Source organism: Acipenser ruthenus, chromosome 12 (assembly GCF_902713425.1).
Source record: "Acipenser ruthenus chromosome 12, fAciRut3.2 maternal haplotype, whole genome shotgun sequence".
NCBI lineage: Eukaryota > Metazoa > Chordata > Actinopteri > Acipenseriformes > Acipenseridae > Acipenser > Acipenser ruthenus.
This window is the reverse complement of record NC_081200.1, coordinates 12,805,321-12,949,499: the sequence shown is the minus strand read 5'-3', so window position 1 is coordinate 12,949,499 and position 144,179 is coordinate 12,805,321. Positions and strand designations below refer to the sequence as shown.

The 144,179-nt window shown below is 37.6% G+C and overlaps 4 protein-coding genes and 2 long non-coding RNA genes across 12 annotated transcripts; 3 read left to right on the top strand and 3 right to left on the bottom strand.

Moving 5' to 3' along the window:
* Nucleotides 1-14,970: 14,970 nt before the first annotated feature.
* On the top strand, nucleotides 14,971-16,954 carry LOC131739979 (uncharacterized). The gene is made up of 2 exons (XR_009330611.1): nucleotides 14,971-15,149; nucleotides 16,648-16,954. It is a non-coding gene; the product is annotated as an uncharacterized LOC131739979 (long non-coding RNA).
* Nucleotides 16,955-54,395: 37,441 nt separating this feature from the next.
* Nucleotides 54,396-90,601, top strand: LOC117416708 (probable cationic amino acid transporter). Its single transcript, XM_034028072.3, has 8 exons — nucleotides 54,396-54,520; nucleotides 66,320-66,809; nucleotides 70,922-71,158; nucleotides 78,249-78,466; nucleotides 79,423-79,569; nucleotides 83,459-83,667; nucleotides 84,107-84,984; nucleotides 87,040-90,601. The coding sequence occupies exons 2-8, from the start codon at nucleotides 66,506-66,508 to the stop codon at nucleotides 87,378-87,380; spliced, it is 2,334 nt and encodes a 777-aa protein (XP_033883963.3). The 5' UTR covers nucleotides 54,396-54,520; nucleotides 66,320-66,505; the 3' UTR covers nucleotides 87,381-90,601.
* Nucleotides 90,602-97,903: 7,302 nt separating this feature from the next.
* Nucleotides 97,904-101,515, bottom strand: LOC117417335 (claudin-11-like). Its single transcript, XM_034029408.3, has 3 exons — nucleotides 100,978-101,515; nucleotides 100,266-100,430; nucleotides 97,904-99,560 (listed from the first exon to the last, which is right to left on the bottom strand). Exons 1-3 carry the CDS (start codon nucleotides 101,201-101,203, stop codon nucleotides 99,316-99,318), a joined length of 636 nt encoding a protein of 211 aa, XP_033885299.2. The 5' UTR covers nucleotides 101,204-101,515; the 3' UTR covers nucleotides 97,904-99,315.
* Nucleotides 101,516-101,668: 153 nt separating this feature from the next.
* Nucleotides 101,669-104,733, bottom strand: LOC117417336 (claudin-11-like). Its single transcript, XM_059034577.1, has 2 exons — nucleotides 104,264-104,733; nucleotides 101,669-103,563 (listed from the first exon to the last, which is right to left on the bottom strand). Exons 1-2 carry the CDS (start codon nucleotides 104,481-104,483, stop codon nucleotides 103,325-103,327), a joined length of 459 nt encoding a protein of 152 aa, XP_058890560.1. The 5' UTR covers nucleotides 104,484-104,733; the 3' UTR covers nucleotides 101,669-103,324.
* A 3,089-nt stretch (nucleotides 104,734-107,822) lies between these two features.
* phc3 (polyhomeotic homolog 3 (Drosophila)) lies at nucleotides 107,823-137,651 on the bottom strand. Of its 7 annotated transcripts, XM_059034571.1 has the most exons (17): nucleotides 137,542-137,641; nucleotides 133,094-133,211; nucleotides 132,893-132,953; nucleotides 129,355-129,528; nucleotides 128,612-128,758; nucleotides 127,636-127,713; nucleotides 124,039-124,209; nucleotides 122,380-122,472; nucleotides 121,582-121,831; nucleotides 119,448-120,304; nucleotides 118,716-118,875; nucleotides 117,385-117,686; nucleotides 115,120-115,264; nucleotides 114,388-114,502; nucleotides 112,637-112,775; nucleotides 111,992-112,229; nucleotides 107,823-109,645 (listed from the first exon to the last, which is right to left on the bottom strand). In XM_059034571.1, the coding sequence occupies exons 4-17, from the start codon at nucleotides 129,472-129,474 to the stop codon at nucleotides 109,491-109,493; spliced, it is 2,970 nt and encodes a 989-aa protein (XP_058890554.1). In that variant the 5' UTR covers nucleotides 129,475-129,528; nucleotides 132,893-132,953; nucleotides 133,094-133,211; nucleotides 137,542-137,641; the 3' UTR covers nucleotides 107,823-109,490. The 7 variants fall into 7 exon arrangements, with proteins under 7 accessions (XP_058890554.1, XP_033884855.3, XP_058890555.1 ...); XM_034028964.3 differs by lacking the exon at nucleotides 133,094-133,211 and having other exon boundaries at nucleotides 132,893-132,951; nucleotides 137,542-137,651; XM_059034572.1 differs by lacking the exon at nucleotides 133,094-133,211 and having other exon boundaries at nucleotides 118,716-118,872; nucleotides 132,893-132,951; nucleotides 137,542-137,651.
* A 1,513-nt stretch (nucleotides 137,652-139,164) lies between these two features.
* Nucleotides 139,165-143,740, top strand: LOC117416593 (uncharacterized). The gene is made up of 3 exons (XR_004546626.3): nucleotides 139,165-139,634; nucleotides 140,775-140,863; nucleotides 142,419-143,740. It is a non-coding gene; the product is annotated as an uncharacterized LOC117416593 (long non-coding RNA).
* The last annotated feature ends 439 nt before the right edge of the window (nucleotides 143,741-144,179 follow it).

Here is a 144,179-nt window from a genome sequence, read left to right as displayed (position 1 = left end):
ATAATTGCAAAGCATACGACATGGTTTATTTAGATTTCCAGAAAGCTTTTGACAAAGTAAAAAATTAATTCTCAAACTGAACGCAGTAGCGATTTAAGGAAATGCATGCACATGGATTAGGGAGTGGTTAACAGGTAGAAAACAGAAAGTACTGCTTAGAGGAGAAACCTCAAAATGGAGCGAGGTAACCAGTGGTGTACCACAGGGATCAGTATTAGGTCCTCTGCTATTCCTCATCTACATTAATGATTTAGATTCTGGTATAGTAAGCAAACTTGTTAAATTGGCAGACGACACAAAAATAGGAGTAGTGGCAAACACTGTTGCAGCAGCAAAGGTCATTCAAAATGAGCTAGACAGCATTCAGAACTGGGCAGACACATGACAAATGACATTTAATAGAGAAAAGTATAAGGTACTGCACACAGGCAATAAAAATGTGCATAATAAATATCATATGGGAGATATTGAAATTGAAGTAGGAATCTATGAAAAAGACCTAGGAGTTTATGTTGACTCAGAAATGTCTTCATCTAGACAATGTGGGGAAGCTATAAACAAGATGCTCGGATATATTGTGAAAAGTGTTGAATTTAAATCAAGGGAAGTAATGTTAAAACTTTACAATGCATTAGTAAGACCTCATCTAGAATATTGTGTTCAGTTCTGGTCACTTTGTTACAAAAAGGATATTGCTGCTCTAGAAAGAGTGCAAAGAAGAGCGACCAGAATTATCCCCCGTTTAAAAGGCATGTCGTATGCAGACAGGCTAAAAGAATTGAATCTATTCAGTCTTGAACAAAGAAGACTACGTGGTGAGCTGATTCAAGCATTCAGAATTCTAAAAGGTATTGACAATGTCGACCCAGGGGACTTTTTCGACCTGAAAAAAGAAACAAGGACCAGGGGTCACAAATGGAGATTAGATAAAGGGACATTCAGAACAGAAAATATGCACTTTTTTACACAGAGAATTGTGAGGGTCTGGAACCAACTCCCAGTAATGTTGTTGAAGCTGACACCCTGGGATCCTTCAAGAAGCTGCTTGATGAGATTCTGGGATCAATAAGCTACTAACAACCAAACGAGCAAGATGGGCCGAATGGCCTCCTCTCGTTTGTAAACTTTCTTATGTTCTTATGTTCTTATGTTCTTATGTTCTAGATAAGGGAACACAATACAGTGTAAATAACCATAATAATGATATTGGATAATTATATAGCAAATCTCCAAACAATATATAGATCCAAAGGGAGAGAGACAGAGAGCAAGAAAGCAAATGTGATGCACTGTATCGACTGAGAAAAGAGCAAACGGAGAGTCAAGGGAGGGATCAGAATTGGAACAGATTTGTATATTAAAAACACACATTGTCCAGATAACCACTTTAATTTGAATGTTTGTTTTGGGAAGTGGACAAATACCAAAACAGCAATAAACTAAAACCATCAATGCAAAACAGAACAGATTAAAATACTCCATTATGTATTATGCTGGCACAAGCTTGCGGTGGTAGTGGCTATTCCATGTTGCGGGCAGTGTTGGTTGTGAATGGCGGGGAGACGGTTCCGATATGAGTAAAGAATGCACCATGGGCAGGGCTGCTCACTCCTCCACCCAGGGAGTAATATGTTTTAGCGCAGAGACAGTGCTGTCGAAGACTGCCCGCTTAACACATGTGCGTTATATATAATGAGAATTACGGTAAAGTGCATCATTCTCTGAACTATATTTACACAAGGTATATGGTACAATATTGTTATAAAAGCCAATTTCTTAATTACACTATTATCAGAAGCACACAGACTTCATCATCTTTTATCATGCTGTTAAACTAAAGAGGACAGTGCAAAAAAGAAAAGTTGTAATAAAACAAAGTGAGTTGTATGAGTAATAGCTAAAATACTGCCTTTGGATTGTGGATTTTATAACCCTTGGGCAATAATTCAAATATATTAGAAAAACAAAGTTATATTTATATAGAGTAGCTCTCAAAAGCAGACACCGTTTGTATAATATAGTTTCTAAAAAGAGGCCATTTTAATAACATCCAGATGGTAAAACCACTGAGATTTAACTGCCTTCTAATATAAAATGGGGGTGCCAGTGTTCTCTGAATAATTAGTTTGTGTTGTTGGTGCGGGGCTGATGCGGAAGCAATAGATCACATTTATATATGAATTTACCGACTGTGAGATTGTATGGTTTCCATCTGCTGGGGCTAGTAAGTTAGATATATTGTTCAGGGGAAACCTCTGGCAGCAATTGAGCTGAGGAAAAATAGAACTTGTTGGACGGGCGCACATTTTTAATGGAAAGATTTACAGGATACTGTTTTAAAAGTGCTTTGGCGTTCAGTCTATTTTTCCAGGTTATATTTATTGCCATAGAAGGCGGGGCTCCTTTTTGTTAAAAATGTAATGTATACTGTATTAGACTGGCTAAGAGAAAATGTCCTTGATAAGAGTACTGGCCTTCAACATTTATAGTCATAGGAAAGAGAAAATGTGGACTGTTTGTTTGTTTGGAAATGGCAAAAATGTATGGTATAAAAAAGGATTCAGTATTTTTCATATAAATATAATCACATGCCTGGAACGCTTAAGAAATATATAGGGTGTTGGACAAATGGTACGAACACATTTAATAATGGATAAATACAGATACAGAAGTTACATATACTGTTAAAACTTGTTCACCTGTCCAGTGGCCACACATGAAGTGATTAGATCCAGCACCAGCTTTCAATCTACAGTGAGAGTTGTAGCGTATGAATGAATAACATTCTTAATAACTGTTACAGAGTGTTTACTGGATCTCATTTTGGAATGTACCAGGCATTCAATCAAATCCATCCACAGAATGACTGGCTGAACAGAGTTTCACTCATGAGGATGGCCCAGACAAAGTACTATTTGCCCATCCCTGTGTGGTAACTACAGTTTTCCATGATCATTCATGAAGTATGATCTATTTTTATGCTGATTCTACAATTGCTCACTGCAGTTATTGATCTGCTTTAGGTATTGCTGAGACCAGATATAAGGAGCTTTTAAAAAAGTTTAAAAAATAACATTTAAGGGAACCAAGTATTTGTTAGAAATGTAAAAAGCTTAATCAGACTGTTTTGTGGGAGGCATTGCAACTTTAAACCAGACTTCTGGCTAATAGGGATAGAAATAAAGATATAATACAGGAAACCTATTATAGAAAATAGAAGCCCCCCACACCCCCACACCCTCACTTAGAGCTTGTATGCAGCTATGATCAGTACGAATCTGCAGCTGCTTGTATTTTATATTGGCCTCCTTCCATGTTTTTTTATTTTTGCACTGAGTTGGCGCCTCTTGTTAAGTTTCTAAGTTCCTTTCCAGACAGCAACTGTCCTTGGCTCTGTGTGAAATCAAAGCAGCACTCCTTTCAACTATGGAGGAATGTTCTAACCAGCAATTTTATTTATGCTGTAGAAGTGATAACTATTTTTTTTTTTTTTTTTTTATAAAATTGAACATGATTGTGGGACACTGCTAGTACAAAACTATTAAATCATTTGAAACTTATATGGACAGCTGTTGGCTTTATCATGACTGAGTCTACAAAAGTTTTGATAAATATCAAACTTTATTTAGCTCATCAAAACTTTCCTTCAATAACTCAGTAGCTTAAGAAGTCCTTCCACAAATCTTACCTGTCGTGTGCTAACACTAGATATAGAAACACATTTTCATCTGGCTTTATAATTAGGGTTTCGCTTCTCAAAGTGTCTTTTGGGTCAAGGGTTCGGCATAGATTTTGATGAGATGTATGAAATTATACTGTTAGCTTCCACTGGAAAGGGTGTTTCCCAGCTAAATGGCACTATTTAAGGCATGCACTAGCACTGTATAATCATGCACATAAGCACATGGTTGCTCGCTGTTTTTGAAATAATATGCACTTGTATGTGAGTGCAAGTGCCAGAACAGCTGAATCTGCATTACTACATTAAAACCTTGTAATTCCAAAATAATCTGGCATGTTAGCATGTCCACTAGTTTATAAACATACTCCCATTAAAAAAAGCATCCATTTGCATGATTAAACGGTCTTGGGTCCACAGTGAAGCTTGGAGATGGTTTCGTTTCTTCGCACTGTTGCAAGTTTTCACAGATTTCCATATTTTGCAAGCTCTGTGGTCGAGTTGGAATGTGAGGTCATGGCCATTTGGCACAGAGAAACTGCAGTTATGTATTCCACACATAATTAATCAGCTGCTAAATTTAGCTTGAACAACACTCCCCTCTCATTACAACATCTGTGGGAGCTGTATAAAGAGTTCTAATGGATGTTAATTTAATAGGATTTCATGTTAGAGGAATACAGTGCATAGTTACAGTGAAGGTTTGAGATAAGAGCAACAATTAATTTGTCTACTTCATTTGGTGGAGTATAGCACTGACCTACCATTGAAGACGCTAGCTTCATTGTTGTTCTTGTTTTCTTTTCGTTTTGTTGAGATTCTTCATGTTGCTGATAAAGGAGTCCATTAAAAGGTGAAAGCACTTGTGTGAATGAAATGTTCAACACCTTGCATGCTGGCAAAGTTGAAAGTTTATAGGTTTTGTGTTTCAGCCAGAATATTGCTTAAGATCTTGAATTTATGAGGAATGTTTTTGGCAAAATAATCTAAAAAAGTTATTTAACAATTTGTGTTTTGGATAGAGAATACCAATCTTATGTCTTCTGGTCAAGCTACTGCATAAGGGTGGGGGGGGGTGGGGGTGAATCATAACTGAAGGGGATATTTGCACTCCTATTATAGGTACTTCAACAATGGTCTATCTGATTGGGATATCTGATTTAATTAGTTCCACAGGGGAATTAGATACATCAGAGAGATCATATTTGATTATTAACAAAAGTATAGTGCTGCATAAATACTGAACAAAGAAAATCTGTGAACAAAAGTGTAAGAAAGAAAATAAGGCGGTATGAAAAATAAAGTATGATTTTAACATTGGCAATATACAAAATGTACTTCACCTGCCAAATTATCATTTGATTGACAGGAAAGTTCCTGCACCCATGACCAAAAGTCAAGCAGACAATTAATTAAGCATGTAACTCCCACATTCATGTCAGCATCCATTCAGTGGCATTTACAAATAGAATTCAAGCCTTTGCATTCCATGCTTCGTTTTGGCTGTCCAACTGTACAATATATTTTCAAAAGATGTACAACGCACACACAGAAATACAATTAGCAGTGCTATGAAAAATTATTTACTTTATATTTTTTATTGTTCGTACAGGATTGGTTGGCATGGTTTATGTCGTTATTTTTACAATTTTTATTTTTTTAAAAAAGGTCTTTTTGACTTTGGGGTTGATTTGATCAACCAATACCCTGTCAGAGCATTTTACAGCACCAGGGAATCCACCTGAGAATGACTGCTGGCCTTGATTTTATAACACTTAAGGGGCCCAAAGATGATTGGAATTTGAATAATTTATTTTCCAAGTTGAATTTTCACTTGATATGTGTTTTGAGTGATATTGCTGCAAAATTAAAAAATGACACATTTAAAAAACTGAAGAAAGTCACATGCCACTCCCCTATGGGTTGTGTGAGGCATGCTGTGTGATATTAGACTTTATCAGATACACACATTTATACACAGGCTGAAAAGTTTAGGGATGAAGACTTTCTTTGTTTGCCAAAAAGTACAAGGGAACTGGCACTTAAACAGTAAGTACACTGTTGAAATGAGCACTGTAAACAACAGAGAGGCGCACCGAGGAGCTGTACAGTGTTGTGTAGGTTTCAGGTGGAGCAGATATTCTCTATGTTGTTACTCAGGTTCCAGGCTCACGTGCCAACTCGAAATACCAGCCATGGCAGGAAGAACAAAGGCATGTTCAGCAGCTCTCTCTCACAAAATGGGGAGGCAAGACAGGCAAACAAACATTTCAGCTGGTGCCTTCATCTGTTTAATGATGAAGTCAACAAACATGTTGGCTAGTGCCTCCCTTGGTATAAAGCCACTAATGAAGGCACTCTCTGAAACATTTTTCTTGGTTTTAGACTTATTTGAACAACTTTGTCTAGTGTACAGAATATTATTCATGTTTATTTTAGTATGCCAAATACTAAGCCATGCTGTTTACAAATATGAATTTCTATATATTACTGAATATTCAGTTACCGTGGACACATGTGACTGTCCAATCATTACAATAGAGTAATGTAGAATAAAAATATATTTAAAATGTATTTTATTTATTTAGTGAGTAATTGTACATGGTTGGAATGTTATAGAAACAGCCTGGAACACAAACTCCAATTCCATGCATGAATATAAACAGTTCTACAGTACATTTCTGAAATTGTTAATAATGAAGAGAGGATTTCCATCAAAGCTTGAACTTATGAGTTATTTGAAGAATGTTTTTTAAAGTTTTAATGTTGTTTTTTTATATATATATATATATATAGATTATTAAAGAAGCCAACAAGTAATTTCTAAAAACACCAGTTTTGAGAATAGTTTGTTACATGTATTTTGCACTATTTTATGTTTGTGCTCTTTTATCTTTGTTTTTATGCCAACAATCTAATGACAATTTGGATATGAACAATCTGTCCAATCTTTTAACTATATAAAGTTTAGTTAAAAGAAAAGGAAGAATCCTAAAGTGTACGGATACAACCCAAGTTCCTTAACCACTTGACAAATGATTTGTATCAATTCAACCCATGCCTTGAAGTGTGTTATTGCTCTTACAAAATGGCTTAAAATTAATGTTTTTCAAAAAAAAATATAAAAAACAAGAGATTTTGAACTTTAAATTATGTTTTATTAAACGTATCCTTCCACCAATGAAAAATACTCCCAATACACTGTAGAGGGATACTATTTGGCTAGATAAAATTATTACTGAATTCATTGTTTTTCTTCTGAAAAGGAAAACTACAAAAATCTAAAACTGCCTACTTGTATGCTTTATACATATTGTTATGTAAATGCTATATTTGAAATGACTGTTCTACAATGATCAACCTCTGCACAATTATATTTTAAATGTCAAGCCTTTGTTTATTCTCATCAGCAGTCCTCCAGATTCAGGCCCAGCGCATCAGTTGAACTCAAAGTGGCAGGCAGGCTGGGTTGTGTGCTTGCTGGGGGCCACTCATAGTAAACACAAACAAAACGCCTTACTGCATTTTAATACACACTGATGTGTAAAATTACTGAATGCTTATTGAATGGACAAATCTGAACATCATTTTTTTTTGGCCATGGAAGATGAGCCTGAAGTGTCAGTTATGCTCTTCAAACCATCCACTTGCCAAGGGTATACCAGGAGAACATCCCCCACTCCACAGCCATGCCAAATTCAATTGGGTCGATAGCTCCTAATAGGCATTGTGTATTCAGAAGGCTGGTGCTGTTGTAATCTACACTGGACATATTAGCTATTCATTTTTTTTTTTCCTGAGAATTATTTATTTTATTTTTCAATTTTCCACTAGAGCTCAGAGTTGACAGTCATGATCTACTGCTGCTGCAAGTAACACAGTAATTAGCATGACCATTGCCTGTTGAGTTCAAAAGAGAAGCAGGGCGGAAAGAAGGCTTCTAGCAGCTACAGTTGACATTACCTTTTGGAAATGTAAACAAACGACCAGCAAAATCTTGTTTTTTGGTTTGTCTGAAAATCAACTGGAATAGGAACATCTGCTTCAATCTGTATTTGTGAGAAGATTAACTGCAACATACCAGTAAAATAACAGCACAATTACATGTATTTTCCCATATAGTTGCTCTGGGGAAGGTCGTGTACGTGTATTAATATTACAAAACTAGAAAGGAACACATGGTTTTCACTTTTGATCCTGTGAATAAATTGTGTTTTCTTTTCTTTTTTTTTGGGGGGGGGGGGGGGGGGTTCTCATTGAGCAACAGGTGTTTTGTTTTTTTTAAATAACAAACATTACAAATGGTAAGAACCAGGCCCTCTCGATGCTGTGTTCCTGGTGGGCTCTCTCTGCTGTTTAATAAAGAACATTTCCAGAGTGGAATTTTCTTGTTTTTGAGGTGGAGTCTCCAGTTGGTGGGGAAATATAGTAATAGGAAACAGGTGCTAGTAGGCGATGGTCGTTCTGTATTGCACTGCACAGAAATAGCAACACAATGAGCTCAGCTGTGATTACCTATCTGTCTGTTTTTTAAATACCAAACTGTTCTGTATTAGACACCAACAAAACACTGATGTACCTACAGTGGAAAAGTTACCATTTTATTTAGTTGTGTTTCTGTTTTAAATGTCTTGATAGCCATTGAGGGGTGTCCTGGAAACATTTGATTTTCTTTAGATAACCTAGGCTTGTGTCAAACCAAATCTACTTTTCAGAAAATTGAAATGTTCGATTTTCACGTTTTTCTATCACATCTTTTATAAAATCCAGAAAATAGTTTTTGTCTGTAATTCTAAGCAAAATTAGTCTGAATGGTGGGATCAAGTTTTTCCAAGACACTCCTCAATTACACTGTGGTATTATACAGTGGTTTCCTCTAATTTCCTCTATTCATTTCAATTTCATTCTACTGTGTAGTGTGTAATAAATGTTGATTTGGATTCAATGCTTTCACACTGAGGTGGAACATTAAGGTTATTGATCTTATCAACAGATTTGCTTTAAATTGCTATATGCTTCAAATTGCCTTCTTTTCACTGCTCGCTTCAACTCACTCCAGCTGTGCATGATTTGGATTGAGAATGCCTTCGCTTAATATTTAACATTGTGTGTATTTAATATAGACATCAACATGATCAATAATATTTCCAAAGCAAAAAAATATTTTATGCAAAAAAGAATGCCAACTGCCGTGCTCAATTAAGTAAAAAAAAATAAACTTAAAAAAATCATGAATGTACACAAACAAAAGAATAAATAAAATATATTCAGAACTTTTCAGATTTTATATGATGTCATGGGTGTCACCTTTGTTCAAGTCTTGAGCAATAAATAATACTGCAGTGCCCATTTCAAGATGACATCTGTACAAACATTCCTTCTGTTCCACTGGACAAAACCAAATGCATACTGTTTATACAAAAACAGAAATTACATCGAGTGTCAGCTGCCAAGCAGGACAATAAAATCACTGAAAATCAATGGCTTATTATTCAAAAGAAACTCCATGGCTTGTATACGATGTGTAATTGAGTGATCATTTGTTTTTAAGTGCTGTACGTGGCGATGAACATCCTGATCTCTGAAATCAAGCATTCTTGCTTTACAGGCTATTTTCATTTTGACTTGGGAAACATCAGTTTTTAAAGATTTCATCTGTTATACATAGATTTACAGCCATAGTACCATACTAGTAGGGGAGCAGGAGAGTCGTGGGTTCAATCCCAGGTGGGGGACACTGCTGCTGTACCCTTGAGCAAGGTACTTTACCTAGATTGCTCCAGTAAAAACCCAACTGTATAAATGGGTAATTGCATGTAAAAAAATAGTGTAAAAAATAATGTAATTGAATGTAAAAAAAAAAGGAAAAAAGTGATATCTTGTAACAATTGTAAGTCGCCTTGGATAAGGGCGTCTGCTAAAAAATAAATAATAATAATATCAGATAAATGCTAGATCTGATCTGCTCTATCTGCAATATCTAGAACGCTGAACTTTGTCGACCAGACATACCATTATATTGAAGAGATCAGTCTTTTTTCCTGCTATTGGACTAATGTCCTGGAAATAATAGACTGAATAGTTCCATTTGTCACATTGTAAGTGCTGTGGGGTGGAAGAAATCACAGCAACAAACGTCGATAATAACCATGGAGGTATATTAAAAATAACACATCCCTAACATTTAAACCTATCGGGATTAGTTAGGATACGTAAAATAGTTGAACTGATGGAGTTAATAATTGAGAGCTGGTGTGCCTTTCAAAGACATTTTAAATTAAAAGGACAGGAAAGAGTGGTTTGCTTATTCAACAATATAGTAGAAAATAGCAAAGTAGGCTGTACGAAATTTGAGAAAACAAAAATGTGAATACATTACATTTCACTTTAGGATGGCTCTGTGTTAGTTTGCACAACTTTATGTCAACAAAAATAAAAGTCAGTTTGTGCCAAGGCCTAATATCACAGAGGTTACATACATTAAAACAATGGCCCAGAACTAGCAGGTTTCCTGCTGAAGCCCTGTCAGAACCCTCTACCGTTTCCAAAGAAAACAGGGCTGCCCCCTCACACAATTAGAGATCAGCAGGGCTGCCAGTTCCAGAGCCAACAAAGTTACCTTAGACTTTAAGAGGGCCTATGTACAAACTGTCTCTTTCCCAGAACCCACTGTAGAAAGCAATACATTACTGTCTCACATTTCTTTCAGCAGACACCTCTGCCCATGTCACCCAGTAACAGGAGTGCCAGAGTTTTTTGCATGTCAGGTTTCAGTGGTGATGATTGCTGTTCATGGCACCAGTTTTGGCAGTGAGCTGGTGTTTGTGTTTGTTGCTAATTACAATACAGATAATTAGCTTCTTAGCTAATAAGGCTTGTTTTGAAATGGCTTTGTATTATAATTTCATATAATCTACGGGCATATAACATGTATTTAAGCACCAGAGCAGGCCATCTTTCCATTGCTGTATAATACAGAAACGGCTGCACAATAATAATCTTTCGCTAAAAAACAGATCAGTTTGTGGCCACATTTGTTTTAACCTTCTGCCATAGTTCAAAAAACATTATCGACACGTGCTTCATTAAATAATTATTCCACTTTATTGTACTACTCATCTATTTATGTTCACAAACCACTTGGTCATTAACACCATTCCTGTTGTTCTTTGCCCCCCAGGCATGCTTTTGTTTGTTCAATAAAACACACTCATGTTTAGATTTGTCTAAAATGGAAATAAAGCAAACTCCGACTTCAGGCTTTAAGCCCAGTGTACAGCCAATGTGTCTGGAAAAAAAAAGGATGCCTTTGTAATTCTGGCATTGTTCTGAGTAGTTGCCAGCAATCCAAAGAAACCAGCACAACAGCACAATATAATGTTACTATGTCTCAGTCAAAATACTACAAGATACCATAGTATGATGTTCTGTTATTTTAATATGACTTTAATCCAATCACAAATATTATCTGCAGTAACCTTAGCTTTTGTTTTTGGGCGTCAAACATATTCTTATCTGATTTGAATATAACAGTTGACTGATGCAAGTCTGTGCACTATGTGTTAAGATGTTGTCATGGTTGCCGTGGCAATGTACAAAAAAAGAACAACCATGCACTCCATTAAACCTACCAACAGGTGGCTGACATTTGTATTAAAAACAGGTAAATGGTGAAAGTAAAATCCATATAGAGCTCTTTGTTTTTTGTGCTCAAAATGCTGCGATATTTTAAGTAGACTGAGAAGGACCTACCAACAAAGCTACTGCAACAGCTATACAGTATAATGCCTACATCTGATTTATCTGAATTGCAATTTCGATTGCCTGTGGTGACGTGAGTTTAATAGTTTAGTTGCTAAATTAGCTTTTTTATAGATGTCTGTTATTTATGGAGAAATTATGATGGTGCTTCTTTGCCAGCAGTTGAGGTAAACAACCGATGGAAAGCTGACTGCTGTGGAGAATAATTACTGTCTTCAGGCACCTGTACTAATAAATACAATGTGAAAAGCTGCACAAGGGCCCGTGCTGCTGCTGCATGAAGACTACATCTTTACTGGCTGTGCTGCCAAGTGCGTCTTTTAACAAGGAACGGTGTCCTTATGTGGAAAAGGTCTCTTAAAACCTTTAGTCACGCTCCATGTTTTATGTTTTTTATCTAATACCCTGATGTATAAACAGAGAAAGTAGTACATAATTAAATCTTATGATACTATCATTTAAAGTCTTTAATACGACTTTTTGATTTAATTCCAGACAGTTTGCTGTTAGATCATTTCTCACCCCTGTTCATATTCGGAAGATCTTGGTCACAGAGCTTTAATGTGTTCATTGCCAACAGGAGGACTGAGAGAAGTAAGATACCTTATCCAAATTACTTTCTCCTGTGAATAATTTTATTTAGAGCTGCGTTTAACAGAACTGACTGCCAACTGACTTTAAACTACGGCTTATTTTTAGTGCTGTAGATCACATGGTCTGATTTACAGTTGGAACATTTGAGTAAATCTGACCTACAACACAGGAAGTGAATAGGTACCAGAGACTAACAGCAGCTATGTTGTTCCATTTATAAGATCTGCATATCCACAGTAAAGTAAAAGAAACAACACTTGAACAGGGAGACCAGTGATAATGTTCATTGCACAAATAGGAATAGATTTAAAAACGTGTGGGTAATTTGAGTAGGCAGGTTATTTCAGTACTTGCGCACCTCTGTTCTGTAAATATGTACCAAATAGCCATTCCTTTATTGCAAAGTTATTTATACTATGCTTTGACGTCCTTCGATTCCTCAATTAGTCTCAGGAATCCTAGAATACTTCCTAAACCTTATGAGCTAACAATAGTTCTACCGTTTGTAATTGCCTTTGATTCCACTTTCTGCATATTCAGATTGCAAAGTGTCTCAGAACTGTAATGGCTTTCTGTGTTTGCTCAAACTCATTAGTATTGATTTGAAGGAACATGTTGCTTCTTTGATATGATTTTCTTGTTAAAAGTCTGCATGCAGACATGATGGGATACCGAGGGACACAATTGATAATCCTGGGATCAGAGATCATAACTTTAGTCAAGTATAGTGACATATACATAAGTGTGTGTCAGCACAACAGTAAAAAAAAACTGTAGCCAAGATTTAATATCTCTCCTTATTTATAAATATAGAAATACAGACTGTGGCAGTGCATTCATTGAAAGATGTGTATCTATTTTAATTACATTTTCAGGATCATTAAAAAAGCATTTGGGAATGGTAAACCAGATGGGAACAGGCAACATGATCATCTGTCAAATAAATGTTCTTGGCTTTAAAAATTGGTGCTGCATTGAATCCGATCAGAATTAATCTTAAAGGGCAATACAGGGATGGAAATAAGATGCCCATTTCATAGCAGTTTGATCCATTTCTGATTTTACTATGAGTTTAGTTAGACACACCTGAGCTTGTTTCCTACACATTGTCGCTAATCCAGTTTGTAGTAAAATGTGGAATGGGTGAATGCAATAGGAGTCATATTACCATTCCTGTAATACCAGCACATTAAACACTTGATTATAGATGTTCATTATCTCTAGAATTAGTTTTCTTCTATTTCATTTGATTGTTGCGATCAGGAATTGTCAAAGTTCTGATTAAATAATGAAATATGGTTTCATTTTCAGCAGAAAGAAGCTATAACTATACAATTACAATACCGCATTTGTTGTATTTTATGAATAGAGCTTTGATCTTTCCTTGTTTTAAAGTCTTCCTTTTGATGAAAAAAAAACCAATAAATTGGTTAAGTGCCACTTCATACAAATCAGTAATTCTGCTTGGTGACAGGCTCCTGTTGCTATGCTGTCAAAGAACTCTTTCTGACATTTGTTTATCCAAACTGTCATATTGTGTTATAACAGGGCTTGGAATCCCAATGAAAGTGAATGGCTGTGTGTGGAAGGGTAGCCGGTCGGTCAGGGCTAGCTGCAGGAACAGCAAACACAGGAGACGAGAGATTGCAGTTTAAAGTGCTGCTCATTATTTAACAAAAGGTTTAAAGAAACCAAATAAACTTAATACCCAATAAATAAACACTGAAGCAGAGGGCACAACCCTCTGTACTGCTCTCATCCCTTTTGTCTAAACTAACTAGGGAGCTTTTTCCCAAACTTGTATTCAAAATAAACAGAACCTTATTGCTAACCCTATATATATAAATGTGTGTGTGTGTGAGAGAGATTCGGCTTGTCATATAGGCCTAATACAGCACAGTGTCACATTAGTACACCACGTCGTTTTTCCGTAATTCCTTGATGTCACCACTGAATCCAGGTCGCACCCCTAAAAGTTGCATTCAACTCTTAATCAAAAAAAACTAAAATATTACTCCCAACAACCTTTTTTATGATTGCTGGGAGGGGGCAGGTATTTCAGTACACGAATCACGGTTCACAAATCCCTGGAAAGCTGCTAGTCAGACTATATTAACGTTATTTTGCACATTTTAAAATCTATTTTCATGCACAGTATTTCAAGTCAGTGGGTACGGAGAGAAAACTTTGAATAATTTTAGAACAAAGCCATTACAGTTCATACAGCATATGCTTTTAAAAGGCTGTGGAACTCTGTGCTTTTTTAAAACCATCTCGACAGTTATTGATTTAGTCACTCAAATATGTGACATAACCTGAGAATATGTAAAACATGTGTTTACATTCTTTTACAGTAGGGCCTATAGAGGAGCGGCTGGTATCAAATATCACAGTTTCTTAACCATGTATTTGTCTTCTTGTTTGGATTCTCTTTTTATATCGTTTTCTGTTTCATTTATTACGTCCTGGTGACTATTGATTATTATTTTCTTACATCTACCATTGGCAGAGTATTGCAGGGGGACAGGTTATAATTGATCTTGCTGGACATGACGAGACAGAGAGCTGTATTGAAGCAACAGGGTTGCTTTAAACTTCTTATATGTGTCGATTGAAGCAGTAAATGTTATACAAATTGAATACATAAGTGAACTTTGATATTCCATACCCGTAGCAAGTCTGTATTTTAAAGATATGCTCACTGCTCCACTGAACCGTACGCTTTCCCGATACAACAGTTTTTGATGATTTTCCATGTGTGAAGCAGCAGCCCTGTTCTGTGTAGTGAACACATTAACTAATCTTCCTCATGGAAGTCAGTTTCAAAAGCAGAATGGATCGCTTGTTATCTTCCCCCAGACGCTCTGTGTGCTCTATCAGCACTCCGTGTTATTGTCTACACAGCTCAGGGCAGGGTTGTTTAGATTTATGAACAGTAATCTACCAGTAAACCTAAAGTATAACTACCGTAAAATCTGAATAGCTGGTTAACACGAGTTTAACTAAACATGTTTTTGATCTGCATTCAGCTCGGGATTAACTGATGGAGTTTATTCACGATTAACCTCTCATCTAGAAATTAATGTTACGTGTACCCTGCACTTCTGAAATACAGGTGATTCTTTATATTGTTCTGTATAATCATTTTTCTTTAAGTGCTAAAATATAACTTTTGGGGAACTTGCAACACACAGTGGTGTTCTAAAACCTAGCAACCACTTGTTTTATCTGTGTTGACCGGTGACGTCATGTTTATGAATGAATTTTAGTATTATAAAAAAAAAAAAAACATGTTCATGATCGATGTTAATTGAGTGTATTGAATGTACAATGCTAAAAATGATTTTATTACACAAACTTATATTTTCTTAAAATGTAAAATGTAAGTGTTTGGTGCCTACTTCTAATTAAGTTGAGAGTGTATATATAATAAACAGACTAAAAGTTGACATTAATTTATTTAATCTGTTTATATAGAACCTGTTTGGGTTTAAACATTTAGAATGCTTTGTCATTGACATTCAGAGTGCGATATCTACACAGCGAAATTATAAGTGTAGTTACTGCTAATAGGTTTCAATAGGGATATGACATATAATACATTTCACATGGTTAAAACTAAAGACAGTTGAATTAAGACCTTTGTCAGTGTATTTTTGTGTTAAGATTTAGTAAACAGAATTTCATAATTACTGGAACCAAGAATAGGATTTTAATGCAGCCCCATCAAATAAATAACTAAAAATCTAGCTGCACAACACTGTAACATTTCTGTGGGAGTCTTTCTATAAACTATTTCAAAACCAATAATCTCAAAACCATAATCTCCCTAGATGATGTGGGTTTTTATATAAAACACAGCTGTTACTGACCACCACAAGAGAACAGGGATGGGTGGGTGTTTATTGCTAACAGCTAGGACATCTAGTACTTTTAATCTACATTTTACATTTTAAAGTAACACACACACGCACACGTGTGTGTGTGTGTGTATATATATATATATATATATATATATATATATATATATATATATATATATATATATATATATATATAATCTACAGCTATTGCCAAATGTTTTGCATCACTTAGAATTAAAATAATAAAAGAATACATTAACACAATTAGCAAGGTGTGTCATTGACTTTTATTTAACATCATGTAATCAAAGAACACAAAATTATATTGCAGAAGTCCACTGGAAGAGATAATAGTAGTACAGTATTTCATGTCGCATTTTGCCAGTTTTTTGTTAAGCATATGGAAAACTACAAAGCAGTATGTAAATTCAATATTCAGCAGATTTCATTCGACTTTATGAAACAAAATGTGTTAATTCTATAGGCTACACAGCTGTGTGTATAACAGAGGGGCAGCGTGGCCCTGGGACTGGATTTCTGTTACTAGTTGCAATTGTTTTTTTTGTTGTTTTTTTTTTTTGTGCACTGCTCTGTGTTATACTTGATTTGTATAAATGTATTACTTTGTTGATCATCTTGTGTTTACTGGGGCTAGGCTCAGGTCAACCATTTCACTTGAGATAGATTCTGATACAGTGCCAAACTATAACAAGAGTTTTGTTTTCTTTCATCTTTCAACCCCATACACAGAGATTCTTCTTCGAGACCAAGACAATGCTGCCATTTTGAAGCAGCACTGCCAGCAAAACAGACTTGATTTGGAGGAAACATCAAGGACATAGATGTTTTCATATTTTTTTTTTCTTTTCCCTTATAATTCTTACCAAGCTTACTAGTGTGCCAATTTTTGTTCTTCCTTCAGTAATTCTGTAATTTTCCAAGGACCTTCCCATAATCTTTGCATTCTGTTGACAAAGAAGGCCTTTGTGTATTATTCCGGTAACTGTGTTTTGCCATATCTAACAAATAAAACAAGAAGGCGTTTTATTATTCCCGGCTTGAACCGCCTGCTGGTGTAAATATGTGTATTATCCCATGACACAATGGAGAATGTTTCGATAGAGGGCAGCTGGCCGCACCTGTCCAATGGGGTTGACAGCATGTTATTTTATTTATTTGTAGTCACTGATGATGGATTTTGTATGTATATTTTAAATCTTTACGCACAAAAAAAATATGAGCATCATTTTTTTTTAAACATAACCCTCCTTTTTCATTTTAGACAAAACCTGTGCAACCCACCTAATTAAATGCATGTGGGCTTAACCAACATGTGTTTTTATTTTTTTTTACTTTCTGCACTGTTTATTATCAAGGCAGTCATCCAAAAGACTACATATAGATACTGTAACTCATTATGCAATGATACTAACTCCAGTCAAGATCAAAGCAAACTCAAAGCTAGGTAGGCTTAGAGAAAGATAATAGTAACTCAACATGGAAGGGACAGAACCCACTCAAAGGGATTGAAAATACATTAAATTAGTAAAAGAAAATTTAACAAAGCAATTAGAATGCCACTGGAAGCTAACATTGCATTCCCTTAAGAGTGTAATGCCTGGGAGTAACAGATGCTTAAATACAACATTAAAACAAGAAATATGCAAATGAGGAAAGGCTAGAGACATACACTTGCCATTCATTTTTAATCAAATCACTGGCATATTTTTACTTCAAATGAAGATCTCACAGAGACAGAAGTAGAGTGACTGGAGGTGGCTTTCCCAATAATCTACATGTGTGGTCCCTTTAAAAACAGAATTCACTTCTCCTTAATTGCTGTGAAATTCCAAGGCTCCTCTATAAATGAATTGGAAAATGTTAAACGATTGAAACAGCAAACACTGTCGTAATATAATTAGACGTGAATTCCTGCCCCAAACACAGCTGGTCTGCAGAAGATGATGCCACAGGTTAATAAAGATCGAATTCCTGACAGCAACTGGTATTATAATGGAGATTAGATAAAGGGGCATTCAGAACAGAAAATAGGAGGCACTTTTTTACACAGAGAATTGTGGGGGTATGGAACCAACTCCCCAGTAATGTTGTTGAAGCTGACAACCTGGGATCCTTCAGGAAGCTGCTTGATAAGATTCTGGGATCAATAAGCTACTAACAACCAAATGAGCAAGATGGGCTGAATGGCCTCCTCTCATTTGTAAACTTTCTTATGTTCTTATGTTCTTAAAGGATAAACCTGTTATATATTCTCATCCTTAGTCTCACACTTGTCATCCACATTACTGGTACTATACTACAGTAAATGAAAATCTGTAGTAGGCTAAAACTATGGGAAAATAAAGTTAACATACCAATTAATAAGAACTTTAAAAGAAAAGAAGCTTGATGCTTGAAGAGTTTTTTTTTTTTTTTTTAGCATTTAAACAGCTCAGCTTAAAATACGGGTGTTAACTAACCATTCTGCTGTAGTGGTATTCATATACGCTGCCAACATATTCATGCCAGTACAATTACAAATGCATCATGTTTTTTCAACAAGTGGCTGCACAGAGTCTTTGGTTAACTAAAGTTGAACCCAAACCCACATTATTTGGTTTTGGTTTTTTGGTATTTGGTTTCATAACAAATGTATTGCCTTGTCCTTAAATAAACCCAAATAGCATCACTTTGGCACACCTTTACCTGGGAGGTACAAGCTACCTTACACAAGAATTTCAGGATAAAAAAAACAAGAATACATCTGATAGATCTTTCGCATCAAATAGTGAACAGATGAACATGTGGGGTTGGGACATTACCATTTAATGATATGTAAATTGTAACGGCAGACATTCCTTCCATATATAAACAAAATCATATTGTTAAAACATAAATAAAAAATTTCTGTGGATAAGACATTGTTAACCGAGATAATGAGATTTCAAATGATTATTATGCCTGGCAAGCTATAGAACGTGGGATGTACAGTATTGTGTATTCTGCCCTAAGAGAATAAAAGCATAATGGAAATGATAGGGATGGTGGAAGAGCAATAAGACATGTTTGATTTGTAGGTGGTAAATTTAACAATTGAAGAATTGATGTGAAATGTACTGCTGTACTGCATACTTACCAGTATCACCAGTAACACCATCACTCGTTACAAAAATCATACAGTAAATAGCAGAATAAAAATGATATAGAATAAAAGATCAAAATCTCCAATATACAATATTACACATTGCAGGAACATGCCCTTTTCAATAAATCCCATAATGTTGTTTTGCAAGAGTATGCTGGCCTCATAGTTTTAATTCTTGTTAGTTTTATATGATCTTACTTTAAAATCAGTAGTTGCTACTATAACATAATTGGTATACTTGCAAGGACTGATACCAGTGTAACATATGTCTTCCATTCAATCACAACCAACACAACTGTTCCTGCCTCGCCCCTGTGACGAGTCCTCAATGGACACTGCAGTACATATCTACAGGAAAGAGGACAGCCATCAAATAGAAAAGATGCTTGGGAGGCCCTGAGTAGTTTCCCAGTCAGCAAGGTGTGTCATTGACTGGGACTATTGTATTGATATAGGGTTATAAAGCCATGAGTTGCTGGAATTGTGGAAACTGTGTAAACTTAAGAGCAATGCAAATTACTCAACACGCACAAATAATGAGCCGCAATCATGATAATGAGGGTCGCAATGAGTGCCACCTGTGCATCAAGCTATTTAGCGGTCGCACTTACAGTCCAGTGGTGAGGTGAGTTAGGAGTACAGAGAGCAGTAGGCACTGTATGAGATTTGTGGAGCATATGTCAGAGGAAGGGCAGAAAAGTCCTCTTGGTGCATGGAGAACAAAAGAGAAGTTTTCTGAGGAGGAGCTGAGAGTCCTTACGGCTGAGGTCACTCGTCATGAAAATGAGTTATTTGGAAAAGCCTCAGCCAACATCAGTTATACTACCAAAGAGACTATATAGTCCTCTATAGTGTAGGAAGTCGATGATATCAGGAAGACAGGTGATGAAAAGGTGGCAGGACTTGCGGCGGCGAGCAAAAGCAAAACCCGCAAAGCAGCACAGGCATGCAAGGAACAGGAGGAGGGCCGCCATCCACATCACAGCTGACACCCCTGGAGAGACAAACGGAGAGGACAACCCATCCCAAACAAAGTGACCCTGGGTTTGAATATGCGGGGTCTTCTCCGTCTTGCCCTTCTCCTCCGAAGGTTTTCCTGCCTATCCTCAATAAGAGCCAAACGCGGCCGCATCAGGAAGTGTAACACAGCAGCCATCCTGAGCCCAATGACAGGTCTCTGAAGGTGTGTAGTTTTGTACTCTCTTTTACAATGGTTTGCACCTTGTCAGAGGAGGTGTAAAGTTTTTGGAAGGTCAGCAATTGCCCAAGTGAAAGGCAAAATCCTTCTCATTATAATGTTTTGCGCTTGCTTAGTATTCCAGATCTCCACTCAATTCTGTGCTCTTTTCTTCATTTGAATACATTATAATTTAAATGGATTAATGATGGCAAAGTGCTAATTTGATAGCAGGTGCAGAACAGCAGGTGAAAAACATTCTTTACATACACCGTATTTTTAGTGACCGCTAAAGTCCCACTTTACGCCAGCTAACACAGTTTTTGGCAGCAATATGGGTGTTTTGCAGCCGCAAATCACTTTGCACATATCCTTACATCGGTCCCTAAATGTATTGAGATCTCCCCACATTGACAGGTAGATACACTGTAATAAGGCTGCAGAAAGCTCAGTCAAGGCAGTAGGTTATATCATATTGTGTGCAGTAAGCTGTTTCAGCACTGACATACAGTAAGTACTACAAGACATGCTGATAAAAAGTGCTGTGTGTTAATTCTGTGTCTGTAAACAATAAAAGTGCACCAAAGCTTAATTATCTTGTTCTGTTTACAGTGGTATACTAATTGAGATGTCTGTTTTCTGGTACTGTAAATGTGGAATGAAACTGTATAAAGGAGCATAGTACAGACATGCCAGCCTTGGCTCAGTTCAGTAACTCAAATCCTAATTTTGAGAAACACGGAGGAGTTGCAGTGCATTAATTTGCTGCTGTAACTGCAGCTGTGACATTCTATTCAATGAATAGATCAAGCTAATGACTGGTAATTGTGTCCGTTCTTCCCTAAGTTTGAAAGGAGCATTGATCAAAGTGGTGGATTGTGGGTAGGTGGTGGCATTTTATAAATTGTGCTGCTCTGTGTTTCTCGAGATGAACTACCCATTATTGCAGGTCTGGTATTTATCCGTACTAATCATTCAATCTTGTTGATAAGACTAGTATGTGGGATGGCATTTTTATTTTGCAAATGACTGTGAACAGTGATCAACTGCTGACCCACTTCATTCAAGTTTACAAGAATTTTAAGACCTGATTTTGTTGGGATAAAACATTCAAAAACTCCTAACACAACACACACTGTTTTAAATACGACTGTAAAGAGGAAAATATCTCAGTATCTAGGTTTTTGGGCAGCAACAGTCTGTAACAGATTTTCAAATTGGACTTATAAACAAAAAAAAATATTTATATATATATATATATATATATATATATATATATATATATATATATATATATATATATATATATATATGCTTCCCTTATTAAAATTGCACACCAAATTACATGTACATCATAAACATTATTAAGGCACTGTTACACCAATAGTTCCCACTACTGCTAAAAAAAAAAATACATAATACATTTCCAACACATTTGGAAATAATTTCTACTGATTTAACCTTAACTTTGCATATTCCTGCAAAGAATTCAAGCTGTGCTCCATCTGCATTAGGTTCTTCATAAACACAGTCAATGAGGCGAAACTTAGAAAGGATGCAATATGAAGACTACTAACCTCCCGGGGTTCAGACGATAGTACAAGGGGCAAAGGCGGAAAACATCACAAAATATTTAAACGTTGCCTTCTCATTCGCGCATGTTTGGATCTGTTGATAGTAAATCACACAACAGGGGACATTTTCTGGCCTGACTAGAAAGGCTTTCATTTTGATCCCCCGGTCAAGCTGGGAAGAAAACTGAACTGCCACATTTAGATTTAATTTGGCCTCTATATTGGTACTTACAGAAAGGGCATTTATGTCATACATTTGCAAGCTGTTCTTCATGCTTATATTGTTAAGCCATCAGTCAAGTAGGGTTTCCCTATTGTGTTAAAACTGCCTAGGGAACTGCTTTAGTACAAGTTATTTAGTATATCATAATCTGGGGCTATATGGAGGCTGTCTGGGTGTCTGTCACACTTATATTTTTACATACTGTATATCTTCACTTGATACCAACACCAATTGTGATGGAACTTGCTAAGAGCCTTCATTACTTCAAGATATTCAAGAGTCTTGTAATCTGAGTGCATATGGAGCATGTATTTCTGTCTGTCTGACTGCCTGTCTGTATGTCAAACCTTTATATGATTTTAAGAATAAACATTTTAAAGTAAAAATAGAACAGTAGCATTAATTATGTGGTTCTATATGTTTGCATTAGGGTTATTATTATTATTATTGCCTGTCCTGAGGCAGCAGATCATTTATTTGATGGGCTGGAATGAATAATGGAAATGCATTGAGTCTGAATAGAATTGGTTAATTGAAATCCTGGCCCCTTTACGAAATATATTTAAAAAATGCATTTTGAATGCTCTGCATTATTTAGAAACCACTCAGGAATACACAGGCCCTGTTTAAAGAATTGATCTGCTTATTTATTCAGATAACAACAGGTCTCAAAATTAAAAATAGGGGTAATAAATGTTCTGTATGGTTTTCTGTGACACAGGGAGGGTGAGGCTGTAAGCTATCAAACTAAAATTGAGAGTGGTTAACATATTGCCTATGAAGTGTGTTCATGTAGAGATTGTGCCAGTTTCAAATGCCCTGCAGCAGCTCCAGTTATGAATGACCTGACAGGTTTGTATTAAAGTGTCATTTAACCATGAACTACCGCTGATGTTAAATACCCAGGCTGAGGGAGAAATAACACCTTGCTGCACTGGTGGGAGGGCTGAGATGTTTAATAGACAGGGGTGTATGGTTAGAATTACAAACAGTTGGAGTGCAACAAATATCAGACCACTCAGCCTGTATCTAGCTACTGCAGTACTACCACTTAGCACCGGTACTGCGTTTCATTGCTCAGTATAAAGCTTTCACAGTAACATATATTACAAGGCTTCTTTGTTTTCAATACCATGATGATTTACTCATTTTTAGAGAAACCTTTTAATTGTGCAGCAGGTGTTGACACTTAATGCAATAATGGGTAGAGATATCCCTGTAAACAATAGGAAAGTGCATGAGCTGGATGGAAAATATCCTTTCAGTTTAAGCCTCACCTATTCTTTCTGTGTAATTATTTAATTAATATTCATTTTTCAGTGGCCGGATCAATAACCTCCATAATATCAGTATGGGTGTTTCTGGTGACTGATATCCTTTCGTTTGCTTACCTTCCTGCTATAGCCACACTCAAAGTGTATAAAAAAATTAAAGAACAGTAGTACAGCCTCTGAAGCATGTTGCACAATTTACATGTTTAAATGATGTTTCAGCAAAGGACTGAGTCAGCTCAGAATAAATGTTGCTGTAAAAGGAGAGTGATGTATTACATTATTTTGTGCACTATTCAAAAATAAACACAAAGACCCTTAAAATATATAGTTTTCAATGTACAGTGTCTGGAATCTAGCAAAGGTCATGAAGTATCTTCAATGAATCATAACACATCATAAGTTTACTGGTAGTATCATTGTAACAAAAATACTCGCCTTTAGAATACTGTTTTTTGTATCCTCATTACACAAACGATGTGCATTCGTGGGAAGAATTCCTCATTAATCTTTTACATTTATTTGAAGATTGGATGATTTATCTACTCAGTCCTCAAAAGGGCTTTATGGGGAACAACTGACAATAAATGTTGTTCCCAGGATCTTATGGTGCCATATGAAATATTGATGAATAACCTTTATCTTCATTCTGCATACAACCTGCGCAAACTGGGGGGATGTTCTGAAACAAAACAGACAACAAAAATAGCTAAATAATGTACACAGCACTCCTGCGACTACATTTTTATTATTTTTATTTTTCAATGCAGTTATGATTTATACAGTCAGCACTCGGATATCCGGTACCCAGTTTTCTGATCTCTTCATTGTTACAATGTACTTGTTTAACCATCACAGTCTGCATTTTTTTTTCTCATATGTCAAATCAGTCTATCTTTATTGTGGAGTTACACGGCGCTTCCTCAAATTTCACATGAAGAAAATGCAGCAAAAACAAAGTGAACAAGACAAGCTATGGTAATGTAAAAGTTCATCATTAAACAGTTTGAGATACTGTTATGCATTTTTTTTTAAAATCTGTGATCTTTATTTGCTTTTGTGCATTTTCATTTGCAAGTGAACTGTAACATTAGGGCCTTATCGAGCACTATATTCTACAATTTGAATACTGACTTTGGATACTGTTTTAATTCTGGAAACTGCTGTTGTGTTTTTTTTAATCTTTTGCTAAATTGCATTGCCTTTTACGTTTTACGCAGTTCTGTGCATATAACATTTTGATTTAATTTTGCTGTTGGGTCGTTAATGGGGAACTGTACATAGTGCTACAATATGTACCAGATTTAAAATGATGTACAGAATTAGAGTCCACAGTCATCTCTTTTGGCAAGTAATATTTTCAGAATCATATCGTTCTGAATTAAAATACTTATTCTGTTAAAAGTATAGTGCTGTACCAACAAAACCAACTATAGTACATCTAAATAGAAGCCTACTTATTTTAAAACACAGTCCTTTCAGTTATGTATTTTGACAGTATATTTTTTGTGTTCCCTGAAGAAACGGATAAGGGTTGGAAAGGGCCAAAATAACTTGTTTAACCATCAATGAAGTCAAAATGTCAGATATGTGATTATGGATTCAATATATGGATTCAATACCATAGTGAATTGTGTGTGTGACAGTTTCCAACATCTTTTACATCTCCTTTGCAATGAATGCAGTAACAGTGCCCAATGGTCACTTCGATTTGTTATACACTGACTGGCCAAATAATTACAGAATGGCCTTAACGGGGGGAGTCTCATTGGGGCTCTTTAGGATAAAAATGTACAACATATCCAGTTGCATACTTGCCTTTACTTGTTACAGCTTTCCGCATGTTCTGCTTGTTTCATCTAATAAAGTTCTCATCTCACGAATCCAGCATGTGTTGAGCCCCAAATGTTTTGATGCAATGTGATGTGGCGACCCAATGCTTTTCAATGGGCCATTATACACTATGCAAAAAGCCACTTTTTCAGATCTCACAACTACAATTGGAGGTGAAGCTATATTGTTTCATCTGGCTTAAAATCCTTCTCTCCATAACAGTACGTCCGGCTGTCATTTTGGTTTTGTGGTACAGATTGTATATATTTAGAGGTGAACTCTTGACCACTCTGCGACATAATTTTCCAGTAAGAATTCTGATAAGGAGACGCACAGTGATCTTCCACATGGAAGTGATCATTAGGGGCTGTACATACTTTACACACTGAAACACACTGAAAGCGGTGAGGCCTATTGGGTTATTTGCCCAAGTGTTTGATTTCTGATAAAATCAAGTCATTTATTGACTGGTGGTTTTTTAATGAAGCACTGTTGATATTTGAAGCACATGCCTGTCTGCCTGCATCATGTTCTGGTGCAGTATATTTCTCTACTAATAAATGCTTTACAAAATAATTAAAAAGAAGGAGAATTGTATTGACACATATTGATTTCTCTCAAATATTGTTGCTTAAGCAACTTGATTGTCTTCCTCTTTGAAATGTCCCCCTGCTTGCCTATCAGTGATCCTCGAGTTACACAGGAGCCTCGCTGTGGCATGGTTCCATTGTGCTCCTGAGACAGCTGTCTCCAATACCTGTTGAAACAAGGGGTGTCAGTATGTAACATACATCTCCCTCGACAAGGATATACTGTAAATAGCACATTATAGAATGTACAGGTGTCAGTATTATTAGAAACTAATACACTGTGACCTACATATACAATATTATCAATGGTATCCATCAAGCTGCAACATCCCACTGAAAAAAAATATTTTGGCAGCACAATTCAACAGTGGTTTTTGGTTATTTTTGTGTGTGTGTTATAAATTATATATGAGAGTGGTCAAAGTGGACACCTAAAGGACTTGCCCTCGTCAGCAGCCAAACATCTGTTGTAAAGAAGGGATTGGCTTGGTCATGGGATTCCCACTGACCTTCAGTTCTCCTGAGCTGGTGTGGGGATAAGACATTCTCCTCCTGAAACTAAGTTTCAACACTTCATATTATATACAGATGTCTTGTATCACTGTATGTATGTGTTCAGTTCCTATAGAGATATGAGAAGCCCTACATCTGTTTTTAACTCTCTTACCTTTTGGTGACCTTTGTAATACTTGGGTTTTCAATTTAACTGCTTGTTTTCTCTGGATTCACTTCACTTGAAGCACCTGCTGTCCTTTTAACATAAAAGCCGGTTTGCTTTGCTTGAATAGTTTTATCTCACAGTGGCTGTCATGAGGCATGATGTTTGTGATTTAATTTCCTGTGTATACAGAGAGAGGACTAATTTCCTGTCAGTGTGCTGTAATACAATAAACAGTGTTGCTCATAACCTGAATACAGAAGAATAGGAGACTTTAGCTGTCCTGTTTGCTATGGATACCGACGACAGTTAATTTCATAGTTCATAGCGCAAGGTATTGGTTCTTCCAGAAACTGTACATCTATTCTTAGCTAAATAAATCATATGCTGGTTGTTTTTATCATTTAGTATTGGCAGCATGAAAGAAAAAAAACAAAACAGTACACCTTTAAATAACAGTTTCTAAATACATTGGTAACATTTTAAAATAATGGCCACAAATTCCTAATGAATTCCAAATTATATTGATCACATGTATAAGGCATGCATTCATGCATGAACAGGGGTTGTGAGAGGTGTTAATTCATGCATGAATGCATGCCTTATACATGTGATTAACATCATTTCTTAAAAAGAAACATGGAATGAATACAGGTAATTCAATTCACATGAATTAACAGGACTGAATTCAAAATGAATGACTTCAGAACTCAGAAGTGCATAAGATATTCAGGTGTTATTCCTGTGGTATTCAGCTGTTATTTTTAAGTGTTACCAATACATTGGCCATAAATGTTGTGTTCAGTTTAATTTGCATTAAAAGAAAATATATCACAAATTCTGATCGTCTGAAAAAGTTTATTTGTGCAAAAAGGGTATTTATTTGTGTAATCTGTCTTATATGGGTAAACTGTGTGTCATTAACACTTATCGATTTACCGCTTTCCTTTGATGAACTAATAGTACCTGGCAATCAGCATGGATTCAGGATTATACTGAAGCTGTTGAGGAGATCTCAGCAAGTCACCAGTTAAAGGGTGTCCCCCCTTGTGAATTTTCTTTCAATTTCTAGATTAGGGTATTTCATTTCTTTTTGCTCCTTTTGGAAATCATACCCTTAGTTCCCAAATGAATAATCACACATTTGGTAAGTAATTGGATTAAAGTGCATTTTAGCACCCTGTTATCTGTACCCATTGTACAGTACATGCATGATGTTTGGTTAATGGACATTTTCAAAAAAAAAAAAAAAACTTGTTCAGAAAGACAAGCCTTTTTTGTACAGAAACTGACACGAAGCTTGAACAAATGAGAACATGTCCATTCACTAGATAAAAATAATCTAACTGTCATTATATTCCTATTCCTCTGGTAGTAATTAAATGGGACTGAGAGCTTTCCACCAAAGAGCAGCACTATAAAGATGTTCAGTATGTGTTAATGTTAACAAATCTTAAGAGGAACTCTAAGCCTCCTTATCTCTTCCACCGCCATTGAAAAAAAAATGCTTGAAAGAGTCCTGTTAAGTCAAACACTGTCTGAGGTAACCAGTTATTGCTCAGCCTTTTATCCCTTATAATTCCACTAAGCAGGCTTCATCCAGATAGGATGTTTGTACTCCGTGCCAGTGCCAGCTTGCGCCTTGGTTAAAAGCAGAAGTTCAGTGATTCAGTGTGAAATTGAATAGCTCTATGTACACTTGATTCTGTGGCAGGCATTACAGTAAAGAATGATTCATCACTGTCTGCTAAGTTTCACTCAACTACCCTTAATAAATGATTTTCAATGGCAGTACAGTGGCAATGACAATGGTTTTGTACAAAGAGCCAATGGCAGGTGCATATTAATTGGAAGAATATCAATGGTACAAATGGCATAAACCATTTCCTGCATTAGCATTTTGGTGCCAAGCACATGAGAAATAGAGAAATTAGATTGAATGAATGTTGTGCATAGCTTGCACATTCGACTTGCTCCCAGTCCTGGGTTTTATAACTGCCCTCAGTATTGTTTGAACAATCAGGAGTTTGGTGTTAAATAAATTGATCCACCCTTGCAGCTGCATGAACTCCTATCAGTAAGGAGCTTATTCATGCTCTGATAACTGCAGTCAGTTCAAGGCAGATTTACAAAGGGCCTGGTTGTTCAAACTCCTAGTCATTCGAAAATATAGCTAAGGGAAGTTTTGAGACCCAGGACTGGGTAAGGGCTAGAGCGACTTACAAGCCCAGGTTCAGTGAATGCATATACAATATCATCAGAATCATCTTTCTGAATTGAAATACTACAGTATCACCAGAATTACTGAATTGAAATGCTAATATAATATATTTTGGTACTGGTTTTACAAAATAGATGCATCTTGCAAAATAAAAATGGAAACAAAATAATAATCTAGAGAGCTGCTTGTTCAATTGTAACGATACTTGCCAAGGACCTTCTTAAGTACATATTAAAATATTAAAATATTAAGTACATATTAAAATATTAAGTGCGTCATAATGGAGGGGTATATGGTGACTGTCAACTGTATATAAGTCACGCTTACATTTTTAAATATACCTAGAGAACGGTTTATCAAATTATTATGAGGCTTGAAAAGTGTATCAATTTCTAGGGGTATATGGAGGCAACCTGTTTACTTACTTTTTGTTACATAAACACATAGTGGATATAATGTAGATCATCCTTTTCATGTTACTACCAATGTGTCTAATTCAGAATTTACAGCCGTGGTAGGGGAATGAGTGTCAAGAACATGGTTTTAGATCTGGTTTCAGGTTTTTCTTTAAAAAGAAAAATTTTAAAAAAAGATTTTTTTTTTCTATTCTAATCCTACAATAAAACCAGACACAGCTCTTATTCCTCAGACCTTGTTGGTTTTTTCTTTGTTGAAGTGCAGGAGATCAAACTGCTTAGCACTGCTAAAAATAGCTTTGGAGGAAAATCCCATGGATGTTTTGTCCGCCTACAGTCTAACCTTCGTCTTCGCTTCTAATTATCAAAATCTCGTAGAATGCTTAATTGCTGGTATTAGTCATGCTGAGCAACAGATAACATTAGATATTGCACTTATTCATGTGGATAGTGTTGTTAAAGAATCTGAATTTCTTTTTTATGTTTTTTTTTTCCTACCACGTGTTAAAGACTGTGAGAATTACTTATAATACTATTGTTCTATTATTATTTCACCACATTACCGAATCCAGTTACCCCGTCCTCTCATCCACACTCTCACATCACTAAATCACTTCCATCTTTTCTAAAATGGAAAAAAATACCTTTCACAGATTTTACCATTAACCACTACCAGCAAGGGGCCAAAATATTATTTATATCACAAATTAAATACAGGTGTACTGCACTTAAGATATTCTTTATAAGACTATTCTGTTCATAAAGAAAAATATTTAAAACAACATCAAACTTTGTCTCTGAGGTGAAATGGCTTTCAATTGGAAATTACAGCATGTGTTGACATTTTAGCAGTGTCTGATTGAGTCTAGCGTGAATCTCGTTAATGTCCAGAATGGATGCTAATAAGAGGCATTGATTTGTTGAGGTGCTGTGTTGCCTCTATTGCAGTGTTTCTGTTTAAAGAATGCATACAATTTGCCTGGAGGTTCAGGTTGCTGTTTAAATGAGTGACAGCAACTGTCATATAAGTGGAAACCTGTTTTCCTGTTTTAGGAGGGGGATAAGTGACAGGTTTCAGACCATTTTCTATTTTATTTATTTAATGTATTTATTTCAATCAGTAGAAGAGATGAGATGATTTGGTGTTTAAGAGAACTTGGATGCCCTCCTATTATGGCCAAGGCTCCCAAACTCACACCTGTCATTAGTAACGCCTCAGCTCCATTAACACTGTTACATTAAATGAAGTTTATAACTTAGGTTCGGGGGATGGACTAACCCTCATTCGCTAGGTCATTCAATTACCCCCTGTACATTCCCTACTGAATAATCATCACTATTATAAATACCCTGTGTACTCACCCCGCACTTTGATTTTGTTTTGTTTTCACAATGGAAACTATCCTCCATTAAACCGTCTCTGTCAAAGACCTGTTTCCTGCCGACTCTGATTCAGAATCTCCCCTGAACCCGATACGGCCTGCCCTGGGAACCTCGCGGCAGCAGATTCGTTTTGCCGTTATCCCCACTCCGACTTTTTCAGCTATCTTGGCGGAGAACCCGTCTTGTTCTTCTTCGCCGATTTCCTGCTCGACAAGTAAGCGGTTCCCGGTCCGCCGAAGCTCCCGAATCATCGCTCGTCCCCCAGCATCTGATATTAAGTCCTGGACAATCCCAAAACTCCAACAGCAGCTTCGAAATAAAAACATCCCTTTCAGCAGTTCAGCTCACAAAGATCAACTCTTCCAGCTCTACATCTCCTTGCAAACAAGTCGCTCTCGCAATGACGCCACGCCGGGGCCCAGCTTCTCTGCCTCTGCTCCCTATTCACTCTCCGCCCCAAGCCCCGGCGGCCGCACACACGTCCATTCACGGATCCCTCATGCTCCCCTCAGAGCTGCCTCCACACCGGCTCCTAGATCCCCTTCTCAGCAAATCGCTCCTGAGCCTCATCCCACACAACTTCATCAGGCTGCAGCTCCCCCTCCCTCCTGCGAGTCTAGCCCCCACTTTGCATTTCCCTCACTTTATGTCCTCAGTGGGCATTCAGCAACCCCCCATGTCACATTTCCCTCCTTCACTTCCCCCTGTGGGTGTTCAATTAGCTCCCTCAGTCCCTCTTTCCAATTCTACGTCCTTTGAAGGTATTTATCTAGCCCCCTCAGCTCCTTTTCCTAATCTCATGTCCTCCGCAGACGTCCAACCAGCCCCCCCAGCCTCTTTTCCCAATCCTATGTTCTCTCTCAGCTCCCAACAAGCCCCGGCAGCTACCGTTTCTGCCTTTCCACCCTCTCTTATACAGCTCTCCTCAGCTCTCATCTTTCTCTTTCTCACACTCAGCTTCCTTAATCCTATAGGGGTCGCCACTAGGAAGTATTCTGGAAAGAAGCATCTCATCATAGATCTATCTGCATCCCATAACTCTTCCATCCCCAGCATTAACAGTCTAACCCCCCATGCAGACTTTTCTATTCAGTATACAACAATAGATTACGCCATTTCTCTAATAAAAATAGCAGGTCAAAATGTGTGGCTGGCAAACGCTTTCAAAATCATGCCTATAGACCCCCCATTATGGCACCTTTTCAGCGTTCAGTGGCATGATAAATTATATTTTTCTGTTCGCCTTACCTTCGGTTGCAGAAGCAGTCCAAAAATCTACAACACCATTTCGAAGCTCTCTGCTGGATTCTCCTTAATTACTACCGCATCCCATTTCTGCTCCACCTTCTTGACGATTTTCTCTTAATCGACTTTCCCCATGCCCCACCCGCTCAAAACATATCCATTCTAAAAACCGTCTTTTCTAAATTAGGAATTCCCTTTTCAGGTTTTTAAGATGCTCCGAGTTTACAGCTTCTTCTCATTCCTTCATTACCTTTCTTCACCCTTGTATTAACAACCTGAAATAAAAAAGAAGTAAAACCGACCAAAGAAGGCAAAGGCACTCTCATCTTTTACTTCAAATGAAATTCTCACATAAGTCCCTATGTTTCCCTCCTCTCCTTCCTCCATCTCCGAACTCTTCAGGGAGCCTTCAGGAAAACTATCGTCACTCGCCAATGGTTCATTTACCATCGTCGTCAGATTCTGTCCAGGTGCGGATTCCCAGCAGACAAATATTCAGGCCATTCATTCAGTTTAATTAGGTGGTCGGGGGCCAAGAAGCCCCCGACCACCTAATTAAACAGCTAGGGTGGTGGTCGTCCGAGGCATATCATCTATACATCAGGAGTAACACTTCCGATCTCAGAAAAGCACTTAATTCACTCCCTATTTTCCCTAGTTTCAGAGAAGCCTGCTTGGAGGAAATGCATTTCATTAGCCATGGATTCCCAGAAGTTTATTTCCCTTGTCAGTTAAGGGTTTTGTTTTCCTCTCCTGCATGCTAATCGTTTTTTCGCTCTCTCGTGTGGGCAAACTATAGCAATATTGAGCCACTCATCGAATCCCCTTTTTTTGGAACGGGGGGGGGGGGGGGGGGGGGAGGGGGGTGCTGCCTCGTTCAACAGCCAGGCAGCCAATCAGACCTGCAGCGTGTATCAATCAGTAATCCATCTCATTCTACTCCTTATCTGTGGCATTGAGACTTATCTGGATATTATTTTGGGGGTCTCCTGCCTCGTCCGACAGCCAGACATGAGATCTTCAATCCAGGTAGGTGAAATGCCAAATCTGATTTGTTTCATTCCTTGCATACTGCATCAATAAAATACTTTGTTTTTACCTAATCAATAACGTTGTGGGGTTTGTCTTGAACTACTGAATACCTGTTAGTATGCCAAACTGGTCAAGAAAAGCCTGAATGTATGGAGAGACATGCCTAGATTGCAGGTGGGACATATTTGAGTCATTGGCATTAAAACAACCCTGTTCTGACTCATAAAATACTTATTAAATGGGAAGTGTTTCATTTTTTTTTTTTTATCAGATTGACTCTTTGAATTGTCTCTAGGTGCATGCATTTCCATCAAGTGCCAGCCATCATTCAAAGGTCCTGAGCTGTTTAAATGCTAAAAAAAAAAAAAAAACTCTTCAAGCATCAAGCTTCTTTTCTTTTAAAGTTCTTATTAATTGGTCTGTTAACTTTATTTTCCCATAGTTTTAGCCTACTACAGATTTTCATTTACTGTAGTATAGTACCAGTAATGTGGATGACAAGTGTGAGACTAAGGATGAGAATATATAACAGGTTTATCCTTTAAGAACATAAGAACATAAGAAAGTTTACAAATGAGAGGAGGCCATTCGGCCCATCTTGCTCATTTGGTTGTTAGTAGCTTATTGATCCCAGAATCTCATCAAGCACGTCTTGAAGGATCCTAGGGTCTCAGCTTCAACAACATTACTGGGGAGTTGGTTACAGACCATCACAATTCTCTGTGTAAAAAAGTGCCTGCTATTTTCTGTTCTGAATGCCCCTATATCTAATCTCCATTTGTGACCCCTGGTCCTTGTCTCTTTTATCTGGTTGAAAAAGTCCCCTGGGTCAACATTGTCAATACCTTTTAGAATTCTGAATGCTTGAATCAGATCACCACGTAGTCGTCTTTGTTCAAGACAGTTCTTTTAGCCTGTCTGCATACAACATGCCTTTTAAACCGGGGATAATTCTGGTTGCTCTTCTTTGCACTCTTTCTAGAGCAGCAATATCCTTTTTGTAACAAGGTGACCAGAACTGAACACAATATTATAGATGAGGTCTTACTAATGCATTGTAAAGTTTTAACATTACTTCATTACTTTTGTAATCACATTGAAGATAATGCAAATGCACAGGCAGCAGTAAACAGAATATGTTTGGGGAGTCAAAGGAGAGGATATTTCAAAGACTATATTGATACAGGTGCCTGCACAGCGAGATTCCAGACGGAAATGGGAAATGACAGATGTTTTCACAATTCTGTCAGCTACTAAGAGTTGTCGGGTGTGTTCTGGTCACTGTGGTGAGGCCAGCATTCCCCTTGCTAGGTCTGTAAATCGAATCATGCCATTGCCAACCGACCTACATCTGCTTTACAGACTGACACAGGACAGTAATTGCTGAAAACAGACCATGTGTCTGTAAATAATTGCTTAGTAAGTGAAACCACCTTCAGTGTGGAAGGGCTGGCATGTATTCTGTAATATTTAAAAATATACAGAGTGAAAAGAAGCACACATTTCGGAGGACAGCGTGTGTTCGTCTTCACCGCTCTCGAGTCAGCGCAGGGGTGGTAGCGGTGAGCTGAGCAGTGAGCCGACTACTACATTAAAAAAAACTGCATCTCCTTGTTTGTTTTCATTCACGATGGACAAGACAGCAGATCTGATGGACTTTGATAGAGAGATAATAGGAGACCGGAAGGTAGTTCCTGTATCCAAGATTGCACAAATCACTGAAGTTTCACAAGGAAGAGCTACCAAATGGATGGTTTTATGAGCCATTCTAGAGGCAGTAATCTTTGAGGAATGGTCACATATTAGACCCTCAGACAATTAATGTACCTTGCCTTTCACGTGGCTGCATGTGATAGCTAAACCTTATTGACAGTGGTATGGAAGGTGTTTCTAATTATGTAGGAAACGCCTATACTCCTTTATTTAACTGTATAGCATGTATTATGCATTTCTCTGTATTTAAAGTATTATGGATTTTCTTGTTGTAAAGCGCTTTGTGATGGTGGACCATTATGAAATGGGCTATATAACATAAAGATGGATTGATTGATTGATTGATACCTACACAAATGTGCATAAAGATAATCAGGATCTTATGTGGTGTTGAGGTTTAGCTGGGCACAGTTCAAATTTAAAACAATCCTTTTCTAACATTTTGCTATTCTATTTTTGATCAAGAGGTGGTGTGTCTATTTGCATTTTTTTATTTTACCAGCAACCATTACTGTAAACTCTTTCAAAGAATTTAAAAACAAGAAGAAAATTCATTTTAGTTCTATGTTATTTAGAGATAAATTTAGTTGGAATTGCGTTCTTGATATTGCTTGACCTTTTACATATAACAACCAAACCACAGTGCTTTTATTCGGAGGCTTGTCTCTATTTGCAACTATTGTACTTGACATTCCAAACATCTGCATACACTAGTATAAGCCACCTGCTTGAGTGCCGTTTTCATATCAAACAAATTGAGCCTTGAGCTAGAAACTGAAGCTTGTCAGTCGACAGTGTGCGCTAGTCTCAGAGGATGCCTTCTCCCTTTCATAATGACACATTCTATGCACTAGTAATTATTAGGTGGGTCAGTCACTGTCAGCTTGGGTGCCAATACTCAGAGAATTAGGATTTCCCATTCACAGATTCAGCCATGCGGCAAGGCTAGCAGAACTCTGAGTCAATGTGTTCCTCAACTAACCTTGTCAAATCCGCCAGTATCAATCCACGTGTAGGAGGGTTTCCCTTGCAGAAAAAAAAGAGCTATGTCATGAGGAACACAGACTATAAAACAGAACTGCGTGGTTGCATTACCACCCTGTAATATATCGGTATGCTGAAACTTATCTGAAAAAGCTTCCTGTAACTCGTGGAAGTCTCACTGAGGATTTTTAAGATTCATTATAAATAAACAACGTATGCGCTTGCAAACACAAATAAAACATCTGATATGAATAAACTTCTTCGTTTCATACAAAATGATGTTGTGATAGAAACCGGGAAGGCTCTGTTGAAAAGTCAGCTGCAAGATTTTTCTTCTCGTTCCTAAAACCTGTGTCAACACTTTAACTGTGACCAAACCAACTTTTTTCACATTTCACAAATGTGGGGGCTCTGAAATGGGGGTCAAATGGATTTGTTTTGTCAAGTTTAAAATCCCTTTCTCAAATTCCTCCGGTGGTTGGTCCTGCTTTGGGTTAAAAATTGTTTTATTCACATATTTAGAGGTGAACTCTGAATTGCACTACACAGTTTTCCAGTAGGATTCCAGGAGGAGGAGAAAACGTCTAATACTCATGACTATGAGCACAGACTCAATAGGGGCAGCACATACGTTTACACAACCTAACTGAAAATTGTCAATTTTCAGAGTCAAAACAAAGCCAAGCCACACCTGCCGCAGAGTTTGTTGGCAGATGAAACATTGCTTTCAGTCCCATTGGCCCTGCGCAAAATGTGTAATGATCTGATTCAAGTCACCAAAGCAGAGCACAATAGCTTTCATGAGGACAACTCATTTTGAGATATACTGACTGGCTGTCAATATTCTGTTTTTAGATGATTTGTTCTAGGTAAGCTGAGAAGTGTTACTTGAAGCAAAGCACTCTCTACACTATAGGCCCTATGTAGCATGAAATCCAAAGGAAACATGTACAAAAATGTGTTTTTGTATTACGGTAAATTAATTACTGTATGTCTGTACAGGTTTAAATTAAAGTCTAGCTGTGCTATTTTCCATAAGCAAAGGTAGTCTGGCACTTTACCTCTTACGACTGATTTTTGGTGTGTTGATGTAAATCTCATGCAAACACATCACATTGTAGAGTCTAGTAAACAGGCCATTTTGTTTGTTGTCTACAGACTAGAACAGGCACACGCGATCCTCCTCAGAAGATGTCAAAACAGGAAGGAGCGACTAGACAGAAATAAAATCGTCATGAAGTAGTGTAGATTAACAAAGTAATATACTGTATGTGCACACACATCCGATTCCCACAGGTGCCAGTATCCTCGCTATGTATCTGTTCCCCGACACAGCAGCTCTTTCAATTATACCTAGTGTTCTAAAACCTGCAGGCACAAAACACACTTTTAAAAGCGGGTTAGATTTAGTGTGAATGTGCAGCTCTAGAAACAGCAGCTGCATACCAATAGGCTTAAATCTACAACATCTGTTATTTACAGACCCTTGGCCAATTGTGCTCGACTGATACTGTATAACTTGTGCTAGACGGGTAAGTCTACCCCTGGTTTAATTTCATCTTGATTCAGGTCTGAAATATTGTACGTACTGTATCCTTTTTGTTAATTAGAATAACTTATCTTATTTTCTCTTTCATCATCCTAGTGACATTTTATAACTCGGATGTTTAAAGCACCTCTCCAAAAGGGTTCTCATACATATCTTCTCTCTATGTTCAGCTGGTAAACCAAAAGTGCAATCATGAACCTGCCCCCCACCCCCCACCCCCCCTGCAGTGTTGCAGCAGGACAGGTTATGGTAACACTCACATGTATCGTGTTTGAGAGCCCTATTGAGGCTACATGGTGCTTTGATCTTCTGAGTTTTAAAAAGTCGCCAGGATCTGATGGTTAAACCAGAAAATGATGTACTAATTGATTCTTGTGGCAATGTGCCCTGCCCCTGTGTGCAATTGTGTGTTATGTGTTGTATGTTGCGTGTGTTAATGTTGGTGTATAGAGATTGGTACACGGAATATAAACGGGTCTGTGTTTCACGTGTGATTTAAATTGTATATTTGTATTTAGGCATGGGATTGCACATCACTGCACGTGTATTTAAAGTATAGTATGTGAGCACGGGGTTGCACAGAATTAATTCACGTGCTGGGATTCAAGTGAATAATTAATTAGTAATTGAATCCCAGCACAACAGTATATATATAGATGCACATTTCTTTCACTCGGGGTTGGGTGTTCGAGAGTGGAGAACGGGTGAGAGAGAAGGAGAAATTAAAATTAAGGAAAATAATAATAATAATAATAATAATAATAATAATAATAATAATAATAAAAATAATAATAATAATAAGAAGAAGAAGAAGAAGAAGAAGAAGAAGTGTTTAGTACTCATCGTGTTTGTTTGTCTCCGTGCACTGTTTTTTAAGTGTTAGTTCGTTTTGTTTGTCTATTTATTTTGGCGTAAGTGCCGTGTCCTGTTTTGTGTTTGTGTTTGTTCAACTTTTTGTTTTCTGTTCTGTTAAATGCTGAGCGAAACCATTCGCTCAGCTCCACCAAACCACACCTCTCTGTCGTTTTATTTCCTGCTTCTGGTCTGACGCCACCCACTCCGGCCGTCTTTGTGACAATTCTACACAAGAAAAATATGTTAGTTAAGATAAATGTGAATTTGTTTATACCTATACCTAGCTGCTCTTTAAAACTCTGACCCACTTTTGACAGCCTAGGACATATGGGAGACATTATGTATGAACCCTGAACAAAATGTTACTGAACAGCAAAGATAATCCTGTTTGCCATTAATGAATTATGCTCAGAGAGCATTTTATCCTATGTCTGTGGTTCATGTTCAGCACTGGACCTGCTCAGTACAGGACTTCTGTATCCTTAGCATGGTTTGCTAATGAATCTGTAATGAAGTAAAACCAGCTCACAACCAGCAGCCTCTATTTCTTCTGTTCTGTTGACCTCCTTACTGTAGATTTCAATTCAATAACATGCTTGTCAAAACACTTACCTCTTTGTATGTGCATCTGTAATAGAGGTCACAAGAGAATACATTTATGTATGTGTGCATCTGTCTAGGCCTGTACCAGTTCCTTTCAGTTATTATTCCAAAGATTTGTTTTCATACTGAGTTTGTGAACTCTAAACTTACTTCTGTTGTGGTGGAGCAGCAGCTGTGTTAAGACTTCCTGTTACAGGAGTAAGTCCATAATATATGGTCTTGTTAAAACCACTTAAAATAAAACATCTCTAACCTTGCCAAGTAGATGTATGCTAAATGTTTTATTTCACATTTTATTTCTCTTTAGTTTGGCTCTAAAATATGTAGACACCTTATTTTGAACAATATTGTTCCCGTGGTTTTATTAAAAATGCTTATTGTGCCATATGTCCTCTAATCAACTTTAGATGTAGCCTAAGAGAAGGCTACAAAGAAAAATAATAATATGGATGTAAAGGAGAGAGATATGCTACTGAGGAGAGTATTCGATTAGGGGAATATTACTGACAAATCTGAAAAATAACATAGAAGTAATTTGAAGTAATTGCATAGTGATTGCAGATTGTTATAACAACGCGATCAGCCAAAATCATTAAAACGTACTCACTGGTTATAAATAGAACAGGGGTGAGCTCACCTAAGAGAGGAAGCTGAATTCTTCCTAGTAAGACCTGTTTCATGTTTAAGTATCTCAGTGCTGTTGTTCTGTGCTGATTTGCCCACTTTTAATCTAAAACATAGATTGCACAACGTGTGCTTCCTTGCATTACTTATTTAATCATCCCTGTGAAGTAGAACAATGAACATCATAATCATTAGCGATTGTGCATTAGAGTGATTTGTCTTGTAAGGCATGCGATTCTGTTTTAGAATAGTTTTACTAAGCTGGGCAATGACTGGATTAATGGGGAGTATGGAGAGGATGAGGTAAGAAATACATTGGCCTATGGGTCACCCCTTTGTCTTTACATAGCCACCTTTGTGCAGAGGTGACTGGAGCCTCCTATGAGGAGAGAATGGGACAACACCCCCAGAAGAGGAACACCTGTTACAAAGGTAGTGTAGGGGAGGCAGAGGTGGAAAAAACAGACACAAAAAGGGACAAGGAATACAGAACATGATTTGAATAAGGAGACTGATTAGTGATGATATACTCACCTCCTGAACCACACCAACTCTGCAACTATTTTCCAGCTTCTCAGCACTCGCCACAGATCCAACAGTAAATGATTATCCTGATTATTGTGTTAAAAATTGAGCATTAGTACTAGGGCAAGATGGCTCTGGCTTTCACCAAGGAATAAGTGCTTGGGTGTATATCCAGTGAAACAGAGAGGGATTGCTCTCATTAGGCTGAGGATAAGGTTGAGTGGTAGAACAGGAGAATTGTCAGTGTCTGGGATTAATGATTTTTCTTAGTCAAAATGGCATAATTAAAAACATGCACTGGCATACATATTTTACCTTCTGGGGAATTTTAATTAGATTTTTTTGTTGTTTTTAATCTGGGTAATTTCAGGTTCCAGCCATTAAAAAGGATTAGAAATTGATATTTTTAATTATCTTTGTCCCAATCATAACCTGGCCTGGTGTCCCTTATGCACAATTATTTATTTAGTGCTTTCTTGAGGGTCAGTAGATTGCTTGGGTGCTTGCTTGCTTGCTCGCTGCTTGCTCTTTGCTGGCTTGTTTCCATAGCAACACATGTTTTTCATCAGCAGCCTAAGATTCATGCCATTTCTGGCGCTAAGGCTGATTCAAATTGAATTAGATTTTAGTGTATTGTTTGTGTTTTCATTTGCCATGAAATTTAATTTATAATGAGCACCAATAGCTAACAGCTTTAGCAGCTTTGGAATGAAAATGCAGTGTAAACAGCTTTTATATTAGCACAGTATTCAGACTGAGTGTACTTGATGTAGAATCTGTTAATCATTCACCTTAACCAGTATACAGGTTATGGACACTTAAATTAGGAACTATTAGAAAATTAAGGTACACTTTAACTGGTGACATAACCACCATTCTGTTACTTTAAGTAGATCATGTGCTGCTGCAACCATTAGTTTAGGTCAGGCAGTAAGCATTATATTTATAGCAGGCTAGATCCAACTGCACAGATCCATTATAGAGGCTTTGCATGTAAGCATAGTGACTTGGTATAATTGTCTGAGTGAGAATCGGCTGTTGGAAAATTCCTTAGTGCTCTCCAAAATGATTGGGAACCTCCAAGCAGTCTTTGAACTGCCTTTCATTATTTAGAGTACACGAAAGAATGTCGTGTTTCAATGCCATTTACTAAGAAGAGATGCTTTTATCCACCTTAAACAACCCATGCCTGAGTCAGCACCTATACGTATAGGATCATTGCCAACCACCCCCTTGTCTCAAAAAGGATGGCAATGATAACTGAGCACTTTCCTTTTTCATTAGTCATTTGCTGTACTCCATCGATCGGATATTCAGAAGTATTCTGAATTGGAATCACACAGGAATCATATTACTAAAGCCTGATACCAGTATATGAAAATAATCACTTGATACCTGTCTGTAGCATCTGGGCTCTGCAGCATTAACATTAGTACTATTGGAAAAACAGCTTTCCTGGAGCATTGATGACTGTGGATTACAGACTGCACTATTCCTATTTATAAACCTCTGCACATACCAAGGATAACATTTTTAATCAGATTTTTTTTTTGTTGTCAGCACTGGCTTGTGTACACTGGGGAGTTTTTTTAAGGATCTACACTTAGCTTCCACTGAGATCTCTGCCACTTTATTACAGTGCAGCTGACAGATACCAGTTTCAACCCACATTCACCTACATTTGAAAATAAGCATATATTATAATTGTCCAGTTAACTGCTTTATCAAAGAAAACCGCTCAACAGACTGCTAAATGAATAATTAAAAGGTTTAACAATTAATAAAGGGTATACTGTTAACAAACAAGACACTATCCTTATCAATTGAATAACTAGAGACAACTCTGTAGCTTAAACACTGGGTTAGGATAATTATAATGGTATCACATTGTGTTAAGCCTGTTTTAACCAGCATTATTTCCATGTTCAATGGTGCAAACAAAAGTAATACAAATCGCATGGTGAAATCTGTGTCTGGTTAATTAAAATCCCATGGCAGAGGATTCCAATTACTCTAAATACCTTGCAAATTACTAGAATGCCTGCTTCTTTTTCATAATTATCATAGCACAAAAAGGCAAAGCATTGCTATCCAAAGAAATTAAATATGTTGACATTGGAGCTTTTGAGGCGTTTGACATTACAGAAAAATACAGGAGCAAAAACAAAGAGAGCTACAGGCAGTGATTGAAATCGATTCTTACATAAAATACGCCTCTCTGACACTGATGAAATGCATTACCCATCATTTTATTTTATTTATATTATAACCCTTTATTTGAATCTTACAATATCTAACACAGGGCAGCAGTGTGGAGTAGTGGTTAGGGCTCTAGACTCTTAACTGGCGGGTTGTGGGTTCAATCCCCAGTGGGAGACACTGCTGCTGTACCCTTGAGCAAGGTACTTTACCTAGATTGCTCCAGTAAAAACCCACCTGTATAAATGGGTAATTGTATGTAAAAAATAATGTGATATCTTGCAACAATTGTAAGTTGTCCTGGATAAGGGCGTCTGCTAAGAAATAAATAATAATAATAACACTTTATAACTATGTGTGTAATCCTTCAGAATTTATTTGAAAGCCAACATAAGATGCTTGTCAGTATTCATTTTTGTATCAAATCTCTTGTATTAGCATTTTATTTCCTAACTCAAGCATACTCTTTAAAATGCGCTGTATCTGACGATATCCCTAAATGATATATTTTGAACTGAAAATAATATCTTTCCCTTGCTGTTTGAAATGTCTCATGGTTTCATTAAACATGTAATAATGTTAAAAAAATTCTACTGCTCTTTTTCTAGAGCAAAGGAGCAGTTAATGGCAATTGTTTGTTTCCTAATGTGTACAATTAAACAAAAGCATTGAAAAGGTGAACAGCAACTCTCCACTACCACTTTGGTTTTTTTTCTTTACTTTTTTATAACTCATTAAAACAAAAGTTTTGAAAACTACAAGAAATGTCACCAGGAATAAAAACAGCAGCATTACACCTTCTAGGCACAGGCAAAAAGGCCCCAAACACACTCCTCCGATAATGAAATGAAAAACGCCTGTGTTGGCATTCAGTATGCCTGTAGCTGAAAACACCGAAGTACCACACCTGGGACATGTGATTACATTGTGCCGTACAGCAGGGTCATAAAAAAATTGGAGCCAAGCAGTGAAAGAGATAATTGACTTTACCCTACAAGTCAAATTGCATTAAGAGAGAATAATTAAAAATGATAACAAAATATATTAGACTGGTAAAGGGTGATATCTTTGTAAAATGTCTTATAATAGGGTCCAAATGGTATTTGAGTGACAGCTATCTACAGTTATATTTCTGTGATTAATGATCAATTGTATTATTTTTTATTGTTATGCATTATGTTTGTGACAAGACAATTGAAGCCTCTCTCCCCTTAAAACTGCAGCAAACAAAAATACCATCTGTTCATATCTGCGTTTTATAAAGCTTGTGAGGTTTTCAGGCAGGAAATCAATATTACAAGTGCCTGGCACATTTATTGGTTAATCTACACGCCTATTACCAGCAAGTTCTAATGAACCTATAAGGTATATATTATAAACCTATTTCGCAAACTCAGTCTTGCTGTGCTTTCGAATTATCACCTCCTCCCCCACCACCACCTCACTCCCAGCCTCGTCCGGAGGGAGGAGTATACGATACTCCTCTGCCTAATATTTTTTCACCGGGATGAACACGTCTCATAGATTTATTATTTTATTGTTTGTTTTTTAGCAGATGGTTCTAGGATGCTCCAAGGAATGAGGCTGTGCTCCATCTATTTTATTTTTCTTCACCCATTGTTTGGGTTCATTATTTTTGGAAATCGGTAAGATTTTGTATTATAATAAAAGGTGTTTATTTAACGCAAGATTGTCATGACTGAAAACACAAAGTGCTGACAGGAATCATCTTGCACCAAAACTCAACATTTAAAAAAAGGCAAAAGGTTACCTGTTTCTTTGAAGATCACTTGGTAACATATGTATTTTATTATAAAGCCTCAGAGCCCACTGTCTTAGTCTCTCAAGCTCCCTCTCCATTTTATTTTGTCTTGTAAATGAAACTGGCTGTCACATCTCCAAGCGATTTTGTCCTGTTGCATGCATGTTGCTGTAAATTATCCTCTTTTTACTGTATCACATCTATCCTCATGTTGTGCTTTGAGAAATGTGGAAAATACATTTTCTCTCCAAACCTAAAGCTGGCACCAGGAAGTTGATTTGATCAGTGTATATCCTTTCCAGAATAAGACGCTTATTTTTTTAGAGCATTTTACAGCACACATGAATCTACCTGGATTGCATCAACCACCTGTCCATGGTTATCCTGGCATTACCCCTGCTGCAATCCATGGTGATTCTTCAATCCATGGTGATTCTTCAGTGCTGTAAAATGCTCTGAAATCATCAAGTGGAAGAAAAGTGAAATACTTGCCAATATGCTATCAGTGAGAAAATAAATTGCTCTGGGGGGATTCCATTCCTTAATACTTGGGAGTGGAAATCTGCGGTTAGTTATTTATGCAGTCTTGGGTACGGAAGTCAACCAAGTGCCTGCTAAGTATCAGTCATATCTGTAGATTTGCCCACCTGTGGACCCTGACTTTGAAAAGGGATATGCAGCTTTTATATAATACAGAATGCATTTCAGGTTTGACAGTTGTCTAACAAGTGTGAAGTGTGTGCAACATCTTGTAGGTGGCTGTTTCTGTTAGTCCCCGCACAGTAGGCTTGTCAGTGTTATTATATTATTATTATTATTATTATTATTATTATTATTATTATTATTATTATTATTATTATTATTATTATTTATTTCTTAGCTGACAGTAGTGGTTAGGGCTCTGGACTCTTGACCGGAGGGTCGTGGGTTCAATCCCTGGTAGGGGACACTGCTGCTGTACCCTTGAGCAAGGTACTTTACCTAGATTGCTCCAGTAAAAACCCAACTGTATAAATGGGTAATTGTATGTAAAAATAATGTGATATCTTGTAACAATTGTAAGTCACCCTGGATAAGGGCGTCTGCTAAGAAATACATAATAATAATAAATTATCCAGGGCAACTTACAATTGTTACAAGATATCACATTATTTTTACATACAATTACCCATTTATACAGTTGGGTTTTTACTGGAGCAATTTAGGTAAAGTACCTTGCTCAAGGGTACAGCAGCAGTGTCCCCACCGGGATTTGAACCCACGACCCTCTGGTCAAGAGTCCAGAGCCCTATGCACTACTCCACACTGCTGGAGTAGTGTGGAGTAGTAGTGTTCCAGTGTAAAATTATGTAAACCTATTTCTTACATCAGCAGTAACTCCAAACATACATACTGCGTAGATGTTTACATACACGGTCAACCCAGGGACGGTGCTTTTTTTACACAGAGAATTGTGAGGGTCTGGAACCATCTCCCCAGTAATGTTGTTGAAGCTGACACCCTGGGATCCTTCAAGAAGCTGCTTGATGAGATTCTGGGATCAATAAGTTACTAACAACCAAACGAGCAAGATGGGCTGAACGGCCTCCTCTCGTTTGTAAACTTTCTTATGTTCTTATGTTCTTAATTAGGCTGATAAAGACCAAAACCATGATGCGATTGAAAATGGCTAATTTTATGACCACCATATCGACTGTAGTGAAAGACAAGATAACACCACTTTAGACTCAAACCTAATGACAAGAGAAAGCAAAGGAGCATGATAAATGCTGGAGTCGGTTTTTATATTCATTCTTCTTGTCTAATTGATTGGGAATATCTCCCAATCAATTGAAACTTTCTCTTAAAGGGTTAGTGTTCCATATGGCTATATGTGTAACCATGGTTACTGGTAATTAATATGATGGTTGTAAGAATCTGGTACAATATAATTTTGTATTACAACCCTAGCCTCAAGTTGAAGCTTGCCCTACTCAATAGAGGAAAAGATAAGTATCTTATTTAATTACTCTTGCCAGTTTTATGCAGTTGAAATGGTTTTTATTCCTTACAAAAAAAATGCCCTTGAGTCAGGTAGGAGCAAGCAGTTTGAAGGAGGGAGGAAACTGTTTTGTAAATATAAATAAACTTTCTGATAGAATGCAAAGAAGGCTAAGGTATGGAAGAATACATACATTAAATGCTTGGGAAATAAAAACTGATAATGATTGTGAGAAACCTCACTGCACCCAACAACTAGAAAACACAATCATAATCCCCTTAACAAGCCTACCTATTAGATTCCGAATTTAGAAGTCAAGCATATGCGATGATTTCTTTCTTCTGAAGATATGCCAATACTGTAATGTTTATAGTTGTTTGGTGGCTATCTCTAATCAAGTTGTGAGTGTATTTCTTATGCAGTCGTTTGCTGTGTCAAGTCTGTCATATAAAGACTGCAAGAGAAAATACACTCTCAACATGTTTAGAGATAGCCACCGAACACTTATAAACATATTATAGGTAATTAAATCTAAATAAAAAACAGACATAAAGTTGATATTAATGTATTTAATCTGTTTAAGTAGATTATTTTGTAGTTTAAACATTTAGAATTCTTTATCATTAACATTCTGAGTGCGAGATCTACACCCTCAGCAAAACTGTAAGTGTAGTTTCTGCAAAATGGCTTACAATTAACATAATTTTCAAATCTTTTCAAACTACTATAAAACATTTTTATGACCAGAAGACTGAACATCAGTTTGAAGGATAGTGCTATCTTTTTTCATTTTGCCTTTGTAATGATCAGCAGATTCACAGACAGCGATTAAAAAGGTACAATATTTTTTCTCTGACAGTAAATTAGTAATGCTTATAATAAAGTATTGAAGACATTGGAGACAAATGACCCCCAACTTCTAAACCCTAAGGATTGGTCCATCTGGATTCTGGTAAAGTAAAGATCCATGCAAAAGGTTAGCTTTGAAGAAATACCACAAGAGCTTTCTGATATTAATCAGATTAAAAATCAAGATACTTACAGTCGTACAGTTGCTTTCAATGGATTTACAGTAGTAAGTGAAAACATGTATTTTATTGAATGCCTCTATATCTATGTAATTACTGAAGCATGTTGGATTGTCTAGTGGACACTTAAAGAGTAAGTAGCAGGGGTCTGAAAAATATAGCATTATACGTCCCCACGTGTTGCTACAACTGTTGTACTAACGTACCTGTCATTTATTTCTGTTGTTAACATCCTGACAACTTTTTACACTTATAACCTTAAACTCTGTTTCAAAGCTCTTTTTAAAATGTCTGCTCTAGTGCACTGGGCTTGTGTGTCTCCTCTAAATCACAGTAGGTAGAGTGATTAAAAAACAAACAAACAAAAAAAACATAACACGTGTGTTGGCTTTTCTGTTCCATACCATATCATGGATCGTTATTGCTGTGTTACTTGTTTGAAAATGTGGGCAATAATCCTTACACTATCCTAATCCTAATCCTTTTGCTTTGTTAAAATTGGTTTTAATGTGCCAGGGTTCATTATAAACAAAGAAGCGGTCATCCATGGTTAGCAGTTTTCTGTACTGCTTATTAATGAGACTCTAATGTACCAGCTGAACATTTTTAATCATGATCATTAAATGTGGTTTTCCAATAATCTATACTGTTTGTCATTATTATATAAGCATCCTGTGTGACTCATTCTCTTCAACCTAAAACAGAAAAAAAACTGTTTGCTAAAGATACATGCACATAATCTAGGACACTAAACTGCTTATATAATGAAATAAAATAATACAATTATATCAACTCACTCCCAGAGACAGACTGCCACATTGCACAGATTTAATTGAATAAAAGGTAACTGGAGCTAACTAGAATGATGCCAGTACTGTAGTATAGTGAAATGCCCTGTGCTTACTATACCAGCTTTGCTGTTCTACTGCATTGCTGTAGTTTAGGATGGACTGACAGTTTTGTTGTTTTTTTAAATGTGCTTTACCATTCCTCTCTGGGCTTTACAGTACTTTCCTATTTGTTTAATTTATTAACACATTGTTAATACAAAATACACTTTGCAATCTTGCTATTAACGTACTAATCTATTCTGATAAGAGCATAATACTCTGCCTGAGGGCCTTGTAGAATCACACAGCACATTAACTGGATGCTTTGGCTGAAAGCTGAGAAGCAGTTCATTGCTAGGGAAATGTCTGGCTGGTATTTTGTGGTCCCTGTAGTTGTAAAGAATTGATACACGTAGGTTAACAAAGAAGTAGTTGTAATGGACATCCTTCTAAAGTATATTGGCACATGGTACAAGCACTTTAACTATGTGTAGTAACACTGTAGAGCCCATTCACTACACACTTAGCACACAATTCTGTGATTGTGAGGATTACATACATGTTACATTAGTTACATGTATATAACAAAGTTATTTTCCTGATCGTATCATTTTATTTTAATGTACCAGCATTTTGAAGTGAATACAACTTTAATACTGTAAACTTATCTGTTTACCAGTCATCTCTCCTCTCCATACACATATCTTGTTAATGTTTCTTGCTGTAGGCTCAAGATTAAAATAGGTTCAGGTTTGGATCTCAGACTGAGAGTTACATTGCCAGTGTGATCTCAGACTGCAGATGCTATTCCACCAGCTCATTATAGAAGCACTGCCCTGTGTGAGACGTTAGAAGACAGGAGCCAGATCAATTCTAAGGCAAACTGTCTTCACTCTTTTCTTTTGCCTTAAACCAGAATTGCTGCATCAACTCTTCTCAGTCTTGGCTGAATCCCATATTAGATCAGACAGCAGCAGAACAGTAGACATACTGTAGATTTCATGTACTCAATGAGGGAGACGCAAACATGCAGCTGACAAAGCTCTGTTCTACAGCGGTGGGCATCGACGGCTCTTGAGGACCTTTCAACTCCATCTTTAAGAGGTATAATGCAATTACTGTATTAACTACTTTAGGAATGGAGTTTAATTGGTTTAATTTAATTATTTACAGTAGGAAATGGTTGAAACAGAGAGAGAGAGAGAGAGAGAGAGAGAGAGAGAGATTTTTTATATACATTATGATGACTGAAGATCATCAGGCGCCATACTAGGGAGCGAAATGCAGTGTTCCCTGTGGGTCACCAGTCAGGATTGTGTGGGATTCAAACTATCTTCTCATGGTTCATGTGAACTTGCCCCTAACCGTTTAGACTTGCCACATCATCAAGTAGTATCACACCAGGGATAGAATTCAGCTACAAACACACCTCAAACAGAGTGTCATTTTGTAACGAGGATTAATGCCTAGCCTAGGATGAAAACACTGTACTTTTACTTGTGACTTTTATACAAACCTAGGCCCCAGAGATGACCTGCTGTTAGATACATTGATGCTATTAAGCTGCAGTCACAACCAGTGGCAGAGGAAGAGAAAAATGGGCCCCGGCGCAGACCTTATTGTGGGCCCCAACCTTTGTGTAATACTTTTATAAACATAAAACATGCCAAATCAAGTTTTCAATATTTAACACTATTTTATTCTCAGAATGTTAGCATGTATAGAACAGTATACGACGACATGTAAAAGCTTTTCTGCTCACCTACTTGGATTGCATTTTGTGTGCATCTTTACTTCTAATACACTCTTTTTAATCATAAGCTAGCAAGTTTAAACACCAGTCCCTTCAGGATTCCGCAGAAATTCACCGAAATTTTGTCTCACAAAAAATCGTATTTTTTCAATCAGAAATACAGGCATGTTAATTTGCTTTTGTTTATTTTCACTTGTACTTTAGACCACTAGGCTAAAGTACAAGTGACCGCAGCGTTTGAAACAGAGACGCCAATGAAACATAAAACAGTGCCTCACACCAGCCCCCATGCAAAGACAGTTACGAGGGAAGAAAAAAAAAGTTAGGAAGCTAATTTTAACTCAACCATTTTTTTGAAAATATAATTAATTAAGAGTATAGCAGTACCTGATGAAACAAGGGAGAATAAAAATGTAATTACTGCCACTGGTAGCTACAACGATATGAATATAAAGGTAACATTTGCAAATATAAATGTGAAGGATATTATAACTTAACATTTTTTTCCCAAACTTGCGGACTCTTCTAGGGCCCTCTGAGTGAGTGGGCCGCTGTGCAGTTGCCCCGGCTGTACCGACTATTCCTCCGCCACTGGTCACAACCCACAAACCTCCCAAACTTCTGTATTTGGGGTTAACTTAAGTTATCTGCTTGCTAATGATTGATTACCCACAGGAGCACATCACAGACCAATTGCACCACCATGCAGCCTGCTTTTATCTAAAGGTCAGTAATTTGTCTGTCCTATCATATCCCTGTAAACAGGGCAGATTTAATTTGCAGCAACAGAACATAAGCAGCTTGCCAAAAACAGAACGCCTGTTGTGCTTTTCGATGGTGGAGCCACGCAACACTGCTAATAAGGTAAACGAAGTGCACGGCGTCTTATAACACTGAACACCTCAAACAGCTTTTAAACTCAAGGTCCTAATCAACCACCCTAGTACAGCGTTGTCAGCTTTGCATTTGTTAAAGAAGCAACATTTTCGATCCAGTTAAAAAAGAAAAGCGTTGTGAAATCAAAAAAGTCAACATTTGGAGGATTTCAACATTATTATTTTAAGATTTTTTTTTTTTTAAATAAACAGATGGAAATGATTTACATGAAATTTACAAGATAGCATCATCTATAAATAAATGTTTTAGCCCCTTCCACAATTTGCTTTTGTTGAACAAAAAAAAGAACATCAGGCAAAAATATTGGTATTCCACATCGAACCGATGGATAACAAGCATATTTTTCTGTTTATTAAAATATTGTCACCAGCTGGGTCAAATGCCAAGCCTACAAAAGGTGGGTGCACATATTTAATTGGGTTTTTGTCAAAGACATTGACAAAGTCATTAATCATGGCAGCTATTGTATCAAGATTTGGAAGGAATCTAGTTTCTTAGAAATAATGTTTAGGTCCAAAATCAAAGAAGCAAAACCACTTAAAGAGTCAATAGCAGCAGTGTGGTGTAGTGGTTAGGGCTCTGGACTCTTGACCGGAGGGTTGTGGGTTCAATCCCCAGTAAGGGACACTGCTGTTGTACCCTTGAGCAAGGTACTTTACCTAGATTGCTCCAGTAAAAACCCAACTGTATAAATGGGTAATTGTATATAATAATAATAATGTGATATCTGTATAATGTGAAATAATGTACAATGTGATATGTTGTAACAATTGTAAGTCGCCCTGGATAAGGGCATCTGCTAAGAAATAAATAATAATAATAATAGCGGGGTTCCGAATAATATTGTTAGACTTCCCCACGTGTTGCTACAACTATTTAAATAACGTACCTGTAATTTTTCTTTTCATTGTTAACATCTTGACAACTTTTTACACTTAGAACTTTAAAGTCTGTTTCAAGCTCTTTTCAAAATGTCTGCTCTAGTGCACTGATAGTGTAAGGGTTATTGCCCACATTGTCAAACAGGTAACAGAGCAATAATGATCCATGATATGGTACAGAACAGTGATTTAGAGGACAGATCTCAAACCCCAGTGCACTACAGCAGACATTTTGAAACGAGCTAATTAGTGTAAAAAGTTGTCAGGATGTTAACAATGAAAAGAAAAATGACAGGTATGTTATTTAAACAGTTGTAGCAACGCATGGGAACATATAACGCTATATTTTTCTAACCCTGCTACTTCCTCTTGAACTTCTACAACATTTTGCCAAATGAACTAGGGTCACCACTGCGCTTTATTTTGTACAACATGTCACTATATGACCTCTCCTAAGGGTACAGGGCAAACATGAATTTGTACTCCAGGGGAGATTTTAGTTTAGTGGTCTTGGCCCCCAGTGGGCAAATAAAATGACTACACATAAATTGGGCCCAGGACTGATGACTGATGAGCGAGGGAGAAAGTCTCTCACAGTGCCTGACTATGGTCTGTGCACTTGCCCTCATTCGAGATAAAAAAAATGGAGTAGGCCTAATCAATAAAATGTAACAATTATGCATATAATGCAAAAATAAAAACAAAAACTATCAAAAATACAAATGCTCTGTAGTTTTACGCCCTAATAGCTGATTGGCAGTCCAGCAACTGTACTTTCCTGTTTTTTTTTGTTTAAAATTGTTATGAAAAAAAACCCCTGCAGAACTGAGTCCATGAAAATGGATTCTAACATATTTTGTGGATTTTGGAAGCACCACCTCTAGGTATCACAGACTTCAATCTGTCTAATTTCTTTCACATTTTGGAGAAAAAAAAAAACATATATGAGATGTCTTCTATCACATCACAATGTATTTTTCTACTAAAAACTGCATTTTACTGCAATTTCTGCAGAAGGCATTTCCACATTAAAAGCTTTAGGGCCTGGGTATAAGACCTCATCTTTTATTCCATAACCTCCTTAACAGGAACAGTATGACTGTTTGTATTACAGTGACATGGTGGTAAGACTTCTTCAGGAAAGCAGCTGAAATTACTATTAATTAAGCAAACTTGCAAGCCAGCAAGGTCCTATGATGCTCCTAGAAGGGTAGACTGTGAAAGAATGCAGAAATCAGTTATTTTTAAGTGCAGAACTGAATACGGGTGTAGGTCTCTGCAGCTTTAAATGATGGCCCAGGGCTAAGACCTCTCCTATACTGTGGCAAAGTGGCGGGCAGTCACCGATGGTCAGTGGCTGGAATAGCAAACCCAAACACAGAAACTTAGCCTCACACTTGTTCTTGTTTACAGGGTTCCCTTTCGCTTTATGCAGGGGCTAAGTATGCACAGGTGTCTCAATTGACTAATAAAGTTTATTCCTAAAGTCCGAACGATCAGCATTGCCAACCAGTATAGTGCACTCCACTCCTGCCACTTGTCCCACATATTAAGGAGAACAGGATATAAATCCCAAGCCCTCAGAACATGCACCACAGCCATGCAGCCCTGCTTCCTGTTGTTGTTTCCAGTGCAGGACAAGATGCAGACCAGAAGCTGTAAATGAATTTGAATGTTCCCTGCGGTGCCTTGTGTGTAATAGATGTGTTCGAGGATCATTCAAACTGCTGCCCTTCATTCTCTCTGATAGCAGATACAGACTATGAATCATGCACTCACTGGTCTGGTCTGCAAAAATAATTGCATTTTTAAATACACAGACAGAAGGTTAATATGTCTGTTTGTAAAATGTACTTTTCTAGGTAAGGAGAAAACAATGGAGACTATCATATGAGGAATCTAGCAGGATTAATTGTTCACGTGGGACTATATCCATCATGAAGGCTTGTGTGGGTATATTGTTATTAAGTAGGCTGCTTTTTGGATATTTGTTTCATCTTAAATCAAATTACGGCTTGGTGAATGCCAAGAAATATATTTACAGGGCTCCACATTAACATCCCAAAGGTGACTATTCCCAGACCCACGTCACATAACAATGCAACACTGTTAAGACAGTTGGATAATGGGAGTTCTCCTTTAAGTTCAGTATAGTTGCTCATTTGAGACCATGGTGCCTATTAAATTAATCTACAGTAAATGGTCGTGAATCTACATAACGCTGTTCAAATCATTAAAATCAAACCCTTTTTTATATATAACTTCTTTTGCTGACAGTGCAGTGCACCCTGTCATTGTCAATGGGGAACTAGGGAGATTTCTAGTATGCTTTTGAGGAAGTTGGTGGAGATTATAGGTACCTGTTTTGCTGTATTGTTTTAGCCATTACTGGACACCAAACACATTTCAAAATTGTACAGAAAATGTTAATGCTAAAGTGACTTACACACACCTAGGAGTAATTTTTTAAAACCTGTTTTTCCAACAAACAAAAAATGGTTTGCTATACATGAAACTGTTTTAGACTATTGTTGGTTTCATAACCGACTTTTTAGTTTTTTGATCATTAATGCATGTCCAAAGAGAGGAAACGCAAACAAAATTAGGAACGGGTGACAAATTATTAAAAGTGGTCCTTTTATATCACTTCGTTTTTGAGCTGACTCTGCGCAAGGAAATGCTTTGGTCACATTTGAATCATTCAGCCATGACGTTGAAACAATATACAAGTTACTCAGGGTGTTCAACACAGAGTTATAGCTAGGACTTTAGTAACTGGATTTAAGACATAATGTAGAAAATGGTTCAATCTAGGACCACCTCAAGTTACTGTATTTGACTAAACTAATGTGAACAGCAAGATTATGGAGCATACATAAAGAAATGTGTGTGAGACCCCCGCTGGGAATATTACCTCTATAAGCTGCAGTGCAACCCACTTCTAAACTGAATTACTCTCCATCTGTGCCGCATGTCTTTTCACCAACATAATAATGCCGGTGGACGAAAATTGGGGATACTGACTGTACAAAACAATACTCGACCACGTATTTGTGATAATGTAAATAACATTTTGTTGATGTATATAAGGCGGGGTTAAATTTAAACCATTTCTAATTATATATATATATATATATATATATATATATATATATATATATATATATATATATATATATATATAAAAAACATAATATCATAAAGGATTTTTGATCTCGTCTTATTTTAAGGTAGGCAAGCATATGTTGTACAACAGAGATATATTTTCCCTATGCAGTATTTTCACAACATACGGGAAATAAACGGTATAGTCTCTGCAGAATGATATCAATATTATGCCTGCCTTGTTGGTCTCTTGTCCTGCCTTTTCAAAGACGGAGCCTGTGTTCAATGTGATGATGCTCGCAGGTTGGAAGGAGCTGATGATGGTCGGTCGCTATATGACCCGTGAGGCTGACATCACAAAGCCATTGACGTAAGAAACTGTGAATGGGGGAATATTGTTAAATAATACATTTGGATCTGGTCACGTGAGCGAGCCTCTGAATAATTCAAGACATTTTTACATCACCGATCTCTCCCGTCTGTACAGATCCTGGATGCTTGCAAATACTGCGCTGAAAATGGAACTTGATAAAGCCATCCTGATCAATTAATCCGGGGGTAAAAGCGTGAGTTTTTTTTCATTTTCTATTTATATTTTGATCTTTTCCAGTAAAAATGATGCAGGTGGAGTAGTTGCAATACTTGGTTGGTGTTTTGGTTTTTTTTTGTTTATTTTTTTGAAATTCTCAATATTTGAAATATCACCCGCATTAAGTCTAACATGGGTCCGGCTATGTCACTTTAGCAGTGCTGGATGCTTTTCTGAACTCGTAATCAGAGGAGCTTTTTGATGAAGGTATTTGCAATTGATCTTTACACACACACACACACACACACACACACACGGTACAATATGTGTTCTTTATTTTGATGTATTATTATGAATCTATTGCAGCTCCTAAATGCAGCCATTACAAGGTGTGCTGTTATGGCATCATGTTCAATCTAGTACTGGTATTGATATATGAGTATATGAACATTATAACCATACAATGCAGTAAAAACTGTATACATTAAATTTTGAGCTAAAAGTGCGCCAACTGTAAAAGAGTGATATTTGGTATATTATGGTGCTGAGATATATTGCAAGAGTTTAAATTAAATGCAGCAAATATTGTTTTACTATTTAATTAATATAAACAGAAAAGTGTGTTAGATTGCTCTACAATCGTGGTCCTTTTTATGTTAAATGTAAAAAATATATACTACTACTACTACTACTAATAATAATAATAATAATAATAATAATAATAATAATAATAATAATAATAATAAATCATTTAAAATAATTTGAACGCTGTGACCAAATGTGTGTGTTAAGATAAGTAAACAAATTGAACATTAGCAGAGTACAGCATACATTTCTGGGTCGAGCAATACGGTAGGTTGCTGCATTGTGTTGTCATAGTCTTGTTAATGAAGAAGCACAACCCTGTTCGGAAACCTTGGCATTTGATATACTGCACAGGCTTTTCTTTGGACAAAAGTGCTGTTGTATTGCCGAGTACAATGGACGATAATTATCACAGCTGAGTATCACTGACAGAACCTGGCCGTGTTAAAGTGGGGTTTATCTGTAAAAACATGGAACCAGTTTAGAGGTGTTTCTCTGTACATGCCCATCCCATAGATGAGTTTACTAGTGTCCAGCTCCTTCAGCGTGTAACTGATGCACGCTTTCACGGGAACTGGCCATGGTGCTGAATGTAGTAGATTTGTTTCCTTCAGCGTTTATCCATTATCTACACGAAACGTCTAGCTGCTATGAAGCTACGCTTGGATAAAACAGACTCTACGGTTTATCACTCCAGTTGTAACGTGAGAACCTTCCCACATGATCAGAAGAGACCAGATATTAAAGCTCTCTTATTCTGTAGTGCAATACCGGCACAATATTAAAAGATATGTGTGAAAGTATAATATTGGATCACTGATAAATTCTGTATTATAATGATTTTACTGTACCATACTATATTATAAGCCTATACCTTAATGTACGTGGGGATAAGTTATAGAGTGCACAAAAGGCTGTACATTATGGTGTAAAGTAGCATTCAGACACAAAGGGGCTATATTTGAATGTAATATTGAACATGATTGTAGAGCGCTATATATTTTAAGTTTGTGTTTTGGACAAGAGAACCATTAACCATGATGAGTAATGTTTTGATATTTTGTCAAACTCAGAATATCTTATTTTTAATTCATACCTTAGGTCTCTTTAATTTGGTCAAGGCATCCTAAGATGTATGGGGGCCTGGATTTATGAGGTGCTGCCAAACCAGGGCGATGCCTTACTGCTGTTAGTCATTCATAGCTGCTTCCTTCCTTGGATTTTTGCCAGACTTTCCATTAGGTATTAGCATTCATTTTTTTAAAAAAAGCCTTGTTGTGTTGGCTGTTCTATAGAAAGTTACGTTGTGTGATCCTCATCTTGAGTTCTGTTCAAATATGTATTTTTGATGTAACTAAAACGGTATTTACACTATAAAGGCCATGGAGAAAAGGCATGTCAATTCTAATAGGGTTAATATACAATGTATAGCCTAATCGCAACACAATTCTATATATGGGCCAGTATACCATATATGCCATATACATTTTGTTGTTATTGCTAGGGATTTCCATGCATCATTTCTGAGTAGACTGACACCACTTCATTTAGTACATGCAAAAGGAGGCAATCAGTTGATTGATTGAAGCCTTAAACATGACCAAATGAATAGTGCAGGGCAGTGCTAGACTTTACACTGATACAACTCAAAGGTCAAACAAGAACATTAGTGAAATGTCATTTTTAATGTCAGACTTACTTTTTCCTTGGCATTCTGAAACCAATGTTCCAGAATTCCTACCATGTACAAGCATTTTACCCAATTAAACCATCATCATATTTCTCAGCAACATGACTGGCCATCTTAAAGGTGTGATTATTATTATTATTATTATTATTATTATTATTATTATTATTATTATTATTATTATTATTATTATTATTATTAATAATAATAATAATAATAATAATAATAATAATAATAATAATAATAATAATAATAATAATAACCCTTTTGGCCTATATACATTTGAAACAGAGGTTTCTAGATAATTGGTTTATTAGGGGGGTACCATAATTCAAAGCGTCATATATGCACCACCCGCCCGCCCCCCCCCCCCCCCCCCAGACAGCCAACCATTTTGCAAGCTATTGTGTTTGTTATAAAGAGACAGCACTTACTATTGGTGCAAACTGGGAGACACACAACTGTAGCCTTATGACAGGGATAGTTGTATAAAGGGGAGGCTGCTGGCAAGACTTCCTGTGCTGTTCAGTATATACGAAGAATGGTTCTGTATTTTATGGATGATTCTTTATAGAACCTAAACAAAATAAGGGTGTTGGAGTAAGGCCAGAGGAACTGTGTAATTCTATAAAGAACACCCAGAAACTGTCTTCGACCAGCTAATGCAATAACTAAACTGCTCTTTCCTATATTGTGAAAGGGTTGTCGTGTGTGTTATTACAGCTCAGTGCAGTGCAACTCACTCAAGTCATGTGACCAACCTTTGTATACCATCTAGATAATGCAGGTCTTTTAAGTAAACATCCGTATTTGCAGTTGCCTATCAGCTTCTGTTCATATATGCTTCAGTATTATAAGAAACTGAACTTGTTATTTAAAGATACTCTTATGGATTTAAATAATATACATTTATTAACCTATTTCAGAAATGTAGTCAACCGTCACGTTTTCCTGTTAAAGGTTATCCTGTTATTTAGGTACCTTTAGAGGACATAAAGAGAATGGTCAGCAAATATGGTCTGGTTACTAATAGAGCACAGAAGGTTACGCTTTGAAAGAATGCAGTAAGTCACTCATGAATCAGGATGCATATTTTAGAATTGAATTAAAATAAGTGAAACCTTTTTGATATACCTTATTTTAGCCATTTTAAGATCCAGCTTTACTCACAATGCATATTAGCTAAATACTTGACCCTCATTTTCTAGCAAAGAGATTCTGTTGTATTTGTCAGCAGCACCTGCTCCAGTTATAACAATGGCATAATCCAGAACTATTGTGAAGGCAACTGACCAGACCTGCCTTGGAGCAGCTTATTACCCTGTTAGTTCAGTGAGCAGCACTTTACATTTGGCCAGGAAAGGTGGTTTGGATCCGCTAGGTGTCATCTTGAAATAAATAAAATGACATCTCGGTATGACCCTGTCGCATTGGACCGTCACAATACCTTAATGTATTTCAATGGCTCTTCTTATAACTTCCACTTTGTTGGCTGGCGCTGACGCATAAAAATGCCTCTGTGACATCAACACTTTGCCTGCTCATAGAGGTCTAATGGAATTAGCGTGTTCTCATCAGTCAAGTTTATCTTCATCTCTGTCAGCGTTGTATTGAAATAAAACAGGCAAGGAGAATGCATCTGTTCTTTTTTCTATTGTAATGATATGCCCTGTATTATATTGTTTGGTTTAAGGCATACGTTTTCAATTCATATCTGAGTAAATATTACCACAAGAGGGGGATTTGGGGGGGTGTTGGTCTATCCCTTGGATACAATTAATTATGGCACAGCTATCGTTATTACAGCTTTAAAAAGTACCATATAACAAACCATGATAAATGTAATTATCTGATGATAACACAGCATAAAAAGGCCATAAATAACCTTTATTACAGATGTTGTTTGCTTTTGTATAGACAAAGGCTGCAAGAAAGATATACGTGCTATAATTAAAATGTAATCCTAGGGTATACCTGGGGTTTCTATTTAATAATGCTATAGAACTTGGAATAAATGGGCAGCACAAAGCTGTTTTGTATTTTTTAATCGAATTCTCCATTTAAAGGATTTCTCATGTGTGCAACCTTTCATGAATATCTCCTGGTTCATTGTGGTAATTTGGAATATATAGAAATTTCAAACAGTCTGGTACTAAGTCACGTCCTTTACTTTATTCATATTCTTGCAAACTGAATTAACCTAAAGTGAAGGAAGTAGTTAGGTACTAGGAAGTAGCTGCAACTTTTAGTCTTAAGAATCACAAATATCACAAATTAAACTATAAAAAAACAACCAAAGACCTTTCACACTAAAAAAGGGATGCTGGAGATGTGATGGTGTTGTTAGTGCTAATGAGAAATCAGAAAATGGATTTTAAAGCCTTGGTATGAAGCTACTAATAATGCAGTGCATAGTAGCTCCAGGTCTGTTATAAATATATTTTTGTATTTTTCAGCTCAGCCATTTGAAGGCCCTGGTTAGTCTGAATTAGTTTTCCACATCAATTATAATTAGAAGAACAAAAACAATATTGATTTTCTAAATCACCTGTTATGACAGGGTCTAAAACAAAGCAGGGTACAAGAAAAAATAAAGGTTCGGGCAGATTGTGACACAAAAACACTTTTCTTTGCCAGTAACGCGCTTCTCTGGAAGGGTATCTTACAAGTCCAGCCCATATAGTCCCAAAACACTGGGAATGGAAGAAAAGGGAGGCGGGATCAAACAGTGTCCAATTAGACAGGTAGAAACAGGTGACCTCAATAAGAACAGAGGACTGTACCATTACCAACAAGGGGGGGGTTGTTGGCATCCTGCTCTTTCTGAACTTAGCAATCTTACTGTACCCTCTAAAGCGGGGAGCATGTTGTGCATCCAACCTGTAGTGTGTAGTGTGTTACTAACATTGCAGAATGCATTAAAAATGACTTTGCATCTAAGTAAAATGAGGATCCGGCGATGTTTTAAACATTAAACAGACTTTATACCAGATTACTATACAGCACTATACCAATCTTGTTTCATTTATGTACACAGCATCCCTAATGCACATGCATTCCAGGACACTTTGCAAAACATAGAACAGACTACAAAAAGCTCTAAACTGCTCGCTAATAAAAAATAAATAAATGAATAAAAATCAGAATATAACGGTGAAGTGAGTTCCAAAGTGTAAGCCGATTTAGTGACCTAAAAACTGGGGACATAAGATGGATGGACTTGGTTTGTGTAAGATTCATGATTTATTTCCTGGTCACTATCCTATTTTATTTATTTTGTATCATTCTTTATCTGCATGGATCCGCCAAACTCAAGCAACTCTTGTGTTTTGAGACTGTGAGGGATAAACTCCTCACAATGGCATTGAAGGGTGGATACTCCTAACATCATTGTACTGCAGCTTCTTGTTCTGCCAGACAAAAACCGCAGCTTGCGACTGTAACTGCATTAGAGGTAAATCAAATTAAAAAAATACTGCCTGCAGTAATGTCAGAAGTACCCTCCATAATGGATTCTGTAATTCAAAAGCTAATATAGTAAAACCTCACTTTTTAGTTACAAACATATTGAGACACACAGTAAAGATTCAGTCAAAGATTATGTAAAAAATGTTTTCACTTTCCTTAGTTTCCTTAGAAATGCGTCACCTCTGCAGTGAATTGTGGGATTGTAGTCCTGGTGTTATCTCTGATTGAACTCAACAAAGACATGCAGATCCCAGTCTCCACAGAGGCAGCTCGAGCTTATGAAAAGGAAAGGTCATGTTTATGTGACAAATCAGTTGCATTTGCTAATTTTCCAATCTATTTTCATTGTCAGTTTACAGCCTCAGTATGGCAGTAGGGCAGTAACAATGTCAGCACCCCAGATGAGAGGAAAATTCCCTTTCAATTGGCTTTTAAAACAGTCAATGCAGAGGTTATTTGCCATTGACTGTTACCCAGTTTTAAAGATAGGGCAGCAGTGTGGAGTAGTGGTTAGGGCTCTGGACTCTTGACCGGAGGGTTGTGGGTTCAATCCCGAGTGGGGGACACTGCTGTTGTACCCTGTATAAATGGGTAATTGTATGTAAAAAAAAAAAATAAAAAAATAATGTGATATCTGTGAAATAATGTGATGTGTTGTAACAATTGTAAGTCGCCCTGGATAAGGGCGTCTGCTAAGAAATAAATAATAATAATAATAAAGGTGGGGGAAGGGCAGCTTTTCTTGTTTTGAAATCAACACCGTAATAAAGAGGTGTGTTTTGATTTATTTTATACATGCCGATGAACACATATTAAGGTAATTACTTGGACACCCCTAGTGTAAGGGGTGGGTTCCGGCCTTCATAAGAGAATATATTCTGTCTCCATGGTGATACTGCATGACTGCCTCAAAGTCCAGTCCCATAAATACTGTAAAGCACTGTAGGTTTCCTAAACTTTATTTTGTATGTGTTAAATTGTTTAGTCTAACTTGGTTGTATTGTCATAACCATGTATTTATTTTGTTTCTTTCTATGTGTGGCAGGGCTACCTCTTGTTTTAAGAGAGCTGTGGGCAATCTTGTAGACCTACAGCACCGAAATATACTGGAGACAGCAGTCTTAAAACAATATATCGTGCTACCAAAAGAATGCTGTATGTAAAGAAAGTGTTTAAAAAGCCTATCAATAAGTGTTCTTACTGCAAATCTTCTATGGCTTGCCTTTTGGTTTCCTCTTTCCAATAAAGGCTATCGCAGCTGTTCATGACTAAAGTCGCTGAAGAAGAATCAAGATCATGAATTCGTTTTTGAAGTCACTTGGCTGTTCATTTCTCATTGGGATTTATGTTACAAGTCGGTCATGTAGTCGAGCAGTTTTTAATTCGGCGTTGATGAAAACAAAAGAAAACTGGGTGTGGAGTTCTGAATATTATATGTTACAATCAAGCTCCAAATCCCGACATTGAAACAGATTGTGGTAGGGCAGAAGCTGTAAATAGTGTGTGTGTGTGTGTGTGTGTGTGTGTGTGTGTGTGTATGTGTGTGTGTGCGTGCGTGGGTGCGTGCGTGTGTGTGTGTGTGTGTGTGCGCATGCGTGGGTGCGTGTGTGTGTGTGTGTCTGTGTGTGTGTGTGTGTGTGTGTGCGCATGCGTGGGTGTGTGTGTGTGAATGTAAGGTTGGCAGGGATGGGGTTAAATCTGTCCCTGCTAGCAATCACAGGTGTGACCATTCCCCAATTAGGTAATTTAGTAGTAATTGTGGAGTGGCCACATGCACAAAAGGAAGGAGAAATCCTTCTACTAGGAGAGGGAGTTACCTGTATGTAACACTGTTTTGTTTGTAAGTGGTCAGTGAAGGCGAATGCCCAGCCTGACAGTAGTGTTTGGGTGCAGTATTGTTTTGTTTGAATTTTTATTTTGGCCCTTGTGCCAGTTTGTTTGTTCCTGTGTTTGTTTTTGTGTGCTTTAGTGCTTGAACTGCAGCTTCTGTTTCTGGGTCTCTTTCCTGTCGGTAACAGCCTGGGCTGTGACATTACCCTGTCACACATATCAATTAAAAACTGAAGGTGTCCCCAGGATAAAAGGGGTTAAAACAACTCATTTTAAGTTGTAAATTTGTCACTTTTTTGTTTTAAGAGTGCTGTCATGCCGTTTGTAAATTCCCATTGAAGTGTTCTTTGGCATCATCTGAAGTCAATGGAAATGGTTTTTATACTTACTAAGGGCTTTTAGTAATGTATGGCCCACTCTGGTGATTAAAAGTGCCGAGAAAGGGGCAGGTCTATCTTGCAGACAGAGCAGATTAATATAATTAATATCATTAAAGTGAGTCTCTTTTAAAAGTTATCTAAGCCTGCCAGATAACTAATATGTCCTTGCCAGGAATGAAAGGAGTGGAGTCGATGATCATGAAACAAATGTGATCTCGCTCTTCCCTGCAATAAGATAATTACTGTCAGAATAAAATAGGATTTTACTTATAGGCTAGAAAATGGGAAGAGGCTGCCACTAGTTCAGCCAGTTCGGCGAGACAAAGCTTTCTATCAGGAAACATTTAAAATGGTGTCCATTACAACACAGTAACTTTATGAGCTGCATCATGACATGGTTTTCTGGTGCTATTGAATAAAACTGCCTGTCATAGAAGGAACAAAAATGCCAGTTACCTGTGTTATCATTCAGTTCTATTTTTCTCATTATTATTATTATTATTATTATTATTATTATTATTATTATTATTATTATTACTGCCTCTTAAAACTAGTAATATTTATTTAAGAAATGTACTGTATATACAATACCAATGCTTGGTATGTTAAAGGGTTAAACCAGAAACCTCTTTGTAGGGTTGTTCTATCTCACACCTGCCACATCAAAAGATGCCATTACTGCCAGCTGTCTTTTTCCCTTAATTTGATCAATGACAGCCCCGGGATTTTAAAACTCCATGTGTATTTTATCTGCTATTGAACAATAAGTAGTATTCTATATTTAAACCAATGACAAATAAAAGGTAGGAAAGGTAATGCAATTTAAAGTAAATCATTTTGCAGAGAATATACCCATCCCGCACAAACCAAACCTAACATTTAAAATGCAGCCGTGGAGCATATGAGAACAGCACACAAACCATCTCAAAATGTCCAGCGCTTCCATTGAGTACATAAATACTGTTCAATTTACTGTATCGAAAGTTATCCACTTACAGTGAAACAACTGCCTGCTGTGGTGGAAAGTAAACCCAACCTCTCCCCTGAAAAAAATATAAACATCTGTATCTATGCATCCAGGTAATTCATACTGCAGGTACTGTAAAATGTTATTAAAAATCCAGCTGTGGCTTTTGGTGGGTATATGTTGATCAGATCAACCTGTATGTGCCTTCAGTGTACTGCACATATGTGAATTGTCTGTAAGAATTCTATGATGTAGTAAAATACAAGCAAGGTTCTAAAACACATTGCTGTATTTAGCCACATCATTTAAGGAAACGATTTATCCAAGGTTGTAAAATGACCGGCACCACTTCTCTGAGTTCTAAAGCATTCAAAAGATTTTTCAGATATTTCAGGTTCTGCTAGCTCTTGATTGATAAGTGGTTTCTTTCTTTCTTTTATTCTCACAGCTGTGCCTGGGAACTTAGATTTAGGATTTGACAGGTTGAGGTAAATGTCACATGACCAAACAAAAACTGACAGTACTGGAGCTCCAAGAAAAAGAAATAGGTGCTAGAGGATGGCAATAATCTCAAAACGCTCTGCATGAAATAATAATATACGAAGGGTAAGCATAAGAGTGCTCGTCTTGATTTATACAGCGGGGTGGGGGGAGGGGTGTTGAGGTCTGTCTTGAGATCTGGGAAGAGAACCCTCATCCTCGTTATCTTATACGCATCTACTGGTTCATTTAATAACACGTGGTAACTAGGCAACTGCTGTATAAAACTGGCACAGTTCTCATGGGGTTACTGTATTTACACTGCCAGACTCAGAAAACCAGCAGTTATTTACAACATAACCACCACAATAGATGTCTGCTCTCTTAGTTCCCAGTTCCTTTGCTGTAATTAAGAGTGTAGGCTAAAGGATGGACCCAGACTGCGATTTTGTTTTTATCTGTGTCAGTTGGTAGGCTGAGGAGCACTTTGAGTGCTAAAGGCCTTTTTTCCACATACTGTTGGTCTGCTTGTTCACTGATGCTTTGCTTCCTTTCCTTATCTGGTACTTAACAATTATGGAAGCTGATAAGAAAATATCTGAAATGATTGCTCGTTAGGAATTAAATAGCACAGATAGAACTTTTGATTTCTCAGTCCTTTGTTCTGGCTTCTGTGAACCGCTTTGTTGACAAGACTTCAACGGATAACTATCTACCTGTGTACTTTTTTATTGAAGTGCTGTATTTCCAAGTCTAATGATCTGGGTTACTGAAGCAGCTTAGGCACTCATGAGAGACTAATGTACCCAATACTGACTAATTATTTTAGTTTAATATTTTATTCATTAATTATGTTAGAGTTTGTGTTAAAAGTTGAATTATAATGTGTTGTTGAATGATTGATTGATGACTGGATTGCATGTGTGCTTGCTGACCTCTGGGAACCCTCATAAAAACAAGGTGCAGCATTATTTTAAATTTTGGTGTGCACAATTTAAAATAAATAAATAAATAAATAATACCTTATTTCCATCCGCCACTGGGATTGAGCTGAAAGCAATTTGAAATTGATCCTGTTGGTTTCCATCGACAGCAGAGAGATGACTATGACAGTTCAATTTTGGACTGGGTTCCCGAGTGGCTCACCTGGTAAAAGCAGAGCCGCATGGAGTGCAGGGTGAGTCCTACAGGCAGGGTACTGCAGGTTTGCGTCCTGGTTGTGGGAAGTCACCAGTTGTCGCTGGGGATTCTGGAGGGAGCGTTGCATTGGCTCTGGCGCTCCAGTGGGATAGGGAGGCAAAGCTTTGTCCTCCAGAGGCTGGTAGCTCGTTTACATCTGATCTCGAGTTCCTGGGGGTAAAAGAGAAAAAGGGCTTGGTCGTGGCATCGGAGGACGCCCATTGAAACTTCACTTATCCTGAGATGTGTGGGGGAATTTCTACAGTGAGGGAACATAATTGGACATTCAAAATTGGGGCGAACTTTAGGCCAATCAGAATTCTTACATTGGGAGCTGTAAATATTCCTGCACTTAAAAGGCACTCTGATTGGACATCAGTCAAGTTCAGATTGAGTTGAGCAACTTGATCTAGTGGAAGATAGAAACAATTCATAATGTCTGTAGGTTCTTCCAATGCTCCGCTAATACTAATCTACCCTTTTTTTTTGTGAAGCTGTCCATCAGTGGTGTTGCTGGGATTTAGAACAATTTTACGTATTGCTCACCAAGTTTCTCAACACCATCCCAACCATTTAAAGTGCAAAAAATGGCAGAATTTCCCAATATTTATAGAAACAGGTAATGAGGCAGCCAAGTATTTTCATTTAACATGAAGTATTGTGGTAAGGTAAAGGGGAAAACGTATATTCTATAGCAATGCAATAAGGGACTTTGGAGAATGTTATTTGCTAATGAATGGTAATGAAATGTTTTAAAAGCCTTACTCCTTTAGCCACTCTGTCACCAAGCATCCTTATCTATCCCAGCTTAAATGAAACAGTATTTTGGAAGTAGATGCTCAACAGATTACTATCAGCATTTAAACTCTAGAAGGCCTTTGATATTGCGAAACATCTTAATACACATCATAATAGTCAGAAGGGGGGGCTAGATGTCTTTTACTGCCACAGGCCTTGGGTTCAAATCTGGGTCAGTTGACAAGTGAAATGGCAAGACTGTCAGTCTTACTTGAGAGAGCCTAAGATTGAATGGCAGGAGGTATTCAAGATTGTAGTGCACTCACAGAGCGTGTGGGTAGTACAGTACAAATGTAATACCTGGCAGTAATTTAGATGTTAACTTTTGGAAACGTAGGTGTTTGTATTTCTTTTTTGCCATGTGAAAACCAGTGAAAAATATAAAAGGCCAAAAGGTTACAGAACACTTTTGTTAGGACAGCATCCCAAATAATGGTTATTTTGTCTGTTTCTTTTCTATAGGTGTCAGTCAATTAGCAATCCGCACAGCCATTGAAACATGTGGATAAAAGCTGATACGGATCTTCTGTGAAAGAGCAAGCCAGTTTGCTTCCAACTGCTATTTACAGACACAAGGAGAGTCACACTACCCAATTATTAACGCTGAGAAACCTGCTCCCATAGCTTCTCTTGTAAGTCTGAATAAAAATGAGTGGGGCTTTCGCCAAGCTGGACCCAAGGCGAGTCCAATGGGGTGCCACGTGGTACGCCTTTCACTCGCGGATCCTGCGCACCAAGCCGGTGGAGTCGATGCTGGACGGTGCAGGCAGCGGCACACCTCACAGCACCAAACTGGCACGAGTACTCACCACCGTGGACCTGGTCTCGTTGGGAGTTGGCAGCTGCGTGGGCACTGGGATGTACGTGGTATCTGGACTGGTTGCCAAGGAAATGGCCGGGCCGGGAGTCATCGTGTCCTTTATCATTGCAGCCGTAGCTTCCATCCTGTCAGGTACAGCTCAGTTCACAATTGATTGTCTTTGTGCTTCACTCATTACCCCTTGGATTACATTTTAATGATTAATTAAATCGAAAATTAGATGAAAAGGGTTTCTCTAGGTTTACTCATGTTGGTGAATTATTCATCCTTCATGGTCACCATATGGTAACCGCTCATTTAGTGGGATTCGATGGGCTTAGCTAATTCTTGCTAGAAAATAATTTCATCAACTGGGGGTCGCGTCAGGGGTTTTCCTTCTGAAAGTCAAATTTGCTTACATTATATAAACACACTCGCTCTATGATAAACCTGTTTGTGCAAACAGTGTACTGTTTCTATAACTCCTCATAAAACATTCTGCCCAGCCCAAATGTAGCATTCTTTCCAGTAGATTATTTTGGCTACAACAGAACTGTGCTTACCAAACTCTAAAGAACCGTAACACAGTACATTTTTCTGCAGCTTGAGAACCACAGAAATAATGAACTCCTGCCTTGGATACAGATTAGGTTGTTTAGCACCATCCGTTGTATACTTTATAGTAAATCAATGGTGCAGGAGCTATCATAACATGCACCATCCAGCATGAAGTACCTTTCCTGAGACTCTTTAATGGCAGTTTTCAATGGCTGGTATATATCACTTGAACATCTCCCTGGTAACACACAGGATTTGCAAGATAAACAGTGTTTTTACACAACAGCTCTCCAACAAGAGTAAAATAGTAAGAGCTTTAAAAAAGGCAGCATTCACTGAGAAGACACACTGGACTCTGAGCCACGGTGAACACCAATACATTAGTACATTCATACTTGTTTTAAGAAAAGTGTGAAAAGTGATGTAATGCATGTACAGAGGCACCAATTATTCAGACATTACCCTATGATTTAATATGCATATGTATATAGTATAATAGTTTAATTGATAAAAAAAAACAAGTGTAGATTATATAAGTTTCCTCTCTTCAGTGCTGTAACCTGCATTATAGCATGTGTTACAACCTCTTGCCTTATTGCATACAGTACTATAATGAAAACCAGTGAATTAAATCAGTTATTAATTCAATCAACATTAGATTGCAGTGTGATCAAAATTAAGATATAACAAAAGATCACATAAAGAGTTTTTACAGTACTTTTTTTATTTTTCGACCACTACTAATATACCCTTGCATCTTGCTGGGCAGACTATTCAGTTTAAACTAGTTGGTTTAATTAGCACATTATGTCCTTAAAACCTGGTTCCCTTTCAATTCGAAGATGACCACCAACAACATTACGTATGGGATATGCCTGCATATTGGTTTCCTATCTGTGATACGTGACTCGACTGCCTGTGCAGTATTGATTTAAAGGAGTGAGTGTTGTCGTCTTTTACAGCCTTTCACTCGTGTATGAGCACATCCTCCACCGGGACTAGGCCCTGCCTTACCCCCGCTGTCGAGCAACTCAGTTGACTGCCAAGTGGCAGTTTTAATATATACAGTATATATATATATATATATATATATATATATATATATATATATATATAGTAAAAGAACCGCTGCCACACGGGTTCGTTGCCCCTTTAAAAACATGACCCAACACACACAGGAATGGATTTTTAGCGCAGTTGCGCTATATTTTAATTCACAAAAACACAAAAACAAACACAAAATAAACAAAATAAACACCTAGCTCTTTCGGAGCACTAACTACACTTTTGGGAACACCCTGACTACAAGTGGGACAGCTAAGCCGTTTCCCCACCAAACAAAACACCAACAAACAAAACCACACAGGTTTACACTGCTTACGTTTTCCTCTTGACTGCTCAGAAGCAGGTTTACTCTGCCTCCTTCTACTCAGCAGCCCCGAATAATCTGACTGCCCTCTTTAAATACCCTGCACCTGGTTCTAATTTGACAATAATTACCAGGAGCAGGGGATAATTAATAATAAAACAATTGACAAATTAAATTCAACAATAAAGCAAAACCATTAAACAATAAAGTCCAATAAAATTAAATTAAACAAATGTGCATTCCGCACATGTTTTCTTGCAGGGAGGCTTTAACCCCCTCCCTGCTGTCTTACTATATATATATATATATAATAATTGTTATTGTTGTTGAGTAAATACCCTTGCTGGCACATCTGCAGCGAGCAACCGGTATCCTGCTTGCCTGCATTGTGCAGCAGCTAGGTAAAAAAAAAAAAAACAACAACAGCAGGCCTTGTCCTCCACGGGCTGTATTTTTCCAGACCTGCTGTAGAGTAGACCTTGCCGGGACAGTGCTGGCTGCGCACTCTACTATATGGTTGGCTACATCTTGGGCCCTCTTCAGAGGGGCCACACTGTCCGATATATGTGGGCTATGCCGATACATTCTCCAGGTTCTACCTCTTGAATGTGGTAGATCCTTCCTTGCCATCAATAGGCTCGAGGGTCCTTGAGGTTGCACGCTCGCACCACTAACCTTGGGTTATACGGTTCTGATGCGTGCCTCATATGCTGCCGTTCCTTCTCCCTCGCGATGGCTCTGGTATACATTTCCCATATGTAATGTTGTTGGTGGTCGTCTTCGAATTGAAAGGGAATGTTAGGTTACTTACCGTAACCATGGTTCCCTGAAAGAGAAGACAACCACTAACCGCGAGGTCACATCGGTCGCCCTCACAGGTTCAATGCAAAAAGAGAAATGACTTCCTCAGTATGACGGTATTAATCCCTCGGTAGGCGGGACCGAGGGCGTCATCCCAGGAAGGGGCCTATTGGCAGCTCTGGTATAGAGAGCTCAGAAAACACCTACCACTAGGCAAGCATGTCCCATACGTAATGTTGTTGGTGGTCATCTTCTCTTTCAGGGAACCAGGGTTACGGTAAGTAACCTAACGGTTATGGCATGCCATTGTTGGAATTTCCCAATTCAAATTGTATTGTTTTTCACACCTTTTTTAATAATACCTATAGAACTATCATGAAACTTATGTTAACTGTCTAAAAAATAATGTGCTACATTTCCATTGAAGACCTTGGATTAGATAATGTGGCTCTGTGGATTAACCTCCCCCAGTGCTTGGGTACTTGAGTCATGTTGCCATGGTGTCACTTTGTCTATCCCTAGACCCGCAGATGGAAATCGAGTACACAACATCCTGGCAGGATTCAGGTTTGAATGAGCTATAGAGTAATATCAAATGCCGCCTTGTGTGCGAGGTTGGAAATCAAAATCAAATTGAATGTGTTATTTTGTTCCCTGTTGTAAAAACAAAATGAACTGTTGCTGGTGAGACAAGTGTGTGAAGTCTTTTTACCAGTCGCACAGTAATTGTGGAATTCAGTTGAGGAAACAGTGTGTTTCCATCACATTTGTAATGCAGTGGCAGGATAAACTAGAACAAAGTCAATGCAAATACATTGTCACAGACCTGACAATTTTCAAAGAAGGGATTGAGGCAGGTTTTTGACTTTCTGATCTTGATAAAAATGACAATTGTACGAGTTGTGATAATGTGATGCCTCGGACATTTTTTGCTCTTTCAATATTTATTCTGAAGTGCTGACCAAGTCACTAGACTTCGCCACCGGAGGGCATGGGTTTGAATCTGTCTCAGATCTTTTTTATAATACAACAGAACAAAACATAATGAAATGTTTATATTTTCAGTACGAAATGTAACATTTTTAGGGTCCTTGTTCAAAAAATGAAGACCTTTATGTACTGATCCTATCCGTGTCTTTCAAACTCTACATGATGAACACGATAACTGCCTTGATTTTACACCAATCCTCACCACGCTTTTATCATACACTTCCAGTCTCCTCCTTAGATGTTTGGATTACATTTGGCTGTAAATTCAATATTTGTAACCTGTGATCTCATTACGAGATTATGGGGACCCTCTGTACTGTGTGTGCACTTACAGTACAGTTGAAAGGATTCTCAAATACCAGCTGAAAGCAGGGTGTACCTGTAAGTAATCTTCAAAGTATTTTCTAATTTACATGAAAAATTGGTCCCTGGTAAGTCAATATCAGACAGGCTGTACAAATGCACATTTCATTGTAAAGCAGAGGATTGCTTGATATAGGACCAAGAACTGTGTTTGATTGATTATCTTGTGATGCTTTCCCCTCAGGGGTGTGCTATGCTGAGTTTGGTGTGCGGGTCCCCAAGACGACAGGATCGGCCTACACCTACAGCTACGTGACTGTCGGGGAGTTTGTAGCTTTCTTCATTGGCTGGAACCTCATCCTGGAGTACCTGATTGGCACGGCTGCGGGTGCCAGTGCTCTCAGCAGCATGTTCGACTCCCTGGCCAATCACACCATCAGCCACTTCATGATAAACCACGTGGGCACTCTGAACGGCTTGGGTAAGCACTTATTATGATATAGGCCGTCATGTGACATTTAAAAAATAAAAATTCTCAGAGCATCTTTGTGATGGTTCAAGGTATATACCCAAATGTATAGAGACTCATAGGGCCAGCACTAGTTGTGTATTTCAGTTTTCTTTTATTAACGTAAATAAATCGCCTCATTTAACCTTCCGAACCTAAGCATATATCAAGCTACTGAACCCTGGAGCCAAGGGCCCAGTCTTGCGAGTAACTGCCCATTCTCGTTAGGCATCTGACCAGTAGACAAGCTTTCTGCCAAAGCAGCACTCCTTATTGGTCCCCAGCTGAGATTGTCCACTTGCTGAGAGTGTGAACCACATTTGCATGGGACCTCTACCCCATACGGTTTTAAGAAAAATGGTCTATTCCCTTATATTACCTATTTTAGATAGTTGTTACCTTATAAACCTATGGACAGTAGTGGACTGGCCATCTGGAGCACCGGGAGAATTCCCGGTGGGCCGGTGGGCCGCAGGCCCGATACAAAATATATATATATATATTTTATATCTATATATGCGATGCGGGCCATCTCTCCCCCCCGGGCCCTGGCCCTTTGGTCCATTCCTCCCTCTGTGCAGCGGCTGCAGCCCTTAGCCCCGCCCCCTTCACACACACACACACACACACACACTGACAGTGACATAGCCACGAGACGCTGATGTAGCTAGCTGTCAAGGGAAGTCAGCTTCAATTTTGGAAAACATCATGGAAAAGCAACACAGTAAAAAATGCAAAGATGGGGCTGAAAAGTTAAGGGAGAAAAAAGTAAAGTCCCTTGAGTCAGATGCAGCCAAATGTAGTAAGTTAGCCGACTTATTCGGTAGTAGTGCTGCTAGTAGTGCCAATGCCAGTGATAACAACGTGCATGTAGTAGTCCATGCCGAGGAGGATGCCGCAGCCCCGGTTCAAACTAGAGTAGTAGCAGAAGAAGGAGACAGCTACAGCATAGCCGATGACGATTGAGAGTCTAGCACAAGCAAAGTCAGTGCAGCGGCTGCAGCCGAAGCGGTAGGCAATGGGGAGCCAGGGCAGGGAGGGAGACAGATAACACAACATCAATATTGTGCTAGCTAACTAGGCTAACTAACTGTACCAGTAACATGATACCAGCCAGAAAGTTTGTTGATTAATGTACATGTCAGCCATATCAGTCATTTCAAGCCCTATTCCTCAACTTTTGTTGAATAGGAACTACACCATATATGATATTTCATATTTTCATCATATTTTTACTATGTACTTGAGCTTGTGTCCTCAAAAGTGAGTACACCTCAGCAATTTATAACTATTTTGACCAGAAAGGTGAGATTTGAATCTTTCTTGGAGTATGCATCATTACTAGTTATTGTGTATGGCCCTCTCATGATAAATAATTACTTTTGGGTCTATTTAGGTGGAAATCTGCATTTTTACATCACATTCAACAGGTTAATGTTCGTTTGAAGCCTTACTATTTACATTAGTCAGTCCTTGACACAGCACAGCCGCCTTTTATTAATTAAATTCATGGTGATTCAGCCTGACTATAAGCTATTGTTTCCACTATGTTTCTATATTTATAATCTGTAGCTAAAACAACTATGAATTACAACTGAATTTTAGTGCTAAGCTACTTTTCTCCAGCCCCATTCATGCTATACAAATAAAGGTTTATTATTATTATTCATTCATTTGATCAAATGGTGGGGCTGCTGCTGTGTTTTTGTATTTTGTCAAAATATTGGGCCTTTATAATTAATTAGTTTATTCATTAATTCATATCCAGGTTGAGGTTGATGATAGGCCCAGTTCAGCTGCAGTGGAAGAGAGAGTCAGGATGCCAGTCCAACTTTTGATTATTTCAAGAGACCCAAGTCAGATGACCTAAATGTGTTTTTTAGTTTCCACCCTCAACAGAAATCAAAAAACCCTGTGTTGCAGAAGGTTTTCTGTTTTAAAGATGGCACCAATCGAAAGTGGCTGTCATACAGTGAAGAAAGCCATGCTTTATACTGTTCAATTTGTATGGCATTTGCCAAGCCCACCGACAGCAGTATTTTCATGAGTGGAATGACAGATTGCAAACATATTCACCAAAGAGTAGAAGAGCATGAGAAGAGCAACATGCACAGAAGTAGTGCTGAGGTGAATGTTTTAAGGGCCTCCAAAGCAGATATTGAAAATCTGCTCAGTGGCAGTCAGATGTCTGCTCATAGAGAGCAGGTTCGCAAGAGAAGGCAATCATGACAATTCAGTATGTGTTCTGTAGAACTCTTATAACAGTGTACAGAGTGAGTGTGTTCTGTAGCATTCTGAAAATAGTACTGCATTAGTGTACTACAACAATAGCTGTGATGGAGCTAGGTGGTGGTATTAGGGACTGGTGTGTGAACGTGTCTGCGTTTGCGGGGCTGGGGCGGTGGAGTATCCGCGGGCCGGTTGTGGTGGGCCGGTCTGGGTCAAAGTCCAGGGCCATTTTTTAGTCCTAAGTCCATCCCTGCCCATGGACATAGCAAAGATGCTGCAAATACATTGTCAAAAAGGCCCACTTTGTTTTTGCTTGCTGGGCTCAAAGATGCCATTTTATATTTTATTCTTACTACAGGAATTTTTAGCAGAAGTACGCCCTAGCTCAGAGAGATGTACTGGCAAGCAGGTTTTCAAAGGGAATGGAAGTCTTTGTCCCACCAGCTAAAATAAATATCTCTGGGCAACAAGAAAGGTCTGCTTTCTGATAAAGTAGGGATAAACAGAGACCAAGGAATGTTATGTTAGTGTAAATTCATCATGATTGCAGTAGCTTACAATCAATACTATATATATATATATAATTGTGTGAGTAGGAAAGTTATTCTGCTTCACAGGGTCATATCACACTTTTTCCCACATAGTCTCCACCGATAGCCACATTCTTTTCCCAGCTGTGTACACATTTAGATGTTAGAGGTATTACTAGTTGGTGCTGCATCCATCTCCTGCCTGTAGCCTTCTTGTGGCATAGAAAATGCTGAACGGGTGTGCAGCTTGTACATGGAATGTGTATCGATACCAGAGGACTCTTTGAACAACAGGTACAACGGTGGGGAAAGTATGAAGCAATCAATATGGCAGTCCCTTTTTTCCAAATGTTAGTATTAAATTCCATATAAAGTCTTTGTATTTCCTAGAAAAGTAATCAATGCATAAAAGTAGTTGGAAACCTATTCAGCCATAATATACCGTACAGTCGTAAGGCATGTAAGAAGGATTTTCTTTATCTTCAATATCCACTTCTCATCTGAAGAAGACACCTGTTTTCTCAAAAGCTAGTGTATTTCATATACATTTTCATTTGATTGTATTAAAAGGTATCACCAAAAAAGACCTGTGTTGTATTTGTATGTGGACCGGCATAGGCTATGGAGCCAACAAGTACCAATTTCAGCTGGTTTTTTAATGTCCATTGAAGTCAACTTCACAGGGCTGTTTTTCTTCAAATTGAAATAGCAATGAAAAGCAAGCAAACGCAGCAAATTATTTCTATTCCAGGAGGTAGTTTCTGTGCTGAACAATCATAAAAAAACATAGATATTGTGAGTGAAAGCATGTGCCTTATACTTTTGAATACCAATATACAGCCTTAAAGTCTAACACAAATCCGGGTCGACTTCTCCAGTATTGAAAGGTTCGAATTCTTCAGGAGAGAAAGTGTATCGTGTGTTCAGAAGGTATTAGTAATCCTAGCTGTGAAAAGTTACCTTCTGCAAAATGTGGTCTAATGCTTACTGCATGAATTCCTTTGACTTAGTTCTGTAGGTCCCCAGGTAACTCATGTGAGTGTCATCTGGGTGCAGGCAGCTGGGGAATCGTTGTAATTTTCCTGTGTGAATCCCATGTATTGTTCCTTCATCATAGAAGTTACACGTGATCATTCTTGAAAATGTGAAAATCTGTAACTTAAGAAAAGGAGTCATGCCTGCAGTGAAATTCTATTGGCCTGTGAACCCCTGGATTCAGTCTTGGTCCAGCAATGTTGACCAATCTCACAATATGGAATTCAATCTTGTAAACAACCCCTTGAAAAAGCATACTGCTTGACTTTCTGGTCTCTTCTTTTCTCTATAATAGACCACTGTGACAGAGAGCAAATGAATCCGAGTCAACAATCTCCCTCCCGACCTGTGAGGGCGCTGTGTAACAGGAACAGTGTGCCTCGTACTGGATGGTTTGGCAGTTCATTCCAGGGTCAGTCGGAAGCTGGCCATCCAGGAAGGGGGTGGAGCCACAATACCAGACGTCATCGCCTTAATGCGGTAGGCGATGTGTCAGTCACGGATTGGAGGATATGTGATTGGCCGCGCCACCGAAAGACGGCGTGACTGAGGGTATTTAGGGAAAGTGACCGAGCTATCTGTTTCTTCGTTGTGGTTACTGAAAGGACCCATTTAGGAAACTGAAGTAATTAATTATCGCGAGTGTTTCATGTTTTGTTTGTTTGATTGTGCTGTTTGTCTTCTGTCACTGTTAAACAGCTAACACAAACTGGGAGCTGTCGCTACAAGCCAGCACCAACCCGGACTACACTGTACCATTGTCTCACGAACTGTTGTCTTTCACCCCACCTGCACACGAGCACTCCCTGTCTGGAGAAGTGACCATGTCTGTGTTTGGTGTTATTAGAAAGTGTCATATTATTTCGGGACTGAAACCCTTGTTTTGCACGGAACGATACACATGGCTGTGCAAAGCCTATGCTTATTATTTAAGTGTTGTTGACACGCAACCCAGCCAAATAAAGGAGCTGTTTTATTGAACTTTCACTGTCTTTTGTGTGTTATTTCTGAGCACTGCTCCAACTACACCTGCGTCTGACAGTACTCTGGTACTGAGAGTATTGCAATGGATGGCCAGTGTGTAATTTTCATATCATTGTACTGTACTGTACATATTCATAATGTTCAATAATTCCAGGCAAATACCAGTAACAAAACTAATTATTTACACCAGAAACAGCTGCAGCACTGCACAGGATACATCCAGATGTATCCTAAACCATTGAAGTTGAATTTCTGTGCATGTACAGTTGACGTTTTCAACTGTGACAGGTGCCCTTGAATGTATAAAACAGATTTCTGCATAGCTTTTCCTTTTTGACTGCAACTCCATTGAGAGCATCACTTTTAGAAGCTCACAGGATAAATTCAAGGGAGACACTCTACGATTCTGGCTTCCAGCCTGATGAAAGGAGATGGATTCATGTAGATTTCCTGGGAGGTATTCCCACATACTGTAGCTGATTTAGCTCAGCCAGAATCCAGTCTTAGGCCTCTCCCAACTTACCATTTCACTGTTGATGCTAAAAAAAAAACAAAAAAACAGAATTTCATCTTATGTAAATAGTTCAATTCACCACTTTCACTGCCTAACCCTAGGGTATGCAGGCAGGTTGAGTCATCAAGCCAGTTTTAGTTCGCTCTCACTAATTATGTCCGCCAGGCACTCTATGCAAGAGGTTTCTGAAATACAATGTGTAAAAAAAACTGCACCCCTGCTGTAAAAATATTTCAATTAACTAAATGGCCATCCAGCAGTAAGCAAATGTTCCAAAACAAGTAACTGTGTTTAACAGTGGAATTATTTGCATGGTGGTCTGGTGTTGTTGACTACTGTCCACTGACATCAGACCACCAAACTTTTCACTTGGCACTGACCTGCTAGGATTCAAGCCCAGCCCTTCGGAGGTGGATGTTTTGTAAATTATCCAACCACAGTAGTAGTTTTTAGTCAGTTCTCACAGACTAACCTGGAAGTGCCCCCAGCAGGGTGGAATTAAACGAGAATAGGGTCATAGGTCTGGAACACAGAAAATATAATAGTCTTATTCTGGTCATGTGTGGTTCTGTTTTGATCTCATTGGGTTCTTGTAATCTTGTCACAAGTTTAAAATGGAAATGTATATTATAATATGGTAAGCAATCAGGATTTGTTTCTTGTTATTCTGTTATTGGCAATGTGGTTGTAAAATACCTAAATAAAGATTTTGAAAGAACAGGTTGAATTATTTTACCATTATAAACCTCTGTCTTTATCCTACTTTAGGTGCCCTCTAAAGCTAACAGGACTTTAGAATCTTGAACATTGCTTGAAATGACAATATACATTTCATACAGCCTAAGCATTGTCCTCATGCACTAAAAACATTTGTTCGATAGCATTTATCCTCCACAGTGGTCATTACCTGTAGATAATTTACCTTGTCTTTTGTGATGTGTCCTTACCTTCAGCTCTGGGCACCTGATTGTCGCCACGGTCAGTTATCCAGCAGGTAGAATATTAAAACAGGAATATTAATCAAAGTGGGGACAGAATTAAATAAACAATCGCCACAGATCAGTGGCGCTGGAACCATTTTTATAGTGGGGGCACAGCACTTCAATCCACCCCCAGCAGCCCTAGTTCCAGCACCCCTGCCAGAGAGCAATTTGGTCCACCAAATGATGGACAACAAGGTTCTGAGGTTACCACCACAGTTCACAAGGGGAGCACTGAGGACACCTATTAATTCTTAGCCATTAACACCTGGAAATGAAATGGTTTATTATCATGTTAAGTGTTACCTGCACTTTCTGAATTCATACTTTCAATAGGGTGTAGGTCCACCAGCATCAATGACTCAACATGACGAGTCTGCAAGGTTGCAAGGTGTTTATCCTCAATGATACGCTGCCACTAGATTTCTTTGGAGAAGATGGGGGTGAAAATGTGCAGCACAATTTGTTCTGAGGTGCCCTGATTTGCATGTGTTACAGTCTTCAATTTTTCCCTTCCGTGATAAAGTAATCCTTAGACAGATAATCCATTCTACATAATTTTTGTAATAATAATAATAATAATAATAAACTGCTAATGTGGTCTGACATAAATCATAAATCTATTTCATTTTAAAAACATTAAAAAGAAAATTACTTTATGAAATTAGACTGCATTAGGTTCCCCCGGACACATGCCAGGAGGAGTGAGTGGAACCGACTGTGATCTCGGGCAGGATACTTATGCTGAGTGGTGCTGTCAGTGTCGAGTTTGTAATGTCACTGTCTTACAGGCAAAGGAGAGCAGTCATACCCAGACCTCTTGGCCCTGGTCATCGCTATCCTGGTGACGGTGGTCGTGGCGCTAGGAGTGAAGAACTCGATCGGGTTCAACAACGTCCTAAATGTTATTAACCTGGTGGTGTGGGTCTTCATCATGATCGCTGGGCTCTTCTTCGTCGACGGCAGCAACTGGGACAACGCAAACTTTCTTCCTTTCGGATGGTCAGGGGTAATTAACTCTTTATCCATGACTTCAAACTCTCATAACCTATACAGAGGCATATATCCAAAATGTTCACTCCACTCTTTAAACAAACAAGTTTAGACACATTTTGAAACAGTGCAAAAAAGGCTTATTTGAATGGAATACAATTATTTTAGTGGTATATATCTTACAAGAAACAGTATTGCTTGTAAATATGCCCCCAAACTATTCATTTCAGAAAATATGCGTCATTCTACAGTACTTGTTTAATTGTAGCTTTGTAACATTCAAAGGTGTTTAATACAGTTTATTTGTATTACCACTAAATATTTCTTCACTTATTTACTGTGTTTAATAACTAAAGAGGGTCTGTCACCATACATAATCTTACAAAATGTTTACCTACAGGACACAGGGGTCATATTTTTAAAGCATTTAATCTTTAACTCATCTTTTTTAATACATTTTTCTCCTCTTTAAAAAATGGACTTACAGGAGTTGGATAAATTCTGTAGTACATGCTTTGGAAATATGCTACTTAGTTTCTTATAGCTTTGCCATCTGATACAGCTGCATTATCTCTGAATAGAAACTTTATAGTAAAGCAATTCTGATTGTTAAGGCGTTTTAATCATATCTTTAAAAAGTAGGTATTTACCTAGAACTCTAGTCAGCTGCGTGCATGTATGCTTGACTTAATTTGACAGATTTAAAATTGTTATTGAAAATTGCACTTTGTTACAGAATTAACTGTGGTATTCCATAGTAAAAGCATAGTAAAGTACAAGCAAAAAGATAAAGCAAGGTAAAATAGTAATTTGCATTATAAAAATCTAATTTGCTGGTGTTGTTGTGCTATAGTGTTGTGCATTGGTAAAAAAAAAAAAAAAAGTTTAATCATGGTAAAGCACAAGGAAATGCTCACCTGCTAAAATGACTGTGGTAAACTAAACAAACGCTAATCCATTCATCTCTCTCAGGTTCTACAAGGGGCAGCCACCTGCTTCTATGCCTTTATCGGTTTTGATATCATCGCTACCACAGGAGAAGAAGCTAAGAATCCCAACACTTCCATTCCGTACGCAATCACTGCCTCGCTTGTGACCTGCCTCACTGCATACGTCTCTGTGAGTAGCAGACCAACTGCTTTTAAATTGCACACTGTTCATGCTAGGGTAATAATAATAATAATAATAATAATAATAATAATAATAATAATAATAATAATAATAATAATAATGTAAAACATTTATTTGCCATTTGTGCACACCAAACTGGAAATGCTTTTTGATAGAAATGTTGTCCTCATTCATAATAAGATTTTACAGTATAACTGATGATCCTGGATCAACATATGGTTTAGCCAATCACCTGCAGCAGGCCATAAACCGATGATGTCACTATCCAGTTAATGTCAAGAGATTATGACGTGTTCTGAGCTGCTGTAAGCCTATGGCTTGTGAAATATCATTACTTTTTTTTTTTTACAACATTTTGATGTTTTTATTATAATATAAGAAAAAAAATAAAACATGTAATATGCAATAACTGTGTCAGTTATATACACTGTAATGAATTGGCATCTCATCCCATTGAACTGAATGGAAAAGCAAAGGCTGAACACAAAACACAAACCATAAGGTTCAAAGACCAACATTTTACAATTCAACTAAATACATCTTATGATGACCATAGTATTATTAACTTATCAGCCACTAGGAGAAGATTCGTTACAATCCTCCCCCACCCCATTTAATCAAAGCTCATCCTTGAGTGTCAGACAGTAGAGCATGAGACTCTTGATCTCAGGGTCGTGAGTTCAGGCCCCACACTGGGTGCCACTGTAATGAATTTAATAGAAAGGCATGCGAACCATAACGAGCAAGCTCTGTAGTCAAGAGGTAAGTATGTGTCTTATGATGATGTCATTATTATTAACTCATCAGCTGCTAGGAGAAGATCCAATAAAACATGCAATATACTGGGTGTCCTAACTACTTGTAGTCTAGTGGTACTCACTTGTAGCTCTTTCAATCCATTCCTGTCTAGGCATTTGTTCTAACCGTATCCTATATTATTACATTGAGCAGCCCAGAGCCCTATTCCAAGCCAGGTCTTGAACTGTGTAACTGGACTTACAGCAGGTGTTTAATCAAGTGGTTAATGACCTGGAAAACACTGAAAGAACCACTGGCTGTTTGTAGTGTAATGTGCATTAATGTCTACTCTTGTACATGTGAACCTTTAAATATACCATCAGTTTCATGAATATCAAACTTTATTAATCCCAGAACAGACTTCAACAGAACATCCTTTAAATAACTCATGAGTTAAAGCTTTGTGAATACAGTAGAGCCGTATGTTGCTACGCTCTTGTGTAGCAAACAGGACTGGTGATTAATCTACCAAAATCGTTTGCATTTATTTTGAATTCAAAGCAAATTAAAAATAGATTTTATAGCTTAGAGGAAGATCAATGGGGAGCATGGTTCAGGTTTCAAGTTAGAAAACAACATCAAAATACTTTCTTTATACTGGGTCATTGTGCATTCTGTGCACAAAGTCATTTTAAATCATTAATAACTAAGGCATTAAAATTAAATGAGGACAGCTGCCACACTGAAGTTCCTGCTTCTTGTTTCCATGGTTACGGTTTGAGGCAGCAGACCAAAAGTGCACTGTAAATAAGGACGAGAGAACAACAGAACACCAGTGCCATACCTGGTTAAGTCAACTAGTCTATTATTTGATATCCTATTTTAAGTCTTCTGTTGTGGATTCTTTAACTTGTCTAGTGATGTTGCATGAGGAAAGGATGGGTGCCAATAAGAATTACAAATGTCATATTTGTCTATTGATAGTGGCAAAGTCAAGGTGCCTTGCACCACTCGCTAGGGGCTGGATAAAATAAGTTTATATGCAACAAAGGGTATCCATAGTCAAGATTTATTCACCCAAATATTTGTAACTTTTGTTTGTGCAACATCAAGATTAAAAAGTGAACAAGTCAAATCAAGTTAGTAATGAAAAAGAGTGCAATACACCGATTCTATGCTGTCATGCACTTGTTATTAATTATTTAATTACTACATTAATTACTACATCAATCAGAAAAATCCAATATAAAACGATATGCTCACAGAAAGCCCATGGATACCAAATATATCTAAAGCAAATTAATCACAATATTAATTAAATATTTTCTAACCTAAGTTCTATTTGATTTTATTCGATAGTGCACCAATAGTAATCAAATATTTATAAAAATCAATCCCTCATTTATTTAATACTAAATAATCTCTTATGATCTATTGATAGTAAGCAAAGTATGCCCTTCATAGAAAAATAAATCACCTGCTGGTTGTCTATTGCTCTTTTTTGTAGTATTGAATCTACAATTTGACTAGGCATCGTATCATGAGTTGTATAGGAAAACGACATTTGAAAACCTCAATATTATGCTTTTTTCTGTAGCACTAATATACAGTACAGTGCTACAGAAAAACTAGACAAGCATACAAATTTAGTCAAATTTATTTCTCAAGCCAGTCTTGTTTCTGTTTCACAATATATCATGGGGATTTTTCTGTGAGATTTTTAACGCAAATACCCTTGCCTGTAACTCCCACATGGAAACTGAATTCTGTTTATTATCATAGCAGTAATACCTTAAAATGTTAAGTGTGACCCTCCCTTCCAGAATGTATTTGGTTATCCTCTATCTAGCTGGGCCTTTCCAGGTGTTTCCCCACTAGATCCCTTTAATTAATTAGATTTTTATACTAAAATGGGATAGGCGATACCTTCTCCTTGCCAGTGGTGTCCACAACCAGCTGGTTGAGACGAAGCCACAAGGAGCTGAGGTAGTTTGATCCAAGGGTCACAGTCAGTCAGTCGGGGTGTCAGCTGTTATAACTGACCACACTGACACAGGTCATTCGTTTCCACATATCTATTCATCTAAGCTCAATAGTAAAATGTTGTCCTGGAAAGACTGCAGCAGTATATACTCTACCATCCAACAAGTATTGGGACAGATGAATAAATCCAGAATGAATAGGCGTGACCCCCACTTTGACCTCTTGCACACGAAGCATATTGGTATCTCTGAATTGATCATTGTGCAACTGCCCACATTTTCAATTTCAATGTATTTTATTTATATTGCGCCATTCATACCACAGTATCTCAAAGCGCTTTACATGTAAGTTATAACAAAAAGAAGCATGCCATATCAAGAAGCAGTAACAATTACAAAATAATAATAATAATAATAATAATAATAATAATAATAATAATAATAATAATAATAATAATAATAATAATAAAGCTATTGAAGAAAACAGGAAATTAATAAAAATGATAAAATACAAAATTACAAAAATAAACATATTAAATAGATATAAACAATAATAATATTTGTAAGTCAGGTTAAAAAGAATAAACTATCAAAGCAAGTATTTAATCTTGACTTAAAAATATTGACCGAAGCAGCATTTCTAATAGAATAGAGCAAAGAGTTCAACAATCAAGGGCCATTATAACTAAATGCACTTTCTCTAAACCTGTGAACAGATTAATCAATACATTGTTATGCATTATTTAAAGATGTCTCACTGGGATGGATACCAAGGCATTTAGTAAGTCTGAGAGAGGAACAACGTGCTGCACCCAAACCAAAAAGTAAACACATAACAGTACATCAGGTTTTGAAAAGGACAAGATGAACCACATTAAGGGACTATTGCATTTAGAGTGTTAAACACAGAGGTTGGACAAAGCATTTGAAATGCCTTCTAAGACACGTAGGGTTTAGCGTCACCATGATAAAGTTAAATTCCTTCTTTAATTCAGGTGGGAATCTAAAATGTGACCCTTCGTGTCATCAGTTGAGACCCTACGAATATTGTACCATATGAACTTCTTTCCCATGCAAGCTGCTGTTTTTGCATTGGTTGTCCACAGAAAAGGTCCATGCATGCATGTTAGCTTTTCATTCTCTCTCCCCATGTGCAGGTGAGTGTGATTTTGACCCTGATGGTTCCCTACAATGACATTGATGCAGAGTCCCCGCTCATGGAGATGTTTGTGGTCCACGGATTTCATGCAGCCAAGTATATTGTGGCCATTGGCTCCATTGCTGGGTTGACTGTGAGTCTCCTAGGCTCCCTCTTCCCCATGCCCCGGATCATTTACGCCATGGCTGGAGATGGTTTGCTCTTCAGGTGTGTCCAAAATCCACATCAACTATCTTTGTAACCCACCACTGCAGGGCTTGTTTTTTAATTATTATTTTTTTTACTTTACACATATTTTTCAAGCATCACACTGTATCAACAGAAAGTCTGCACTTGCTGCTTCTTGTATGATTTCCTGCAGTAAAGGTCAATTTTCATGGTCTGACTGAAGGTCCATATTCTGGTAGATGATTTGAGTGAATCGTTTTCCATGAAGTAATAGTGTACGAGCAATTAAAGTACAAAAGAAGCAAAGAAGGTGTTCCAACCCCAACCAAGCAAAGAAATCTAGAAGCAGTGGCACATTCTTGAGAGGGATTAAAGTACAATATTAATCTTTTCTTTTTTAATTAAAGATGTTTTCTGAAATCGTTACCCTTTACTTAAAAGGTACAGAACTACTAATTCATTGCAACCTTTCCTGTAGGTTCCTGGCCCACGTGAGCAGCTACACGGAAACACCTGCTGTGGCCTGTGTCGTGTCCGGGTTCCTGGCCGCCCTGTTGGCCCTGCTGGTCAGCCTCAGGGACCTGATAGAGATGATGTCCATCGGGACCCTCCTAGCCTACACACTGGTGTCTGTGTGCGTCCTGCTGCTGCGCTACCAGCCAGAGAACGATATTGATGGCTTTGTCAAGTTCCTCTCTGAGGAACACACCAAGAAAAAGGAAGGGATCCTAGCTGAGTGCGAGAAGGAGGCCTGCTCTCCAATGAGTGAGGGGGAGGAGTACGGTGGGCCACCAAGCAACACTTGTGGGGCCAAAAACCTGCCGTCCCTGGGAGACAACGAAATGTTGATTGGCAAGTCTGACAAAACCAACTACAACGTCGATCATCCGAACTACGGCACCGTGGATATAACGTCAGGAATAGAGGCTGATGAATCAGAGAATATATACCTTATCAAGTTGAAGAAGCTGATTGGTCCTCGCTACTATACTTTGAGGATTCGGCTGGGCCTGCCCAGTAAAATGGACCGGCCCACTGTTGCCACCGGCCGTATTGTCACCAACTGCGTCCTGCTGCTTTTCACACTGAACGTCATCTTCTGCTCCTTCATCATCTTTGGATCCGATTACATCTCAGACCACAACTGGTGGGCTATTCTCCTGGTGGTCCTCATGGTTGTGCTGATCTGTGCCCTGGTCTTTGTCATCCTACAGCAGCCAGAGAATCCCAAGAAGCTCCCATACATGGCGCCATGTGTCCCCTTTGTGCCAGTCTTCGCCATGCTGGTCAACATTTACCTCATGCTCAAGCTCTCTGGCATCACCTGGATCCGTTTTACAGTCTGGTGCTTCATTGGTAAGTGGTGTGCACTTTATATGCATGGTTTTATTTTATAAATAACATGGTGATTTTTGAGGATACTTGAATCTTTTCATTTCCATTACTAAATAGCCCACAGTGGTAACTGTATCATATTCTGAGATACCAATGGTATTAATCAGTACTATGTTACAATATCAGAACCACTGTGTAGTTTGGGTTTCCAGTCCATTTCCTAATATTTTGTAATTCTTGTAACACAAGTGTTACTCCCATGTGAAAGGACATTGCAGTGCTTATTTAGTTTTCTTTTCATGAATTCAGCCCCTGTCAAGATTTTCTTTCACTGCAACTATGTGGGGATCCAATGCTGTACCATGGGCCATTATACCCTGTGGGGGGAGCAGCTTTTTTCACATCTCACAACTGCAGGGACTCTGCAATTTCAAAAAGAAAAACTAAACTAAATATCCTCTCTTGCACTGTTAGTTGTTAGTTGTCATTAAAGATTCCTATTTGGTTTAATTGGTGTCACTGTTAGGTTCAGCTGAATACACCCCTGTGAGTGCAAGCTAGTCTAGTAGTTGTAACAAATACATTCTCTGTTGTCTGAATTAGTTTAATTTAGTTGTCAAATAAAACATTCATAGAATACTAATGGAATTTGAAATAATGTTCTAATAAAACAGGCAAATGCAATCTGAGGAACATTTTAGTATCCAATAGCAGTTCTTGTTTTCTCTATCTCTATCATTTTTTTAATTTATTTTTTACTTTTGTTCTTATAATCACCAACCAATTGATTCTGTTGTAACAAATTGATTACATTTAGAAAAAGGACCAGGCAAACCTATTTTTTTCCAAACTGAGATCAAATCAATAGTTCTCTTGAGGGGCACATTAGTGAATAGTGATTCATAAGCATGGTTTGAATTCTGTTCTCTTTCTAATGTATTTTTTTTAAAGCTCATTAGTGAGCAGCTGTGCTGACAAAGAATGAAATGTTTGTTCATTGGTATGGTTTTCATAGCAGCAGCTATCCATGGGAGAATTTTTTTTTTTTTCAAAGTTGTTAATACGAATCAGGGGATGGACAAAAACCATTAGAAACATACCTGCCCTAACACTGTAATTAGGATAAGGCCACCATGGACAGCCAGGACAGCACTGATTCAACGTGACAAATGTGAATATTGTTCTGCAGGGATCTTCCTCAGGAATTACAGCCTACAATTCCTTCAGGCAAATATAAGAATGCAGCAGTTACACATATTAAATTTAAATGATGACATTGCCGCATGGTGCCTTGTTAAGTCTAACCTGGACCAAGAGATATGCAGTCCAAGACTTGTCCACTCAAACTTCCTCACAAAGAGGGGGAGTTCAGCTAGCAGTATTCTTGTAAACATTACATTACACACCATCGCTCTTGCTTTCCTATACTATACAATATTGTTCTTGTTAGAAGCCTAGACCATTCCAACCAAGTATAAACTGAACCAAATAAACTCCTGGAAAGGTCCTAAAGCACTAAAATCATATCATCTTCCCTATGAAAGTGTAACTTGGTACTGCTTACAAATACCAGTTATTTTAACGAATGTAGTCCTCTTGTTTTGAATCAATTTGTTGATAATTTCTGTTGCATCATCACATCATGGTGACTTCTTAAAACAGATGTTGAAAGTACCTCTTTGGCCTCCAAAGAGCTCTCAAACATGTCTCCTGCAACACTGCCCCTAGTGGATGTAAGAAATACATCAGAACAAATGTGGTATTTCGTATATCTACTGGGGGGCAGGGTGTTGCAGGTGGATAGGTTAATGGTTACATTTGAGGCCACAAGGTTTTTAAATAGTCACCTGGATTTGATGATCGTAACAGAAAATGACATGCAGTGTAAATCTAAACAAGAAGAAGACTACATTAGTTTAGATGACGGTGACATTTCGTTCCCATACCAAACTGCTCTTTAAACCTGGAATGGAACCGGAGGACCAGTTTGCCAACCTGTGCTTTCCGTGTCCAAAAAGTGCCTCAGAATATGCATGCATTTGTTATCGACTCCCCTGTGTGTGTGATTCTCTGCAGGCATGCTGATATACTTCGGCTACGGGATATGGAACAGCACACTGGAGATCAGCGCCAGGGAAGAGATCTTTCAACAGAGTACTTATCAGCGCTACGACGGGGATGTGGATGATAGCTTCACTGTGGACGATGGCTTCGGCTACCCAGAGGAGGGGGGCAGCCAGCACCAGGACTGGGGTGCTCCGGAGGACCGTGGGTACCATTACCAGCAGCAGCAAGCCATGCCTGACAGTGTAGACAACAGGACCTCGTACAGCAGTAAACCCAAAAGCAAAGGGAAATCTAGTCGGAATTCTGAAGCCCTGATCGCCAATGACGAGCTAGATTACTCACCGGAGTAAGAATGTATTAGAATGTGTTTAATGTTAAAACAGCCCTTAGGTTAGAATGTTTGCTTTTTTATTTTGAAAGGTTTTTTTTTATTTTATTTTATTTTTTGCTATATATTTATTTTGATTTTTACAGCCCTCAGGCAGCGTTCTATAGTTAAACTGTGTTTGAAGCTATTTGGAAAATCTGGGATTCAGTTTACCCACACATACCAAAATGATCGCAGAAAAAATTTAATTGTTAGTGTTGGCTCAATTTCCAACAAACTGCTGCATTGGTTTCCATCCTGCATTTGGTTTAAAACATGAAAGTTCTAGAAAAGTTTTTACTTCAATTTATGGTTGACTTTATTGCCTTCACAGAAAATACCGATGTAATGCTTGTGTAGAGCTCTTTACTGTAACCCCACTTTGGCAATTTGTCTTAATATTGGTTATATGGGAAGCACTGGTTCTCCACAGTGACAGATGGGCCCATATAACTAGGCCATGTCTGGCATTAAAACGTTTGGAGTTTAATATCTAGACAGTTTTGAAAATGTATGGCATACTTGACTACCAGTATAGCTGTAATTAATGCTAAAACAGGGTATCTAGTTGGGTATCTACCGAAAGCTGTTTCCTCTACTGACATTACATGACATCTAGCTCAAGGGTGTGTGTGTAAACAAATAGTAACTGGACTTTGCTTGCAATAGTGCCTTCATGAGTCGGTGTTGTGTGCGTTAACTTTTCCCTTAATTATCCTCCAGAGATAGTTCTACTGTATCTGGGAAAAGGGACAGCTTTAAGGTGTTATTTTTGGACTGGGTTTGTGCATTTTATCTATGGAGATGTACCTCACTGTTCTAAACCCTATCTAAACCCTGTCCTTTGCAAGCAGCCTGAATTTGTATATATTGCTAATAGTCTGATGTACAAGTCGAAGGGTGTGTAAAAGTTAAATGTGACTTGCTTGTATTTCTCCACCAAAAAAAAAAAGTAAGCATGAGTGGGAGTTCAATGGTTGCACTGAATGTTGGCTGTGTCTTAATTTGCACCCCATCCTACAAGAAATGCTTTTCCATTCCTAATTCTTAGGGGAAGCTACTATGTCCCTTTGTTTATTCCCTTCCTCAAGCTGTCTAAATTTCCCTGAAATATGTTGATGTTGAAATGCATGTCAAAGCAAAAAGGGATGCAGGAGATTTAGGGAATAGCCTCAATGTTCTTCCACGTTTTGTTTTAGGTGTTTTCACTTACATTAAACGGCAGGTAATTAATTAAAGAGCCTTAAGGATGTGGAAGCAATTGTAATCACTTTAATTAATCCATGTTATTAATGATACTTGCCAACAGTGAGTAAAGTCAAACAAACATATTTATTAAGCTTACATTATTCAATTATTAGCCTCCATTGATTACTGCTAATATAGAAATACACAGTTATAGCAAATCTACTCCTAGACGGAATATACAACTCAGCTAGTTTAAAAACAGTAAGAGAATAGGTGTGCAGTATCTGCCTGAACTGAGGGTTATTCTTTCAGGAACAGGAGTGAAGGATGTCCTCTTGAATCTCCCGAATAGCGCAAGAAATGTATCAAGGTTCAGTGTATTTATATGCTACAGCTCCAACTCTAGGGTGAGGCCCTTATGCGTACAAAGCTAATTGGATTTGTGTTGAGCATTGATTGGTTAAGGAGTTGCTATGTTCCCATCCCTTGCACTTCAACCTTTTTATGTTCACTCTGCCACGTAAACAACCTTGATAGGACCGGTTTTAGCCAGACCACTGGCTTGTTATTGTGGTCCACACCCTGTGTACATGAACTTTCATTACCCTTATTTCAAACATACAATTTGGCCCTTTCTTATGTTCTTTGAATATTATAGTATATTGTTTTGGACTTGCTATACTACATTTATAAATGGGAAGTCAAGGCCAAGGCAGGGTTGACTAGGCCTCTCATTGGCATTAGCTGTGCGTGTATTAGCAAAACCACTTCAATTGCATACATGCCAACAGTCCCCATATGGTCTTGATTTCCTAGCAAATGTCCCGCGTCCCGATGCATAGGAAGAAAGTGCCGATATTTACCGATAGAAAAAAAAAATCATTTATTCTGCACAGTACAGTTAGTGAAAACCACACGCTGTGCTCTTCGTGCGGCTGACACAGCTGATCACTAACTTATACAAAGGTAAGAACACTTCATTATGTCTATTTTTACTGTCATGGTGGTCGGGTCGTGTTGAGTGTTTTTTGCGTATGACTCCTCCCATGTATATGATGTATATGAACCCCCCACGACCCCCAGAGACCAGCGTCCCGCTGAACAGTTTCCAATTGTTGGCAAGTAGACAATTGGACATCTGTACACCAGTATTTATCTGTTTTGTAGCACAGCAACCAGAAGATCCATAAAGTAAACAAGGCATGTTAGGGTTCCCTGGAGGTATTTAGGCCCCTTTACAGAAAACAAGCCAGTTTCCTGACGGTTTTGCATAATGCACACAATTTTTTTTTACAGGTGTTTAATAACTATTTTTGTCACTGTGTTTTTTAGAACTGTTTGTGATTTTTGTCAAATGAGAGGTTATCCTCTAACGCTAAATCATGAACACCTCAGAATTTGACTTCCACACTGCAGTGAAAAAAGGTGTTATTTTTTCTTCTAGAACAGAGACATTCAGTATAATACTCTGCAACAGCTTTGGAATTATAATTTAGGCCCAACAGGCTGAATTGAAATACTGTATGGTATCAGTGTGTTAAATTATGAACCTGCAAAACTATTTTGTTATAGTACGAAACAAGTGTTGTCATTATTGCTTTTAAAGTCAGCTACTGTGTGTTTCTCTTATCTCTGAATGAAACCGTATCCAGTCCAACTTGTAAATCTTTCAGTCATTCCAGTTTCTTCGGTCTTTGTTTGAAAATGTTGAAATTGGCTTTTTGCATATTAACATATCTATCTATCTATATATATATATATATTTTCTGCTGTATATTTTGCAGTTCTGGTATGATGGTTCTGTACTATGGTTTGTTTATTTTTTCTTGCGTTTCCTTTGCTCTTTGGTGCACTGTATAATGAGATATTGTGCAGACTCATGCAACAATGAAACTATTTATTGCAGATACAGAATAGAGTGGCTCTTATTTTAACGTTTTTGTTTTGATGACAATATATCATTACCTGCTTTCAAATAAATATTTCACAAAAAGTGTATATTTTACTAAAAGCATACACCAAGTTTACTCTCGTCATTGGTGTATAATAGCAAGGGTTTCAAATCAGCAGTTCTTAGGTCTTCCTGAGGACCAGTAGAGGGCAAATTGAGGATACACATCCACAACAAGCTCCCCTGTGGACCTGTATTTTAATTTGTAAGGAACAAGGGGTAACTCTTTTGGTTATATGGCACACATTACTTACCAGTTGTTTGGAAAGTACAGTGTAAGTATAGATAGAATAATTCTATATTTATACATTTGTCCTTTATATAATTTCATTTTCCTTAAATTGATTGTAACTAGCAAAATAATTATTGCATGCTCTAGTCTCTAATGTGCAGTTTACTATAACAGATGTTTCTATCAAAACTGCATATTGGAGATCTATATTATATCACAATTGGAAATGCACAACATTTTTTGTTCGCTACAATCACAATATTAAGTGATCAGAGAAAACTCATTACTGTCTTCTGTGCTGAGCCTATACTCACAATATATTTTCAACACAATCATAGATTGCTTTAATACTGTTTTGCTCACACACTGTACCCTGGGTCATGAATCAAATCTATGGAATGTACCCCTTCACACATTTGTGTGAACTATGCATCAGCTGCAGAGTCACTTACAACTACGTCTCACCCGAAAGACGAAGTGACTTGCTCAGGGTCACACAATGAGTCAGTGGCTGAGGTGGGATTTGAACCGGAGACCTCCTGGTTACAAGCCCTTTTCTTTAACCACTGGACCACACAGAAGACAATATATCACAGAAGACAATTACAGTAAGCAATGAGCCTGTCCTAAACATTGCATGATGTGAGGTTATGCTTTAATAGGTTCAGTGAACTCACAACGAAGTTCAATGAACACAATAATGTAGTAATTAGCTTGTGTCTACTGCTACATGGTAATGTATGGGTACGTGTTACATGGGGAGTTCCTCATTTTGAGAACTATGAGTGAACTATAATTTAGACGGCTGATAATATCACAGTATTTGATTGCATCGCAGCAGGTCCCAGAGGGAAAATTGTGACGATAGGTAAATGTGTCGGTTTGCTTGGCTATATATTACTTGCTTTCTTTAAAAAAATAATTACGTAACATTGGGATTGCAGGGGCAGGGATATAAAGCTAGCACTGTTGCAGGGCGGGAGAAAAAAATGTTGTGCGCAAGGTGTGTTGCGGGAGATATGGTTGAGCTGAGCAAGAGAGAGACAGAGAAAGAAGAAAGTTTTTAAAATATGGCAGCACGCTACTGAAGACAACAAGTTTAGCTGTGTTTTGTTTGTACTGGTCATCAATGTCTCTTTCACTTCTCAGAGAAATAGTTGAGAATGTCTTATATATGCCTCAAATGAGGTGTATTTCAAACAAGACATATTTCTGAAACATGAGAAAGAGAAACAAGTTAAAAACAAAAAACACAAAATAGAAATACTTATAATGTTACCCACTTTCTGAAATGTTTAGTGTGTATTCCAAAATATTCAGAAAAAAACTGAATAATAGTCAGTCGATTCCTGTGTGCCAAGTGCCGCATTGGGAAAGCAAACCATTCTTTTAATCAGGTTTCTCAATCTGTTTTTGTCCTGTGCCATCGTTCTTGCTTCATTTAGAGTGATGCCAGGTCTCAAGTGGGCGGCCTCATTTTCTTCTGCCCTCTGCACATGGAGTTTCTGTCTTTGTGTAGCAGATGTCCAAGCCAATTCTAGCATCTTAATATAACTGTTTCCGCCACACACGTTGCATTGCACTGTCAGAGCAGCTCCTCAGTGCTGACTTTCATTGGCACATGATAGACAGTATCTTTAAACCATTTCTGTCTCTATTGAGATAAAGCTGAAGGACGCAATCTATTATAATGTGGATAAGAACCTTTTCACATATATTCCAGTAAATTGTGGAATATACATTTTAAATTCAATAGAAACATTTTAGTAGCATTTAAAACATTTTAGTATCTTCTTTGTCTCGAGTGTGTAGCTCAAATGCATTGCTCTGTTGCTGCTCAAGTTCTGAAATATGTTTGAAATGTGCCTCTCTTGTTTCTCAAGTAGCAGAAAAAAATAACATTTGCGACATGCATCAGATTTATATGAGAAGAAATTGAGATTGTCAGCACGACTGAAAAGTGAGAGATCGAGATGAAAAGCACACTTTCTTATTGGGATGATTCATATCAGGAAAACACTTCCCTATCTAAATAAAGTAAGATGCATAGCTAAACATACCACCACAGACATACAGAACCTCTCTTCTGAAATTCAAACTTGGGATGGAACAACACCATGGAACCAATGTGGGGATGTGGAAGTTTAATTATATATACAGATACAAAATCCAGTAAAATATGGAAAGAAAAAAAAGCATATTAAAATCTACCAATCTCATAATTACTTGGCATGGTAAGGCTTTCAAGTTCACAAGAAAGCAAGTGTGTAACCCTGCATGTCCTGAATGTATTTACAGAAGATTATTTTTAAAGAGGCTAATTGCATTACTTAAGTTAATACAGGGTTTGGAAACCAACAAAATCAACCCAACTAGTGTCCATTTAACAGGGATCAACAGCAGTTCATGGTTCAGAGTACTACAATCCTCTTATATACGGATAATTGTCTGTGCTGCTGTCCTTATTGTACATTGACAAGTGAATTGGAAGACATATTCTTCATGGAGTAACAGAAAGAATGCTTAATTCCAATTCATTAGGTTACTGTTTTGTTTTACGATTTCACTTTTTCAAATTAAAAGCAGGTGACAGAGCTAATAGATCTGTTTCTGTGCACAATTCTATGTACAATAAAAAAGAAATAAATGTCTTACCATTCAACATAGTATTATATTATTATCATAATAACATATTAGTATCATAATAATGATCATTCATTACAACAGGTCAAAACTATAAAACAACAATCAGGCAATGGATAGTCGCAGCTGTCCTTCAACTTCCAATATCTTATTATTATTTACTTCTTAGCAGACACTCTTAGCCAGGGCGACTTACAATTGTTACAAGATATCACATTATTTTTACATACAATTACATTGTTTTTTTTTACATACAATTATCCATTTATACAGTTGGGTTTTTACTGGAGCAATCTAGGTAAAGTACCTTGCTCAAGGGTACAGCAGCAGTGTCCCCACCTGGGATTGAACCCACGACCCTCTGGGCAAGAGTCCAGAGCCCTAAGCGCTACTCCACACTGCTGCCCATCTTAGCTTTTCCCTGACAGCAGCCTAGCAAGTGGACTTACTAATTAGTTAGTTTCTTGATTGATTGACAATGAGTCAACAGCCCTATCTCTCCTATTCCAGATACCATCTCATCTGGGAGAATGTGGCTGACACAGACTGACACTGTGTACATAGATACAATTTATACTGTAAAGTTGTAAAGCTGAGAATTGTAAATCTTATTCTTATTTTATATTTCAGAGTTGTGGAGTCAAGAATAGTAATTGACATCCGTAACTATAAACAATCATGCTAAATTTAGAAATAATAAAACAAACTATATGAATCCTATGCACCCTCTATCTGACCAATTATATCAATCAGAATACATTTCAGGTAAGTAAATAGTCATATGAAAAACATTCCATTGACACAAAATTGAGAGCCACAAACTGTAACATGTAATTTGTTCTTGTCTATGGCAGTGATTCTCAATCCTGGTCCTGGGGGACCACTGCCCTGCTGGTTTTTGTTCCAACTGAGCTCTCAATTACTTAATTGAACTGTAATTGAACTAATAATTTGCCTAATCTGAGTTCTTAAATTATTTTAAACAGATGGAGATTTCAAATTAAATATAAAATTGTATAAGGAACTTGAAATCTCCAGTTTCTTATAAGCTACACAATTGAAAAAGTCAAATTAAGCAAATTATTAGTTCAATTGAGGGTTCAATTAAGAGAGCTCAGCTGGAACAAAAACCAGCAGCCAAGTGGTCCCCCAGGACCAGGATTGAGAACCACTGGTCTATGGAGTATTTTTTATTAAAATTAATTGGTTTCACAATTTCCTGGTAAGCATTTTCAAATTTACCACTTTATTTAACATTAGAAGTAGTCCAACTTCGCCAATGCGCTTTTTGGCTTTGTTTATTTTTTCCATTGTGTTTAGGTGTATAACAATACAGATTATTGTCCGTTGTATTGTAATGGGAGAGCTTTGTAATTAGACACAATCCAATTTATTATCAGAGTGTTTTTTTTTTCTTTCTTCACCAGTATATCACATGCTGTCTCAGGAGAACTGTGAGTATGAGTGTGAAGGAAGCATTTATAATTTCCCTCACAGACCAATTCAATCCGACAAGCATAGAATGAGCTGTAATTCAAAGTGACAGTTTTCACACTCTGCCATCACACCTCTTTGATTATTACGATTTGTGCTTACAGACAAGCTTGAGGGGGGCTTTTATCTCTCACGCACACAAAAAAGCATGAGGTCATCTGTTCTCTGGTCTTCTGATCAGATCTGTATGACTTGCGTTGCCATGATACACACTATTGGGTTTTAAGTACAAAGTGTATCATTTCTTCCTGACATCAATAATAAAAACCTAGTGACTTAGGGAGGTATTTTCAAATCTTGGTCATTTGATTTTGAGTAACTGTAACTGTTTTAATTTTAGGTATAAATACATATGCTTTCTGTTTGTAGTTCAGCTTTAAACAGAAACCATCTCCTGCAAATCACCAGGATTAAAGAAGACCTTGTGATTTTCTTCAACACTCCATGCTCATAAGCCATTGTTTCAATCAAGGCTGCCCTAACTGCCAACGGGGGTAGTTATGTCTTAAAAAATTGTGCAAACCTGCCGTTTTATGATGCCAACTGCTAAGTGGTTAGTACTGTGTACTAATCACTGTATCAGTTTATCATTTTCCAGCTGCATAGCGCAGGAGCCCCTTCTAAATTGAATTCCCTTGGTTTTGGTTTCATCCAGGGGTTGTTGAAGGCCTAACATGACGGATGCCACAGGGTGGGTAGGACTGCGTCAGAGTGTGCTGGAGTTTGATCAAGGGGTGGTGGCGGATTTTAGGGTAGTTTCTAAACTCTGAGCAGCTCAGGGATAAGGGATAGTTAAGAGTTGGACGTAGCCAGCGGGGAAGTGTGTGACTAGGTAATTCTGCCTGCACAGTGAGACCTACAGGAAAACTCATAAGTATGTGACAAAACACATTCTGTTGGGTTTGAACCAAAATGTTTTAATGCAAATGAAATGTACTTGAGATGCACAACATCAGTGGTCATGTCTTAACGAATATAAAATTGTTTTTTTTGAGTGTGTGACCAGTTCCGACTCCACAGATATCAACAATTAAGCGAGGTATGCATGGATGGTTAGTATACCATGGGTAAGAACTTTTATGACTTTGAAGACAGTCTTTAGTGTACAAAGCCCCTTATATTGGCCTTATATTTGATGTGCACAAATGCATTCATGATTTTATAGATATGATAGACCTTCAGAGTGAATCAGCACAAATAATCAATAAACAGATGGTGCTCCTCTGGGCTGAAAATGGTCTCATTCTCCATTGATTAAAAAAAAAAAAAAGATTATTCCTACTTAATGATGGCAAAGCTTTACAGATACATAAAGAAGATTCTACTTTCTCCTTTTTTAAACCTTTTGTCCAAGGAATAATGCAGCCTTTAATAACTGCTTAATTGTTTGCAGTACAAAAAAACGTTTTCTAAAGATTAGTAATGAAAGTGGTGGGGTAATTTAGAAGACAGAAATTGTTGGAATTAATAAGAATCTGTTTGACCACAAACCTGTCAATCAGACGTAGGTCTGAGTTCATTTGCGATTTATAACACATCTGAGCAGCATGTATTTCTCACACTTGGTTGCGGTTTGTAGAACCTACAATGTGAAAGTAATCATGTAAAAAGTCACTATCTTCTCTAAGTGTCATTCTTTTGTGAATAGTATTCATATGCTATAAAGAGTAATCGAACTGTAAACTTTTAACAAGGAGAACTGCACCGATATAATATAATACAAGTTGTGACCACCTCCCCTCCTACATTGATATTTTCATCAGGACATTCCCCCTTCTGTCATCACTTATTTTTTTTTATTTTTTTTTAACACAGGGTAGTTTGATTGAATTTTAACAACTGTATATTGTCAGGGAATAGTAAGTTTGAATCCGGTATATCATTATTGTTATTACTTATTTATTAGAAGACGCCTTTATCCAGGGGGACTTACAATTGTTACAAAATCACAGTACAAAGTATCACATTACAAAATATCAAGTATACTGCTAGGGTTGCCATCTGGCTGGTTTATTTACTGTGCCAATCTTTTATAAATTATTATTAATATTATTATTATTATTTGTAGTAGTAGTAGTAGTAGTTATTTGTATCATATTAATAACATGGATGTATTTTTTTTTATTACATTATGTGTTTCATATGCAATATTAAGCAGTGTACATTTTAAAATAAACTATGAACCAGGACCGTTGGGTGTCCCCAAGGACCAGAGATGGGAGGCACTACCATCTGGAAAGTCTCACTCTTTGGTCTGGAAATCTCACTCGTTGGGATAGCCAACCCTTGACATCTCTGCTCATGACTAGCAAGCCTATTGACTATGCTTGCTTTCTGATAAAAGTAAAATACATATAAGGATAAACTATGGACAGATGTAATTTGAAATGTCCAATTGTATTTTTAGGCTCAGCTCACTGCTACCACCCCTGCACTGACTCAGAAGCGGCGAAGACGAACACACGCTGTCCTCTGAATCATGTGCCGTCAGCTTCTTTTCACACTGCAGACTCGCCATGCAGCCAACCCAGAGCTACAGGTCTGGGCAGCTTACAGGCAAGTCCACAGGGGTTGCAGTGAGTTGAGGACATCCTGGCCAACCTAAGCCCTTCCCCCCCGGGCGGCACGCGGCCAATTGTGCGCCGTCACATGGGAGCGCCCGTTCACGGTCAGCAGTGGAATAGCCTGGACTCAAACCAGCAACCTCCAGGCTATAGTGCGTATCCTGCACTCCATGCGGAGTGCCTTTACCGGATGCACCACTCAGGAACCCTGTGTATTCAGTTTTAAAATTAATGGCTTAACTGGCCCTATTCACAAACCTTTAAGGAATGTGTAGTTAAGGATTATTATTTTAAAGGCAAATTTCATAAAATAAGTGTATTCTAATTTTTCAACAACTGTTTAACCTATGAAAAGTCTAAAAGTATTGTGAATAGGCCTCATTTAAAAATACATACAAACAGACACAATGTGAAACAATGAAAACAAAGCAAAGTATATGATATTTTGTTATTTTATTTGCACATATACAATCTAAATACAGCTGTACAAAACTCTTGAGAGTGTTGTGTGTACATTTGATCAACCACCGTTCAAAAGAACTGCACTGACTTCCCTCAGTTGATCCTTGTTTTCAAACCTGAGAACAATTACGTTTTGAAAGGATCTACTGAAATCCTGGTTGCCAAAAACTCAAAAGTTGCACAGTAAAAAAGTGAATGGAATTGTATTTCTCTGTCATTTCTACATTGTATTGTGCTGATTATAACTTCATGTGTCATGTTAATTTATTAATTGAATTCTACTCTTGCGTAAGTAAGTTAGTATTTCTCCTGGAATATGTGAAAATGATCTCACTCCATTGTTGCTTATAAATACTGTATGAAATTAATTTAAGTCCAAAAGCAATAATTATGAAACAAGCGATATAAAAGTTTATCTCAGTATTTTTGCAGTTTCCCTATGCTTTTCCCATAGTTATACTATGCATTTCCCATAGTTTACCCTTGTTTGCCATGTGTACCATACCTCGCTATTCTTTACCATGCTTTCACTATGCTTTATTACACTTTGCTATGCTTTTATGATGGTAAATATTTACACAGGATGTCTGCAAACTGTATGTCTGGTTTACCAGTAATGCAAAGCCACACTGGTGGTCAGTACTGGGTGTGTCCCTCATTTTGTGAGCCCTGTATGCTCACTGAGGTCCTGGATCGGACTAAGAGGAATGGCATTTCACCCCCCCTCAACTGAGTGTGCAGTCAGGTCAGGAGATCAGGCGGGTCATGGCATGGCCATGTTATTGCGCTGGAAGAAGCGGTGTGTGCGTGTGTGCGTGCGTGTGTCAGGCCATGTCAAGCTGTGCAATGCCCTGCTGGAATCAGACTCCTGCTGCTTCAGTTAGTTGGACAGGCTTCGTCTTTGTGGTCACAATGGATTTTAACTGTCTTTGCTCCTTGGCCATGGCTGTTATTTCTTGAAAATGCTAACTTGGTTAACATCTGGTATTGATAGAGTATGAACTCCTGTTAGGCTCCAGTAGTGTTGCAGAAACCAAATAGGATCACAGCTTTTACCTCTGACGCTTGCTGAAGCTCACACGGTGCATCTACCTATAGCATGTGTACAAGTGACAACTGTATACCCAATCAAAATGTGCTGCTTAAAAGTTTGTTTGTTTGTTTCATCAGTGATTTGTATTGTAATTAGTAACTATTTTGTATATTTGCACTGCAACTGCTGAACAGAGCTGATACATTAGATTGCTTATCCAGGCTTCAATTTGATTCCCTTAACATCCAAAAATTTTGACAAAAAGGGCTTTAACGTAATATAGTTTTACAAAAATATACAGTACTTTGCACGTGGCCCCAGGGGGCACAGTCTTTATGATACAATCCACCTTCACACGTGGGCATTCTTGGCGTGGTTTGGAGAGGCTGACAGAGCCGCTCGGTGCTTGGAATAGTAGTAGCGGTTCTCACTGTACTCAGGAGAGTCTCCAGAGCAGCAGCTGATCATCGAGCCTCCGAACAGGCAGAGCGCTGCGCCGATCCAGCCTGCGTACAGAGAGTACCCGAACGTCACCAAGCCTGATTCACGGTGCGATGCGATCGGGAACCACACAGTGGGTATAATGCTGCAGATAGCTGGGGAAAAAAAAAATAACAAGGAGGTTCTTTAGAACTAGTTCTGATGCTTTTAAAACACCATTCACCTATTTTCATAAGTATGTTGTAGATAATCTAGTTTAACAGACTTTTTTTTTTTTGGGGGGGGGGGGGGGTTGCCTACCATTAAATAAATGTTTTCTAGTACAACAGTACTAATTAGAGGTAAGAAAATCTATTATTATTATTATTATTATTATTATTATTTATTTATTTATTTCTTAGCAGACACCCTTATCCAGGGCGACTTACAATTGTTACAAGCTATCACATTATTTTTTTTACATACAATTACCCATTTATACAGTTGGGTTTTTACTGGAGCAATCTAGGTAAAGTACCTTGCTCAAGGGTACAGCAACAGTGTCCCCCACTGGGGATTGAACCCACAACCCTCTAGTCAAGAGTCCAGAGCCCTAACCACTACTCCACACTGCTGCCCTACAATTCATTATTTATTCATATTTTCATTTAAAGAATATATACCTTTTCTTTGTATTAACGTGGAAATTAAAATGTGGATATTGTGCCAGAAGGTCATTTAAAACAATGATGAAGTCTACAGCATTAAAATCAGTACAGTAAATTATGTTTTTACCTTCCTGTACCACAAGAAACAATTGTGGGTAGTATCAGATTAGGTTGTTGCCACCAAAACTGGATCGGTGCAGTCTGAGACCTTACCTATCAGTAGAATGAGAACGCCTCCCACCACAGAACGTTTGTATTTAATGGATTCTGGCTCGCTGCCCAGATTGATGCACGGTAGAGACATCATCACGAGGAGAATGGCAGGCAGTCCCAGGATAGAGGCTGAGATCATCAGGGCTCGAGACGTCTGGATGTAGGCTGGAAAATATTTGAGAATGCTCTATATTTTCACTTTTACAAACAACGTATTTTACTAACACAATCCGTGCAAAAATGTAAATAACACGTTGCTGGCGTTGGTACCATGAAAATGTCGTCCATCACCTACATCCACTGCATGTAGAATAGAATAACGTGTGCATACACGGTGTCATCAGAGCCGTGGCATTCTCATGATACTGCAATATGCCTAGACAAGAACTCTTTCTCCTTTGACACTGTCTGGTGAGGGGAAACTGGATAATAATGTTTTTAAACGTTTATAAATCGATAATGAGGACAACAACTTCAAAACAAATATTACTTTGTAAATGTACTAGTAAAATACGTTTACCAAGCTATGAAATTAGTCACATGAGTTAATTATGCTAAATACACGTCTAACAACAACAATTAAGAGACGCAGAAATGCATAGGTCACATTTTTTGTTCTTCTTAAAAACAGATAAAATAACCCATTTCTATTGCAGAATGGAGCATGTTCCCAATTTGCAAGCAGCATTTAAAATGAAATATATATTCCTACCTGGTAGTAAAAGTATATCGGTTAGCGACCGGCAGTGGTACAGATCAGTGGACAGCACACAGTCTTCCCAGAGACCTCTAGTCCCCAGCTCGTCCATTTTCTTGCAGGTGGTAATATCGAACCTACAAGTCACGACCCACTCACTGGTGGCAGTCGCGATAATGATCCCAATCCATCCGAAACAGCTGAGCAAAAACCCTGACATCTGCACACAGGTGGAAGCCATTGGAATACAAGTAAAATTATCACCTTTAAAAAGTTTCTCGATACAAATAATAATTATTGTTATTAAAAAAAACTTTGAATATGTGGCTAAATCTGAATGTGTGTAAATGAAAATAAGACAATTGCATCCCAAACATTCAAACCAGAAAGAGTAAACTGTAGTAACGATGAGTTCACGGGATCCAAAAGAAAGAAAATGAACAGAATACCTCAACTGGGAATAAAACTTCACCGTTATCTTTAATAACCAATCGCTGATGAAGAAAACAAACTCTGAAAAACTTTCAACCAATAGGATTGATGGGAGGAGAAGTGGGCATCGCAGTGATAACTTTCCAGAATGAAATGATGCTGTTTTTACATTTAGTGTATGTTTTTTTCTATTTTATTATTACTCCTCTTGTGACATTTCGGACGAAATCCCTTCTTCAGTTGTGTAGAAAAAAAAGCAAACATATAATCCCGATGAATGTTTTAAGCACACATGTGTTTATTTGCACAACATTTAGTGATACCATAATAAATAACCAAAAGCATTGTTGTACATTTAATGCTATATTTATTTAGTTGACATTACCCCCAAGGTATACATTTCAACATGTAATTATCGATATTCATTGCATGGCATTGTATGCCGTGTTAACTTAAATGAATGGCACAGGTATCCTGGTTACTTTCATTTAGCACAAATAAGGACAGGTGCCATAAGGGCTTCTGTGAATAAAGCTTGTCTGCCACCCAGAGGGCAAATGTCAAAGCTTTTTTCAACTGGGGAATTATCTTCATATTAAATAATAAGTTGATTTGCTATACCCTCCCTCCCCATCAACCCTCACTCAAATCAAAGCGTGGCTTAAATCGGTACTTTAACAGGTCAGTTTGTTTGATTATTACGACAAAACCATAAAAGTAGAGCAGCCATGTAAAAGATTGGTGTGATGAATTTGTACGTCAGCTCACTGGTTTGAAATACCTTCTCTCGTTTTTAGTACAGCCAAAGAAACAGTCTCTCCAGTATCCAATACACACACTTTAAAAACATGTAGACTTTTATTCCGTTGTTAAGAAGATGCAAAATGACCTAATTAAGGGGTTACAGCAAATCAATATTTATTTTTTAGTGTACTAAATTTAGGAAGAATCGTCTTTACAGCCCTTTTTTATCGGAACGTCTCCCAGGATGTGGAAAAGGCTTCAGCAGTACAGTGCATAGAATCAGGTTGAGTTCATACCCATTACATACAATACTAGCGGGAAATGTTAGGGGGCGCTCTAGTTCACAGCTTGAATAAACAGAATTCAGATACAATTTCTAAAGGTATCAATTTCTAAAGGTCCATTTTGTTTAAATGACATATACAGTTCGTTATGTGAGTTCTATAGTAATTTGGCTATTTTGCCCATGCTGTTAGTAAAAATGAAATAATAATAAAAAAAAACATTCACTTGCTGGGTGTTCTTTACAGTACCATTGTGGTTCACTGGGCTTTCATAGGAACCCCTAGTATTATATTGGGTTAAATATAAAATACCAAGCAAATTGGTATTGGTTTTCTATTAGTTTAAGGCCATTATATACTGTAACTACCAGGTGCTCTCAAGATAATAATGGTTTGTTATAGAACATAAACAGAACTAGTGTGTTGGTAACATACATAATAGAGCTCAAAATCATGAAAAGATAGCCTTCCATGACATGCATTCCCGGTGAGTGTGACATACATGTGTATTTAAAGACAGAAAGACAGACATCTCCATAGACACCCCCCCACAGATTTTGTCTTTCGTTTCTAATAAAGACTTTCTTATCTTATTGGATAAGCGTCTTTCTAGATTTACAGTTTCATCATAATTGGACGAGGGGTTCTCCTGTAAAACTAGATATGGAAACCTCTTTGTGTTCATATCCCCAGTGGGGTTATTCTAAAATATTTATTTTCTTCTTATTTTTTTTATTCCATAAGTGTCCATAAGCACGGTAATTGAGCACATCCTGCCCAGTTAAAATGTATGTTTACCTGCTGTGTTTGCCAAAATGGGGTCTATTCAATTTATTTAAATGATGGGGGATCTAAACACTGGCATTTTTTAAATAATGAATGCAGGTCCCAAAATATGCTTATCATATATACAGTAGCCTACTGGTTCCCTGTATCTCACGTAAAACAAAATGGACATCACACATGGGAGACTTACCTACCAGTAGAACGAGTACTCCTCCCAGTACTGAACGCTTGTGTTTTATTGATTGTGGCTCGCTGCCCAGATTGATGCACGGTAGAGACATCATCACGAGGAGGATGGCAGGCAGCCCCAGGATAGAGGCTGAGATCATCAGGGCTCGAGCTGTCTGGATGTAGGCTGGGAAAGGTGTGTATTGAAAATGTGAGCTTTCAAGAATGCAAGATAGAATAATACAAGAGGCTTGCTACATATACAGCAGTCGAATATAACCCTCTTAAGCATATTATTAAATGAATAATGTTTTCATTCTGAAAACAATCGACCTAATGCATTGAATCCACTTGTAAATGGACCCTTAGTAAATAAAGTATTGTGCTTGGAATAGCACCATTTTGTAACCGTTGCTGAGGACTCTCCCGTAGAGCCCAATGATGATAGAATGTCATCCAGAACTATTAAACACTCCACAGGGCTACCACCAGGTCTATGTATTTAAAACCAGGTCTACTGAATACACAAAACAGTATTAGATGAGAAACAATGTATCTATCACACAATGGGGTTAAAGAGTTAGAGTGGCAGTATTTTAATCTTCCACTGTTCACACCTTTAAAACGAATCCCAGTGAGAATGATAATGCATTCCTTTTATTCGCTCACAGTCTGTCTGCTTTTTAATGGGTTTATACAAACTGTACATTTAGTGACGTGTCTATGAACCGTATCTATTGAACAATTGAACTAGTCAACTAAATTGCAAATATTAGAGTAACAATTATCAGTTAGCAAATACAGTATTAGTTTAATCATTACCTAATAAACCAGCTCGACTTTTGTCGACTATTAATAAGAGAACATCATAAAAAGAGGAGTCTTACCAGGCAATGTGAGGATTTGATTGAGTGATTTGCAGTGGTAAAGCGCCGTGGAAATGACACAGTCTGCCCACAGACCTCTGGCTCCCAGTTCGTCCATTTTCTTACAGGTAGAAACCCCGTACTTGCAGGTCAAAACCCATTCGTTTGTGGCAGTGGCAACTATAATTCCAATCCAGCCAAAACAGCTGATCATAAACCCCGTTAACTGTAGACAGGCCATGGCAAAGACAACAGTGCAGCCGTGTAAAATATCCGAGGAGCTTCGAGAAGAGGTCGAAATCTAATCAAGTCAGGTGGTGATTCCAGATGTTCTTAAATGAAAAACTTGCTTTAAATATTCCACCAGTTACGCGAGTTGTAGAAACTAAATTGCATGTGCTGGAAATACAACTTTGATGCTGCTTTTATAGCCAATAACAAAGCTTTCAGCCAATCATACGAACGGGAGGAACATGTTAACTGTTCATGATCTTACTATTTACAATCATGTTTCTTGATACAGTAACACCCCGTGCTTAACGTCATTGACACATCAAAATGTACATTCAGGGTGTAGCTATATACTTGATTACAGTCATTTCTATTTTGGCAGTATCAAGTTTAGTAAGTGTAATACTAAATTAATAAGGAAACAGTTTCAAAATATTAATATTAATCCAAACCTGCTGGTATTCCACATTGGAATGCCAGATTTGGATATATTAGCTAAAAACCTGCTTAGACAATTCAGAAAAATTACTCTTTAACTTTTAGAAAAAAAAGACCCAACCAGACAACTCGCCCGTTTTTATACGGTACCACGCTAGTCTGGATTGATATAAAATACAACTGTATTATACATGTTTCAATTACATTAAAAGGCTTCATGATCCTTGAATTACTGTCTTCTATCGTTTATTTTTAATTGTGTATGTATCTTGCATTTCCGAGTTTTGTATGCATTCATTATGTGTGTTGTGTGTTGTGTGTGTGTGTGTGTGTGTGTGTGTGTGTGTGTGTGTGTGTATAGACACACACTTTTACGAGAAACTAAACGTAAAAAGTCAAGTTTAAAACGTTCGAAATGTTGACGTCACCAATATGTGTAAAGTTACATTTTAGGCAAAGGACAATTTTAATATATCTTCTCTTCAAAATTCGAATTAATGTTTTTGCTTATTACTTGTTTCATTTTGATGCACATTTTCCATTAAAGAAAAAGTATTACTAAAACCCTTCTGCCATCTAGCGTCGATTAGAGTTTACAACACTTGGTTCTGAGGATAAGTGAATCTGTTTTATTCTTGTACTGAAGACAATCGGATATGTTGTATATAAACATCTATAAAGTAGCACTTTTGTTAATAAATCTGAATCCCTGGTATATGCTTCAGTAATACTTTACCAGTAGGTCTATATGTACTTTACTGGAGGCTTTTGGGGGATTGTAACTAAATGTATTTTTTTTATTACCAGCTATGCGTAGTGTAAAATTGTCGAGATATTTTCAACAGCTTCTGAATGTATATCTGATAACCAATCAGAGGGCAAGAGGATTTTGTAATCTGTAATATAAAAGTTGCATTTTCCTGTTGCAATTCAGTTCCAACAATCATAGCTGGACAGCATGACACTTTGTGTAACTGCCATGAAAGGAGCATAAAAAATTTACGGAAGGGAAAAAGACACACAAATGTACAGGAAGTATATTATTATTATTATTATTATTATTATTATTATTATTATTATTATTATGAAGCTCACATTGACCTCCGTGAGCACTACTATATTATAAACTGTAGTATAAATGCAAAGTGTTGAATATTATTATTATTATTATTATTATTATTATTATTATTATTATTATTATTATTTTACATCCAAAACCGCAGTGTTATCTATTTGTACAACACCGCAATATATATATATATATATATATATATATATATATATATATATATATATATATATATTGCAATTTTTAAAAAATTGCAAAATATAGACAGCGGTGCAAAGTTACAAGCATATTAATTAAGCAATAATAAAATTCCTTTCATGAGATCAGATGAGCGGGGTCTGAGACCAGGGTGGGCAAGCTGAGTGAGAGCCCCTTCTACCTGAACGCAAGATAACAGACAGTGGGGCTGATGATACTTCTACAGAGCTATTACCAGATCAATTATTACCTTAAAACATAGCAGACCCTGATATTTCTGTATGTATGAAATGTCTTTATAGCAAATAGTTTTAAGTCACATTTATATTTGGTATATTATTTAATTTTTTGTTTTATTTCACTATAAATTATAACAAAATATATAGTATAGGACGTTGTTAGATCCAGCTGATTTTCTCTAGAAGACGATCCAAGTGGTGATTCCCATTGTAACATCTTGCGTGGTGGCTATTGTATGAATTGGCTGGATTCACCTTTTAAAAGCCCTTGCCTTTTTTTTTATCTGTCTGGAGTCCATGCTTTGTAAGAACCATAACTCCACCAGCCCAGATATTTATGTATTTATTAGATCAATTTACACAATGTTTTTTTTTCTGCTTGGATAAACCATTAAGTATTGACATAGTCCACCCAGATCTGGCCAGTTACCTATTGCCAGGCTTTTTATACAGTACTGTAGGACCAGGGTAAAGAGTAAACAACAACTATTTGTATCCTTTGTGCAAATGTGCTTTCCTTCACATTATACTGTTATTCAAAAATAATTCCAGAAATGCATTCTGTAATATGCATAAGCCGTATCTCTGTTTCAAATCTGTTTAAGTTGCAATGGACAAGACTGCAGATCTGACAGACCCGATAGTGAGCTAATAGCAGCTGCTCATATGACAAGTACTTCCTTACCCAAATAGAGGCTGTAATAAATTGTTCCTTCCTGAACAATTGAAACACCTTTTAGACTTGCCTCATCAAATCCTTGCCCCTGGTGTCCCTACACCCTTTGCTAATATTTAGTCCAATCTGTGTGGTGGCCTACACGCATTTTAAGAAACAGAAACTAATTTTGAAAATCAATACACACTTTTACAGGACTGCTTACCATAACATGCTTACCAGGAACTGGCATCCTTTACATAAGCTTTTTCTTTGTTAGCAGCAGGTTTTTGCTTACTCCAATAATGCAGTTCATGTTTTTATGGCCTATCCTTTATAAAGCCAAAGCTAGTTGGTCTGTATTGTAAATATTGTTAATGGTACAGCCTTCCCCAGTAAAACGTTCTCCATGTTATCCATGGATATTCACCAGTGTTCTGTCTGACAAACACTGTTAGACTGTATTCATAAGTTATGCACCCGTTGTTCGTCCGTGGCTCATTTAGCATCAATAGAACACCATGGAGTAAAACAGGGAATGTTCATGCTTGACCACGGCCACTAAAAAAGTAATTTAACAGCTGCTGCCCGCCACCATATATATATATATATATATATATATATATATATATATATATATATATATATATATATATATATATATATATAGGCAAGCTAAATCTTCTACTCTTCGTCCCCTTGTACATTTAAAGCTTCGTTTACATGCTTCATAGATAATGTAACTCTGGACCAGTTCATATGCCTTTATTTATCAAGAAATGATGTGAAGTTGAAAATATAAACAAAACATGTCAACTTTAATAAAAATAAAAAAAAGGTTCTTTCATATAATTTCTGTGAACATTTTGCCCTCTTGGTAGAAATTATCGGTAGCACTAAGATAAGTGAATAATGCCTTGGGTGTCTACTGTATAGCATGAAAGCAAGAATGTAATTGCTATACCAAGCTACACTGGGTATCGGCTAATCTTTGGCATGATCTGTTATAAGATAACCTGCAGTATTCTTGTTTTTCCTGTTAGTCATGCTGTTATTTCCTTCAAAACGAGGGAGGGCACTTTTTGTTTTATGAACTTTTATACAGTTTTTTTTTTTTTTTTTTTTTTTTTAATGGATAGCCACAGCTGGATGTTTAGAGCATTTTACAGCACTAGTAGTGTATCAACACCGATTGTAACTACAGAAAGAGTACCCTAGGATAACTGACTAACTAAAGCTTCTTATACTGAAAACTAAATTCAAATAGGCATATTTGAATTTAGGCTGTTTGGCTATTCTGAAATGGAACGACTAAAATGACCCCACTTGTTTGCTTTCATAGGGCTGTTTTGTGCCTGCTTGCCACTCACTGGTAAAATCTGAATCATATTCAGGTAATAAAAAAATCTGACCCTAAGAATCCCCCCTCCCCCCATCCTTCCTGTATGTAATTTACATCTTGTATTCAAATTAAAAATAATAAAAAAAAATGCTTATTTGCTTTTTTAAAGTTATTCATTCATAAAATATTTAGCAAAATAACTGTAAGGGTTCTCAGATAAACCATATAATAAAGTAGTGCATTCCTTAAATTAGACAGCAGTAACAACAGCAACATGTTGAGTCACATAAAAACAGTTTTTCTTTCTTTAAAAAAATCCTTCATAGATATTCAGATATATTCATATAATACATTCAGTCACTGTCAACAGGCATAAAAATGTTATGTACCTGCCACTTAAAATGCACAGCGCTAGCAGCAGACCGCCACCTTTTATGAATCTTTCAAAAAAAGCTAATAAATTCATTTATAAACCTCACTTTGATCGCTGTGCTTTTGTCTCAATTACAGGATAATGAAAAAATAGGCTTCAAGAAGATCTCTTTAATGTCAATAGTAACAGGATATAATATATATATATATATATATATATATATATATATATATATATATATATATATATATATATATATATATAAAAGAACTGTACTCAAAAAAGATTATAGAATCACATAATCACATGACTTAAAGGAGACCACGCAATTTGGAATCCAAAGACTGTGTCTCCACCAAGTCATGTGAACTTTATTCCAGCAACCGGAAAAAGTTTGCAGACAGCTCTTCCAATTCCTTCATATGGGAAGTTTCATTAGAGTGCATTTTTGATATGACATTTTGGGGTGAGGGGGGACTACTATATATTTTTTGTGTTCCCTGCTATGTGGCACATGATAAATAAAGATATCTCTTTATTGCTCTCTATCCTCCCAGTTCAACCACATGCTTGCTCACCATTGGCACTGAAGTGAATATCAGATTTAGCAGGTACTGTGCAGTATCTCTGGTGAGATCGGAGTTCAGATTAGTGGAGTTTCACTACAGTGATAGAAGTCAGTTTGCTCCCGTTGCACTTCCTGTTAGGGCTCCTTCAGAGTGTTGATACGGGCACAGATTTTCAGGGCTGGGCCCAGCTTGATATTCATGGCACTCATCAAGTGATCTTCCTTGAGAAGAAGCAGCGCCTGGCCGTCAATCTCCTGGGCACGGAACTCAGCAGCAATGTCCTGGCAGCCTGTGAAAGAATGACATGCCATTACAGATCACTGCATCTGAACTGAGCTCCCTGTCGTGTGTTTGAATCGTCATATTCTTCACTGTGTACTGTATAAAAAAGATTCACTAGCCCCCCCACCCCTTAAGTGGCTTGAATTTAGGATGAGAGATACATATGTTATTCATATTAATAATTTTGTTAGGTGCCTATTTTGTACCATGGTTTCACACTAGTTTCTTGTATAAACCTGTAGATGTCTACATCATTAAGAAAATACCATCACCATTGGTAAGTTTGAAACCTATAGAAGGCCATCCGGGTAAAAAACACATTACTTTGCAAGTATGGATTTGGACCAATCAGAATACATAAAAGACTACAGGCCCTATTTAGCAAATATGTGAGCAGCTATCGCTAGGGCAAAAATGACAGCGTTAGCTGAAACAATAACTAAGTCCGCATTTTTTGTATTGGATCGCATGTGTACCTGCGTACCAGTTATGTGAACCCCTGTCTATAAGGCTTTGTCTGGCCTGCCTGGCACTTGCAGCATCTGCAGCCTCCAGCACTGGGGCTTCAAGTTCAGCAACTGCTTCCATCAACCCTGTAATCTTTCCTCTGCGGAGCAACGATAGTTTGTATACACATTTGTGATGTAGTTGTTTGCATCACAGATCACACACTACTTGCTTGTTCACAGAATAGGTTCCCTTTACGATTTACGTAGATGTACCTATTCTGCGTTGGTTGCTAAATAACGTGCTCTAAATAAATGTAAATTAACTATGCATGTTTTACGTAGGGGTTGGTCATTTTACAGTCATGCAGCATAATTACAAGAGTATCCAATCACCTTTCGGGATAACATCTTTTTAATTTGAATTAAATATGCTTAACAAATAAGGACAATTGCAAATTATGGCGGCGAGAGATTTTCTTCTACGGTGCAAATATAGATTTGCCGAGTGTTGCCGACTTCTTGAGACAATTTTTTTTTTTTTCTTTTTATAAATTTAGTCGTTGCCAATTATTTGTATTATTTTCTCCCAATCTGGAATGGCCAATTATTTTATTATGCTCAGCTCACCGCTACCACCCCTGCGCTGACTCGGGAGGGCGAAGACGAACATACACTGGGAGCTCCCGTCCTCGGTCGGCAAAGGAATAGCCTGGACTCGAACTCGCAACATCCAGACTATAGGACGCATCCTGCACTCTACGCAAGTGCTTTTACTGGATGCGCCACTCGGGAGCCCTTGAGACAGACAATGTTGACCGTGACACGGATCAGTTTGTATTAACAATTGTAACAACACTGCTACTACTCGGGTTCGTTGCCCCATTAAAAACAGACCCAGGGCACAGGAAATGGAGGTTTAAAGCGCTCTTGCGCTATTTTTAATAATAACAAAAACAAAACAAACACCTAGCTCTTTATTGAGCATTAACTAAACACCACACGGGAATCTAACTAAAATACAGGACAGCTAAGCTGTTTACCTGTAACACAAAAACAAAAGATTCAAACAAAACCTAACCAGACAGGTTTACACTACCTTTTGTTGTCATTCACTTGTGCACACCACACAGCAGCCCTGAACAGGCTGGCTGCTTTCTATAAATACCCTGCACCTGACTCTAATCTACAATGATAGCCAGGTGCAGGGGATCAATACCAATCAAACAATTAAACAATTAAACATAATTACAGCCTGTGTTCTTCTGGGAAGTGTAGTCCCAGGACTACCCTCTCACACAATGTACACAATCTTTTTTTTTTTTTTCTAAATATATTTATTTCAGTTTTACACTAAAATATTGAGCTATCATAGCTAATATTAGATTCAATGTCAGATCTTTCAACACTTGTTTAAAATTACATATTGGTTTACAGTGGGATTACTACTGAATGAAAGGGATTTCTAAGGCTCTGAAACCACCAGTTGATGCTTGTCTCGGGGGGGGGGGGGGGTCTGGGTCTATCCATCTTTCACTACACTTTACCCAATGCCAAGTCCATATACCACCACGAATTGGGCGGGAATGGCAGATGTCAGGCGACTTTTAATTGGATAATTTATTACACATACTATTTTCTTTAAATTCATTGCTTCTCATTTCATTTTCACCGACCTAATTGGCCACATTAGTGTGTGTAATAATTAGAACAACAACACGTACTAGTCAAATTAGAATGTGTACTAAATAACGCGTTTTTGATCCGGGTGGCCTTCCATAGAAACCCTGGTGAAAATAAAACACGTAGTGTTGTGAGGTCAAACTGGCGGTAGTGTTTGACATGAGGCACGTGACCACAGTAAGAAATTACATTTAAAAACAAAGAAGCCGTAAGTGAGAAGTCACCTGGTAAAGCGTAAATAAAGGCCCAGACTTCACTGACTGTCCACAGCCTGGGATCGGACTGGACAGAGGGCAGGCTCTCATTATTGTCTGAGGGGTGTCTCACCCTGAGATCCAGCTCCCTCCCCTGCTCACTCTGTCGCCGCAGCCGTGTCGTCATGGCAACAGGAACTGTGTCTTCTTGGGGCGACTGGCTGCAAGCTGGTTGCATCCCACCTGTGGCGGGATAAGTAGCTGGCAACTAAAATAAATAAATAAAGATAAACAGGCTTTTCCAATTCCAATTCCAATAGAAACCAATTTTAAGCCTAATTAAGGAAGCATTCCAAGCATAATCTACCAAACTTGGCAAAGACTGTCTTTAGCACGAGTTATTTAAAGTTTCACAATCTGCAGATATACGGAGGTGCCTGTCCATCTGTCTGTCACACATTTTTACACATATGTAAAGCACCACCTACAATGAAATGTGGTTCTTTAGCTCAAGTTATTCAGAGTATCATATTATTAAAAAAAGACATTAGTAGATACACCTTGATATTTACACTGAAGCATACAAGCATATTAAACTACTTGTTTTTACTGCCAGCTATGTATTGAAGTTTCTAGTAAAATAAGACAAACGCAATGAGTTTGCAGCACACCCACCTGCCGGAGAAAGTGCTCCCTGGACGCCCCTTCTGCCCCTCTGGGCCGGCGCCCTCGTCGCCCATCTGTTTTCCGAGTCCAGCGGCCCCCCTTGTCTGCTTTCAGTAGGCTGACTCTTTTAGTGCAACTAACATTGAACCTGGGAAAGGAAAAATAGAAAACACTCAGTATCTGTAACACTGTACAATGTGTGTTCACACAGAAAACACTGAGGATCTGTAACACTGTACAATGTGTGTTCACACAGAAAACACCCAGTGTCTGTAACACTGTACAATGTGTGTTCACACAGAAAACACCCAGTGTCTGTAACACTGTACAATGTGTGTTCACACAGAAAACACTGAGGATCTGTAACACTGTACAATGTGTGTTCACACAGAAAACACTGAGGATCTGTAACACTGTACAATGTGTGTTCACACAGAAAACACCCAGTGTCTGTAACACTGTACAATGTGTGTTCACACAGAAAACACTGAGGATCTGTAACACTGTACAATGTGTGTTCACACAGAAAACACCCAGTGTCTGTAACACTGTACAATGTGTGTTCACACAGAAAGCACTGATGGGCAGCCTCTTAGCTAAATGAGTGGTGCTCTGAATCGCTGTTGTTTTTAATAGATTGTGACTTACACTGGGAAGATAGTAACCAGTATAATAATACAGAGCAAGTCAGACTGCCTCAAGATGACAGTTATCGTATATGGAGCCTTAAAGGGATAAGTTATATCATCTACATTTTCATACTTATTGTCTTTCCTGTTTAATATGCTGATATATGGTGTGTTCCCTACCATCCCCTTTTATTGTTTCAGCTTAGATTCCTTTTTACCAAGCTTACAAAATATTCCAGCAAAAAACAAATACATTCTGAAATGAGTTGGTTTGAAAAATGAACAGTAGGAGTGTGCCACTTGGCTGTGATTTTTTGGCTTCTGTCTGTGTAACTCTTGATTTTGTACAGATATTTTCCATTTATTGCCACAGTGTTTGCACACAAATAACTCACATAACATGACTTATTAAAACAACAATAGTGCTAAACTTAGAAATGCTAAAGAAACCTCGATGACAAATGTTTCCTTTGGAAGAAAGAAAGTCGTTGAATTGACTTAAAGTTATTTTAGCATTTCTGAGCCCCTGAAGCTTCACAGAGTAGGGACAGAAGACAAGCGAGTGACAGTCTAGAGCTGTAGCAGCCTGGCTCCACACTCTACTATACATGTTTCTGTTTCTGCTGTGGTTAACACTGCCTCCACCACAGAATACAGGAAACACCTCTTTTACTGCTAAAAAGAAATAAACAAAACCGTTTGGGCTGACCCTATTAGACTACAGTTTGTGGTGAGATTTATCAGAAAAGCATTTGAGAAAAGAATTCAGTACTGGGAAATGCATTTAATGTTGTTATTATTATTTGTTTATTTAGCAGACGCCTTTATCCAAGGCGACTTACAGAGACTGGGGTGTGTGAACTATGCATCAGCTGCAGAGTCACTTACAGCAACGTCTCACCCGAAAGACAGAGCACAAGGAGATTAAGTGACTCGCTCAATGTCACAAGTGAGTCAGTGAGTCAGCTGGGATTTGAACCAGTGACCTCCTGGTTACAAGCCTCTTTCTTTAGCCACCAGACCACACAGCCTCCCTTTAATGTTGCTACTAAGTGGGTTTAATAAATATTTGGGTCTTACACTGAAGCACGTGCAAAGGCAAAGGCAAAATGAATGAATTCATATTTATACCTTTTGGCACATGACTTGGAGCAGAATCGTTTTGATCTCAGGAATTTGTGCGCGTATCCCATCTTCCCACAGAACTCGCATTTCAGGAGCTCTGCCACGGTTTCCTCCATTACACCTATGAAAAAGAACAAAACCGTATGAACGTGAATTTACACAAACAATGTGCTGCACGGACAGCATAAAAATGTGCCCAACAGCCCCCTTTGGCTATTTGCTCAATCAAGTTATTGAAGTGTATAATAAAATCATAATAAAAAGCTTTGTGGTTAAATTCTGTCTCCAAAACTCTGTGCTTTTTCTATCATCCTTTTATAAAAAACTCAGCAGAGCGGTTCGAATGGAGAAATCAGTATTAAAAAAGAAATAAATAAATCTTCATATCCTATAGGTGTGTTCACTATCATCCTCTTTTTTTACCATGCTTACCTCGCTTTTCCTACAAAAACCTAAAGCCTAAATGCAGATGTTCAACCAACCAAGGAAAGTGGAAATAATAACTGATTACATTTTTTAATTGATACAAGCTGTCTCTGAAATGTTTGGCACATTTAAGAGAAATGGTTCTGCCTTACAGTTATCTCTTTTTATAATACTGTAAATATTTTGCATTGAGTTCAAGATCTATTTCTGCAGCCTGACCAACCCCATCCAATTCTTTTTAAAGCAAAAACACATATTGCTTTGTTACTGTTCTCTTCCAGTCCTGCACTGGTTGTGATGAAAGGCACAAACCCTCAGCGATGATGTCATCCATGTCACTGTCTGTGGAGTGTTCTGGGTGTTCGGTCTCCATCATGGACTGTGGCTCCTCACTGTTGGGTTCCATCATCTGCTGCTCACACTGCTTCTTCTCAGTCAAGAGGGACGAACGACTTACCTGTGACAAGACAAAACAACAAGCCGCAGTTCAGACCAGAACTAACCCATCGATACTGTTCAGGGTATTCATGACAATACCTTTGAACCTTTCAAATCTTTTATTATATACATTTTAAAAGGTTGTCTGTCATTTTACCGGCATATAATGACAGGATTGTGAAAAAATAAGAGCTGTACAGTTAAGTACAAGTTTTTCCAGCGAACTCTTATCAAGCTTATAATTTTTGTTTGGTAACATGAGTCATTTCTTCAGCAATAGCAGGAGTGGAAATGCTTGTAAGCACAGTACAGAGTCGATTATCCCAAAGTCTATTAACCTGATCGTCACCTAACCAGACCACTGTTTGGTCTTGTGACAGTGACAGAATGATTCTTGGTGATAAATCTCTCTCCTGACCTGTGAGGGCGCTGTGTAAAAGGAACAGAGTGCCCTGGACTGGACGGCCAGACAATTCATTCCCAGGGTTAGAAGGAAGTCGGTCATCTAGAAAGGGGGAGGAGCTATGATACACTAAATCAGCCGCTGATTGGAGGAGCAGTTGCACTAGTTAACCAAGGGGTCATGATTGACAGTACAAAAAGGGGCATAGCGAAGTGATCTGTTCCTTGTTATCGTTAAGCTGAACCCGGAAAGAAAGACGTGAATTACTATAGTGTTATGTTTGTTTATTGTTGTGTCTAAAGAATATACTGTTTGTTATTATTAGATGGCTGAACATAACCCGGAGCTGTCACCAAAGGCCAAAGGCCACCCGGACATCACTGCACTTTGTTTCATGAATAACTGTATTTAGCACTTTAGCACGCACTGTGGACTTGTGTTTGTGTTTTGTGTTACGTGTGGTTGTTTAAGATCAGGACTATTATTTCAGGACCAACCTGCGGATAAACCAGAGCAATACATGCAGCTGTATTGCCTGTTAGCATTGTTTAACATTATTTACTGTATTTGGGTCATCAGACCAATTGGATTACAAAATAAAATATTATTGCACCTGGATTATCATTGTCTGTCTGTTCATTGATCACTGCTGCATTCCTGCACCTGTACACAGTTAACCACTTTGCCACAGGTCTCAATACAACATGCAGCGTTACATGTTTACAGCAGTTTTCTGTCTTGCAATGCACGTTGCTTTCAGCGAGTTGGTCAATATCCCCCATTAGTTCAGTTACTTGTCATTATACTTTATACAAAAGTATAAGGGAAAGCCCACTGGGTCATGACCAAGTGACCAAGGAATTTCTGAGAAGGGACCATTGAGCGCTGTTGAGGTTAAGTTAATCAAACATGCCTCAAAGGAGAATCCTGTCCAGTAGTCATACACACAGAATCAGTGAGGTTGATTCTATCAGGTCAATGCACAGCCTCACATTGCCTGATGCACACATCCCACTTCTTTCAAACCTCATAGTCTCATTGTTTGCATGCAATGTCACTCCAACAGAGGGCACACTTTCAGTGCTCTAAGTTTTGGGCAACACTGGCAAAATGTTTTCATTGGCTATTTCCAGTAATGAACTAGACACTTGATATTCATTTCATACAATAATATCCTCAAACTCAATCATAAAATCTGAATAAAATATAATAATAACTAAGCCAAGAGGACAAGTATTTCATTGGAAGAATATAACTAAAAAACATGGCGTGATTTCCAAAGATTTTAAAACTGTTTTTGAAAGGAGAAAAACAACTGTGATTGTTACAACATTAAAAGTAAGAAAAAAAACATCTAGTTTAGTGTCAGTCATAGGATCCATGAAAATTGCATCATTTCATTTCCCATCAACAAAATATTCGCAAACATATGACTGAACTGTTTCTACTTAGAAGTATTGCAAAGTATTACCAATTAGTATTCACAGACTGGTGTAGCCTACTTAATGACTGCTAAAGTATACAGTAATACAGTCGTAAGGTCGTATAAATATTGTCAGTTACAGTAGTAGGTCTTTTTAAGTAATACCCTTTTTTGGCATGCATACTAGAACAAGAATAGCAAAAAATTAGAACAAAAGCTGCAGCAATTCAACAATATTTTGATGGTCAATTTGTTTGGCTCTTTTTTCCTGCAGCAGCTGTAGCTCAGTGCTATCTCCCCCTAGTGGACATACCGGGAATGGCTCGAGCCCCTCCTGGATGACAAAGCCCTCGATGAGGTGGGTGAGGATGTGTGGTTTGACAATCGCCTGCGGAGGCTTGTTCTCAGGCAGGCCAGCTGGGACAGGCTTGCTGGGGCTCCTGACCACAGCAGGCAGGAGAGTAGGGGGGAGAGGAGAAGGAGGAGGAGGAGGAGGGGGAGGAGGAGGGGCAGGAGAAAGTGGAGGAGGGGGGGAGCTGTTGATGTAGGGGTCCGAGGAGGATCTGATCACAGAGGTGTTGCCTGAGGTGTTCACACACGGAAGTCCAGGCAGACCTGGGCGGAAGAGAAAGAAAGTGAGGGAAGGGAGTCACTCAGCTGTTCATTAGGAAAGAAAAAGAGAAATCAGCATGTTTATTGATTCAACGGATACTAAATGACCCAGAAGTATCCGCACTGGGAATACACAGAATATGATTTCAATCACCCCACTTGTAATGACTATAAGGTGAGGATTAAGTATGTGGTAAAATTGTGTTTAAAGTTAAAATTAGGGTTATGCAAACCTTTCTGCCATTCCCTTTCACTGGCAATCCAAATCCTGTTATAGGTCCAGTTTGGATAAAAATCTCATTGGATTACATTAAAGTAGGATAAAGAGTTACTTGAGGCACCCTGTAGTTATTATAAAAGAGATAATTAATTAAAGAGATTATTAATATTTTATTTTTTACTTATTTAATATCCTATTATGGACGGTTGTTCCCTATGATTATCCGTCTTTGTTTCTGCCTAAATCATGAATTGCCATGCCTACTAACTATACCTGAAGAACAATCTTGCTAAAAGCTACTCTGACTACGCTGACTGTGAGGAAGTGAGGCATTAGTGCTGCACCAACCCCCACAAATGCAGCACTGTGCACTGAAGCCTGTAGAATGCAAATCTGCTTCCCCACCTCACATCCTCACAGTCAGCCCAGTCTTATCAGAACCAATTTTTGTTGGAATAGTAAGCATGACAAATCATGATCGATGCAGAAACAACAACAGAAATAACGCTGCTAGGATAAAATGCCACTGAATGGCATGTTTACAACTCTGTTTAAAGAAATACTAAAAGAAACTAAAATTCAATGTTTCAATTTTTTTGAAGGCATTTTAAAAGACTTCTATTCAAAACGTTGGTTACTGCGTTTTTGTTTCTTATCGTATTTCTTAAAACAGTACTATAGAGTGTTGAATAGTTATGGATGATTACTACTGAATTTGTAAAACAAAATGAGTAGCTTTGAAAAGCCGTGTCATAAAATTCACGAAAAAATGATATGAATCAAGCCCTCGATTTGCTTCCATTTCCTTTTACCTGTTGAGATGTCTTGCTGAGTGGAGCTCTCCTCGCAGTCTCTGACTTGACCTTCAGGGGGTGACAGAGCAGGAGGTGTTGGAGTTCTGTTCCCAGACAGACACTCCTCCCTGTCTTCTCTCATCTCCTCTTCACACATCCCTTCCACCCGGTAGACCTGCTTAACCCAACCCGCCCCACCACCACACGGAGTGAGAGGAGCCACAGATCAGTGCCCGGAAACATAATCAAACAGCAACACGTCCATTTTAAATGTCATGGAATAATCTCACCTCTCCTGCACTTCTATTATGTTTAAAAAGAAGCACATGTATTTTAATAAAAAATATATCTACCCGGTACCACACTGAGAACTATCAGTTTGTATGCCATAGTTTCAGGTAATCTGTTATGCTTTTACTTCTTAGGTCATTTTACCTCAGCAATATCTTCAGATACTGGCTGCAAAGCATGTCAGTCAATTGAGGAAACAGCTGGTTGGTTAATCACATCAAAGAAGGCGTTGAAAATGTATTCTCCTACTGAAAGTAAGGCCTTCAAACAGAACTGGTGTGGTACAGTTTATATATATATATATATATATATATATATATATATATATATATATATATATATATATATATATATATGTGGTTTTCAGATTTAATGACAGGCCAAAAATAATGTTCACAAACACTTAAATAGCTGTGTGTTTCTATCCAATACAAAAATGAAATGCCCTGAAGGTCTTACCACTGGAGCCTCCATGGGGGTGGGATGCTGCACTTGCAGGTTGATGGCTACGGTCTGGGGAGGGGGCAGCCCCTGGTAGGGCATTTGGACCAAGGCCTCGGCTGCTGGCAGCTCTTCCTCTGACACAAGCATCTGCCCGGGGGTCAGGATCTCTGACTGCACTGCCAAGGCCTGAACCGACTGCAAGGGGAGTGGCTGGAGCGGGGCAGGGGGAGTGTGGGAGAGCTGAGGTGGAGGGGAAGGTGGTGAGGACATGTGGCCTAGGGAGGCCTGAGGGGCAGGAGGCTGCTGCTGATGTGGTGGCTGGGGAGGGAAGTTGATGGACGGTGAAATAAGAGTGGGGTAAGGAAGGGGGCCAATGTGAGCTATCGGGGAAGTCACAGGAGGAAGGTGGGGCTGTATTACCTGGGCAGTGCTTAGAATGGGCGACTGGGCAGGGCCTAACTGCAAGGGAGCAGAGACCAGAGCGTGAGGCTGTGATTGGATAAGTGCTTGGGGCTGAATGACTATGGTAGAGGATTGGCTGGTGGGGGACTGAGTAGGCGGAGGTGAAACCATGACTGTTTGCTGCTGCACAGGCGGTGATTGGCCAGGGGATGAGGTCAGGGGCAGGGGAGTGGCTGTGATAGGAGTGCAGTGCTGCGACTGGATGGAGACTGTAGTGGGGGGAGGGACCTGGGTTTGGATTGCCAGGGAGGGAGGTGGAGTCTCTTGACGAGAGACCTGGAGTGCGATTGGCTGAACTTGCCGGTGGGGGGGTGGTGGCTGCTGTTGGATGATTAGCTGGTGGGTTGACCCTTTCTGTGGTTGAGCAGCGTGAATAGGGAGGGGCTGGTGTTTGATAAGAGGGTATGGGGCTGAAACAGAGACAGAAACACTAGTCATAAATGCAGCGTAGTAACTTAAGTCTTAAAAATCCATTGTCCTACCTATTGTTCATTTCATTTCTCAATATGCAATCTCCAATACTTAGTTCTCATTTTTCGTAAATTAGCCTTTACCTGTGACACAATGATCGCAAAAACTTTAAAATAGTAAGTGGAATGTAAAAAAGGTAATCACTTTGACATCCAGGGCGAAGTGCACCAAGCAGATGTAAATTACACAATTGCAACTGCTTACGTCGTCATTACTACTTCCAACTTAACCCCAACTTAAAAGTGCACCAAAGCAAAATCATCCATGTGGATCAGCAGTGTGGAGTAGTGGTTAGGGCTCTGGACTCTTGACCGGAGGGTTGTGGGTTCAATCCCAGATGGGGGACACTGCTGCTGTAGATTGCTCTAGTAAAAACCCAACTGTATAAATGAGTAACTGTATGTAAAAAAAATAAATAAAAAGTGATATCTGTATAATGTGATATCTTGTAACAATTGTAAGTCGCCCTGGATAAGAGCATCTGCTAAGAAATGAATAATAATATCTGGCATAGTAACAAACGTATTGCGACCAAGGTGCAGCAGAGATGGGAACTTGCCATAGTGTCGGCCTTCGCATTCGATAAGCAAAAATGTCAAGATAAAAACTTTACACATCATGTGATACACACACTGCTGTCTCTATATAAAGAGAACAAGGAAATTCTTAATTTGAAGCTTAACACAACAGTAATTTTTAGTCAAAAGAAGGCAGCATTCCTTTGGTTCATATATCAAAGGTCATCCCATATTTCATCTATAAGATGAAGGAGGTATTGTTTTGGTAATCAATAGCGCTGATAGAGCTCAAAATCATCAGACATGTCCAATGGATTAAGTCTTTTCCGTATGATTCTTTTGCGGCGCATTGCACAGTGGTATTGTAAATCATCAAACCAATGTATTATTCCACCCATCTTTGGCTTTTGCTAAACTAAATGTTACTTTACAATATTCAAAACTGATTTGCTTTTAAATTGAACTTTCTGCCTCTATCCCTTGTTATTTGCCTTTTTATGCCAGCCTTACAACTACCCCCTAGCAGGTGTACAGTTACGACCCCTTTACGACCTGAATAAGTCTTACGCCTGCTTGGTGCACGCCACCCCTGAAGCTAATTACTCTTTAATAAATTGAAGCTTGTTGCTAAACGTTTCATTTTCCAAGAACGTTATAAACGGCTCAGTTTGTACATGTCTCACATGTGGCTGCTGTACCTGGTGCTATGAGCTGGTGGGCCCCAGGCAGGTGGGTGAGGGTGGTAGGCTTGGGTTCGGTGATGGGGTCCTCCCCTTTCTTGTTGCCTTCCAAGAGAGGCTCCGGCTGCTGGCTGGGCTTCAGAGGGCACACGGACATCTTGGGGTGGGCCACTGCCAGAGGCTGCCCCTGGCTGGTGGCTTTAAGGGGCACGCTCTGGGGGGAGGCAAGGGTGCTGGGTTGGTGTGGACGGAGGGTCAAGTTCTGAACCTAAAAGAAATAAAGTCAACAAGCATTGCAGCAGTATGACATCCTTATACTCCCGAACTGAAGCATGCAAGGGTTCAGCTACATCTAAAAAAGAATAAAAAGACTATCTTTAGAGTTTCAGCTCTTCTTTGACCTAAATATTTTTTCAGTTTATATTAGCGTTTTCTCTGCAGTGGGCATCCCCCCTTGATGACTGGCCTCCCTGACTGCATGACTCGCTGTCAAGCCTTTACCAAGTGAGTCACTTGTGAATCCAATCAACCAGAAAAAGGTGTCTATCAGTGAATGGTCATCTCTTTTAATAGGGAGCTGCCCTTTTTATTTCATTTTTTCTTCACATCACTGCTGTTTCCGATAAACGTGAACTCAGATAATTTTCGTATTATGACACAATCTTGTACTTCTAGTAAATGCAGAACCTGTAGCTGGTCTGGTGTCCTGTAAAAACATTACTGTGCTGGTAGCTAGGTTTCAGGTTACTAGAACCACAAACCCACAAACCCGCCTGTTGACTTCAAAGTTGTTGTTTGAACCCAGGGCTGGCTCACCTGGGTAGCTGGAGTGTGGGAGCTGGATGGAGAAGAAACTACAGGAATATCTGGCTGTACAGCAGCTACAGTGGCAGTGGGCGTGAGAATGAGCTGTGACACACAAGAGGGAGAGGGGGGAGAGAAAGAGAGAAGAGAGCTGGGGAATACAGGCAGGAAAAGCAGCAACAATGGCTAAGCAAATGTATTTAAAAAGTGTTGAACAAACCCAACATATATTTAAAACTTCTAAAGAATTTCAGAAACTAGATATTTTGTCCATTCTGCAACTAATTATTAGTAATAGAAAGTAATAAATTTCTTCTATAATGACAGGTTTGTTTTTATATAAACGGCAGTCTCTGCTCTTGTGGTTTATACTGCAGGATCCCTTGATGGAATGCCTAATTATGTACACTTGGATGAATTTTATTTATAATTGGTTTTCTTAGCTTTAGCAATTTTACCCTATTATTTCAGGAAATGTAAGACATTTTATATTCAGCAGCAATTAATGACTATAGCTATATTATTCAGATTGATTCTTTGCACATCCCCACCAAGGATAAATCACCATAGTAACGTAACAATATTAAGATGTATTTATCTACCAGAACTGACTATGCTTATGTGCGGTGGCACAACCTCTTATAAGTGTCATCTTTGGCATTCTGTTTCCTGTCAGACTTGCAAAGCGAAGCACTTTTTTTCCATTAGAAATGATCAGCATAGGACGTGCAAGTAGAAGGATATGCCAAACTCTGATCTACAGTACAGCAGCAGCACACATCAAGTAAACATTTATTTTACTCATTTAAAATATTATTTTTATCAAGACAAAACATACATTGTGTTTATGGAAGCCAGATTTTGAAATGCTTTAACGTACTGCAAACATGACACCAAGGAAAGATTCAACTCTGTGTGTAATCCACCAACCACCAAACAACAGATGTTTTACTTCAATTCAAACCCATTCAAAACCAAACTGAACTTTCTTCATATTTGAACTATTTATTTGTTTATTTTTTAATTAAACTGTCCAATAGTTTCAAATGTCCGGAAATAATTGTGACACAATAAGCCATCTGTTTTTATTGCTTGTAAACTAGACCATTAAAACAGATAAGCAAAATAACTGCAAGGATTAGTACATTGCCATTTCAATTTTTAAGTGTCTTGTAATAAGTACAGTGTAAGGGGTACATTTGAACAATATATACCCCCCCCCCCCCCCCCCCCCAGCACACAGCTAATCAAATGAAACCTTAAATACCTTTTCATTTATACTGTACTCCTCAAATCAGTGGTTTACAGCAAGATTTTTTTAGAGTGGGGACACCCTGTATAAAAATACTATGGTAGTGAAATACAAGAAAAAATTATGTAGTCTGGATAAACTAGCCAACCACACATCCCGGAAAAAACAGTTGTCATCCCTAAATTAAACCGATTTCAAATTCTACATTTAATGAACTCCGTTTGTATTGGATAATCGGATGTCTTGCTGATGAAATCCAAAATCGGAATACTCCTAAACAGTCCCTGACAAAAGTGGACCCAGTACAATCTGTGCATTTTCAACAGCTTGCAGCATGTGTTGTACACAGTTTGTGGTGGTGCAGTTATGTTATAAGCAGCCCTGCGTTTGCGGAAGGCCTCTTTGGTGTCCTTTCTTACCATCTGAGCGCGCAGGTACATCTGAGCCTGGCTGGTGGTCAGGGTGGGGGAGCTGTTTCCCAGGAGTATGGATTGCTGTCCGAGGGCCCCTCCCCCACCACCGCTGCCCGCCATGCTGGAGGTCTGACTCCGGCTGATCAGCTGCACCGCTGGAGACGAGGAGAGATTGATCTGCAGAGACACAACACCGGGTCTGTGATACAGCCAGCAGCTCTGCCTGGTGAGCCGACATGAACGAACCACTTCAACGATGCAGGAAGCAAGGTGGTGCGTTCTGAAGCTCACAAAGGGGTAACTTGGATTTCATTTAGTCCAATGTTCTGTCAGCTACATTTCCCCGTTATTTAATTTCTGTTCGATATCCTGTTATGTGTGTACTGTATGGTTCTCTGTTGCTGTTTCTGGTTAGATTGTTGTTTGCCATGCTTATTAATTATTGCTTCTTGAAAGACTACTCAAGGATGTTTTTCTGAAGTGAGGTGGGAAAGTATGTTAGTGCTGCACTGTGCAATGAAGCCCGTGTGACACTGACAGTGATATGCAACAAACTATTTAATTGACTTGTAACAGTATGATCAGTCAGCTAAAAGACATAGCAGTTTGCATGCTTATGGTGTCAATACGTGCCAACACTAATGTAAGTGTCTCTTTGATTGGCTGATTAATACATATCTACAAAAAATAAAGGGGTTCTGCTTGGCTTACCTGTACCTGTAGAGCAGTGACCCTTATAAATGTTTCTGATAGTAAAAACATAGCAAAGTGTAATAAAGCATAGAAAAAACATGGTAAAGCATAGGAAAGCATTGTATAGCCGGAAAGGTAAAGGGCATTTGGGAATTTTTCCATACTGTATTTGCACTATAAACTAAATAAATCTTTAGTTTTCTTTGAGATGACATAAGATTATTTGGGATGTGTATTACTGTACAGCGAAGACCCTAAACCCAAGTGGCACAGCTAGTACATCAATCCACTGCACCACTGAACCCCCAACTTAAGTCAATGCAAGAAATTATCTTTAATTTTGTAATCAAAGTCATCAATGCAAGTAACTGTCACCTCGTCTTGCAATTCAGAGGTTAAGTCTGTTGAAGTTTCAGGTGGTAAGCTATGTACTTAGTCAGAGAAAGTATAACAAGCAGTATCCTCTTAACTGTTAATACAATCACAGTCCTTCAGAAGCTTCAAACCGTTTTTTTTTTCTTTTACAAGAAAGCAGAATGTGGAACGGTTTAATGATGATACACACACACAGCTGCTGACTCAAAACATACTCAAACAACAACCCACACTGTGGTTAATTGACAGTCCCTGATGTATCATTTTAGAACTGCATCTCTCTTGGAAAATGATGTTGAAACATTCACTCAGAATCTATTTTAACATAAGCCACTGTATTTACAAATCATTGGCCTGCTAGCAACTGTATAGACATCAGTAGGCTTGCTACTATTCAATTTGCATTTTCTTGCCAAATCGACGATTAATATCGACTTTTATTTTAGAAAGAATTTATCTTTTTTTTTCTATCTTTATTTTTCTATTCAAGCAGAGAATGGGTGAAATCGACCGTTATGCTTTAATACAGACTTTTTATGCCATTGAGAAATGTCTCATTCAGAGAAACCTCTTTTTCATATTCAACCTGCAACAAAGCCATGGTTACCAACATTCTAATTGAAATAATGTTTGGTCACAGCAGCTATACCTTGTGTTATAGATCCTACACAAATTAAAAAATGGTCTCAAATAAAGCGCAGAAAATGCAGCATATAAAAGTGTATTACACAGACTTTTATAGCATAAATTTACAAGTAAAAATAATATGCACAGAACAAAACATTAGATAGTTGAACATAACTAACTTGCACTTATTATTGTGAGTCTGCACTCCCCTCTCCTGCTTCAGGCTCAGCACAGCTGGACTCAAAGTCACTGGAAGGTAAGGCAGACAGGCCCGCTTCGCCCTGCCGTGGAGACTTCAGCCGTCGGTCAGGGTATTGTGTACAATATTCATTAATTGTTTTCCTCCTGTGTCCCATTTTCAAATCAAACTAGTAACTGTCACCGTATAACTATAGCAAAAGCTTACCTACACCTTAACCTGCTAATTTCAAAGTAGGCGCTTTGAATGACAGGCGCTGTAGCTGGCAAATTAAAGTGCACAGTCGGTGCAGGTCATGGTGATTGACAGTCATTTAAGCGAATGAGAGCATTGTAGCACTGCTTCAGTCAACAAGATCTGTCAGAACAGGGTGAAATGACAGTGACAGTGAAATTACAGCATTAAGGGACCGCTGAGATGATTGACAGCGACCCCTAGCCATTCAGAGCGGAACTGAGATGGGACAGACAGTAAGTATAAAAACTACACAAACTAGAGATGATTTCTAAATGATTCTTTTTGGTAAAAAATAGCGAGTGGTTTTACCAACGTTTATCCTATATAAGTTTATTTCAATCAAACTTTTAATAAGCGTTACCGATTAATATCGAAAAGTAGCAAGTCTACTTATCAGTGTGTTAATGCAATTACTTTACCAATACAGTAAAACCTCTAAGTGTTTGGATAATGAAATTGTTCAGATAATCAAATTACAACTGTAAAACTGTTTATGACTTTCCCAATCACGAAACATGATTCATCTTTACCTGTAAATTTAAAACCGTCAGTACTACACTTTTCTGTAACTACTAGAGATGGAGGTCTAAATAGAGCTTTTTTAATGACAACAAGGCAGAAGAACACTGCACACAACAAGACATGTTGCCAAGGGGCTGTTCAGATAACAGTATAACATGTTTTACGACATTTTTTTCGATTACACAGTAAATGTAATTATTGATGATTGTTTTGGATTTTCAGGGTTCAGATAATCAAGTATTTACAGTACAGTCATAATAATTCCTAAAAACGGTTTTCTAGATGGAATAGAAAACTGTTCACATTTCAAAACTAGAAATGATAAGAAGTCAGAAGTGGGTTTCATCCATTACTTTAAATACTCAAACCAAATAATATAGATAGATAGATAGATAGATAGATAGATAGATAGATAGATAGATAGATAGATAGATAGATAGATAGATAGATAGATAGAAGTACTAAAAAGAAACTTGAAGTATTTATCATTGTCATCATGTGATATGTAATATTTACAAATAGAAGTTAAGAATGGTTTCAAATACTGTATTCTTGAAATGTATTTGTTTACCACTAAGAAATAAATAATAATAATTTATAAAAAGTAGCTTTAAAAAAGGCTTTATAAACCAGGAAGTGCTATTTTGTGAATTGGTCCTGCAAATATTTCTGGGTTATATTCTGCAGGAGCACTAATAGAGCAAAAAAGCTTACTTAAAAATATACATATGATCAAGTTCATGTCTAATTGTACCTACCGTAATGATCACTTACCCAAAGCTCTTCATCCATTTTTTAACAGAATTGAGAACTTGATAGTTTACAGACTGAGAACGTATTTATATTCTGGTCAGAAAGCTCACTGCTGTCATTTCCTCATGTTGTGTGAAACCCTTGCTGCAGCAGTGCGAAGGGAGATACAAACACAGAGAGGCTGAAGGGCTACCCACCGAAGTCTGTGAGACACTTGATTGCTGTGTGACACTCGCGGTGGGGGAAGAGGCCTGCCTTCCTCCTGACAGCGTCGCCTGAGAATGAAACACACATGACAAGTCAACGCAGCCAAACACAATGGGGGTGATATAAATGTGTGCCTGCAAGACTTTGCTAAATATATTCATTACTGTGTCTACAAGTAAATGGTAACTGTAACGACAACTAACCACCTATTCAAAAGCAAAAACAAACAATATCAAAAACAAAAATGCCTGTGGCTTTTGATTGAAGTGGTCTCACCTGCATGTAACCAGCGCTCAGTTAATTATAGCTTCTGCCTCACACTGTATTACAACTAATTACTTGTTTGCTCTACAGTTTGACGCTTATTAAGCTTGAAGCACACCTGCTGTTTTTTTAGGTTTTCTTTCCATCTGCAGCTTCTTATAAGCAGTTTGCACACGCTGACGACCCCAGTGTCAGGTGCCCTGTTTTTGTAACACTTTCATGCATAAAGGAAGTACATTTCATGCTTTGCTGATACTAGGGTCTAGGGGCCCTCATCACCCATGTGACTAGAGTCGTAAACACAACTCTTCTGTTGTGCAGCTATATTTAAATCAAATGTTATTAATCAATAATCAGTATGCTTTTAGCACAAGCATGAAGCTCAGTATAAGCACCCAGTTTAGTGACCTTAGTCCAGCTTGAGTTAGTAATAGTTTGTCATTTTAATCAAGCTTCATTAAGCTTCATTTTCTATTGAGGCAACAGGGGTGCTTTGATTTTTAGAAAGTCATCAGGTTGTGATGACTGAAACCGAAAAGTATATACAAATCTGAATAACAAGAAGGATTTATTAGATTAAAACCTGTAAACAATGCCTGATAGATGTGTGTTGGTTTAACAATGATGGTTTAACCGCCACTGTATATCACGTTGGGGAAGCATGCCTCCCCATCCTCTCAGAGCTGCACGAAGGTTCCCCACCTGCTGTACAGCTGCTAGGCTGCTGAGGTGCTGCTGCTGCTGCAAAGCGGCTGTCTGGAGCATCAGGTGTTGCTGCTGCGCGGCGTACATTTGCTGCAGGTACTGAGCTGCCATGCTGGGGGGGCGGTGGATGGCCTGCTGGATCACCTGCGGGAGTGCAAGCAACACCAGCTACAGCAAAGCTACTTCTTGAGCTGCCAAGCAACTGCACTAAGAGATCCCACTTTTGACGGGGCAGCGGTAAAGCTGGTTTTGATAAACTACAAGATGATTCTAGGTGGGGGTGGAAATGGCCTTTACAAGCACAAATGTCATATGTACTACCGTTAATAAAGACATCGTTATGAAATTTGGTTTCAAGTATACAGATTACATGGTGATCTTTATTTATGGCCACGTTATAGGCACATTCACAGCAGAGGGGCCTGGTTCTTGTAAAAAAAAAAGTTAGCTTTGAGTCATAAAATTGAAAAGCATTCTATATAATGAGTCTTGTGTTCTGACAGAAAACTGGATGGAATGACTCAGCAGACCCAACATGGCACCCAGCAGCTCATATCATTTAATAACTTCCCTTGTTCTATAAACCTTGCCCTGAGAAAGTCTGCAGTTGTGCTCGTTTGTGAGGGTAGTGATGGTGTACATTATTGGGATGGGGTTCTGAGACCACCTGAATTGTTTTACTTTGGCCACCATTGGCTACCACGTGCCTTTTCTGCCGTGCCTGAGTGGGGACAGGTTACCTGGACAGCCTGCCTCTCGGTGGTGCTGCTGTAGAGAGACAGCTGTGGGGCCTGGGTCCGGGAGGGGGTGCTGGAGGTTGTGGTGGTGGCTGACGTTGGAGTACTCGTCTCGTTTTCCATTTCCAGCTTCTGTTTCTTCCTCTGGGTGAACGCTATGGTGTACCTTGAACCCAGCTATATAAAGACAGTGTGTTAGTGCAGCACTGAAAAACTGATAGATATCATATACATGTTCCTGATATTTCATTTACTACCTGTTAAATATGATTTTGTATTGTTGTTTCTGCTTCGATTGTTATTTGCCATGCTTACTAACTGTACTAGCAAAAAAATCTTCTGACAAGTCTCTTTAAGGCTGATTGAGTTGGGGAAGCATTTTGGTGTTACACAGGTGTCAGTGAACAGCGCACATCTGATAAGTTTCCCCCTTACTTGATCAGTCTTGGCCATAAAACCATATCTCACATATCAGTATTGTCATTGGTTATTTAGAAACAAAAGTCAGTTTAAAAATCCAGTTTTGAGAAAAACAAAATCCAATAGGGGGGTAGTGATATAATTGGAAACTCATTAAATCAAACTTTCCACATAATGTATGTATGAAAACAAAAGCCATGATACTACTGTATTTAAACAAATGGCAATGGCTCACTCTCAAAAAAAGGCAGGCTTAGTTTGCAAGATAATGTTGCAAACTAAGCCTACAGTTAGTTTGCAACATTATCTTAAAGATCGTGACAGATTTCTTCTTTACCTCTCAGATAGTGCCAAACTATCCAAACAGACTAGGGATTAGGGGACTAAGCATGCTGAGTGGCCTCAGTGCACAGCAGCCAGTGAATCACTAACAATTTGTTCCAGTACAAGACATCAGTTTAGGGTTTCTGGTTTTAGGTTTTAACTGATAAACACTGATAAAAAAAACACACTTCAAATTAAACCTGTGTTTATACTATAAACACTAAACTAGACCAGAGACAACTACCTATGTTGTGTTCACTTATGCCCATGGTGCAGTTTACTGCATATCATTGCAATACAGCACATGTAATTTGAGCAGTTTCCTCAACACATCAAAACTACAGAAGAGTAAGTTTGGGCAGCACCATAAAAAACTGGTCACGTCATATAATAAAAGCCCTGATAAACACTTAAGTTTGACCATCTATATAAGACTGAACATGTAAAAAAAAATCACAAAAAGGAAATAAATAACAGAAGCGCTAATCATGTTGAAGTTCTATATTCCCGAAACTTTCTGAAACGTGTTGAAGAAGCCAACGATAGTCAAGACAAAAAAAAATCACAAATCTCAAACAGTATTTTTATACCAAAAACAGACTTTGAAAAAAAAACGTCTTTGAATAGCTAATAAAACTTGTTTATGTTAGGAAAGGGAACTGAGGCCTACCTTGCATGTTGCTAGATTTGTACAGGCTGTATTGTTTGCACTGTAACAGTGTTTGTAACAGTGCAGGCTGTATTGTTTGCACAATATCTAACTTATATTTCTGTTTATCTCCTTCAGGCTTCATCGGCAGTTGAATTGTCATGCCTACCACTACGCTTCATACTGACAAACAATATCCAGCCAAGCATAAAATCCCTCAGTGGACCAAGAATTTCCTTCATAGAGTGATTACGGATATCTGTCTGCACTAATTCTTGATATTCAGCAATACATATTTAATATATTTTCATGTTGTTGATACTTTCTTCTGTAACTATGCAATGGCAAACCTAGTTTTTTTTATGTATTTTTTTACGGTTCACAGACCTGTTTTGTGAGCATTACTCTACTTACTTTAAAATATGCATTCAACATTGAGATTTAAAATAACAAACAAAAAACACATGGTGTAAACTGCATTGAGAATGTAGCCCGTTTTATCCTTGTAGTAATAGTGGTCCTGGTGCACATCCGAAATGGCAAATTTAATTAGTTAACTGTGTTTTTTATCACTTATTTAAATCCTGACACTGCTGCAAAGAAACTACAAATCATAGTAAATGAAAAGGGAAAAGTGAATCATGTTGACCACTGCATGCATTGCTAGGAGGCTATGTGGTCCAGTGGTTAAAGAAAAGGGCATGTAACCAGGAGGTCCCCGGTTCAAATGCTGACTCATTCACTGACTCATTGTGTGACCCTGAGCAAGTCACTTAACCTCCTTGTGCTCCGTCTTTTGGGTGAGACGTAATTGTAAGTGACTCTGCAGCTGATGCATAGTTCATGCACCCTAGTCTCTGTAAGTTGCCTTGGATAAAGGCGTCTGCTAAATAAACAAATAATACAGTACAGCATTTTTTCCACCTATATTCATTCTTGCAAGGATGTGACAAACGGATTCCGGAGCCTTTGGTAGCTGATAAAGCTGAAGAGATCCTGACAGGAGGTAATACATCTTTAACATGTGACTGAGGTTATGCTGCTAGACAATTCACCGCAATTTCAGGACGCTTGGAACTATTTCATATCTAACCTACCCATTCCAGCATTGCAGACACTGTGAAAGACTTCTAACGAAACTTTGCCAAAGAATCTTAGTATTGCAATAGTCCATTCTTGGTAAATCACCACAAAATATTGACATCATTAAAGTGTCCAGGTAATATTATTATTATTTATTTCTTAGCAGACGCCCTTATCTAGGGCGACTTACAATTGTTACAAGATATCACATTATTTTTACATACAATTACTTTATTTTTGTACACATTGTTTTTACATACAATTACCCATTTATACAGTTGGATTTTTACTGGAGCAATCTAGGTAAAGTACCTTGTTCAAGGGTACAGCAGCAGTGTCCCCCCCCCCCCCAGGGATTGGGCCCACAACCCTCCAGTCAAGAGTCCAGAGCCCTAACCACTACTCCACAATGCTGCCCCTATGTACAAATAACTGTGAACGTGTGCACTATCTTCAGTAAAGTAATCAAACAGTGCACAAACAGTGCTCTGATTTAGTAAGCAATATAGAATTAACTGGAAATAACATACTGATTGAATTTAGTGGCTGATATATGTTTAGTAAAATAAAACGTTTAGCCTTTTGTGCTACATGTGAAGTAGTCCAAAATTAACATGAAGCATGTACACTTTTAAACGTGACACCTCTTCTGTCGAGTAATCTATGAGAGTCATTTCCACACTTGTTTAATTAGGTATAGAAGTGGATAAAATGGGGCTGTATTATGGACTAGGGGATGACACAGGGCTCTAGCTGTTTTCCAGAAGCAGCACATTCAAATGCAGAAATCATGATTGTGGCTGTGGTATGGATCCTATAGTAGAAAGATACATTTGAAACAAAAACAAATGTAATATTCCTTTTTATCATTTAGAATAGCTTAGTTCAGAAAAAATAGCTTTATGAATAGAGCCTGTGACCACAATAATCCCCTCCTATATCTGGAATTACCAGTGAGGTATTACTAACCAAACAGTCCAAAACCTTTGGTAAGTCTGTCTTTGAAATTGAACTGTTTACTCGTCCATTGTGAGTAAATGTGGGTCATTGTTACAGAATTCTTACCAGTGTGCAATCAGGGCTCAGGGGTACATTTGGTTAACTGAAGATCAGGCTCTCCAAATCTAAAAAAAAAAATATATATATTATAAATTATTATTACTACTACATTGTACCTGTCACCTGTGTGGTGCAATGGGTATGTTGCATGTTTTTGTACACAATTACAATCTAACTTAGTCGGTATGGTGTCAAGAGTACTTCCCTCAGCTCTCACTAGATGGCAGCATTAACTGCCTTCTTGTTGACTCAGCAAGGCAAATCCTGGCTCTTATTCTCTGTCAGCTCAGCAGTAACTGTATTCATAGTTTTACGTTTCGAAAGCCTTGAATTAAATAAAAAAACAAACAAATATTCAAAAAGAATAATTACTAAAATCTTTTTTTTTTTTTTTTTTTTTTTACATATGTATGCTCTCAAAGTATAGTTTTGTGGTGTGGAGCTTTTTAAAAAAAATGCAAGCACAAATTTAACAAATGTTAAATATTAAAAAAAAAACTCCATAAAATCCATTATTACCATTTAAAATTAGGAGGAAATAAGAACAAAAATATGTTGGAATATAATGGTACCAGAACCTAATAATACAGTACCACTTATGTCATGGATGTCAATTCAGCTACATTGTATAATATTAGTAATTATTTGTATTTAACATACTAGTTTGTACTTAGATGCGTTATTTAGTTGTTACGTTAAGAAACGAGGCAGGGGTGCTGGGACTAGTGGTGCTGGGGTTGCTGCAGCACCCCCTATCTCGAAATACAAGAGTGCTGTGCACCTGCACGTGCAATGACGAATCCAGATGGTTTCGTGAATCTTATGAGCCGTGTGCAGTACACTGCGCATTTAACATGGCTTTTGAACACAAACGATAATAGGCCAATCAGCGCTGGCTGTCACAAAAGGGGCGGGATATTTTATAAATCGCAAGTAAAGCCCTGGAGCCTTCTTTGACTGTTCTTTTGTACAGCGACTACTGTAAATAAAATACAACTGTTGAACCTGTTTTTACAGGTAAACTCTTCTAAATTTCAGTATTTAAGTGGATTATAACACTGTATGCTAATTTTCGATGTGTTTGCGGCAAACGTTTTTATTTATTTATTTATTTACTTAAATAGATAAACAGCTGATGCTCGCTTCATTTTACTAACATGTTTAACATAATAGCAACCCAATGGATGGCTTCCATCATATACAAGGGTTACAGTTTTGTTCAATGGCTTTCAGTGCCACTGAAACGAGGTATATAATGTAAAACGTGTAATTCACGAATTTGTATGCATTCTGAACAGTGCATTTCTAAACCGACTTCATTTAATAAGACCAGTACACGTCGTCAAAGCCTCGTTTTCTGCATGACAACATCATGATCCCCCAGTGTACCGTTTGAAAGCCCCGTAACTCAAACTGGTTACACCCAAGCATAAATCCATTTGGTAGCTGCAATTCCTTTTTGTAATGCGTTGCACTAGTATGTTGGAATGTAGTGGTTTCCATGGCATTTCTTTATCGCGCTGGCCAAGGAAAATAACGACACCTGTGCGTTTGACAGTAGAAATTGTATCATATCCAACTGAAATACTCCAATTTATATAGGCTTATTTTAAATATATATTTATTGTATATGTATACATAGCCTACAACTGTAACGTGGTGCAGTAAATAAATCAGCACCTTCAGTCTAGACGACACCTGTTTCTTCACCCACATAAACTAAAACGGTCATGTGCTGCGTATGAACTTGTAATGTTATTTTGTTTGCAGCGTAATCGTTTTTGCTTTCCCACATTTTATATTTAAAAAATGCGGGGGCATGTAATACACCTTTAAATATGCATTACTACAGTCATTTTGTACAGAAAATATATACATATATTATGTATTAATGTATTTATTTAACTATAAAATCGTTTTGAATGTAATTATTAGAAACCTATCGTTGTGTGCATGTGCGATTCTTCAAAAAAGTGTTTGTTGGTGCATGCAACATTTGTATTAAATAACGGGCTTTCTTTGAAATGTTCCAAGATTTGACGAGCTCCAACACGTCAGTATGAATAAAACATCAGTATGTGTTTTAATTCAGCTTCATGTTCGTGGCACAAGGCTTTTCACCCACTGACCGTTTTTTTTTCCAATTTGTAAAAATAAATGTATAAATCAATCAATAAATAAATAAATAAATAAATAAATAAATAAATAAATAAATACATAAATAAATAAATAAATAAATAAATAAGCATTTGAAATAATTATCGTATTTGTTACCATATGCAACATATTCACAGTTGTGGAGAATATAAGACTTGGTTGTGGTTCAAATTCTTCTTTTTTTTCTAACCATAGGGGTTTATTCCATTGCTATTGATATACAAACGTAGGTTATAACCTGTTGAACATATTGTTTTAATAAATAAATACATTTCAATAAATACATTTTTAGTGGGTCATTATTTTCCTGTGTGTATGCCTGATGTGGGCCTATAAAATAACTTACAAATATATAGCACTAGGCACTTACTCAGATTTGATTTACTAAACTTTGTCTTCCAAAAACTTCTTTTAAATTTAAATATGTGGACCATTCAAATAAATTAATAAATCCAAACATGTCATATCATTGTAGTTTAGCTATTCAATTTACATGTAAAACGGTCAATAATAGGTATTAACAAAAGAAACATTTTTAAAACGCCTTGAAAATTTAAAGAAGTTTAAACGTTTTATATATTTATGTATTTGTTGTTTTTACTTGTTGTACATGTTTGTTGTTTGTTTTGTTTATTTGGAAGATAATGTCGACCTGCTTAAGCCTAATTTAGTTGCGACATTAGGCCTAACGCCGGTTTACCGGTAATATATATATATTTAACACTTTTTGTTAGCAAGCAGTTGTTAGTTCTCCAACCAAAACTTTTAACTAACTTTAAACTAGTCCAAGGAAAACCAGACACCGTTGATTAGTTACTGTTTAGTGTTTTTTGATAAGGTAATGTTTTATTTTATTTTATTTATTTATTTATTTTTGTTTTTTGATAAGGCAACGATGAAACTTTTATATTAAATAACTGTTAGTTCTCCCCTGCTAGCTCTCTGCACAATAAGCGCTCAATCAAAGTTGCCACACCGGTTAAACTGGATACTTATTTATATTATTATTAAGAAACCCACAAATGACTTTACATTTCCCAAATGATGACTTAATATACAGCAACATTCACAAATTACCTAAGAAGTAGCACCATTGAAATTAAAAAACAACTGCTTCATCTTTGTAAATATTGTAGACAAATAATAACTTGTAAAATATATTGCATTTAATTGAAATAAAATATAATACATTGCTAAAATTGTGCTTTAATATGTAATAGGCCTAACAAATACAAAGTGTGTGTATATCCCCATTTCTCCTAGATCCAGACTGCTAAACCTCTTTGAAGTTTTTGGCTGATGGATAACCCACATAATAAAGTTTATATCCTCATATACTTGGAAAACTGCGTGCTGTTAAAAAATGAAGTGATGTCAGTTATAACAACCATTTTAAATAGAAACATTTGTCGATATCTTTGAAAAGAAGGCTTAAAGAAAATTGGGTTTGCAAATGTGTTAAAAAATAATACATTGCTTTAGTGCTAAGCCACCTTATGAGATCAAAAAAAATGCAACCTATCAAACCACAGAAGATATGACAATATAACTGCTTCCTTGTATACTTTAAATGGCCCTTGACAGACGCTTACCACGTAGCTCTGCAAATAAATGACAATGTACCTGGAATTTATCATGACACACTAACAGTTCCCCAATTGTGCATGAGTTGAGAGTGCAGACAAAAACCGAATACTCTAAAAACAATACAGGGGGGGCACCCTGTAATTAAAACTACGATTCCCAGAGTTCAATATAGCCCATTTTATAGAAAGATATCTAATAATAATAATAATAATAATAATAATAATAATAATAATAATAATAATAATACATATGCAGGCAATCGTGCAATACAGACATGCACACAATTAAATTTTAACGTTAAACAAAGGCCAGTCATGACGTGCATTTGAATGATACACATATTTTTTCCACGCCAGTCTGAAATGAAAACAATACCATACATAACATTATAGCCAAAGAAGCATGACTTATAATGTACTGTTCGGAAACAAATTAACCAAAAATACATAAGCATTTTTAACAATATAATTAATTGTTATCAAATATATGCTTCGAATTTATTTTAAGAAAATAGCATCACCCAACAATCAAGAAATTAGAATTTCCTTTTTCTTGTTTTTACTCCTACTTATTACTCCTTAATTTAAATTGTACATTAATGCCGTAATCATGTTTTTAATTATTATTATTCAAGATAATGTTGTTTTGTTGACAACTGCATGTATCTTTCTCCTACTCATTTCTCTTCATGAAAAAAAAAAGATTGCGCGCTCTAGCAAATCAAGTATCTTAAAAAATATCTGTAGTGTTTGAGTATTCTGTACATAAATGCTCCGTTTGTGTATATCTAATTGCCCATATGACGCCGAACCAAATACTTCAGATCAGACCTATTAAAAGCATGCCATTTCAATTTGTATACAGTGCCTTTAATTAATGCATAAATACAAGTTTTCTTAAAACCATGTTACCTTCCTGGAATTATCATTAGACATGACCCATCCCGATAATCTTCTGTCACCGATTCAGGCTGTCACAGCCTCAGTCTTGTACTGATGCGTAAATACGCTCTAAAATGGAGATAAAAACAAAAAACCTACGTACTGTAAGGAAGAAAAAATAGACACAGCACCTCTTGCAGTATAGGAGGACTTTACACAACCAGACCTTCGCAGTATTTATACTGTGGCTCTATACAGTATTTACAGTGCGATATGGCTGTGTGTAGTCCCTCAGTATCTACAAAATACAGTTCAATATGGGGATTATCTCTGATTATCTGGAGTAAAAAATAATAATAACAATAATAATAATAACATGCATGTAAATCTACATTACACCTGAAACACGACTTAAAAGTGGTGATTCTGCGGGAGACGTGTTGGTTTTGTTTTTTTGTTTTTTTTAAGGTTCAGCATTGAGGAAAATTGAATTTATTTTCTGAAAAGGAAATCTGATTTTTTAGATTTTAACCAATGCTTAGCCACTGACATAGCACTCAGTGAGCCTTGTGTAAGCAGTCTGTACTCGTTTTAGTACACCGGTGTTTGTGCAATATGAGCAGCTTTTTTGTGAAAAGAACATCTAAAAGTGAAAAAAAATATATAGGCTCGAGGCAGGTAGCAATAACCCAGTTTATATGTGTTGATATCCCGTTAATTAATGATGTTCCTCTTTTATTTGTGCCTAATCAAATGTAAATAAGAAATTTGTCCACACTTTTGTACACAATTAAAATAGTTGTAGACGGTTGCAAATATTGCTTATTATTATTATTATTATTATTATTATTATTATTATTATTATTATTATTATTTATGTCCCATGGTTTGTGATTTATCTGGAGTTTCAATGCATGTGGAAATGTATCTTAAACTGATATTCATTCAAAGGGCTGTCATGCCTGTGTCAGTAAACGCCTCTGGTAAATTGAACATTTTCTGAAATGGCTATTCGTCCATCTGAAATCTATTGCTTTATGTGATCAGAATGAATGGATATACAAAAGCTTATTCGCATATAGGGCAGATTCAATTTGTTTTAGCTGGTGAAAGGGGTCGTTATTCATGATTTTCTTCAATCAATCAAAATTTGAAAAGTGGATGCACAATTACTCTGTTTATTGCATGTATTTAGATTTTCTTAAAACGAGTTTTTAATCCTCAGCTAAAAGTTAAATGAATTGCGCCTTGGAGGTTTTCGCAACACATTATTTTATTAATGATTTCACCCCAAAACAAACTAGGCTGCAGAAATTACACAAGAGCGGACAACAGAGAAGAAAACAACGACCTGTTAAACGATAGTGGTTTGAAAATGTTTTTCAAAAATAGTATTTATTCTCGCCTCTTGTTAAAAAAAAACCATTGTAACTAGAGTTTCTCGTTTTCATTCGAAAGTACCTGACTAAAGTGACAATGAAATGTGGTTGTCTTGGCAACAGTGTTTCCTACGTCGTTGCAGCCACACACAAAGCGCTTGTAGTCTTGTTATTGCGCTTTCAATCTACTTTACACTACAAAGGTGAAGCAGAGAACTACAAAATCCACTGTCCTTTGCGGTTTTAAAGTTTTCATGTCATCAATGTTATTGACACTGCGCTTGTCGCTTCGGTTGTATTTTAATTCGATTAAACTGTGAAAACACACGTTGTAAGGTTTTTCTTTCAGTTTTGGCTGTTACAGTCCATCTGACAGTAAAGAAAAATTGATAACACGAAACGTCAACACGCGTCAGAAAGCAGTTATAAAAGTTGGCAACAGTAAAAAAAAAAAAAAAAAAAAAGGAATAACTTATTTTCTTGCACCACACCGACAATGTCACACACCTTTGTCCACAAGCCGCAGTACATACTAGGCTGAATAGAAACAACGAAGTTAACAGTACCAGTCGGAGCAGAAACAGCAGCAATGCATCCACTGACGTTTCTAGTTTGGGCACGACAAATAGAAAATAAAAAACCTCTTCCAGCAACATCAAAACCACAGGCTGCAGTGAACCAAAAAGGACAACCCGTACAGACACGACACACGGTGCAGCAGAAGTCACCAAATAAAGCACAAAGGTAAATTCTGGTAATTTTGTGTTTATATAACCAAAAATCCATGTTTTGGAGTACAATTCAGTTAAAAAAAATGTACTTACATTTCTAATTTGAATGTTATTGAATCCAAATGTTCTGTTTTAAAAAGCGATATATACAAAGGATCCACCCTGGAAACGTTTTTTTGTTTTTTTTACACACCAATGGTAAACAGAATATATGAACCCATCCACACACACACACATTACAGTACCAACTCTGTACCAACAGCTGAATATTTGTTCTAAATGAATTGTGATGCCATTGGTGTTTGCCAGTGTTGTGGCCTCCAATGGTATTTTTCTCTTCTTTCAGTATAGGAAAGCCCTGCCTAATTAAACCTTTTTATTATTAATTTTGCAGTTATGGTGTGTTTACAGTAATCCCTCCAGACCAAAAGAAAAGTAATGAGCTTCAAAAAAGTATGTTTAAATATGTTGTTGCCCAGGGCTTTTTATACATGTCATGTGTGTCAAACCTCTATTTTTCCAGTATACAAAAGATTGCCATGTGGCCTCCCCAGAAAAAGGCTTCAGCTGTTATTTTAACATTTTAGCATGCAGATGTTTTAATGGGTATCGGTGATCTATTTCGTCATCTTTTGTCAGGCATCTAAGTAAATAAGGGTATTACAACTTTATTTATTTTTTTACATTTAATACTGTTGTTTTCCTTCATCATTGTGAATTCAGACTTTTTATTTCTATTATATTCCCTTCACTTTGAAACTTTGAAAAACTCTGAAGGGATAACAACAGAGCAGCCGACTCCTTTGTCCAGCACCCATTCTTTTTCTAATGGACAAAAGACAACTACAGTCCCGTTTTTATAACAAGTGCTTTGCTATCCTGCATTACTGTAACAGTGGGGGAGATTTCCTCTTAAAAGGAAACCCTGTCCATTACAAAGAGAATTTAATATACAAGTGGACACAACATGGAAGAGATGGCTGCTCTATATTCTTATATCTTTTGGGGTGGTTTAAAAGTCCACAAAAATCAAAAGCTGAACTAAAAAAGAGTGAATAAGATACTGAAGCCAATTAAGTGCACTGCAAATTGATTCTATATTACTTTATATAGTAGTATATAATGAACTGAAACATTGATGTTAATATCGTAGTGTAGAAGCAGAAGCTGAGCTGACCGCTTTGGAGATCCCCAAAAAGAGAAGGTCCACAGGCCAAGTGTCCATTACCTCAAGTACTGTAGGTGAGCAAAAAAACAAACTGTTTTCTGAGAAGAAAATAACCCCCATTGTTTACACCAACAATAGGCCAAAAACATGTACTTTTCTCATTTGGACATATCAGCATAGTAGAGTAACTTACACAATGTGTATTATTTGATGGACTTGAATGTGCATGTTGAAGGTTTTCTACCCAGTAATCAAAAAAAAATGTAATACAGCTAATTTGTTAAGCATCCTCATAGATATTTCAACAGCTCATATCTCAAAAGCCCTTAGAGATACTGACTACATAGTGACTTTGTGTTATGGAAACGTTTTTGATCATTTGTTATTAGGGGTTTTCAGGTTGATAGAGACTAAATCCTTAGAGATATTGGCTTCACATCCTATCTCGGAGGCCATTGAGATCTTGTCTTTATACATGTAGGTTTACAAACTGTGCAGGTTAAACTTGTCACCATTGACTTCTGACCCAGTATGGCAAAATTGAGATCTGTGTCTGCATTACACTGTACTAGTGTATATATTGGTTTTGTTAACAAGAAAAAAAAAAAAAAACATTCTCGTTCTTATTTGCATTACCTTATGTATTACTGCACTTCTATATCGTCCCACTAGGGGGCATATGTTTACAGTGTATAGTCTAAATGTCAAAAAGCCTTTTCCTTTGGACAGTGATTAATTACATCTAGCACAAGAAACATCTACTGATCTTCAGAATAGATAGACAAATAAAAATGTATCTCAGCACATTAAAAGGGAGACCAGCAGTAATATTCGAAGCAGATATATTTTAAAGCACTGGTTGGCAATCCTTTAGGGGACAACCTGGGATACTCATGGACCACAGGTTAGGAACCTCTGGTGTAAAGGACAAGAATTACAGAATTAAGTTGTTATATTTTGCAGGGGGCAGTTTAACAATGGAAGAAGCAAAATCACAGGGAAAGGAGAAAAAACTTAGAATTAATTATTTTGTTTCAATTAAGCATTATGTATTATGTCTTAATTAAGCAATGTGTAACTATTGTGTTATATTAATAGGTTTACCAGTTTTATGCTACTTCAAATGTAATTTATATTACCATCAATACCATAAATTTATAACATGGGTTTTGATAGAAAAAATATATATTTTAATTCTGCCCTTTTATTTCAGGTCTTAATAAGCAGGTTAATAAACACTTGAATCAATAATGAATAAGATTGTATTATTTTATACATAAATATGCAATTTAAATGAGTAACTTATTTCCTGGATTTTACTGTACTGGACAGTCTGTTTAGTTGGCAATCCCGTAGAATATAATATGTTGTCCATCTTTAAACTGTATGCCAATACACTTCTGTGTTTTTTAAATATGATAGTAAATAGCCATGTAAACTAGATTAAAAATGCCATGCTTTCAATTAACAACATGTATAGTTTTAACTGGTCATTTATTTTTTTCCGTTAGTTATTCTTTGGCACATACAATTTAAATATATATGTAACAAATACAGCACAAATCATTTGGTAAAGTCAAGCTTGTATTGTTTTTGTAATCTAAAGCATTATTCTTTTATGTTTTACAGCTGAAAAGTAACAAACCTGGAACTTCATCTGCTGCTCAAGAATAAATTGTTTGACTGATGTCTGATGTCATTTTCTGTTAACGTCTAGAAAAGTGTGTTTATATTTGCCATAAATGCTTATGGGACCTGTTGAATGTGCAAGTTTATAAATAATAATAATAATAATAATAATAATAATAATAATAATAATAATAATAATAATAATAATAATAAGTGATACAAGTTAGTTTATGAAACTGCATTTGCTCCTGATTTTCACATTTCTTAAAGTAGGTGTTTTAAGAATACATTTAATTCTTTTCTGACGTGGATTAATTTGTAGTTACGTATTTTAAAAATATAATTTTAAAACTGTAAAATGCAATGCATATTTGGATGCATTGTGTAAAACATGCTATATATGAACAAAAATCTGTGCTTGCATTTCTTGTTTGTGCACCTGCCACCTTTTGACATTGGACTCTTGTACAAATATACTTGTGGTATGTGGTATTTTCTTAGAAAGAATGCAGTAAAACATAAACTATATTACGCTAAGGAATCCATGATGTAATGGCTATGTGGTTGACTCCCATTAGTTGGTAAGTAAAGTAACAGCCCTAGCTCTCTGTCAGAACTATGCATGACCTTCTAAGAAATCTATTCTAAATCTTACTCCTTTCTATTTAGATGACTCTTCGACATTCATTTTCTTTAGATTTATGGTGTCTTTAAAAGCCATTATTATACCAAGACTTGCAAAAGATATTCATTAGCAGGGGTGTGTTAAGAGTATCAGAACGTCTTTATTCTTGAACTCTGGCTTGTGTCTACTGCATGTTGAAATGCTCAGCTGAATTTAGACATGGACTATACATTCATCAACAGTTATGGTGACTTATTTGTATAATCTATTCATCTCCTTTGCGGAGAGTATGTAGCCTATATGCTACATCAAGTTTGCAATACGATGATAACTGAACAGGTTAAAAAAAAACCCACAAGTTATGAGCAACCAGATGGCAAAAGAACGTTCTTAAAGTGCCTCACTTTCTTTTGAACCACTTCCATTACAATTTACCCAATGTCGTATTTTCAGTGCTATGGTTTCCAGATGGTAAAGACTAAACTCTTTTGAGATAATAGTTTCAAATTCAGTACACAGCTGTATTTTGTGATTCACTATTTGTGGGCATGGTGCCTTTTGTGGCAGGAACTTTACAACTCTTTCTCAGTCACACTGTCTACTTAGTGTGTGACATTCAAATGACAAGTAAAAAACGCAATATAAATATTTTCCACGATTGTGTATTTTACACCCGCTTCATGAAGTTGTACCTGTATTAAGTTGACCAGACATCCCGCTTTGTACGGGACAGTCCCACTTTTGGAACACTGGTCCCAGTGTCCCCAGAACCATTCTTGGGACGCTTCTTTCGTCCCAAGAATCTTTCCCAGGGCACTGGTAACAGAAATTATACAATATTGTATTTGCATGAAGGCTGCTGCGTTTCTATCCTATCAACTTAATTTTTTGTGTGAAGAGGTCAGACTACTGTAGTCTAACAATAACGGTTCATATTGTGTTGCATTGTGTTGGAATTATATGATATTTCTATATCTGTGTGCAAATGACTTTGCTTCGTGTGTAGCTATAGGCGACTATTGCGGAAATCAACGCTGTCATGTCACATCACTGTGCCATGTTTACAATGCAGTGCACTGAAGGTTGTCATGGTTTGAACACTCTCTGCATTAAAATAGCCAATCACAACAATAGGA

What these genes read in the sequence shown, in the direction of transcription:
- LOC117417335 (XM_034029408.3), bottom strand. Translation starts at nt 101,203, where the DNA reads ATGGCTTCCACCTGTGTGCAGATGTCAGGGTTTTTGCTCAGCTGTTTC. An exon ending in CGATATACTTTTACTACCAG is followed by an intron (nt 100,431 to 100,977) that starts GTAGGAATATAT and finishes AATATTTTCCAG; the next exon opens with CCTACATCCAGACGTCTCGA. An exon ending in CGTTCTCATTCTACTGATAG is followed by an intron (nt 99,561 to 100,265) that starts GTAAGGTCTCAG and finishes TTTTTTCCCCAG; the next exon opens with CTATCTGCAGCATTATACCC.
- LOC117417336 (XM_059034577.1), bottom strand. Translation starts at nt 104,483, where the DNA reads ATGGCCTGTCTACAGTTAACGGGGTTTATGATCAGCTGTTTTGGCTGG. An exon ending in TCAAATCCTCACATTGCCTG is followed by an intron (nt 103,564 to 104,263) that starts GTAAGACTCCTC and finishes CACCTTTCCCAG; the next exon opens with CCTACATCCAGACAGCTCGA.
- LOC117416708 (XM_034028072.3), top strand. Translation starts at nt 66,506, where the DNA reads ATGAGTGGGGCTTTCGCCAAGCTGGACCCAAGGCGAGTCCAATGGGGT. An exon ending in GGGCACTCTGAACGGCTTGG is followed by an intron (nt 71,159 to 78,248) that starts GTAAGCACTTAT and finishes ACTGTCTTACAG; the next exon opens with GCAAAGGAGAGCAGTCATAC. An exon ending in GGAGATGGTTTGCTCTTCAG is followed by an intron (nt 83,668 to 84,106) that starts GTGTGTCCAAAA and finishes CCTTTCCTGTAG; the next exon opens with GTTCCTGGCCCACGTGAGCA.
- phc3 (XM_034028964.3), bottom strand. Translation starts at nt 129,474, where the DNA reads ATGGAAAACGAGACGAGTACTCCAACGTCAGCCACCACCACAACCTCC. An exon ending in CCACCAGCTCATAGCACCAG is followed by an intron (nt 120,305 to 121,581) that starts GTACAGCAGCCA and finishes TCTCTGTTTCAG; the next exon opens with CCCCATACCCTCTTATCAAA. An exon ending in GGATGACATCATCGCTGAGG is followed by an intron (nt 114,503 to 115,119) that starts GTTTGTGCCTTT and finishes TCTTTTTCATAG; the next exon opens with GTGTAATGGAGGAAACCGTG.